At 41.7% G+C, this 105084-nt stretch overlaps 3 protein-coding genes across 7 annotated transcripts in view; all 3 read right to left on the reverse strand.

The window, feature by feature from the left end:
- Window positions 1-23434, reverse strand: part of lrrk1 (leucine-rich repeat kinase 1) — a 111456-nt gene extending 88022 nt beyond the window's left edge. For 2 of the 3 annotated variants that reach the window (XM_061893119.1, XM_061893111.1), the window contains exons 1-6: window positions 23282-23434; window positions 13561-13650; window positions 6098-6294; window positions 5847-6018; window positions 5611-5784; window positions 5411-5544 (exon numbers count right to left, since the gene is read on the reverse strand). In XM_061893119.1, coding sequence (XP_061749103.1) covers window positions 5411-5544; window positions 5611-5784; window positions 5847-6018; window positions 6098-6294; window positions 13561-13600 — 717 coding nt within the window. In that variant the 5' untranslated portion in view covers window positions 13601-13650; window positions 23282-23434. The remainder of the gene's footprint in view (window positions 1-5410; window positions 5545-5610; window positions 5785-5846; window positions 6019-6097; window positions 6295-13560; window positions 13651-23281) is intronic. The other variant, XM_061893125.1, reaches the window with a different exon arrangement.
- Window positions 23435-30405: 6971 nt separating this feature from the next.
- aldh1a3 (aldehyde dehydrogenase 1 family, member A3) lies at window positions 30406-72272 on the reverse strand. 2 transcript variants are annotated; one of them, XM_061875168.1, is made up of 13 exons: window positions 72191-72272; window positions 72017-72121; window positions 67827-67967; window positions 67637-67766; window positions 61356-61417; window positions 57533-57661; window positions 57322-57435; window positions 56150-56252; window positions 45376-45560; window positions 45129-45293; window positions 44897-45054; window positions 30732-30806; window positions 30406-30642 (listed from the first exon to the last, which is right to left on the reverse strand). In XM_061875168.1, the coding sequence occupies exons 1-13, from the start codon at window positions 72266-72268 to the stop codon at window positions 30573-30575; spliced, it is 1515 nt and encodes a 504-aa protein (XP_061731152.1). In that variant the 5' UTR covers window positions 72269-72272; the 3' UTR covers window positions 30406-30572. The 2 variants fall into 2 exon arrangements, with proteins under 2 accessions (XP_061731152.1, XP_061731158.1); XM_061875174.1 differs by lacking the exons at window positions 57533-57661; window positions 61356-61417; window positions 67637-67766.
- A 5574-nt stretch (window positions 72273-77846) lies between these two features.
- Window positions 77847-92564, reverse strand: asb7 (ankyrin repeat and SOCS box containing 7). 2 transcript variants are annotated; one of them, XM_061893138.1, is made up of 5 exons: window positions 92336-92564; window positions 91707-91807; window positions 87967-88178; window positions 83857-84462; window positions 77847-79100 (listed from the first exon to the last, which is right to left on the reverse strand). In XM_061893138.1, exons 2-5 carry the CDS (start codon window positions 91742-91744, stop codon window positions 78895-78897), a joined length of 1062 nt encoding a protein of 353 aa, XP_061749122.1. In that variant the 5' UTR covers window positions 91745-91807; window positions 92336-92564; the 3' UTR covers window positions 77847-78894. The 2 variants fall into 2 exon arrangements, with proteins under 2 accessions (XP_061749122.1, XP_061749114.1); XM_061893130.1 differs by having other exon boundaries at window positions 92305-92564.
- Window positions 92565-105084: the final 12520 nt, after the last annotated feature.

Raw genomic sequence — 105084 nt, forward strand, 5'->3', positions numbered from 1 at the left:
TTAAATGATGTAGCTGACCATATTAAATGATGTAGCTGACCATATTAAATGATGTAGCTGACCATATTAAATGATGTAGCTGACCATATTAAATGATGTAGCTGACCATATTAAATGATGTAGCTGACCATATTAAATGATGTAGCTGACCATATTAAATGATGTAGCTGACCACATTAAATGATGTAGCTGACCACATTAAATGATGTAGCTGACCATATTAAATGATGTAGCTGACCATATTAAATGATGTAGCTGACCATATTAAATGATGTAGCTGACCATATTAAATGATGTAGCTGACCACATTAAATGATGTAGCTGACCATATTAAATGATGTAGAACAGTGGTTCTCAAATGGGGGTACGTGTACCCCTGGGGGTACTTGAAGGTATGCCAAGGGGTATGTGAGATTTTTTTTTTAATATTCTAAAAATAGCAACAATTCAATATTTTATGAATATATTTATTGACTAATACTTCAACAAAATATGAATGTAAGTTCATAAACTGTGAAAATAAATGCAACAATGCAATATTCAGTGTTGACAGACAGATTTTTTGCGGACATGTTCCATAAATATTGATGTTAAAGATTTCTTTTTTTGTGAAGAAATGTTTAGAATGAAGTTGATGAATCCAGATGGATCTCTATTACAATCCCCAAAGAGGGCACTTTAAGTTGATGATTACTTCTATGTGTAGAAATCTTTAATTTTAATTGAATCACTTGTTTATTTTTCAACAAGTTTTCAGTTATTTTTATATCTTTTTTACCAACTAGTTCAAGAAAGACCACTACAAATGAGCAATATTTTGCACTGTGATACAATTTAATAAATCAGAAACTGATGACGTAGTGTTGTATTTTACTTTTTTGTCTCTTTTTTTCACCCAAAAATGTTTTGCTCTGATTAGGGGGTACTTGAATTAAAAAATGTTCACAGGGGGTACATCACTGAAAAAAGGTTGAGAACCACTGATGTGAAAGACCACTTTAAATGATGTGTCTGACATTATTAAATGATGTAGAAGACGACATTAATGATGTGGCAGACTACTTTAAATGATGTGGCAGCTACTTTAAATGATGTAGAAGACGACATTAATGATGTGGCAGACTACTTTAAATGATGTGGCTGACCACATTGAATGATGTAGAAGACCATATTGAATGACGTGAAAGACCACAATAATGATGTGGAAGACCGCTTTAAAAGATGTGGGTGATCACTTTAAATGATGTGGCAGGCCACCTTAAATGATGTAGAAGACCATATTGAATGATGTTGGTGATCACTTTAAATGATGTGGCAGGCCACCTTAAATGATGTAGAAGACCATATTGAATGATGTGGGTGATCACTTTAAATGATGTGGCAGGCCACCTTAAATGATGTAGAAGACCATATTGAATGACGTGAAAGACCACAATAATGATGTGGAAGACCACTTTAAAAGATGTGGGTGATCACTTTAAATGATGTGGCAGGCCACCTTAAATGATGTAGAAGACCATATTGAATGACGTGAAAGACCATAATAATGATGTGGCAGACTACTTTAAATGATGTGGAAGACCACTTTAACTGATGTGTCTGACATTATTAAATGATGTAGAAGACGACATTAATGAAGTGGCAGACTACTTTAAATGATGTGTCAGACCACTTTAAATGATGTGTCTGACATTATTAAATGATGTAGAAGACGACATTAATGATGTGGCAGACTACTTTAAATGATGTGGCAGACTACTTTAAATGATGTGGCAGCTACTTTAAATGATGTGGCTGACCACATTGAATGATGTGGAAGACCACATTGAATGATGTGGGTGATCACTTTAAATGATGTGGCAGGCCACCTTAAATGATGTAGAAGACCATATTGAATGACGTGAAAGACCATAATAATGATGTGGAAGACCACTTTAAATGATGTGGGTGATCACTTTAAATGATGTGGCAGGCCACCTTAAATGATGTAGAAGACCATATTGAATGACGTGAAAGACCACAATAATGATGTGGAAGACCACTTTAAAAGATGTGGGTGATCACTTTAAATGATGTGGCAGGCCACTTTAAATGATGTAGAAGACGACATTAATGAAGTGGCAGACTACTTTAAATGATGTGTCAGACCACTTTAAATGATGTGTCTGACATTATTAAATGATGTAGAAGACGACATTAATGATGTGGCAGACTACTTTAAATGATGTGGCAGACTATTTTAAATGATGTGGCTGACATTATTAAATGATGTAGAAGACGACATTAATGTTGTGGCAGACTACTTTAAATGATGTGGCAGCTACTTTAAATGATGTGGCTGACCACATTGAATGATGTGGGTGATCACTTTAAATGATGTGGCAGGCCACATTAAATGATGTAGAAGACCATATTGAATGACGTGAAAGACCATAATAATGATGTGGAAGACCACTTTAAATGATGTGGAAGACCACTTTAACTGATGTGTCTGACATTATTAAATGATGTAGAAGACGACATTAATGAAGTGGCAGACTACTTTAAATGATGTGGCAGACATTATTAAATGATGTAGAAGACCAACTTAATGATGTGGCAGACTACTTTAAATGATGTGTCAGACCACTTTAAATGATGTGGCTGACATTATTAAATGATGTAGAAGACGACATTAATGATGTGGCAGACTACTTTAAATGATGTGGCAGCTACTTTAAATGATGTGGCTGACCACATTGAATGATGTGGAAGACCACATTGAATGATGTGGGTGATCACTTTAAATGATGTGGCAGGCCACCTTAAATGATGTAGAAGACCATATTGAATGACGTGAAAGACCATAATAATGATGTGGAAGACCACTTTAAATGATGTGGGTGATCACTTTAAATGATGTGGCAGGCCACCTTAAATGATGTAGAAGACCATATTGAATGACGTGAAAGACCACAATAATGATGTGGAAGACCACTTTAAATGATGTGGGTGATCACTTTAAATGATGTGGCAGGCCACCTTAAATGATGTAGAAGACCATATTGAATGACGTGAAAGACCACAATAATGATGTGGAAGACCACTTTAAAAGATGTGGGTGATCACTTTAAATGATGTGGCAGGCCACTTTAAATGATGTAGAAGACCATATTGAATGACGTGAAAGACCACAATAATGATGTAGAAGATCACTTTAGATGATGTGGAAGACCACAATAATGATGTGGAAGATCACTTTAAATGAAGTGGCTGACCATATTAATTGACATGGACGACCACATTAAATGATGTAGAAGACCACTTTAAATGTTGTGGAAGACCACATTAAATGATGTGGAAGACCACTTTAAATGATGTGTCTGACATTATTAAATGATGTAGAAGACGACATTAATGATGTGGCAGACTACTTTAAATGATGTGGCAGCTACTTTAAATGATGTGGCTGACCACATTGAATGATGTGGAAGACCACATTGAATGATGTGGGTGATCACTTTAAATGATGTGGCAGGCCACTTTAAATGATGTAGAAGACCATATTGAATGACGTGAAAGACCACAATAATGATGTAGAAGATCACTTTAGATGATGTGGAAGACCACAATAATGATGTGGAAGATCACTTAAAATGAAGTGGCTGACCATATTAATTGACATGGACGACCACATTAAATGATGTAGAAGACCACTTTAAATGTTGTGGAAGACCACATTGAAGGATGTGGAAGACCACATTAAATGATTTTGAAAACCAATTTAAATGATGTGGCTGACCACTATGAATGATGTGGCTGACCATATTAATTGACATGGACGACCACGTTAAATGATGTAGAAGACCACATTAAATGATGTGACGGATCACATTGAATGACATGGCAGGCCACTTTAAATAATGTAATGGGCCCCATTGAATGACATGGCGGGCCACAATAAATGATGTAGCAGACCACATTAAATGATGTGGCAGACCACATTGAATGACATGTCAGGCCAAATTAAATTATGTGACATGCCCCATTGAAGGATGTGGCGGGCCACCATGAATGAGATGGCAGACCATAATAAATGATGAGGTGGATCACATTAAATGACGTGACGGGCCACATTAAATATTGTGAAAGGCTCCATTGAATGACTTGGCAAAGCACATTGATTGACATAAAGTGATGCAGTTTGACACCTGTGTTCTTAGTCAGATTTTGGTGTATTAAATATATGATTGTTTGACATGTTTCATATCAATAGTGTTATGATGAAGATCATGTACACACAATATATTTGAATTACATCAAATGTTTTTCATCAACAATTAAAAATAAAAGTTTGTTCCCCGCTAGGTCAAAAGTCACAAAATGGACTAGGAGACCATGATGTCACAGCGTTGGGAGAAAATTATAGTGGTCCGATTAGGTTGCTGTGTGTTGTCATTTTACTACTTACGTATAAAATACTACACGGTCTAGCTCCAGCCTATCTTGCCGATTGTATTGTACCATATGTCCCGGCAAGAAATCTGCCTTCAAAAGACTCCGGCTTATTAGTGATTCCTAGAGCTCAAAAAAAGTCTGCGGGCTATAGAGCGTTTTCCGTTCGGGCTCCAGTACTCTGGAATGCCCTCCCGGTAACAGTTCGAGATGCTACCTCAGTAGAAGCATTTAAGTCTCATCTTAAAACTCATCTGTATACTCTAGCCTTTAAATAGACCTCCTTTTTAGACCAGTTGATCTGCCGCTTCTTTTCTTTCTCCTATGTCCCCCCCTCCCTTGTGGAGGGGGTCCGGTCCGATGACCATGGATGAAGTACTGACTGTCCAGAGTCGAGACCCAGGATGGACCGCTCGTCGGGACCCAGGATGGACCGCTCGCCTGTATCGGTTGGGGACATCTCTACGCTGCTGATCCGCTTGAGATGGTTTCCTGTGGACGGGACTCTCACTGCTGTCTTGGAGCCACTATGGATTGAACTTTCACAGTATCATGTTAGACCCGCTCGACATCCATTGCTTTCGGTCCCCTAGAGGGGGGGGGGTTGCCCACATCTGAGGTCCTCTCCAAGGTTTCTCATAGTCAGCATTGTCACTGGCGTCCCACTGGATGTGAATTCTCCCTGCCCACTGGGTGTGAGTTTTCCTTGCCCTTTTGTGGGTTCTTCCGAGGATGTTGTAGTCGTAATGATTTGTGCAGTCCTTTGAGACATTTGTGATTTGGGGCTATATAAATAAACATTGATTGATTGATTGATTTATATACTGGGGGAAATTGAGTTTATCAGGGGTTTGCTCTGATATGCTGTGATATATTAAGCAGCTTTTTTTTTTTTTTTTTTTTTTCTGCTGGATCATTGCTTATAAGTATTTCCTCCGTGACCTTCGCCCCTGTTCTGCTGCCATTTTCACCAAACCTGTTCTCCATCTTGGGTGCTCTCCACCACTCTTTGTCTGAGGAGGCGCTTGCTAAAGACGGGATGGTCCATCAGCGTGTACGAGGAGAAGCTGGCGCCGTTCTGCAACAGGAAGTCGGCAATCTCCTCGCTGCCTGCAATGCAAACACAACCTGTTGGAATCACGGAATGTTCTGGACCGGTGCCCGTGAGACCGTCACCTGCTTGTGCGGCGGCGTAGAGCGGCAGGCCGCTGATGACGGCGAAGTCGTCGCTTTGGACGGCGCAGTCCCTGGTGTCGGCGCCGTAGCGGCTGACCAGCATGCGGACCACGTCCGGGTGGCCCTGCTGGCACGAGGTGGCCAACATCCAGCTGAGAAGCTCGCTCCTGACACCTGAAGGCACCGCACGTCAGCTCTCAGGTCACATGACAGACTTGGAACACTTAACCCCTAACCTGGAGTTGAATCCAGCAGAACTTGCACCACGCTGCTGTGTCCGAAGTACGCCGCCACCATGGCCGGGTTCTGCTTGGACGGTTCTGATGGAACGCTGACGTGGGCCTCCTTCAGGAGGTAATGCACACCCTGCACGTCACCGTGCTGAGCGGCGACACACAGCAGACGTTCCTGCAGTGCACGCACAGGCTTAGCAAGCTGTCATAGAAACATATTGTGTGTGTGTGTGTGTGTGTGTGTGTATACACACCCCGTCCACACACTGCTCACCCGCGCTGCACTGCACGCAAGTGGCCCGCTGGATCAAGTCTCGTGCCACCTCCTCCTCACCCTCCTCGTACGCCCTCTGGATGTCCACGAGAGAGGGGGAGGGCCCCAGCACACCACCAGGGTCTGGACATGCACCTGGGAGGGACGACGCCTTGGCCCCCATCTCATGTCCGGGTCCTGAGAACCACATGAGAGAGAGAGAGAGCGAAGGAATGACGACAAGCAGGTCACATGATTTGTGGATTACAGGCCCAAATCACTGCAGCACGCACGCACGCACGCACGCACGCACGCACGCACGCACGCACGCACGCACGCACGCACGCACGCACGCACACACACACACACACACACACACACACACACACACACACACACACACACACACACACACACACACACACACACACACACACACACACGTGTGCACACAAGCTCCCATAAGATTCATCGTCCACTAGGGGGCAGAAGACATGTATAAAGAGAGTTTAACCAACTTCTTTCAGACCATCTCTTAAATCAGGCCTGGGCAATTATTTGGACTCGGGGGGGGGGCACTTTCAGAGAGAAAAATGTGCCTGGGGGCTGGTTATTTATTTCTAGGAACACTAATACAAAACCTCACAATGTGTGATTGAATGCTAAAAACGTTATGACAGACCGCCTTAAAAAAACGTAACGGAATTTGAAATTGTTCTATGAACGATAAAATACTGAATATTGACAAATATGAACGCGAAGGGTACAAAATAAACCCACCTACAATCTGATACATGTGATATATCACTAAGCTTTAGAACTTTGTTGTGAGAATCTCCTTCCGTTGTCGGTGGAAACGCGTTCCGCCCACAGTTTTGTGCCTCGTCTGAGCTGCTGTGACGTAGATTACCATAGTAACTACAAACCCCGTTTCCATATGATGTTAGATGTAAATATAAACAGAATACAATGATTTGCCATCCTCTTTCAACTCATATTCAATTGAATGCACTACAAAGACAAAATATTTGATGTTCAAACTCATAAACGTTATCTTTTTTGCAAATAATAACTAACTTAGAATTTCATGGCTGCAACATGTGCCAAAGTAGTTGGGAAAGGGCATGTTCACCACTGTGTTACGTCACCTTTTCTTTTAACAACACTCAAATGTTTAGGAACTGAGGAAACTGTTGTAATTGTTGAAGCTTTGAAAGTGGAATTCTTTCCCATTCTTGATTTATGTAGAGCTTCAGTCGTTCAACAGTCCGGGGTCTCCGCTGTCGTATTTTACGCTTCATAATGTGCCACACATTTTTGATGGGAAACAGGTCTGGACTGCAGGCGGGCCAGGGAAGTAAGCGCACTCTTTTCTTTTTTTTGAAGCCACACTGTTGTAACACATGCTGAATATGGCTTGGCATTGTCTTGCTGAAATAAGCAGGAGCGTCCATGAAAAAGACGGCGCTTAGATGGCAGCATATGTTGTTCCAAAACCTGTAAGTACCTTTCAGCCTTCACAGTTGTGTAAGTTACCCATGCCATGGGCACTAATGCACCCCCATACCCTCACAGATGCTGGCTTTTGAACTTTGCGTCGATAACAGTCTGGATGGTTCGCTTCCCCTTTGGTCCGGATGACACGATTTGGAATATTTCCAAAAACAATTTGAAATGTGGTCCCCTCAGACCATGGAACACTTTTCCACTTTGCATCAGTCCATATTAGATGATTTCGGGCCCAGAGAAGCCGGCGGCGTTTCTGGATGTTGTTGATAAATGGCTTTCGCTTTGCATAGTAGAGCTTGAACTTGCACTTACAGATGTAGCGACCAACTGTATTTAGTGACAGTGGTTTTTTGAAGTGTTCCTGAGCCCATGTGGTGATATCCTTTAGAGATTGATGTCGGGTTTTGATACAGCGCCGTTTGAGGGATCGAAGGTCACGGTCATTCAATGTTGGTTTCCGGCCATGCCGCTCACGTGGAGTGATTTCTCCAGATTCCCTGAACCTTTTGATGATATTATGGACCGTAGATGTTGAAATCCCTAAATTTCTTGCAATTGCACTTTGAGAAACGTTGTTCTTAAACTGTTTGAATATTTGCTCACGCAGTTGTGGACAAAGGGGTGTACCTCGCCCCATCCTTTCTTGTGAAAGACTGAGTATTTTTGGGGAAACTGTTTTTATACCCAATCATGGCACCCACCTGTTCCCAATTAGCCTGCACACCTGTGGGATGTTCCAAATAAGTGTTTGATGAGCCTTCCTCAACTTTATCAGTATTTATTGCCACCTTTCCCAACTTCTCTGTCACGTGTTGCTGGCATCAAATTCTAAAGTTAATGATTATTTGCAAAAAAAAAAAAAGTTTATCCGTTTGAACATCAAATATGTCGTCTTTGTAGCATATTCAACTGAATATGGCTTGAAAATGATTTGCAAATCATTGTATTCTGTTTATATTTACATCGAACACAATTTCCCGACTCATATCAATCAATCAATCAATGTTTACTTATATAGCCCTAAATCACTAGTGTCTCAAAGGGCTGCACAAACCACCACGACATCCTCGGTAGGCCCACATAAGGGCAAGGAAAACTCACACCCAGTGGGACGTCGGTGACAATGATGACTATGAGAACCTTGGAGAGGAGGAAAGCAATGGATGTCGAGCGGGTCTAACATGATACTGTGAAAGTTCAATCCATAATGGACCCAACACAGTCGCGAGAGTCCAGTCCAAAGCGGATCCAACACAGCAGCGAGAGTCCCGTTCACAGCGGAGCCAGCAGGAAACCATCCCAAGAGGAGGCTGATCAGCAGCGCAGAGATGTCCCCAGCCGATACACAGGCGAGCAGTACATGGCCACCGGATCGGACCGGACTCCCTCCACAAAGGAGAGTGGGACATAGAAGAAAAAGAAGAGAAACGGCAGATCAACTGGTCTGAAAAGGGAGTCTATTTAAAGGCTAGAGCATACAAATGAGTTTTAAGGTGAGACTTAAATGCTTCTACTGAGGTAGCATCTCATATGGAAACGGGGTTTGTACCATTTACACAACGTGCCAACTTCACTGGTTTTGGGTTTTGTAGGAAAACGATCATAAAAGGACCCCTTTAAGGAAGAGGAAACGAGAGGTTAGTGGGTCAGTCAGTGAAACCCACTTCCTGTCAGTGAACGATTTAATGGAGGCGGAGAAAATATTACATGCAACCGCCACATCGGCACACACCTTGACTCCGCCCCCAGCCCGTTTACAACCAACAGTCACCACGGGAGGAGACCACGCTGGCCCCCCCTCTTTTCTGTTCTGCGTCGCACGACCGCTGACATTCGATACCCACCACCCATCTCTCAAAATCAATAGTGTGCTTTCCAGCCATCACAAAACAATGGTGACCCATGAAGAAACATCAGCACCGGACCGACTTTGGACCAGAAGATTGGGAAGCGAAGCATACAACAACGAATGATGATCCCGAGAACCCAGGCGTCCTACAATCTGTCCTGCTTTTGAATCTGGACGACATCATCGTCGTTGGCAGCCGCACTGTGCTCACCAACCTGCAGACGCACGCACCGCTCTTCATCGTCATCTCATGCCAGTCCACCGCTCTCAGCTTCCATTCAGCCTCCAACATCCGGAAAGAAGCCAACACACTAAACAGGAGGAGGTAGTGTAACCGGAGGAGGAGTTGGAGGGGGGGGGGATGAGGGGGAGCGGCCTTGTTTGTCTGAGAGCTTCTAGAAGGACACGCCCTGGCTAAATTGTTAGTTTAGCACTAGAGCGTTTTCCGTTCGGGCTCCAGTACTCTGGAATGCCCTCCCGGTAACAGTTCGAGATGCTACCTCAGTAGAAGCATTTAAGTCTCACCTTAAAACTCATTTGTATACTCTAGCCTTTAAATAGACTCCCTTTTTAGACCAGTTGATCTGACGCTTCTTTTCTTTCTCCTATGTCCCCCCCTCCCTTGTGGAGGGGGTCCGGTCCGATGACCATGGATGAAGTACTGGCTGTCCAGAGTCGAGACCCAGGATGGACCGCTCGCCTGTGTATCGGTTGGGGACATCTCTACGCTGCTGATCCGCCTCCGCTTGAGATGGTTTCCTGTGGACGGGACTCTCGCTGCTGTCTTGGAGCCACTATGGATTGAACTTTCACAGTATCATGTTAGACCCGCTCGACATCCATTGCTTTCGGTCCCCTAGAGGGGGGGAAGTGGCCCAATCTGAGGTCCTCTCCAAGGTTTCTCATAGTCAGCATTGTCACTGGCGTCCCACTGGATGTGAATTCTCCCTGCCCACTGGGTGTGAGTTTTCCTTGCCCTTTTGTGGGTTCTTCCGAGGATGTTGTAGTCGTAATGATTTGTGCAGTCCTTTGAGACATTTGTGATTTGGGGCTATATAAATAAACATTGATGGATTGATTGATTGAACACCGGACACACGGGAAAATGTTTTGTTTGACCAAAAGTGTTACAAACTCTTCAATCAGCGCATAGACCAGGGGTGTCCAAAGTGCGGCCCGCGGGCCATTTGCGGCCCGCAGCTAATCGTTTACCGGCCCGCCACGCATTCTGCAAAAATTGCAAAATTGATAGTATTGCGAAAATAAAAAAATAAAAATATTAAAAAAAAAGTGGAATGAGGTGAAATCTAATGAGAAAAAGTGGCTATGTTCCAATCCAATCCATCCATCCATCCATTTTCTACCGCTTATTCCCTTTTGGGGTCGCGGGGGGAACTGGCGCATATCTCAGCTACAATCGGGCGGAAGGCGGGGTACACCCTGGACAAGTCGCTTCACGGTGGCAGAGGGGTTAGTGCATCTGCCTCACAATACGAAGGTCCTGCAGTCCTGGGTTCAAATCCAGGCTCGGGATCTTTCTGTGTGGAGTTTGCATGTTCTCCCCGTCCATTTATGTTGACAAAAAGCTGCCATGCGGGCAGTTTTTTTTTGTTCCTTTTGTCTTTATTTTCTTTTTTTTTTTATTGCTCAAAAAAAAAAAAAAAGACAAAAAAATCTATGGTATAATGCATTATTACTTAAAAATTATCACTTTAAAATGTTTTATGTGGAATACCAAAATGGATACATGGATGATACAGCAGAGGATTGGGAGAATGTCATGTGGTCAGATGAAACCAAAATAGAACTTTTTGGTATAAACTCAACTCGTCGTGTTTGCAGGAAAACGAATACTGAGTTGCATCCCAAGAACACCACACCTACTGTGAAGCATGGGGGTGCAAACATCATGCTTTGGGGCTGTTTTTCTGCTAAGGGGACAGGACGATTGATCCGTGTTAAGGAAAGAATGAATGGGGCCATGTATCGTGAGATTTGGAGCCAAAACCTTCCATCAGTGAGAATGGTTGACGAAATACTTATTTTCCACCATAATTTACAAATAAATAATTTAAAATTCCTACAATGTGAATTCCTGGATTTTTATTTTCACATTCTGTCTCTCACAGTACGGTATTAGCTTTCACTGTTATGCTGATGACACCCAACTCTACATGCCCCTAAAGCTGACCAACACGCCGGATTGTAGTCAGTTGGAGGCGTGTCTTAATGAAATTAAACAATGGATGTCCGCTAACTTTTTGCAACTTAATGCCAAAAAAACGGAAATGCTGATTATCGGTCCTGCTAGACACCGACCTCTATTTAATAATACAACTTTAACATTTGACAACCAAATAACAAAACAAGGTGACTCTGTAAAAAATCTGGGTATTATCTTTGACCCAACTCTCTCCTTTGAGTCACACATTAAAAGCGTTACTAAAACGGCCTTCTTTCATCTCCGTAATATCGCAAAAATTCGCTCCATTTTGTCCACTAAAGACGCCGAGATCATTATCCATGCGTTTGTTACGTCTCGCCTCGACTACTGTAACGTATTATTTTCGGGTCTCCCCATGTCTAGCATTAAAAGATTACAGTTGGTACAAAATGCGGCTGCTAGACTTTTGACAAGAACAAGAAAGTTTGATCACATTACACCTGTACTGGCTCACCTGCACTGGCTTCCTGTGCACTTAAGATGTGACTTTAAGGTTTTACTACTTACGCATAAAATACTACACGGTCTAGCTCCATCCTATCTTGCCGATTGTATTGTACCATATGTCCCGGCAAGAAATCTGCGTTCAAAAGACTCCGGCTTATTAGTGATTCCTAGAGCCCAAAAAAAGTCTGCGGGCTATAGAGTGTTTTCCGTTCGGGCTCCAGTACTCTGGAATGCCCTCCCGGTAACAGTTCGAGATGCTACCTCAGTAGAAGCATTTAAGTCTCATCTTAAAACTCATCCGTATACTCTAGCCTTTAAATAGACCTCCTTTTTAGACCAGTTGATCTGCCGCTTCTTTTCTTTCTCCTATGTCCCCCCCTCCCTTGTGGAGGGGGTCCGGTCCGATGACCATGGATGAAGTACTGGCTGTCCAGAGTTGAGACCCAGGATGGACCGCTCGCCTGTATCGGTTGGGGACATCTCTACGCTGCTGATCCGCTTGAGATGGTTTCCTGTGGACGGGACTCTCACTGCTGTCTTGGAGCCACTATGGATTGAACTTTCACAGTATCATGTTAGACCCGCTCGACATCCATTGCTTTCGGTCCCCTAGAGGGGGGGGGGTTGCCCACATCTGAGGTCCTCTCCAAGGTTTCTCATAGTCAGCATTGTCACTGGCGTCCCACTGGATGTGAATTCTCCCTGCCCACTGGGTGTGAGTTTTCCTTGCCCTTTTGTGGGTTCTTCCGAGGATGTTGTAGTCGTAATGATTTGTGCAGTCCTTTGAGACATTTGTGATTTGGGGCTATATAAATAAACATTGATTGATTGATTGACAGTTGAAGTGTACCTATGATGGAAATGACAGACCTCTGTCATCATTTTAAGCGGGAGAACTTGCACAATCGCTGGCTGACTAAATCCTTTTTTGCCCCACTGTATGTTGAAAACGTTTAACAAATCATTGAATTCTGTTTTTATTTACTATTTACACAACGTGCCAACTTCACTGGTTTTGTGGTTTTTAGAACACTTATGAACTCTGCTTAAAAATCTCTGTCCAGCGCTCCTCAGATATGTGAATTGTGAATGTGAATTATATTTATATAGCGTTTTTCTCAAGTGACTCAAAGCGCTTTACATAGTGACGCCCAATATCTAAGTTACATTTAAACCAGTGTGGGTGGCACTGGGAGCAGGTGGGTAAAGTGTCTTGCCCAAGGACACAACGGCAGTAACTAGGATGGCGGAAGCGGGAATCGAACCTGCAACCCTCAAGTTGCTGGCACGGCCACTCTACCAACCGAGCTAGGGTCACTCTTACGTCTCTGGGCTTAATTTCTAAATCTGACTGTAAGTACTTGATTGCTGTCTTTGTTTGGCGCCAGTTTCACTTCCTTTTTCAGAGTCAAAATAAAAGAATGCCGGCACTTACGGCTCGGTGCGGCCATGTCGGCGTTCTGCGCGCAGGACATCCGTGCTGCGCTCGCCGACGCCGATCACAGGGGAAGACTCGATCGGTCACCTGCAGAAAAACAGGACAAACTCACACCACATTGGTTGTTGCACTTCATGATCGGGTCAAGGCTTAATCAGTCAACATAAAGCCATTCGGAGGTGTGTCCATATGGTATCTGGGCACTGCTATGATGTGCTGTGATGTATTAATCAGTCCACAGTGCTGGGCTGACGTGATTAAGATAACGATGATGTGTGTTTGACGTTGAAATGTATCTTGACCGTCGCAAAGAACAATCAGCTCGGCGGGGTTTAGGTCACACAAGTCTTAAGCCAAGTGATGGAGAGTTGTGTGAGGGGGGAGTAAAATGGAGGGTTCCCTCATGTGGTTGATTGGTGTACTGCAGACAGAAATGCTGTAGATGCCTCAACTTAAACTTTACTCTGGAATGCCCTCCCGGTAACAGTTCGAGATGCCACCTCAGTAGAAGCATTTAAGTCTCACCTTAAAACTCATTTGTATACTCTAGCCTTTAAATAGACTCCCTTTTTAGACCAGTTGATCTGCCGTTTCTTTTCTTTTTCTTCTATGTCCCACTCTCCTTTGTGGAGGGGGTCCGGTCCGATCCGGTGGCCATGTACTGCTTGCCTGTGTATCGGCTGGGGACATCTCTGCGCTGCTGATCCGCCTCCGCTTGGGATGGTTTCCTGCTGGCTCCGCTGTGAACGGGACTCTCGCTGCTGTGTTGGATCCGCTTTGGACTGGACTCTCGCGACTGTGTTGGATCCATTATGGATTGAACTTTCACAATATCATGTTAGACCCGCTCAACATCCATTGCTTTCCTCCTCTCCAAGGTTCTCATAGTCATCATTGTCACCGACGTCCCACTGGGTGTGAGTTTTCCTTGCCCTTATGTGGGCCTACCGAGGATGTCGTAGTGGTTTGTGCAGCCCTTTGAGACACTAGTGATTTAGGGCTATATAAGTAAACATTGATTGATTGATTGATTGATTGATTGTTTACATGCTTTTTTTTTTTTCCTCTCTTTGATATTTGGGCTTATTGGACTCTAATTAGAATAAAAACTAAGAATTATATTTTTATATGATGTACTTACACTGCAAAAAGTCAGTGTTCTAAAACAAGGGGAAAAAAAGAATTAGAGGTATTTTGCAAACCCCGTTTCCATACGAGTTGAGAAATTGTGTTGGATGTAAATACAAACGGAATACATCCATCCATCCATTTTCTACCGATTATTCCCTTTTGGGCTCGCGGGGGGCGCTGGCGCCCATCTCAGCTACAATCGGGCGGAAGGCGGTGTACACCCTGGACAAGTCGCCACCTCATCGCAGGGCCAACACAGATAGACGGACAACATTCACACTCACATTCACACACTAGGGCCAATTTAGTGTTGCCAATCAACCTATCCCCAGGTGCATGTCTTTGGAGGTGGGAGGAAGCCGGAGTACCCGGAGGGAACCCACGCAGTCACGGGGAGAACATGCAAACTTGGAATTGAACCCAGGACTACAGGAACTTCGTATTGTGAGGCAAACGCACTAACCCCTCTGCCACCGTGAAGCCCGATTTGCAAATCCTTTTCAACCCATATTCAGTTGAATATGCTACAACGACAACATATTTGATTTTCAAACTCATAAATTTTATTTAGTTTTTTGCAAATAATAATAAGCTTAGAATTTCATGGCTGCAACACGTGCCAAAGTAGTTGGGAAAGGGCATGTTCACCACTGTGTTACATCACCTTTTCTTTTAACAACACTCAATAAATGTTTGGGAACTGAGGAAACTAATTGTTGAAGCTTTGAAAGTGGAATTCTTTCCCATTCTTGTTTTATGTAGAGCTTCAGTCCTTCAACAGTCCGGGGTCTCCGCTGTCCTATTTTACGCTTCATAATGCGCCACATTTTCCATGGGAGACAGGTCTGGACTGCAGGCGAGCCAGGAAAGTACCCGCACTCTTTTTTAACAAAGCCACGCTGTTTTAACACGTGCTGAATGTGGCTTGGCATTGTCTTGCTGAAATAAGCAGGGGCGTCCATGAAAAAGACGGCGCTAAGATGGCATCATATGTTGTTCCAAAACCTGTATGTACCTTTCAGCATTAATGGTGCCTTCACAGATGTGTAAGTTACCCATGCCTTGGGCACTAATGCACCCCCATAATTTTGTCATAATTTTGACAAGTAAAAATTTTGATTATTATCATGACAATGCCAACATTTTTACGTTTTCTTAAAAAATTGTGACTTTTGTTGAGTAAAATTACGACTGTTTTTATAGAATGAATTTTGTCATAATAAGTGAAGATTCCAATTATTATTATAACAATGCCTTGTGATGAGGTGGCGATTTGTCCAGGGTGTACGCCGCCTTCCGCCCGAATGCAGCTGAGGTAAGCACCAGCACCCCCCGCCACCCCAAAGGGGAATAAGCGGTAGGAAATGGATGGATGGATGGATAGTTGTATTTTTTTACATTCTATTCTAATGTTTTTCATAAAATATTTCCGATTACTTTTTAATGCAAAATGGTGACATTTGTCATATAAAATTCAGACTTTTATTACAATATCGCCAATTTTTTTTGGGGATGTTCTTGTAAAAATTGTGACATTTTTTAGGTAAAATTATGACTCTTGTCATAATTTTGCCATGTAAAAATTTTGATTATTATCATGACAATGATTGTTAAGATTTCTTATTAAATTGTGACTTTTGTCTACTCTTTTTATAGAATGACTTTTGTCATAATTTTGCCAAGTTAAAATTCCAATTATTATTATAACAATGCCCTGCGATGAGGTGGCGACTTGTCCAGGGTGTACGCCGCCTTCCGCTCGATTGTAGCTGAGGTAAGCACCAGCGCCCCCCGCCACCCCGAAGGGGAATAAGCGGTAGGAAATGGATGGATGGATGGATGGTTGTATTTTTTTACATTCTATTCTAATGTTTTTCATGGAATATTTTCGATTACTTTTTAATGCAAAATGGTGACATTTGTCATATAAAATTCAGACTTTTATTACAATATCGCCAATTTTTTGGGGGGATGTTCTTGTAAAAATTGTGACATTTTTTAGGTAAAATTATGACTTCTGTCATAATTTTGCCATGTAAAAATTTTGATTATCATGACAATGCCAACATTGTTAAGATTTCTTATTAAACTGTGACTTTTGTCTACTCTTTTCATAGAATGACTTTTGTCATAATTTTGCCAAGTGAAAATTCCAATTGTTATTATAACAATGCCCTGCGATGAGGTAGCGACTTGTCCAAGGTGTAAACCCGCCTTCCGCACGATTGTAGCTGAGATAGGCACCCGCGCCCCCCGCCACCCCAAAGGGGAATAAGCGGTAGGAAATGGATGGATGGATGGATAGTTGTATTTTTTTACATTCTATTCTAATGTTTTTCATGGAATATTTTCGATTACTTTTTAATGCAAAATGGTGACATTTGTCATATAAAATTCCGAATTTTATCACAATATCGACACTTTTTTTTCGATGTTCTTGTAAAATTGTGACATTTTTTGGGTAAAATTATGACTTTTGTCATAATTTTGCCATGTAAAAATTTTGATTATTATCATGACAATGCCAACATTGTTAAGATTTCTTATTAAACTGTGACTTTTGTCTACTCTTTTCATAGAATGACTTTTGTCATAATTTTGCCAAGTGAAAATTCCAATTGTTATTATAACAATGCCCTGCGATGAGGTAGCGACTTGTCCAAGGTGTAAACCCGCCTTCCGCACGATTGTAGCTGAGATAGGCACCCGCGCCCCCCGCCACCCCAAAGGGGAATAAGCGGTAGGAAATGGATGGATGGATGGATAGTTGTATTTTTTTACATTCTATTCTAATGTTTTTCATGGAATATTTTCGATTACTTTTTAATGCAAAATGGTGACATTTGTCATATAAAATTCCGAATTTTATCACAATATCGACACTTTTTTTTCGATGTTCTTGTAAAATTGTGACATTTTTTGGGTAAAATTATGACTTTTGTCATAATTTTGCCATGTAAAAATTTTGATTATTATCATGACAATGCCAACATTGTTAAGATTTCTTATTAAACTGTGACTTTTGTCGACTCTTTTTATAGAATTACTTTTGTCATAATTTTGCCAAGTGAAAATTCCAATTATTATTATAACAATGCCCTGCGAGGAGGTGGCGACTTGTCCAAGGTGTAAACCCACCTTCCGCACGATTGTAGCTGAGATAGGCACCAGCGCCCCCCGCCACCCCAAAGGGGAATAAGCGGTAGGAAATGGATGGATGGATGGATAGTTGTATTTTTTTACATTCTATTCTAATGTTTTTCATAAAATATTTCCGATTACTTTTTAATGCAAAATGGTGACATTTGTCATATAAAATTCAGACTTTTATTACAATATCGCCAATTTTTTTTTGGATGTTCTTGTAAAAATTGTGACATTTTTTAGGTAAAATTATGACTCTTGTCATAATTTTGCCATGTAAAAATTTGGATTATTATCATGACAATGATTGTTAAGATTTCTTATTAAATTGTGACTTTTGTCTACTCTTTTTATAGAATTACTTTTGTCATAATTTTGCCAAGTGAAAATTCCAATTATTATTATAACAATGCCCTGCGATGAGGTAGCGACTTGTCCAAGGTGTAAACCCGCCTTCCGCACGATTGTAGCTGAGGTAAGCACCAGCGCCCCCCGCCACCCCAAAGGGGAATAAGCGGTAGGAAATGGATGGATGGATGGATAGTTGTATTTTTTTACATTCTATTCTAATGTTTTTCATAAAATATTTCCGATTACTTTTTAATGCAAAATGGTGACATTTGTCATATAAAATTCAGACTTTTATTACAATATCGCCAATTTTTTTTTGGATGTTCTTGTAAAAATTGTGACATTTTTTAGGTAAAATTATGACTCTTGTCATAATTTTGCCATGTAAAAATTTGGATTATTATCATGACAATGATTGTTAAGATTTCTTATTAAATTGTGACTTTTGTCTACTCTTTTTATAGAATTACTTTTGTCATAATTTTGCCAAGTGAAAATTCCAATTATTATTATAACAATGCCCTGCGATGAGGTAGCGACTTGTCCAAGGTGTAAACCCGCCTTCCGCACGATTGTAGCTGAGGTAAGCACCAGCGCCCCCCGCCACCCCAAAGGGGAATAAGCGGTAGGAAATGGATGGATGGATGATAGTTGTATTTTTTTACATTCTATTCTAATGTTTTTCATAAAATATTTCCGATGACTTTTTAATGCAAAATGGTGACATTTGTCATATAAAATTCAGACTTTTATTACAATATTGACAATTTTTTTGGGATGTTCTTGTAAAAATTGTGACATTTTTTAGGTAAAATTATGACTTTTGTCATAATTTTGCCAAGTATAAAATTTGATGATTATCATAAAAATGCCAACATTTTTAAGATTTCTTATTAAATTGTGACTTTTGTCGACTCTTTTTATAGAATGACTTTTGTCATAATTTTGCCAAGTGGAATTTCCAATTCTTATTATAACAATGCCCTGCGAGGAGGTGGCGACTTGTCCAGGGTGTACGCCGCCTTCCGCTCGATTGTAGCTGAGGTAAGCACCAGCGCCCCCCGCCACCCCAAAGGGGAATAAGCGGTAGGAAATGGATGGATGGATGGATAGTTGTATTTTTTTACATTCTATTCTAATGTTTTTCATAAAATATTTCCGATTACTTTTTAATGCAAAATGGTGACATTTGTCATATAAAATTCAGACTTTTATTACAATATCGCCAATTTTTTGGGGGATGTTCTTGTAAAATTGTGACATTTTTTAGGTAAAATTATGACTTTTGTCATAATTTTGCCAGGTAAAAATGTTGATTATTATCATGACAATGCCAACATTGTTAAAATTTCTTATTAAATTGTGACTTTTGTCTACTCTTTTCATAGAATGACTTTTGTCATAATTTTGCCAAGTGAAAATTCCAATTGTTATTATAACAATGCCCTGCGATGAGGTAGCGACTTGTCCAAGGTGTAAACCCGCCTTCCGCAAGATTGTAGCTGAGGTAAGCACCAGCGCCCCCCGCCACCCCAAAGGGGAATAAGCGGTAGGAAATGGATGGATGGATGGATAGTTGTATTTTTTTACATTCTATTCTAATGTTTTTCATAAAATATTTCCGATTACTTTTTAATGCAAAATGGTGACATTTGTCATATAAAATTCAGACTTTTATTACAATATCGCCAATTTTTTGGGGGGATGTTCTTGTAAAAATTGTGACATTTTTTAGGTAAAATTATGACTCTTGTCATAATTTTGCCATGTAAAAATTTTGATTATTATCATGACAATGATTGTTAAGATTTCTTATTAAATTGTGACTTTTGTCTACTCTTTTTATAGAATGACTTTTGTCATAATTTTGCCAAGTGAAAATTCCAATTGTTATTATAACAATGCCCTGCGATGAGGTAGCGACTTGTCCAAGGTGTAAACCCGCCTTCCGCACGATTGTAGCTGAGGTAAGCACCAGCGCCCCCCGCCACCCCAAAGGGGAATAAGCGGTAGGAAATGGATGGATGGATGGATAGTTGTATTTTTTTACATTCTTTTCTAATGTTTTTCATAAAATATTTCCGATTACTTTTTAATGCAAAATGGTGACATTTGTCATATAAAATTCAGACTTTTATCACAATTTCGCCAATTTTTTTGGGGATGTTCTAGTAAAAATTCTGACATTTTTTAGGTAAAATTATGACTTTTGTCATAATTTTGCCATGTAAAAATTTTGATTATCATGACAATGCCAACATTGTTAAGATTTCTTATTAAATTGTGACTTTTGTCTACTCTTTTCATAGAATGACTTTTGTCATAATTTTGCCAAGTGAAAATTCCAATTATTATTATAACAATGCCCTGCGATGAGGTAGCGACTTGTCCAAGGTGTAAACCCGCCTTCCGCACGATTGTAGCTGAGGTAAGCACCAGCGCCCCCCGCCACCCCAAAGGGGAATAAGCGGTAGGAAATGGATGGATGGATGGATAGTTGTATTTTTTTACATTCTATTCTAATGTTTTTCATAAAATATTTTCGATTACTTATTAATGCAAAATGGTGACATTTGTCATATAAAATTCAGACTTTTATTACAATATCGCCAATTTTTTTTGGGGATGTTCTTGTAAAAATTGTGACATTTTTTAGGTAAAATTATGACTCTTGTCATAATTTTGCCATGTAAAAATTTTGATTATTATCATGACAATGATTGTTAAGATTTCTTATTAAACCGTGACTTTTGTCTACTCTTTTTATAGAATGACTTTTGTCATAATTTTGCCAAGTGAAAATTCCAATTATTATTATAACAATGCCCTGCGATGAGGTAGCGACTTGTCCAGGGTGTACGCCGCCTTCCGCTCGATTGTAGCTGAGGTAAGCACCAGCGCCCCCCGCCACCCCAAAGGGGAATAAGCGGCAGGAAATGGATGGATGGATGGATAGTTGTATTTTTTTACATTCTATTCTAATGTTTTTCATAAAATATTTCCGATGACTTTTTAATGCAAAATGGTGACATTTGTCATATAAAATTCAGACTTTTATTACAATATCGCCAATTTTTTTGGGGATGTTCTTGTAAAAATTGTGACATTTTTTAGGTAAAATTATGACTCTTGTCATAATTTTGCCATGTAAAAATTTGGATTATTATCATGACAATGATTGTTAAGATTTCTTATTAAATTGTGACTTTTGTCTACTCTTTTTATAGAATGACTTTTGTCATAATTTTGCCAAGTGAAAATTCCAATTATTATTATAACAATGCCCTGCGATGAGGTAGCGACTTGTCCAGGGTGTACGCCGCCTTCCGCTCGATTGTAGCTGAGGTAAGCACCAGCGCCCCCCGCGACCCCAAAGGGGAATAAGCGGTAGGAAATGGATGGATGGATGGATGGATAGTTGTATTTTTTTACATTCTATTCTAATGTTTTTCATAAAATATTTCCGATTACTTTTTAATGCAAAATGGTGACATTTGTCATATAAAATTCAGACTTTTATTACAATATCGCCAATTTTTTTTGGGATGTTCTTGTAAAAATTGTGACATTTTTTAGGTAAAATTATGACTCTTGTCATAATTTTGCCATGTAAAAATTTTTATTATTATCATGACAATGATTGTTAAAATTTCTTATTAAATTGTGACTTTTGTCTACTCTTTTTATAGAATGACTTTTGTCATAATTTTGCCAAGTGAAAATTCCAATTATTATTATAACAATGCCCTGCGAGGAGGTAGCGACTTGTCCAGGGTGTACGCCGCCTTCCGCACGATTGTAGCTGAGGTAAGCACCAGCGCCCCCCGCCACCCCAAAGGGGAATAAGCGGTAGGAAATGGATGGATGGATGGATAGTTGTATTTTTTTACATTCTATTCTAATGTTTTTCATGGAATATTTTCGATTACTTTTTAATGCAAAATGGTGACATTTGTCATATAAAATTCAGACTTTTATTACAATATCGCCAATTTTTGGGGGGATGTTCTTGTAAAAATTGTGACATTTTTTAGGTAAAATTATGACTCTTGTCATAATTTTGCCATGTAAAAATTTTGATTATCATGACAATGCCAACATTGTTAAGATTTCTTATTAAATTGTGACTTTTGTCTACTCTTTTTATAGAATGACTTTTGTCATAATTTTGCCAAGTGAAAATTCCAATTATTATTATAACAATGCCCTGCGAGGAGGGGGCGACTTGTCCAAGGTGTAAACCAGCCCCCCGCCACCCCAAAGGGGAATAAGCGGTAGGAAATGGATGGATGGATCATCAAAAACGTGACCGATTGTGCCGCCAACTTGGCCAAGCACTGCTAGTCGATAACACCCGCCAAGGACATTAATATAAAAGGCAGACATTTATCCGTGAAATGTAGAGGAGCTGCTGATGGTGTGTTTGACGGAGAAGCAGCAGGAAGGAGAGACAGTAGGAGTCCACTCCAAAGTAAATGCATACATTTCAATGAGAGGCTTTGAGGCGCTGTCGTAATTTACAGTTTCTCATTTTGTTTACATATATCGCACTTTGTGGACGCTCGCTCGGTTGAATGTGTGGATGCAGACTTTCCACAATAAAAGCATCACTCATTGACTTTAAAATAGACGACGACATGACTCAGTGTTTCCCGGGTAGAAGTTACTGCACATAAACACATGGTGCTTCTCTTATTTTCCCCCGGAAATGAGACGTTCAATGACAGCGATTGGTGCGGTGACATATTTTGCAGTTCAATAACATCCATCCATTTCCTACCGCTTATTCCCTTTTTGGGTTGCTGGTGCCTATCTCAGCTACAATGGGGCGGAAGGCGGCGTACACCCTGGACACGTCGCAACCTCATCGCAGCAGTTCAATAACAAACACTGACGAAACTAAATAATATTTAAACATTTCTATACAGGATGCAACAGTGTTTAATGTATTTAAATGTTGGAAGGAACAGGAAATGTGACATAATGTCGTGAAATGTGATAACTTTGTCGTTGCACTTTTCAAATTAGGTGTTTTGCCCTGGTGATGCCTTCACGTACCCCCTTCTGTCGTAAAGTTGGAAAAGTCACTCACCGGGCGGCATCGCGGACACTTTGGTCCCTTTTAGGCGACTCGACGTGGAAGTTTGACGAGGAAAAAGACACGTTCATGTTCCACGCGAATGATTTAATGCCAGCCGAGTGACTTCCTGCTTCTCTGGCGCTAACTTTGCAATTAGCACAGATGCTAGCCGGAAACCTGGTCGCTTCCGGAAATCTCTTTCAGAGTAAGAGAATTCCGGAAGCTATCTATCGGAACGCATTTTAAAGTAAGCACACGACACTTTACAGAACTGTAACAGTACACACGGCTTTCTTTCTTATATTTGAGAGTTTATTTAAATATCAAACTAGTTCAAGACATATAGACACAAGCATGTTTAACAGCACATGTAAAAGTGATTTATGTTTTTACTTTATGTCTGTGTTACCGTTTTTACTGATACAAATAGTATGGTTTAAGACAGGGGTGTCCAAAATGGGGGGGCATTTAAAAATAATTAAAAAATAAACATAAAAAAAGTGGAAGAAAAACAACAAACCGGTAAAAAGGTCATGAAAAAAGTCGTAATGTCGACTCCAATAACACAAAAGCTGCCACGCAGGCTTTTTTTTTTTCAGTGCTCAAAAAATAATAATGAATCAAAATCAACGTTGTGATGAATTATGGATTTTTTAATTATTTCTGAGAGAATGTTTTGGCAAAAATAATCAAGTTTTTTTTTTTACAAAAGTACATAAAACAAACAAAAAACATGAATACATATTTTAAACTTGTAAGTAAGGAATAGACCAGAAGTTAATCTAACAAAGTAATAAAAAGTATGATTTATTTTTAACCTAAGAATTTTAGTGGGATTTTTTTTTTTTTAACTGTCATTGCTCAAAAACTAATATTGATTTAAAATCAATGTTATTATGAATTATTGACCCTTTCAAGGCTCCAAGTCCTTTATATCCAATCTTTCGCTTTGAAAATCTTAATGGGGAAAATATTGCCTACAGCATTTTGGGGTTCGGCCATAAAGAGCTGAATTTTGACAAAAATAGCATAAAACATAAAAAATATATATATATATATATATATATCCATCCATTTTCTACCGCTTATTCCCTTTTGGGGTCGCGGGGGGCGCTGGCGCCTATCTCAGCTACAATCGGGCGGAAGGCGGGGTACACCCTGGACAAGTCGCCACCTCATCGCAGGGCCTACACAGATATATATATATATATATATATATATATATATATATCTGCGATGAGGTGGCGACTTTTCCAGGGTGTACCCCGCCTTCCGCCCGATTGTAGCTGAGATAGGCGCCAATTCGGGCGGAAGGCGGGGTACACCCTGGACAAGTCGCCACCTCATCGCAGGGCCTACACAGATATATATATATATATATATATATCTGCGATGAGGTGGCGACTTGTCCAGGGTGTACCCCGCCTTCCGCCCGATTGTAGCTGAGATAGGCGCCAATCGGGCGGAAGGCGGGGTACACCCTGGACAAGTCGCCACCTCATCGCAGGGCCTACACAGATATATATATATATATATATATATATATATATATATATATATCTGCGATGAGGTAGCGACTTGTCCAGGGTGTACCCCGCCTTCCGCCCGATTGTAGCTGAGATAGGCGCCAGCGCCCCCCGCGACCCCGAACGGGAATAAGCGGCAGAAAATGGGTGGGGGTGGGTATATATATATATATATACATATATATATATATATATATATATATATATATATATATAGTAGCAGACAGACCTAAAGTTGATCTAGAACAGTGGTCTCAAAGTCAATAAATGATCTAAGATATTTGATTTGATTTGTTTTGCAAGCACCAATACTCCATCAGTATTGATGGGGTCCCAGGGGCCCCATCGAGACATAAAAATGGGGTCCCACAGTAAATTTTTGGGGTCCCACTTTTTTGTATCCGTTTTGAAAACAAATGCTAAATGTATGCGTTGGACCCATAAACTCTTTCTGCACGTCAAATTCATGACGTCACTAAGGGGTTGGCTCAAGGCCAAGTGCCAGTCAACTTAGGGAGGGGCTAGGATCTTGCTCAGGTGGCTGAGTGGATGCGCAACAGTTTTTGACTGTGCCAGACCAGTATTGTTTGCTCTCGTTCATTTTCCATTTTGTTACAAAGTGAGTTTTATTTACGTGACTGTATGTTAATATTTTTGTTAAACATGGACACAATTCTGGACATCGATTATTAGCCGGCTGCACACTTCTAAACTAGCCTTGTTTATATTCGGCAACCAGTAGCAGTGATAGTTAAGGATTTTACCACTACACTATTCAATATAATGTTATATCTCACATTCTATATTGTGTTTTGGAAAAAGGTTGTCATAAACGTTACTTAATTCATAAAAAAAAAAAATACAAGAGAAAACACATTTTTATGCATTTTGTACATTTATTCAGCTATACATATTCATTCACTTTCTTATTTCCTTCATTGATCCAAACCAGGGGTCGGCAACCCAAAATGTTGTATTTTTGGACCAAAAACACAAAAACAAATCTGTCTGGAGCCGCAAAAAAATAAAAGCCATATTACATACAGATAGTGTGTCATGAGATATAAATTGAATTATGAGGACTTAAAGGGAACTAAATAATCTTAAATATAGCTACAAACGCGGCATAATGATGCAATATGTACATACAGCTAGCCTAAATAGCATGTTAGCTTGCAGTCATGCAGTGACCAAATATGTCTGATTAGCACTCCACCCAACTCAATAACATCAACAAAACTCACCCTTGTGCATGCATGCACAACGTTAAAAGTTTGGTGGACAGAAAAAGAAGTGACATAAAACACGTCTTAGAAAGTCGGAGAAAGTTATACATGTAAACAAACTACGGTGAGTTCAAGGACCGCCAAAATTAGTAGGACAGAACGGCCCTTGGCAAATACTCGAATCAGTGAAGCATGTTTAATGTAAACAGTGTGCTTTATAACAATTAGGGAGGTTTGTGTCATGTTTGTCCTCCTACAGATACCATATTAAAACAAAAAATATGTTTTTTTCCTCTCATCTTTTTCCATTTTTCATATATTTTTTGAAAAAGCTCTAGAGAGCCACTAAGGCGGCGCTAAAGAGCTAAATGCGGCTCCAAAGCCGCGGGTTGCCGACCCCCGATCTAAACTTTACCGCTGCCGGTATTATTTTTCTTTATTTTTATTGTAATATTTTTAGAATGTGTTTGTTCTATTTTTAGCCAGAGTAAGACGGAGAAAACAATCTGAAGTTATGTTTATTTTTTTTAGTTGCAAAACCATGATTTTAATAGTCCGGCCGGCATGTGCAAAGATTTCCCTCAATGCGGCCCCTGAGCTAAAATTTGTTTGATACCTCTGATCTAGTGAAGTGAAGTGAATTATATTTATATAGCGCTTTTTCTCTAGTGACTCAAAGCGCTTTACATAGTGAAACCCAATATCTAAGTTACATTTAAACCAGTGTGGGTGGCACTGGGAGCAGGTGGGTAAAGTGTCTTGCCCAAGGACACAACGGCAGGGACTAGGATGGCGTAAGCGGGGCTCGAACCTGGAACCCTCAAGTTGCTGGCAGGGCCGCTCTACCAACCGAGCTATACCACCCCAGAGGTTTAAGCGTTCAATAAAAATAAAAAATAAACGGGAATTGATGACTTATTTTTAAACATTTTATGATTGAGACCCTGCCGGGTCCCTGGGACCATATATTGTATTGGTTTGGAAAATGAAAAATATCAAAATGACTTTTTTGCGACCCCGAAAGGGAATAAGCGGTAGAAAATGGATGGATGGATGGACTTTTTTTAAAAACATTTTATGATTTAGACCCTTCCGGGTCCCTGGGACCAAACTTGAGGGGAGCCCTAAAGATTAAAAAAAAAAATCTATATATTGTATTGGTTTGGAAAATGAAAAATATCAAAATTAAATTTTTTTTAAACATTTTATGATTGAAACCCTGCCGGGTCCCTGGGACCAAACTTGAGGGAGCCCTAAAGATTAAAAAAAAAAAAAATCTATATATTGTATTGGTTTGAAAAATGAAAAATATCAAAATGATATATTTTTTAAACATTTTAGGATTGAGACCCTCCTGGGTCCCTGGGACCAAACTTGAGGGGAGCCCTAAAGATTAAAAAATTAAAAAAAATCTATATATTGTATTGTTTTGGAAAATGAAAAATATCAAAATGACTTTTTTAATAACATTTTATGATTTAGACCCTTCCGGGTCCCTGGGACCAAACTTGAGGGGAGCCCTAAATATTAAAAAAAAAAAATCCATATATTGTATTGGTTTGGAAAATGAAAAATATCAAAATGACTTTTTTTAAAACATTTTATGATTTAGACCCTTCCGGGTCCCTGGGACCAAACTTGAGGGGAGCCCTAAAGATTAAAAAAAAAAAAATCTATATATTGTATTGGTTTGAAAAATGAAAAATATCAAAATGATATATTTTTTAAACATTTTATGATTTAGACCCTTCTGGGTCCCTGGGACCAAACTTGAGGGGAGCCCTAAAGATTAAAAAAAAAAATCTATATATTGTATTGGTTTGGAAAATGAAAAATATCAAAATGACTTTTTTAAAAACATTTTATGATTTAGACCCTTCCGGTCCCTGGGACCAAACTTGAGGGGAACCCTAAAGATTAAAAAAAAAAATCTATATATTGTATTGGTTTGGAAAATGAAAAATATCAAAATGACTTTTTTAAAAACATTTTATGATTTAGACCCTTCCGGGTCCCTGGGACCAAACTTGAGGGGAGCCCTAAAGATAAAAAAAAAAAATCTATATATTGTATTGGTTTGGAAAATGAAAAATATCAAAATGACTTTTTTTAAAACATTTTATGATTTAGACCCTTCCGGGTCCCTGGGACCAAACTTGAGGGGAGCCCTAAAGATTAAAAAAAAAAAATCTATATATTGTATTGGTTTGGAAAATATCAAAATATCAAAATGACTTTTTTTTAAAACATTTTATGATTTAGACCCTTCTGGGTCCCTGGGACCAAACTTGAGGGGAGCCCTAAAAACAAACAAAAAAAAATGTGTATATATATATATATATATATATATATATATATATATATATATATATATATATATATATATATATATATATATATATATATATATATATATATATATATATATATATATATATATATTGTATTGGTTTGGAAAATGAAAAATATCAAAATGACTTTTTTTTTAAACATTTTATGATTTAGACCCTTCCGGGTCCCTGGGACCAAACTTGAGGGGAGCCCTAAAGATAAAAAAAAAAAATCTATATATTGTATTGGTTTGGAAAATGAAAAATATCAAAATTACTTTTTTTTAAACATTTTATCATTGAGACCTTGCCGGGTCCCTGGGACCATATATTGTATTGGTTTGGAAAATGAAGAATATCAAAATGACTTTTTTTCAAACATTTTATGATTGAGACCCTGCCGGGTCCCTGGGCCCAAACTTGAGGGGAGCCCTAAATATTAAAAAAAAAATCTATACATTGTATTGGTTTGGAAAATGAAAAATATCAAAATGACTTTTTTAAAAACATTTTATGATTTAGACCCTTCTGGGTCCCTGGGACCAAACTTGAGGGGAGCCCTAAATATATAAAAAAAAAATCTATATATTGTATTGGTTTGGAAAATGAAAAATATCAAAATGACTTTTTTTTCAAACATTGTATGATTGAGACCCTGCCGGGTCCCTGGGACCATATATTGTATTGGTTTGGAAAATGAAAAATATCAAAATGACTTTTTATTTTTAAACATTTTATGATTAAGACCCTTCCGGGTCCCTGGGACCAAACTTGAAGGGAGCCCTAAATATTAAAAAAAAAAAATCTATATATTGCATTGGTTTGGAAAATGAAAAATATCAAAATTACTTTTTTAAAAACATTTTATGATTTAGACCCTTCCGGGTCCCTGGGACCAAACTTGAGGGGAGCCCTACATATTTAAAAAAAAAAAAAAAATCTATATATTGTATTGGTTTGGAAAATGAAAAATATCAAAATGACTTTTTTTTAAAACATTTTATGATTTAGACCCTTCCGGGTCCCTGGGACCAAACTTGAGGGGAGCCCTAAAGATTAAAAAACAAAATTCTATATATTGTATTGGTTTGGAAAACGAAAAATATCAAAATGACTTTTTTTTTCAAACATTTTATGATTGAGACCCTGGCGGGTCCCTGGGACCAAATATTGTATTGGTTTGGAAAATGAAGAATATCAAAATGACTTTTTTTCAAACATTTTATGATTGAGACCCTGCCGGGTCCCTGGGACCAAACTTGAGGGGAGCCCTAAATATTTAAAAAAAAATAAAAATCTATATATTGTATTGGTTTGGAAAATGAAAAATATCAAAATTACTTTTTTAAAAACATTTTATGATTTAGACCCTTCCGGGTCCCTGGGACCATATATTGTATTGGTTTGGAAAATTAAAAATTTAAAAATGACTTTTTTTCAAACATTTTATGATTGACACCCTTCCGGGTCCCTGGGACCAAACTTGAGGGGAGCCCTGAATGTTAAGAAAAAAAATGTATATATTGTATTGGTTTGGAAAATGAAAAATATCAAAATTACTTTTTTTCAAACATTTTATGATTGAGACCCTGCCGGGTCCCTGGGACCATATATTGTATTGGTTTGGAAAATGAAAAATATCAAAATTACTTTTTTTTAAAAACATTTTATGATTAAGACCCTTCCGGGTCCCTGGGACCAAACTTGAGGGGAGCCCTAAATATTAAAAAAAAAAAAAAATCTATATATTGTATTGGATTGGAAAATGAAAAATATCAAAATGACTTTTTTTCAAACATTTTATGATTGAGACCCTTACGGGTCCCTGGGACCAAACTTGAGGGGAACCCTAAAGATTATTAAAAAAAAAAAAAAAAATCTATTTATTGTATTGGTTTGGAAAATGAAAAATATCAAAATGACTTTTTTTCAAACGTTTTATGATTGAGACCCTGCCGGGTCCCTGGGACCAAACTTGAGGGGTGCCCTAAAAAAAAAAAAATCTATTTATTGTATTGGTTTGGAAAATGAAAAATACCAAAAAATCCCCTGCATGCTTTGACTTCTCAGTGTGCAGCTCTCAGTGGAAAAAGTTTGGACACCCCTGGTTTAAGGCGATGCCGTTACTACAAACCAAACAAGACTTGGAAAAACTGTAATAATTTGCCCATTTGATCTAACGTGAAGAAGTTGTGGTTGTGACCAGGAGCTGGACTTGCTGTTACAGACTTTCATTGAGTTTGATGGTGATGGCCTTCACTTCTGAATACTCAGCCAGAGCGTATTCTCCCCTGTCAACACACACACACACACACACACACACAAAGGTGAACCATGTGACACAAGTTAGGACACATTGAAGTACAGGAAGTGGACTTACAGCTCTCGTCCATTTCCTGACATCTTAAAGCCTCCAAAGGGTGTTTGGACGTGAAGAGCGTTGTAGCAGTTCACCCTTCAAACAAACACACAAACTTGTTAAGAGTATTTTTCCACCTTTTGAGGAAGTGAATGGCGCTGGCCTTTGTCGCGCTCGGCACACGTGTCAAGTTAACTTTCAGTTTTGATCCACAAAAAGGTGACAAAAGAATGTGAGGAGAGTGTCCAGTTTAGAGATGATTCCAGATTTTAGACTAGTGGTTTTTAAACCTGTGTTCGATCGAACCCTAGGGGTTCGGTGAGTCGGCCTCAGGGGTTCTGCGGAGGTCAGAACACACCCGACTCATCATGTAAATACAAACTTCTCCTTATCGACGTATTACGGATCCGGCAACAGTTGACTTATTTGCAGGTGTGTAATTTGTTGTGAGTTTATGCACTGTGTTGGTTTTGTTGTTTGAACAAGGTGAAGTTCATGCACAGTTCATTTTGTGCACCAGTAAAAAAAAAACCATGGTAACACTTTAGTACGGGGAACATAGTCACCATTAATTAGTTGCTTATTAACATACAAATTAGTAACATATTGGATCTTAACTAGTCATTATTAAGTACTTTTTAATGCCTTATTCGGCATGGCCTTATTATAACCCTAACTCTCTAACCCTGACCCTAACCCAAGCCAAATAACTCAAAATTAAGTCTTTGTTACTTACAATTATGTTCCCCTGGTGTCCAAATAACTCTAAATTAAGTCTTTGTTACTTAAAATATGTTCCCCTAGTGTCCAAATAACTCTAAATTAAGTCTTTGTTACTTAGAATATGTTCCCTGAGTGTCCCAATAACTCTAAATTAAGTCTTTGTTAGTTGGAATATGTTCACCTAGTGTCCAAATAACTCTAAACTAAGTCTTTGTTCCTTTAAATATGTTCCCCTAGTGTCCAAATAACTCTAAATTAAGTCTTTGTTACTTAAAATATGTTCCCCTGGTGTCCAAATAACTCTAAATTAAGTCTTTGTTACTTAGAATATGTTCACCTAGTGTCCAAATAACTCTAAATAAAGTCTTTGTTACTTGGAATATGACCCCCGAGTGTCCAGATAACTCTAAACTAAGTGTTTGTTACTTAAAATATGTTCCCCTAGTGTCCAAATAACTCTAAATTAAGTCTTTGTTACTTAGAATATGTTCCCCTAGTGTACAAATAACTCTAAATTAGGTCTTTGTTACTTAAAATATGTTCCTCTAGTGTCCAAATAACTCTAAATTAAGTCTTTGTTACTTAAAATATATTCCCTGAGTGTCCCAATAACTCTAAATTAAGTCTTTGTTACATAGAATATGTTCCCCTAGTGTCCAAATTACTCAAATTTAAGTCTTTGTTACATAGATAATGTTCCCTGAGTGTCCAAATAACTCTAAATTAAGTCTTTGTTACTTAGAATATGTTCCCCTAGTGTCCAAATAACTCTAAATTAAGTCTTTGTTACTTAGAATATGTTCCCCTAGTGTACAAATAACTCTAAATTAGGTCTTTGTTACTTAAAATATGTTCCTCTAGTGTCCAAATAACTCTAAATTAAGTCTTTGTTACTTAAAATATATTCCCTGAGTGTCCCAATAACTCTAAATTAAGTCTTTGTTACATAGAATATGTTCCCCTAGTGTCCAAATTACTCAAATTTAAGTCTTTGTTACATAGATAATGTTCCCTGAGTGTCCAAATAACTCTAAATTAAGTCTTTGTTACTTAGAATATGTTCCCCTAGTGTCCAAATAACTCTAAATTAAGTCTTTGTTACTTAGAATATGTTCCCCTAGTGTCCAAATAACTCTAAATTAAGTCTTTGTTACTTAGATAATGTTCCCTGAGGGTCCAAATAACTCTAAATTAAGTCTTTGTTACTTAGAATATGTTCCCTGAGTGTCCCAATAACTCTAAATTAAGTCTTTGTTACTTAGATAATGTTCCCCTAGTGTCCAAATAACTCTAAATTAAATCTTTGTTACTTAGAATGTTTCCCTAGTGTCCTAATAACTCTAAATTAAGTCTTTAATACTTAGAATATGTTCCCTGAGTGTCGCAAATAACTCTAAATGAAGTCTTTGTTACTTAGAATATGTCCCCCTAGTGTCCAAATAACTGTAAATTAAGTGTTTGTTACCTAAAATATGTCCCCCTAGTGTCCAAATAACTCTAAACTAAGTCTTTATTACTTAGAAGATGTTCCCCTAGTGTCCAAATAACTCTAAATAAAGTCTTTGTTACTTGGAATATGACCCCCGAGTGTCCAGATAACTCTAAATTAAGTCTATATTACTTAGAATATGTTCCCTATAATAAAGTATTACCAAAAACATATAACTTTGTCTTGTCTTGAATTATAACCCTAACTCTCTAACCCTGACCCTAACCCTAACCAAATAACTCAAAATTAAGTATTTGTTACTTAGAATATGTTCCCCTAGTGTCCAAATAACTCTAAATTAAGTCTTTGTTACTTAGATAATGTTCCCTGAGTGTCCAAATAACTCTAAATTAAGTCTTTGTTACTTAGAATATGTTCCCCTAGTGTCCAAATAACTCTAAATTAAGTCTTTGTTACTTAGAATATGTTTGCCTATTGATTGATTGATTGATTGATCGATACTTTTATTAGTAGATTGCACAGTTCAGTACATATTCCGTACAATTGACCACTAAATGGTAACACCCGAATAAGTTTTTCAACTTGTTTAAGTCGGGGTCCACGTTAATCAATTCATGGTGTCCAAGTGTCCAAATAACTCTAAATTAAGTCTTTGTTACTTAGAATATGTTCCCCTAGTGTCCAAATAACTCTAAATTAAGTCTTTGTTACTTAGAATATGTTCCCCTAGTGTCCAAATAACTCTAAATTAAGTCTTTGTTACTTAGAATATGTTCCCCTAGTGTCCAAATAACTCTAAATTAAGTCTTCGTTACTTAGAATATGTTCCCCTAGTGTACAAATAACTCTAAATTAGGTCTTTGTTACTTAGAATATGTTCCCCTAGTGTCCCAATAACTCTAAATTAAGTCTTTGTTACATAGAATATGTTCCCCTAGTGTCCAAATAATTCTAAATTAAGTCTTTGTTACTTAGAATATGTTCCCTGAGTGTCCCAATAACTCTAAATTAAGTCTTTGTTACTTAGAAGATGTTCCCCTAGTGTCCAAATAACTCTAAATTAAATCTTTGTTACTTAGAATATGTTCCCCTAGTGTCCAAATAACTCTAAATTAAGTCTTTAATACTTAGAATATGTTCCCCTAGTGTCCAAATAACTCTAAATTAAGTCTTTGTTACTTAGAATATGTTTCCCTAGTGTCCAAATAACTCTAAATTAAGTCTTTAATACTTAGAATATGTTCCCCTAGTGTCCCAATAACTCTAAATTAAGTCTTTGTTACATAGAATATGTTCCCCTAGTGTCCAAATAATTCTAAATTAAGTCTTTGTTACTTAGAATATGTTCCCTGAGTGTCCCAATAACTCTAAATTAAGTCTTTGTTACTTAGAAGATGTTCCCCTAGTGTCCAAATAACTCTAAATTAAATCTTTGTTACTTAGAATATGTTCCCCCTAGTGTCCAAATAACTCTAAATTAAGTCTTTAATACTTAGAATATGTTCCCCTAGTGTCCAAATAACTCTAAATTAAGTCTTTGTTACTTAGAATATGTTCCCCTAGTGTACAAATAACTCTAAATTAAGTCTTCGTTACTTAGAATATGTTCCCCTAGTGTACAAATAACTCTAAATTAGGTCTTTGTTACTTAGAATATGTTCCCCTAGTGTCCCAATAACTCTAAATTAAGTCTTTGTTACATAGAATATGTTCCCCTAGTGTCCAAATAATTCTAAATTAAGTCTTTGTTACTTAGAATATGTTCCCTGAGTGTCCCAATAACTCTAAATTAAGTCTTTGTTACTTAGAAGATGTTCCCCTAGTGTCCAAATAACTCTAAATTAAATCTTTGTTACTTAGAATATGTTCCCCTAGTGTCCAAATAACTCTAAATTAAGTCTTTAATACTTAGAATATGTTCCCCTAGTGTCCAAATAACTCTAAATTAAGTCTTTGTTACTTAGAATATGTTTCCCTAGTGTCCAAATAACTCTAAATTAAGTCTTTAATACTTAGAATATGTTCCCCTAGTGTCCAAATAAGTCTAAATTAAGTCTTTGTTACTTAGAATATGTTCCCCTAGTGTCCAAATAACTCTAAATTAAGTCTTTGTTACTTAGAATATGTTTCCCTAGTGTCCAAATAACTCTAAATTAAGTCTTTAATACTTAGAATATGTTCCCCTAGTGTCCAAATAAGTCTAAATTAAGTCTTTGTTACTTAGAATATGTTCCCTATAATAAAGTATTACCAAAAACATATAAATTTGTGTTGAATTAAAAAAAAAAAACACATTTTATTTTTCATTAAAGAAGGGTTCATGAAACTGGTGGGGTTCGGTACCTCCAACAAGGTTAAGAACCACTACTTTAGGCGGCTCGGTCCTCTCTCCAGCGCTGGTATTGTTTGTATTTACTTTTTTGTGTCAAATAAATTATTTTCTATTCAAGTCACCGCTCATTTTAGGCCGACTTAGAACTTTGGTCCGTAATATCATCAAAAGGTTGAGAGAATCTGGGAAATTCCTTACTGAAGACGCCTGTCGACCTCACAATCCACTTTTCCCTCATCATCATCATCATCATCATCATTTATTTTTATTCCTTTCATGAAAATGCATATTTACAAGCCACGTACAATTGACACTGTCATTGTTTTTTTTTTGTTTTTCTTTCTTATACATTTTCATGATCAGAAAGGAGCAGATGGAAGAATTATATTCTTATATTTATCTGCCCCTTTTTTTTAACACAAATTACAGTATTTTAGATGAATTATAAATGTTCCCTCCACCAACACCCGAACTCCAACATACTTTTCCATTTTCCTTTAAGCACTTTCACAATGACACGTCCAATCTAAATCAAAACTCAGTTTGATATAATTTCAGTTTTCTCTTTTTATAACTTTTTTTAAATACAAATATATTCTTACAGCTTTTTAAGTCTTTGTTTAGAGAATTCCATGCTTTCACAGCAACAACAGACAAGCACATTTGTTTCAAATTTGTCACTCTTGGATGTTTAAAGTCATGCGGCCTTCTGTGGTTCTCATCTTCAGATGTGAACACAAATAACTTTTGTATGTCCTTCGGAAGAACTTTATTTCTCGCTTTGAACATCATTAATAGTGTATTCAATTCTACAATGTCTTTTAGTTTTAGTAATCCCGACCTAATAAAGAGTGGAATTGTATGGTCTCTATATCCTACTTTAAAAATGATTCGAATTGCTCTTTTCTGTGAAAGAAATAAAGGCATTATGTTGCTATGATATGTATTTCCCCATATTTCTGCACAATAATTGAAATAAGGTAGAATAATTGAGCAATATAACATTCTCATTGTGCTGTATGGAAAACTATATTTAACCTTGTTCAAAATAAATAAACTTTTAGATACCTTATTTTTCACATGCATTATATGAGCTTTCCATGTCAACTTTTCATCTAAGATGACCCCAAGAAATCTGATTTCAGACACCTTCTCAATTTTCACATTGTTTATGGATAAACTAACTTCTATCTTTCTTTTATTACCGAATACCATATACTTAGTCTTTTCCAAATTTAAAGATAATTTATTTATATCAAACCACAATTTTAGTTTAACCATTTCCTCTTTAATATTATTGGCTAAAATTTTCAAGTCATCTCCTGAACAGTATAAATTTGTATCGTCTGCGAATAATACGCACTGTAAAATTTCCGAAACCTCACAAATATCATTTATATATAAAGTAAAAAGTTTGGGTCCTAAAATCGAACCTTGTGGAATTCCACATTCACTCGTGAACAAGACATTTTTTGTAATTCGCCGTAGAAAAGATGAAATTTGGTATTTTTTATAAACGACTGTAACATAGAATGTTGCTCCAGGCAAACTTTTTCTCAACATAATTGTGGATTTATGAAAAGTAAGGCCTATATTTTCTAATTGGCTGAATGGTTTACAACTATTAAGACGATTAAGAGTACAAAATCCCTTAAATGTGTATCGTTGTTAAAAACATTTTGAGTGATGCAGGTAGCCCTTTTTGTCTTTAGCTTTTTTATATATATTTTATTATTATTATTTATTAATATTCAATACTCTATCTGTATTTGCTTTTGTTTTCTTTCCTTGACATGTTTTGCTGTTCAATCAACCAATGTTTATTCATATAGCCCTAAATCACGAGTGTCTCAAAGGGCTGCACCAGCCACAACGACATCCTCGGTTCAGAGCCCACATCAGGGCAAGGAAAAACTCAACCCAGTTGATGTTCTTGCACTTTTCTTTTCACCTAAAAAAAAATATGTTTGCAGTAATAAGCATGATTAGAACATGTTTGTGTTCAATTACAGTAAGTGTTTTTATCCTAAACATTCAATCCACTTAATTTTACACACTACATTTTTAAGTCTTTTTTTGGACATATCGCAAGATCATAGTACCGGGGCCTCAATACCGTGGTATCGCACCGTGAGATTTGATCCAGTTACATCCTACTATTACATATATACTTTCAACATGTATACAAAAACATTGATGGGGTTTTTTTTGGGATGTTTTTAAGTGCTCTTTATATAGGCAGAACAGAGCAAATCCCCCCACCTCCATTGTTAGCTGACTTTTGCTATTGTTTATTTACGAGTTAGAATGCATAAAAAACTAAAACTGTGTTCTTGTCTCGCATGCGGTTTGTGAAGGATAAGCAAAATTTCAGCACAAATATCACTTCAAAAATATTGACTACATTACATCATTTTTTGCAATGTGTTTATTTGTAATTCACTTTCAAGTACAAATTGACTTAAAAAGTACAGACTTTTTGAACTGTTAGACTATAAACTTGTGATTACCCTACAAAATTATCAACAAAACAATATGCGATAAATGGTTGTACAAAATTATTTTACCTTTGTTTTAACTAGGGTTGTAATGGGATGAAATAGATTGATAGATCGATCTATATTCCTAAATTACAAATATATCGATCTGTGCTCGGCAAGTTAGCCTTACTGACGATAGGCATCATTAAAATGCAATATATCAGGGGTATCTAAAGTGCGGCCCGTAAGTAAATTTTTAACGGCACCACGGCATATTTAAAAAATACGATTGAAAAAAATTAAAACATAAAAAGTGGTATAAAAGAGCAAATGTCAAATATAACAGGAACATTTTGCAATGTTTACTCTAATAACACAAAGGTGCCGTGCAGGCTGTTTCTTTCTTTAAAAAAATAAAGTGAATCAAAATCAATGTCATTATGAATTATTGACCTATTCAAGGCTCCAATTACATCACATTAAATATTCCACTTTGAGATATTTTTGGGGGCAAATGTTGCATATTTTGTGTTTGCCATATAAAAAACTGAGCTGTTTTTTTTTTTTCAAAGGGCCTAAAATGAACAGACAAAAAACATAAACAACAAAAAACTTATAATTGACGGATAGATCTGAAGTTGATCTCGAGACCATTGTTTTAAAAGTAAATAGTAAAAAAAAATAATAATAATAATAATTTATTTTTTAACACAATGAGTAGGACCCTTTTGGATCAGAGTGTTTTGTTTTTAAGTGTCATTGCACAAAAAATAATAATGAATTCAAATCAATGGTGTTATGAGTTGTTGACCTTTTTACGGCTCCAATTATTACATAATCTCAAATATTCTATTTGATAATTTTATTGGGTGAAAATATTGCAGATTATGTGTTTTTTTCCATTAAAAAAACATGGTTTTCTTTGACAAAAAGAGCATACAACTTCAATCAATCAATCAATCAATCAATGTTTACTTATATAGCCCTAAATCACTAGTGTCTCAAAGGGCTGCACAAACCACTACCACATCCTCGGTAGGCCCACATAAGGGCAAGGAAAACTCACACCCAGTGGGACGTCGGTGACAATGATGACTATGAGAAACCTTGGAGAGGAGGAAAGCAATGGATGTCGAGCGGGTCTAACATGATACTGGGAAAGTTCAATCCATAATCTTTAAAAACGTCATACTATATTGACAGATAGACCTAATGTTGATCTAGAGCAGTGGTTCTCAAATGGGGGTACTTGAAGGTATGCCAAGGGGTACGTGAGATTTTTCAAAAATATTCTAAAAATATCAACAATTCAAAAATAAATATATTTATTGAATAATACTTCAACAAAATATGAATGTAAGTTCAAAAACAATGAAAAGAAATGCAACAATCTTGACAGCTAGATTTTTTGTGGACATGTTCCATAAATATTGATGTTAAAGATTTTTTTTTTTGTGAAGAAATGTTTAGAATTAAGTTCATGAATCCAGATGGATCTCTATTACAATCCCCAAAAAGGGGAATTTAAGTTGATGATTACTTCTATGTGGAGAAATCTTTATTTATAATTCAATCACTTGTTTATTTTTCAACAAGTTTTTAGTTATTTTTATATCTTTTTTTCCAAATAGTTCAAGAAAGACCACTACAAATGAGCAATATTTTGCACTGTTATACAATTTAATAAATCCGAAACTGATGACATAGTGCTGTATTTTACTTCTTTATCTGTTTTTTTTCCAACCAAAAATGCTGTGCTCTGATTAGGGGGTACTTGAATTAAAAAAATGTTCACAGGGGGTACATCACTGAAAAAAGGTTGAGAACCACTGATCTAGAGATTTAAAAGTTGAATAATAATACAAATAATAATACTGAATAATGACACATTTTTAACATTTTATTTTTACTAAAACCCTTTCGGGTCCCCAGGATCAAGCCTGAGTGGAGGCCTAAATGTATATTTTTTATACATATATTGGATTGTTTTTTTAAATAAACCGCTCCCGCTTGCTTTGATTTTTCAGTGTGCGGCCCTCAGTGGAAAAAATTTGGACACCCCTGCAATATATCAATTTCATCAATACTAGAAGTTTAGGACTTTTAATGAAAAGGACATTAAACGATCAGTGTGTCCGTCTGTGGCGCAATCAGAGCCTAACTATCAGGCCATACCAAATGCACACATCATAAAATAATATAATTGTAAAAGTCACAAGAAATAGACAACACAACTGAAGTGACAGCAGAGCAAGTTTCCCAATGGACCAGCCTGAGACAGTAGGAAAAAACTGTAATAATTCAGAGTATTATTGAAACTGTAAAGTGCAAAATATTCGACGACTGAAAGACTGGTCACCCTTGACTAACTGTTGTTGTGATTTGCTCAACCTGTAGATCAGGGGTCGGGAACCTTTTTGGCTGAGAGAGCCAAGATTCCAAATATTTTAAAATGTATTTCCGTAACTAAACGTGTGCATTTTTAAGTAAGACCAACATTTCTAGTCTCTTATTCTTTGTCATAACATTGTTATTCTGAAGCTAACTGTGGAGGGGGCGTGGCCTGCGGGCCTGCAGCGAAGCAGGGAGTTGCCATGACTGGCCTCGAACTCAGCGACAGGTGCGTAGATGGCCCACCTGGGCCTTGTTATCTAATCGCCTGTCGCTTTGTTATAAGCAGCAGCCAGGAGGAGGGACGGGGTTGGGGCTGGAGCCAGAGTGTGAGCGAGAACGAAAGAGAAAAAGACAATTGCTGGAAAGCAACTAAGAGACTTATTGAAAAATAAAACAATATTGTAACCCTGAAACTGGGTCTCATGTCGGTGCTTGGTGGTCTGAAGAACCCCCAGGTGGGCAAGCCCCACACTAACCAATAATAAATAAGTAACTTCTTACCATTAACGCAACTTCTTGAACAGGTGCGGTACAAAAAAACGGATGGATGGATTAAAAATGCACGAGAATGTTTTATATTTTGAACATTATTTTTAACACTGTGATTACAAGTTGAAATATTCATTACTTATTGTGTTAAGCAATGTCAGCTCAGATTAATCCGAGAGCCAGATGCAGTCATCAAAGGAGCCACATCTGGCTCGCGAGCCATAGGTTCCCTACCCCTGCTGTAGATTGTTGCTCATGTTGAAAGTGCCTTCTTGACTTTTGTGTGAATTATAAATATATGTTTGTTGTTCAGTTAGGAAAAAACAAAAAACTTCAACAAAAAAAAAAAAATAATAATAATTTTTGTAAATGTTGAACTTTATACCGTATTTTTTGGAGTATAAGTCGCACCTGCCGAAAATGCATAATAAAGAAGGGGGAAAAAACCCCCATATAAGTCGCATTTTTAGGGGACATTTATTTGATAAAACCCGACACCAAGAATAGACACCCATCCATTTTCTACCGCTTATTCCCTTTCGGAGTTGCGGGGGGCGCTGGCACCTATCTCAGCTACAATCGGGCGAAAGGCGGAGTACACCCTGGACAAGTCGCCACCTCATCGCAGGGCCAACACAGATAGATAGACAACATTCACACTCACATTCACACACTAGGGCCAATTTTAGTGTTGCCAATCAACCTATCCCCAGGTGCATGTCTTTGGAAGTGGGAGGAAGCCGGAGTACCCGGAGGGAACCCACGCAGTCACGGGGAGAACATGCAAACTCCACACAGAAAGATCCAGAGCCTGGATTTGAACCCAGGAAGAATAGACATTTGAAAGGCAATTTAAAATAAATAAAGAGTAGTGGACAACAGGCTGAATAAGTGTAAATTATATGAGGCATAAATAACCAACTGAGAAGGTGCCTGGTATGTTAACCTAACATATTATGGTAAGAGTCATTCAAATAACTATAACATATAGAACATGCTATACGTTTACCAAACAATTTGTCACTCCTAATTGCTGAATCCCAGGAAATCTTATACGTCTAGTCCAGGGGTCGGCAACCTTTACCACTCAAAGAGCCATTTTGACCCGTTTCACAAAATAAAGAAAACAATGGGAGCCACAAAACTCTTGAAATTTAAAATTAAACAACACAGCGTACAAAGTGGTTTTTTTTTTGCTTTGTGCTATGTATAAACCAGGGGTCTCAGACACGCGGCCCGCACCTTTATATGAATTTTTTTTTTATTAGTGCGGCCCGCGAGTTTTTATTGAATGCCGCTTGACAACATCACAATTGCCAACCATCCCAATTTATCCGGGAGACTCCCAAATTTCAGGGGAACTGTTCTCTCGAACTTCTGCTGATTTTCACCCAAACGACAATATTAAGGGCGTTCTGTGATGACATTGCGCTTAACGCCCTTTACAAACAGCTTGTCAGTCCATTTACATGTTGTGCGTGGCTTCTGCAGACACACGTAAGTGACTGCAAGGCATACTTGTTCAACAGCCATACAGGTCACACTGAGGGTGGCCGAATAAACAACTTTAACACTCTTACTAATATGCGCCACACTGTGAACCCACACCAAACAAGAATGACAAACACATTTTGGGATAACATTCGCAACGTAACACAACAGAACAAATACCCAGAATCCCATGCATCCCTAACTCTTTAATGTTGTCAGGCTTGGACTAGGATTGAGTGTGCTCCTTCGACGCAGCGGGATTACAGGACGAGCCAGGCGTGAAGTAAGGTACATGTTTATTTGGAATTCTAAATACAAAAATAAACAAACTAAGGGCGCTCCCAAAGAGGTATAAAACTTGGCTACAAAAATACAATCAGGAAAACAAAACAACTGCTCGATGGCATGAAAGACAATGAACTAACTTAAACTTGCACTGTGGCAAAACTATGAATAACTAACACAAAAAAAACTTACTGTGACAGGTACAAGGGGCATGGATAGCAAGGTAATTGAGGGTGCGTGAAGGTATGAAGCAGAATGCAAATAGCAAAGTTCCCAGGACGAGGACAGAAACAGAATGATATAAATAGCAGCTATGATGATTAGAAACAGGTGTGGGACTTAGGGCTGCGCGTGACTTGGAGACCAGGTGGAAACTAATGGGTTACTATGGAAAAACAAAACCAGGAAGTGTAAAACGGGAAACAAGAGTCCAAAAACAAAAGCATAACATGACAAAACAAGATCCATAGGTGTGACAAATGTAGCCCGGAAGAGTTAGGGATACATGGGATTCTGGGTATTTGTTTTGTTGTGTTTATGTTGTGTTACGGTGCGGATGTTATCCCAATTGTGTTTGTCATTCTTGTTTGGTGTGGGTTCACAGTGTGGCGCATATTAGTAAGAGTGTTAAAGTTGTTTATATCACAACCCTCAGTGTAACCTGTATGGCTGTTGAGCAATATGCCTTGCAGTCACTTGAGCATGGTAAAGTCAGACGCACACTACATGTGACCGGTCAGCACTCCAATGGTATGAAGGCGCACGCCACGGCATGTTCTAGAGAGCGTTAATGTGATTGTCATCACGGCACGCCCTCAACATTGTTGTCCGGATGGAAATCTGAAAATATTATCCTCGGGAGATTTCAGGGAGAGGCATTGAAATCTGGAAACCGGCAAGTATGCAGCAGAGGCACATCAGAGTGATGAAAGAGCTGCATGCGGCTCCAGAGTTGCGGGTTGCAAACCCCTGGTCTAGTCTCTTACGTGAATGAGATTAATAATATTATTTGATATTTAACGGTAATGTGTTAATAATTTCAAACATAAGTCGCTCTGGAGTATAAGTCGCAAAAACTGCGACTTATAGTCCGACAAATACGGTAAATAAAGGTGTATAGGGAAAAAAAATGATTTAAGGAGGAAAAAAATACGGAAGTGACGTAGTTTTCACACACCATCCATCCATCCATCATCTTCCGCTTATCCGAGGTCGGGTCGCGGGGGCAACAGCCTAAGCAGGGAAACCCAGACTTCCCTCTCCCCAGCCACTTCGTCTAGCTCTTCCCGGGGGATCCCGAGGCGTTCCCAGGCCAGCCGGGAGACATAGTCTTCCCAACGTGCCCTGGGTCTTCCCCGTGGCCTCCTACCGGTTGGACGTGCCCTAAACACCTCCCTAGGGAGGCGTTCGGGTGGCATCCTGACCAGATGCCCGAACCACCTCATCTGGCTCCTCTCGATGTGAAGGAGCAGCGGCTTTACTTTGAGTTCCTCCCGGATGGCAGAGCTTCTCACCCTATCTCTAAGGGAGGGACCCACCACCCGGCGGAGGAAACTCATTTCGGCCGCTTGTACCCGTGATCTTATCCTTTCGGTCATGACCCAAAGCTCATGACCATAGGTGAGGATGGGAACGTAGATCGACCGGTAAATTGAGAGCTTTGCCTTCCGGCTCAGCTCCTTCTTCACCACAACGGACCGGTACAACGTCCGCATTACTGAAGACGCCGCACCGATCCGCCTGTCGATCTCACGATCCACTCTTCCCTCACTCGTGAACAAGACTCCTAGGTACTTGAACTCCTCCACTTGGGGCAGGGTCTCCTCCCCAACCCGGAGATGGCACTCCACCCTTTTCTTGGAGGTGCTGATTCTCATTCCGGTCGCTTCACACTCGGCTGCGAAACGATCCAGCGAGAGCTGAAGATCCCGGTCAGATGAAGCCATCAGGACCACATCATCTGCAAAAAGCAGAGACCTAATCCTGCGGTTACCAAACCGGAACCCCTCAACGCCTTGACTGCGCCTAGAAATTCTGTCCATAAAAGTTATGAACAGAATCGGTGACAAAGGACAGCCTTGGTGGAGTCCAACCCTCACTGGAAATGTGTTCGACTTACTGCCGGCAATGCGGACCAAGCTCTGGCACTGATCGTACAGGGAACGGACCGCCACAATAAGACAGTCCGATACCCCATACTCTCTGAGCACTCCCCACAGGACTTCCCGAGGGACACGGTCGAATGCCTTCTCCAAGTCCACAAAGCACATGTAGACTGGTTGGGCAAACTCCCATGCACCCTCAAGAACCCTGCCGAGAGTATAGAGCTGGTCCACAGTTCCACGACCAGGACGAAAACCACACTGTTCCTCCTGAATCCGAGGTTCGACTATCCGACGTAGCCTCCTCTCCAGTACACCTGAATAAACCTTACCGGGAAGGTTTTCACACATGCGTGGACAAATCGTGTCTTCCGGTACCGTTCAAGGAGTGAGTAAAAAAATAAGTAAAGGTTAGCGTTTTGTGTGTTAGCTGCTCTCACCAGACGGTGCCGCTGTCCAGGGCGGAGGACACGGATAAAGCTCGGTCCACGTTGGTGGTGAAGAGCGCCGCCACGAGGCCGTACTGCGAACTGTTGGCTCTCTCAATCACCTCCTGCTGGCTCTTGAAGCTCAGTATGCACTGGACTGGACCAAAGATCTTTATAGAAAGGACAGCAGAGTGTAACCCCTCAACGTCTCCACCGGGTGGCGCACTGACAACGACGCGCTGACCTCTTCTGTGGCGATGCGCATGTGATCTTTGACCCCGGAGAAGATGGTGGGGGCGATGAAGAGACCGTCGTCGGCCATCGCTGTTCCCCCGCATTCCAGACGCGCCCCCTCCTCCTTCCCGCTCTCGATCAGCTCCATGATCTTATCAAACTGCTTCCTGTCGATCTGACCACCCGCCGTGGACACTTCATTAGGAACACCAGAACACTAGAAAGACTGTCAACCCCTCCCTTCCCCCCCGACTCACCTGAGGTCCGTGTGAGGTGGAAGGATTCAGAGGGTCTCCCGTCACGATCGTTTCGGCGTTTTCTACGCTGCGACGCACAAACTCCTCGTAGATGCTTTCCTCCACGAAGACGCGTGAGGCCGCCGTGCAGCACTGACCTTGGTTGTAGAACGCTCCTTTCTGACACTCCTTCACCGCCAGCTGAACTGCACACACACACACACACACACACACACACACACACACACACACACACGTTATCATTTTGAATAGGGACCAAGTTTTTGATCAGGACTTGTGGGGACCACCCTTTCTACAGGTCGTGGAGGCATGACAAAAACTTAGGTAAAATGGCCACAAATCTCTGAATTGATGAAGTAATGTACTGATCATACTTACTGGGGACCCTGGGGAAAAAGAGTTAATGTGATTCATGGGAACCAAATCTACAGTGGGGGAAAAAAAGTATATAGTCAACCACCGATTGTGCAAGTTCTCCCTCTTAAAATAATGACAGAGGTCTGTAATTTTCATCATAGGTACACTTCAACTGTGAGAGACAGAATGTGAAAAAAATACAGAAATTTTAAAGAATTTATTTGTAAATTATGGTTTGAAAATAAGTATTTTGTCAACCATTCTCACTGATGGAAGATTTTGGCTCCAAATCTCACGATACATGGCCCCATTCATTCTTTCCTTAACACGGATCAATCGTCCTGTCCCCTTAGCAGAAAAACAGCCTCAAAGCATGATGTTTCCACCCCCATGCTTCACAGTAGGTATGGTGTTCTTAGGATACAACTCAGTATTCTTCTTCCTCCAAACACGACGAGTTGAGTTTGTACCAAAATGGATACATGGATGATACAGCAGAGGATTGGGAGAATGTCATGTGGTCAGATGAAACCAAAATAGAACTTTTTGGTATAAACTCAACTCGTCGTGTTTGGAGGAAGAATACTGAGTTGCATCCCAAGAACACCACACCTACTGTGAAGCATGGGGGTGGAAACATCATGCTTTGGGGCTGTTTTTCTGCTAAGGGGACAGGACGATTGATCCGTGTTAAAGAAAGAATGAATGGGGCCATGTATCGTGAGATTTGGAGCCAAAATCTTCCATCAGTGAGAATGGTTGACAAAATACTTATTTTCAAACCATAATTTACAAATAAATTCTTTAAAATTTCTGTATTTTTTTCACATTCTGTCCCTCACAGTTGAAGTGTACCTATGATGAAAATTACAGACCTCTGTGATCATTTTAAGTGGGAGAACTTACACAATTCCTGGCTGACTAAATACTTTTTTGCCCCACTGCAAATCATTTTGCATAATTCACCCAAATTTGTACGTGTTAGGGTTAACCCTAACCAATGTTCCCTGTAATTTTTCATGTGTGTGAGCAAACGCAAAAACTCCTTCAGCATTCAGTGGAGCACATGTGAGCAACATCAGACGTGCACATTGAGGCCACACCTGTCCCAAACCTGACTAAACAACAAGTTAAATTACTTATTATTCTAATCAAATGACATGTGATCATTTTCTAATGTAAGTGTTTTGGCCCACTTACAATGACAACAACAACAAATATTGTTTTGTCAATGAGCTGTGTACTAGTAGTGTGTGTCTGGGTGGGGGTCCTGCTTTGGAAATAATGTGTACTCCTTTCAGATATCGCATTTAGTTCCCATTAAAACATTCACATGTTGCACAATGAGATGTAAGCACTGGATCGTGTGTACATTTCTGTAACTTTCCGTTTGTAAAATATATATCTTTTTATTAGTATTTCTTTGCTAGACACAGAACTCTATTTAATAATACAACTCTAACATTTGACAACCAAACAATTAAACAAGGCGACACGGTAAAGAATCTGGGTATTATCTTCCACCCAACTCTCTCCTTTGAGTCACACATTAAAAGCGTTACTAAAACGGCCTTCTTTCATCTCCGTAATATCGCTAAAATTCGCTCCATTCTGTCCACTAAAGACGCCGAGATCATTATCCATGCGTTTGTTACGTCTCGCCTCGATTACTGTAACGTATTATTTTCGGGTCTCCCCATGTCTAGCATTAAAAGATTACAGTTGGTACAAAATGCGGCTGCTAGACTTTTGACAAGAACAAGAAAGTTTGATCACATTACGCCTGTACTGGCTCACCTGCACTGGCTTCCTGTGCACTTAAGATGTGACTTTAAGGTTTTACTACTTACGTATAAAATACTACACGGTCTATCTCCATCCTATCTTGCCGATTGTATTGTACCATATGTCCCGGCAAGAAATCTGCGTTCAAAAGACTCCGGCTTATTAGTGATCCCCAAAGCCCAAAAAAAGTCTGCGGGCTATAGAGCGTTTTCATTTCGGGCTCCAGTACTCTGGAATGCCCTCCCGGTAGCAGTTCGAGATGCCACCTCAGTAGAAGCATTTAAGTCTCACCTTAAAACTCATTTGTATGCTCTAGCCTTTAAATAGACTCCCTTTTTAGACCAGTTGATCTGCCGTTTCTTTTCTTTTTCTTCTATGTCCCACTCTCCTTGGTGGAGGGAGTCCAGTCCGATCCGGTGGCCATGTACTGCTCGCCTGTGTATCGGCTGGGGACATCTCTGCGCTGCTGATCAGCCTCCTCTTGGAATGGTTTCCTGCTGGCTCCGCTGTGAACGGGACTCTCGCTGCTGTGTTGGATCCGCTCTGGACTGGACTCTCGCGACTGTGTTGGATCCATTATGGATTGATCTTTCACAGTATCATGTTCTCATAGTCATCATTGTCACCGATGTCCCACTGGGTGTGAGTTTTCCTTGCCCTTATGTGGGCCTACCGAGGATGTCGTAGTGGTTTGTGCAGCCCTTTGAGACACTAGTGATTTAGGGCTATATAAGTAAACATTGATTGATTGATTGATTTAATATAATAACAGCATTTCATGATTAATATTTATGGATTAAGATTCTTAATAAATGACAATAGAATGAGCACTCATGTAATTGGTAAATCATAGTGTAACGACCTGGAATTACACACAATGTGCAGTGTTGGAAATGTCCGACTTTTTGTGTGGCTGTAAACGCATCACTGGCTCAGCGCCATATGTGCATGTGTTGACACGAGTGAGAAAGAGAGAGCGGCTGCTGTTGATATGAAAGATGGCAAAGTTGGTTTTGGTCTGGTTTGTAGGGCAGAAAATGACCAGCTTTGCTAAATAGAAATTGTTTAGCAAATGTTTTTGGTCATGTGTTTATAAAGAGTTTTGCTCAAAGTGATCGATGGAATTCATGTCCTCCTCAAAGCGTCTCGACAGACGTTACAATAATTGAACAGCGATAATGAAAACTGTTATCTCTGTTGTGGCGTCTTGTAGTCAGTCACTTTGAAAATTGCTTTTTTTTTAATTGGATTTTGTGGCCGGCATAGATTCGCCGTGGGCAGAGGACGCGTGAGCAGTGCACAATTGCACAGGCGCGCACCTTAGAGGGAACGTTGACCCTAACCCTAAATGTTTTATGAGCCAAAGCTTAATCAATCAATCAATCAATGTTTACTTATATAGCCCTAAATCACTAGTGTCTCAAAGGGCTGCACAAACCACCACGACATCCACGGTAGGCCCACATAAGGGCAAGGAAAACTCACACCCAGTGGGATATCGGTGACAATAATGACCCAGTGGGACGTCGGTGACAATGATGACTATGAGAACCTTGGAGAGGAGGAAAGCAATGGATGTCGAGCGGGTCTAACATGATACTGTGAAAGTTCAATCCACAATGGATCCAACACAGTCGCGAGAGTCCAGTCCAAAGCGGATCCAACACAGCAGCGAGAGTCCCGTTCACAGCGGAGCCAGCAGGAAACCATCCCAAGCGGAGGTGGATCAGCATCGCAGAGATGTCCCCAGCCGATACACAGGCAAGCAGTACATGGCCACCGGATCGGACCGGACCCCCTCGGACCGGACCCCCTCCACAAGGGAGAGTGGGACATAGAAGAAAAAGAAAAGAAACGGCAGATCAACTGGTCTAAAAAGGGAGTCTATTTAAAGGCTAGAGTATACAAATGAGTTTTAAGGTGAGACTTAAATGCTTCTACTGAGGTGGCATCTCGAACTGTTACCGGGAGGGCATTCCAGAGTACTGGAGCCCGAACGGAAAACGCTCTATAGCCCGCAGACTTTTTTTGGGCTTTGGGAATCACTAACAAGCCGGAGTCCTTAAAAATCACTTAAAAAAACAACAAAAGAAGCAATCACATTCCTTAATACAGGGGCGCTCACACTTTTTCTGCAGGTGAGCTACTTTTCAATTGACCAACTCGAGGAGATCTACCTCATTCCTATTTATAATTTATATTTATTTATTTATGAAAGAGACATTTTTGTTAACAAGTTAATGGTGTTTAATGATAATACAAGCATGTTTAACACACATAGATTCCTTTCTTTCATGAAGACAAGAATATAAGTTGGTGTATTACCTAATTCTGATGACTTGCATTGATTGGAATTAGACAGTGGTGCTGATAACGTCCGCATTTTCAAATGGAGGAAAAAAAAAGTCCTCCTTTCTGTCCAATACCACATGAAAGTGGTTGGATTTGGCATCTCATTTGTCCAACTTGCATACTCGTTTTTAAACACGTTGTTATGAGAGTAGCATATGTGTGTGGCCCTTTAATGTCTGGCAGCAGGTGAGTGACGTCAGTGACTGTGCGGGTGGGCAAGCAAGTGAGAAAGCGGTCGCTGAGGGCGGGGGAGAAATACATTGGCATCAAACTCCGTAGCTTGCTAGCTTGTGCACGCTAGCTTTCTGAGACTCTTATTTTGTTAGCACAGGCAGGATGAAACAGGTCTTTTATGGTGAAGACAGGAACTGTGCAGTCGGTCTTTAGAGTTTTGACAGTAGGTACGGGGTCTCTAGAAATAAAATGTGTTTCTCTGCGTCCGCCCTGTTAGTGATTTTTTTCTTAAATATGAGCTCGCAGCAGCCAGCGTCATCTCACAAGATCCTCGGGTGCCGAGAATGTCAAACAACTGACAAAAGTGAAGTCTTGGTATGATTGATGATTGCTCATTTTTATGTCTATTTTTTAATGCCTGGCTTGAGATCGACTGACACACCCTCCGAGATCGACCAGTCGATCGCGATCGACGTAATGGGCACCCCTGCCTTAATATAAACATCCCACTGACATTGCAAACTTGTATCCTTGGGCATCTCCATCAATTTAGTGACGTGTCATCAAAGAGTAAAACCGCATTTCTTTCAATATGCATAATAACAAAACGGGTAATATTAAAAAAATGGATAGATGTTGATAGTCCAACTCATACTGCCTGGTACACAAGCTATGGAGATGATATCAGTTGAAAAAACTGCATTTAGTTCGGGCTCCAGTACTCTGGAATGCCCTCCCGGTAACAGTTCGAGATGCCACCTCAGTAGAAGCATTTAAGTCTCACCTTAAAACTCATTTGTATACTCTAGCCTTTACATAGACTCCCTTTTTAGACCAGTTGATCTGCCGTTTCTTTTCTTTTTCTCCTATGTCCCACTCTCCCTTGTGGAGGGGGTCCGGTCCGATCCGGTGGCCATGTACTGCTCGCCTGTGTATCGGCTGGGGACATCTCTGCGCTGCTGATCCGCCTCCACTTGGGATGGTTTCCTGCTGGCTCCGCTTTGGACTGGACTCTCGCGACTGTGTTGGATCCATTGTGGATTGAACTTTCACAGTATCATGTTAGACCCGCTCGACATCCATTGCTTTCCTCCTCTCTAAGGTTCTCATAGTCATCATTGTCACCAATGTCCCACTGGGTGTGAGTTTTCCTTGCCCTTATGTGGGCCTACCGAGGATGTCGTGGTGGTTTGTGCAGCCCTTTGAGACACTAGTGATTTAGGGCTATATAAGTAAACATTGATTGATTGATTGATAATAATGAGTCATATATTGGAATATGGGATCCATTATTGAAATCTGTTTTAAGTATTAAATGAACCAAAATATGACTTATTATATCTTTGTGTTAGATATTGGACACAGTGTGTTATCAAGCTTATGAGATGCGATGCATTGTTCATTTTTTTTTTTAATAATTTTTTGTATTAACATTTTCAATGATAATATCAATGAGGGATTTTAAATCACTGCTATTTTGAAATTGTTACTAATATTGATAATATTCATTTTTGTTTCACTACTTTTAGATTGTACCGTGTCATGTTTGTGTGTCCTCAATTGCTCTGTTTATTGCTGGGTCGATTTTGGTTTTGGAATTGGATTGTATTATCATGTTGGATTGATTAATAAATTCATAAAAAAAAATTGGAAAAAAATCACTTAGGCATCTTTAGACTGGATCTGACTATCATTTAAAAAGGTTTCCCTTTAGGGGACCTGTTTTTTTTGGACCCATAGCATGAGAGGTCCCTGAAAGGTGACAAGTCTCCACCTCATCAAAGGGCCAACAAAGATACACAGACAACATTCACACACTAGGGCCCATTTAGTGTTGCCAATCAACCTATCCCCAGGTGCATGTTTTTGACGGTGGGAGGAAGCCACGCAGTCACGGGGAGGACATGCAAACTCCACACAGAAAGATCCCGAGCCCGGGATTGAACTCAGGACTACTCAGGACCTTCTTATTGTGAGACACATGCACTAAACCCTGTACCATCGTGCTCCCGAAAAGTGAATCCATCCATCCATTCATTTTCTACCGCTTGTCCCGTTCAGGGTCGCGGGGGCTGATCTTAGCTGCATTCAGGCGGAAGGCGGTGTACACCCTGGACAAGTCGCCACCTCATCACAGGGCCAACACAGATAGACAGACAACATCCACACTCACATTCACACACGCGGTATAGCTCGGTTGGTAGAGTGGCCGTGCCAGCAACTTGAGGGTTGCAGGTTCGATTCCCGCTTCCGCCATCCTAGTCACTGCCGTTGTGTCCTTGGGCAAGACACTTTGCCCACCTGCTCCCGGTGCCACCCACACTGGTTTAAATGTAACTTAGATATTGGGTATCACTATGTAAAGCGCTTTGAGTCACTAGAGAAAAGCGCTATATAAATACAATTCAATTCACTTCACACTAAGGCCAATTGTCTGCACCATATTGAAGCAAATTGGGTCACACCAGCCAAGAATGTTAGAATAAAATCCAGGAATTGGACCAAGAGTGGAGTCGGCTGTCTTGGTTGCTTTGTTGGGTCTGCTCCTGTCTCTGGCCATGCTCCCTCCACCCCAGCAGACGATGGCGTGGAACACAGCAGAGGCCACCACAGTGGATATGTTTCTTTTACTTTTTATTCATAGCTGTATGTAGAAGTGTCTGGTTGTATCTGCTGTTTTAATGTCTTTAATGTCCTCTGTGTTCTTTGATGTTTCCCTCTTACACACATGTAAGAGGGATGTGTTCTATGGCTATGAGTTGTTTTTTTCCCTTAGCCTCAGAGGCCCGATTTTTTATTTTTTATTTTAATCTTCTATTTTTTTCTCCCTTTCCCCCCACCTTGTTTCCCTGTATCTCATTTTTTTTTGTAAGGGGCGCTGGAAGCCGGCAGACCCGTCAGCGATCCTGTTCTGTCTCCCTGTAATGTTTGTCTGATCTTGAATGGGATTGTGCTGAAAATTTTAATTTTCCTGAAGGAACTCTCCTGAAGGAATAAATAAAGTACTATCTAATCCATGGGTGTCAAACTCTGGCCCGCGGGCCAAATTTGGCCCGCCGTATAATTTCATTTGGCCCTCAAGGCAATATCAACTTAACATTAGAGCTGGCCCGCTGGTAACACCACATTCACCGCTAATACTCATACTTGCCAACGCTCCTGATTTTCCCGGGAGACTCCCGAAGTTTAGTGCCCTTCCCTAAAATCTCCCTGGGCAACCACTCTCCCGATTTCCACCCAGACAACAATATTGGGAGCATACCTTAAAGGCACTGTCCTCTACAACATGCCGTCACGTCCTCTTTTCCTCTATATATACAGCGTGCTGGCCAAGTCACATAATATACGCGGCTTTCACACACACATACTTGGTCAACACCCAAGTCACACTGAGGGTGGCCATATAAACAACTTTAACATTGTCACAAATATGCGCCACACGGTGAACCCACACCAAACAAGAATGACAAAACACATTTCGGGAGAACCCCCGCACCTTAACCACAACAAAAACACAACAGAACAAATACCCAGAATCCCTTCAAGCACTAACTCTTCCGGAATGCTACAATATACACCCCCCGCTACCACCAAACCTCGCCCACCTAATCTTTATTTTATTTTCGAATTTATTAGCCTGTGGAAAGAGTTAATGTTGATATTTACCTCAGAAGGCTGCAAATAGAAAAGAGGCATTTTTTAAAAATTGCATTTTATTTAGTATAACACTGATGTTTTTTCGTTTGTTTTGTGAAAGTTGATTTTGCACTATTACGTTATATAAGATCTGCCTGTTCCATGGGAGGAAGCCCGAGTACCCGGAGGGAACCCACGCAGTCACGGGGAGAACATGCAAACTCCACACAGAAAGATCCCGAGCCCGGGATTGAACCCAGGATTACTCAGGACCTTTGTATTGTGAGGCAGATGCAATAACCCCTGTTCCACCGTGCTGCCCTATTTAAGCCTTGCTTGTTCAATATTCATTGCAAAACTTGTTTGGGTCCCTATTTAAAGGTTAATTTGTTCAACCTTGGCCCGCGGCTTTGTTCAGTTTTAAATTTTGGCCCACTCTGTATTTGAGTTTGACACCCCTGCACTAATCTATCTAATCTATCTATGAAAATATGGAAAAGCTGCTGATGGTGTGTTTGACGAGGAAAAAAGCTGGAAGGAGCTCCGCAGTAGTCCACTCTCCGAGGTAAATGCTGTACATTATTATTTCATTACTTCTTAAAACTACTGTAGTTGTTCAAACTGAATCCAAATAAAATTAAAAATAAATACAATTAAACAATAGTAATAATCCCCAAAAAATATAGAAATGTTTTCTATATTTTTACATGTGAAAAAAAAAAATGTAAGTACTTTTTTCATATTTAGAAAAAAAGTTAATCCAAATGCTGCTAAATTTCCTTTAAATCTGAGTCATTTCAGAGTAGAGTGGGCAAAACAACTCACAAATGGGAACGGGCACTCATCCTTCACTAAAAAGAGCCGGTCAAAAGACTCAATTTGGGGTATATCAGAGAAAAATTGTCCCTGATAGGGATATGATCTTATTTGGGTGGTCTTCAGAAACACAAAAGCTTCCAAAACATATTAGAACTGTGTTGCTGCTTGGGACGGTTTTGGCCAAAAGACTCATTCTCAGAGACTGGAATAGTCTATCTGCACCCAACTTCAGGAACTGGTTAAATGAACTTGTGAATGTAATGACTCTTGAAAAAATAAGATTTATAAACTCTACAAATGTGAATAAATGGGAATTAACCTGGAAACCTTTACTGACATATATTGAAGCATAACTTATAGACATTTAAAGAAAAACTAAACTGCCATCTTATTGTAGTTGTATTCCTTTTTTATCTTTTATTTTTATTGTTATTATCTTTTGTACTGATTCAACACTACATTTGTTTTTCTTGGGTCACTTCTGATATGGTTTTGTCATGGTTTACTTGCTTTTTTGTTCTGTTTTTTTTTTTTTTTGTGATTATTGTTTTGTATTGATCAAGCCCTGTAACTTTTCCTTTTTTTTCCCTCTAAGTGTGTACGGTGGACAGGCCCTCGGGAGGTGATCTTGTGAACACTTGCTGAGGATCCTTGATGCCGAGGTATGTTCATCTATTTTGCTGTGATCTCGATAGCCTGCTGATCGTGAGCCGCAGCGGGATGGATGGATATATATGTATATATATATATGTATGGATATATATATGTGTGTGTGTATGTATATATATATACAATATATGGGTATATTTTCTAATAATGTCTGTACTGTAAACCTTGAGTTGTTAAAGTTCATGTGCACCTCTCTCCTCAAGTGTGTATGTGTGTGTGTATGAGTGGATGTGACTGTTTGTCATTTTAACTGTAAAATCTAATAAAATATATTTGCACAAAAAAGACTCGATTTGTTCAACAACGTCACATCTCGAATAGTGAAGTGAAGTGAATTATATTTATATAGCGCTTTTCTCTAGTGACTCAAGCGCGTTACATAGTGAAACCCAATATCTAAGTTACATTTAAAGCAGTGTGGGTGGCACTGGGAGTAGTTGGGTAAAGTGTCTTGCCCAAGGACACATCCATCCATCCATTTTCTACCGCTTATTCCCTTTTTTTGGGGGTCGCGGGGGGGCACTGGCGCCTATCTCAGCTACAATCGGGCGGAAGGCGGGGTACACCCTGGACAAGTCGCCACCTCATCGCAGGGCCAACACAGATAGACAGACAACATTCACACTCACATTCACACACTAGGGCCAATTTAGTGTTGCCAATCAACCTATCCCCAGGTGCATGTCTTTGGAGGTGGGAGGAAGCCGGAGTACCCGGAGGGAACCCACGCATTCATGGGGAGAACATGCAAACTCCACACAGAAAGATCCCGAGCCTGGATTTGAACCCAGGACTGCAGGACCTTCGTATTGTGAGGCAGACGCACTAACCCCCTCTGCCACCGTGAAGCCCAAGGACACAATTAATTGTAATTAGGACGGCGGAAGCGGGAAACGAACCTGCAACCCTCAAGTTGCTGACACTGCCACTCTACCAACCGAGCTATGCCGCCCTGAATAATATGGGAACCTTGATGACGTACAGTCGCAGTCAGCAAACACAATGCAGGGGTTCTTCCCGCCCAGTTCCAGCGTCACGCGCTTCAAGTTACTTCTGGCCGCCGCCGCCTTGATCAGCTGACCGACCTGCACCGGAAAAAAGGCAGCGGTGAGCGGCGTGGACTCTCGGCATCATGGGTAATACACAGTATAGCAATAGGCCTGGCCTGGCCAACCCGCGGCTCGCGAGCCTCATGCGGCTCTTTAACTAGTTTCATGCGGCTCTTCAGGAGCTGTCACATGACATGCGTCAAAAATGCTTGGCTGGCGCTGTCATTCACTCCCCCTACAGCTAGATGGCACACTGACCATTAAGCCTGTTTGAGTGACGTCAAACGAGAAAGAGACAGATATACAACACTGGTTGCAAACATGCACAAAAGGTTTGTGACCCGGTTCTGTGATCTACAACTGAAAAGACCACAGATTACGATCCTCGTCGACCCATTTAATGCGGAGACCGACTGTTTGAAAGCCCCGCTCGTCACAGATGAGGCTGCGGCTGAGTTGGAGATGATCGACCTTTGTGAGGAGGATCAACTGAAAGCTGTTTTAAGGGAAGGGACCATTGAGTTCTGGAAAAGTGTGCCAATTGAAAAATACCAACATCAAACGAGCTGCGCTTAAGATACTGTCCATGTTTGGGTCAGCGTACGTCTGCGAGTCTGTGTTTTCTACCCTGAAACATGTGAAATCAAAGCATTGATCTGTTCTGACTTACACTCATTTGAAAGAATTGCTTAGAGTGGCAACAACAGAATACAAGCCAGATTTGAAGAGGATTGTTCAAGATAAGGAATGCCAGAAGTCTCACTAAGCAGCATAGTAAGAGAAAGATGTTATTGAAAATTATTCTATTATTGTTTATGGACTTGCTTGAACTGAGAGTTTGTGTGTGTGAGACAGTGCAAACAATGTTAACTGTTGAAAATTACTGATATCATGTTGGTGTGGTTATTTTCATTAGATCTGGCTGAGCAGAGGTCTGTGTATGCTTGCATACATTATTAAAAGATGATTTTCATGTGTACCCATGTGTATGATGTGGCTCTTAGCAGTAACACAGAAAAAAAAGTGGCTCGTAGTCTCTGACTAGTTGGCCACCCCTGCAATAGGCAGTTTGAATGAAGAGTTTATTTGACTAAAATCAAGATACCTCTGTGGATCCCGTGAAGGCCACTTTGTCGATGTCCATATGACTGGCGATGGCGGCGCCGGCTGTGGGTCCTAATCCCGGCAGAATGTTGACCACTCCCGGAGGGAAGTCGGCCTGAAGCAACGCCAGAACAAAAACAACCACAATGACCACCAGGGGGAGACCGCGTCCTAATCCCGCCCTGTCACCGAGGGGTCCTGTGACCTCTGACCTCTTTGATGAGGGAGCCCACGTGGAGGGCACTTAACGGCGTCTGCTCGGCTGGTTTGATGACCAGCGTGTTTCCGCAGCTCAGCGCCGGCGCCATCTTCCACATCAGCATCAGCAGAGGAAAGTTCCACTGCAAGACAGAGAGAGCGGCGTCAAGTTGTCCTTCCGGGAGGGCGAATCAGCCTAGGTCAGGGGTAGGCAACCCAAAATGTTATTGGTATTGGACCAAAAATACAAAAACGAATCAGTTTGGCGCTGCGAAAAATTTAAATACTTATTTAAATGTTATAACGATGGCAACACATGATTTAAGTAACTAATTAGCTATATTAGCCTACAATCAAAATATGTCGCAGGCTGACACAAATCTTCGTTGACAGAAGTGTTGAAATTTAATATTTATTCTACACATTTTTACAACATTGGAAAACATAAGTAAAACTTCTCAGAGGGTGAGATCATTCTTGGAAATGACTGCCTTAGAACGGTCAAAGGGATAGATGTGTGTGTCCAAGTTAAAGGAAATGGCAGGCCGTTTGATTGATTGATTGATTGATACTTTTATTAGTAGATTCCACAGTACAGTACATATTCCGTACAATTGACCACTAAATGGTAACACCCGAATAAGTTTTTCAACTTGTTTAAGTCGGGGTCCACGTTAATCAATTCGTCTTCTTCTATTTAAATTATGGTAATGTTTGCTGTGGTCTGTAACAACATGGCGCACAAACAACAATCAGAAATGTAGCCAATCTTACGTGCAGATAACATGTTGTGAAACTAATACAAATTGAATACACAGAGGACATAAGTAAAGGAAATTAAATGAGCTCAAATATACCTACAAATGATGCAATATGTACACACAGCTAGCCTAAATAGCATGTTAGCATCGATTATCTTGCAGTCATGTAGTGACCAAATATGCCTGATTAGCACTCCTTAGCGAGTCAATAACATCAACAAAGCTCACCATTGTGTCTTCACGCACAGTATAAAACCTTTGGTGGACAAATGAGACAAAGAAGGAGTGGCATAAAACCATACTTGCCAACCCTCCCGATTTTTCCAGGAGACTCCCGAATTTCAGTGCCCCCTCCCAAAAATCTCCCGGGGCAATCATTCTTCCAAATTTCTCCCGATATCCACCCAGATAACAAAACTAGGGGCGTGCCTTAAAGGCAATACATGCGCCTTTCACACACACATGAGTAAATGCAAGGCATACTTGGTCAACAGACATACAGGTCACAATGAGGGTGGCCATATAAACAACTTAACACTGTTACAAATATGCGCCACACTGTGAACCCACACCAAACAAGAATGACATTTCGGGAGAACATCCGCACCGTAACACAACAGAACAAATACCCAGAACTCCTTGCAGCACTAACTCTTCCGGGATGCTACAATATACACCCCCACTACAACCAAAGCCGGTCACCCCCCATCAAACCCCCCCACCCATCTCCCGAATTCGGAGGTCTCAATGGATAGCAAGTACAAACCCCGTTTCCATGTGAGTTGGGAAATTGTTAGATCTAAATATAAACGGAATACAATGATTTGCAAATCCTTTTCATCCATATTCAATTAAATAAACTACAACGACAAGATATTTGATGTTCAAACTCATAAACTTGATTTTTTTTTGCAAATAATAATTAACTTACAATTTCATGGCTGCAACACGTGACAAAGTAGTTGGGAAAGGACATGTTCACCACTGTGTTACATCACCTATTCTTTTAACAACACTCAATAAATGTTTGGGAACTGAGGAAACTAATTGTTGAAGCTTGAAAGTGGAATTCTTTACCATTCTTGCTTTATGTACAGCTTAAGTTGTTCAACAGTCCGCGGTCTGTTGTCGTATTTTACGCTTCATAATGCGCCACACATTTTCGATGGGAGACTGGTCTGGACTGCAGGCGGGCCAGGAAAGTACCCACACTCTTTTTTTTTTCCGAAGCCACGCTGTTGTAACACATGTCTTGCTGAAAGAAGCAAGGGCGTCCATAATAACGTTGCTTGGATGACAATATATCAATCAATCAATCAATGTTTACTTATATAGCCCTAAATCGCTAGTGTCTCAAAGGGCTGCACAAACCACAACACAAACCACTACGACATCCTCGGTAGGCCCACATAAGGGCAAGGGAAAACTCACATCCAGTGGGACGTCGGTGACAATGATGACTATGAGAACCTTGGAGAGGACGAAAGCAATGGATGTCGAGCGGGTCTAACATGATACTGTGAAAGTTCAATCCATAGTGAATCGAACACAGCCGCGAGAGTCTATTCCAAAGCGGATCCAACGTAGCAGCGAGAGTCCCGTCCACAGTGGAGCAAGCAGGAAACCATCCCAAGCGGAGGCGGATCAGCAGCGCAGAGATGTCCCCAAGCCGATACACAAGCAAGCGGTCCATCCTGGGTCCCCGACTCTGGACAGCCAGTACGTCATCCATGGCCATCGGACCGGACCCCCTCCACAAGGAGATGAAAGAAGGCTACAAAACCTGTATGGACTATTCAGCATTAACGGTGCCTTCACAGATGTGTAAGTTACCCATGCCTTGGGCACTAATACACCCACATACCGTCACAGATGCTGGCTTTCGAACTTTGCACCTATAAAAATCCGGATGGTTATTTTCCCTCTTTGTTCCGGAGAACACCACCTCCAGTTTCCAAATATAATTTGAATGTGGACTCGCCAGACCACAGAACACTTTTCCACTTTGCATTAGTGCATCCTAGATAAGCTCGGGCCCAGCGAAGCCGGCGGCGTTCCTGGGTGTTGTTGATAAATAGCTTTCGCTTTGCATAGTAGAGTTTTAACTTGCACTTACAGATGTAGCGACCAACTGTAGTTACTGACAGTGGTTTTATGAAGTGTTCCTGAGCCCATGTGGTTAAATCCTTTACACACTGATGTCGGTTTTTGATGCAGTACCGCCTGAGGGATTAAAGGTCCATGTTATCCTCGCTTACGTGCAGTGATTTCTCCAGATTCTCTGAACCTTTGGATGATTTTACAGACCGTAGATGGTAAAATCCCTAAATTCCTTGCAATAGCTCGTTGAGAAATGTTGTTCTAAAACTGTTCGACCATTTGCTTACAGATTGGTGACCCTCACCCCATCCTTGTTTGTGAATTACTTAACATTTCATGGAAGCTGCTTTTATACCCAATCATGGCACCCACCTGTTCCCAAATAGCCTGCACACCTGTGGGATGTTTTAAATAAGTGTTTGATGAGCATTCCTGAACTTAATCAGTATTTATTGCCACCTTTCCCAACTTCTTTGTCACGTGTTGCTGGCATCAAATTCTAAAGTTAATGATTATTTGCAAAAAAAAAAAAACGTTTATCAGTTTTAACATCAAATATGTTGTATTCGTAGCATATTCAACTGAATATGGGTTGAAAATGATTTGAAAATTATTGTATTCCATTTATATTTACATCTAAGACAATTTCCCAACTCATATGGAAACCGGGTTCGTATGACAAAACACGTCTTTCTGTGGCAGCGTCGGAGAAAGACGCAACGGTGAGTTCATGGGGCGCTGAAATTAGTAGGACAAAACGGCGCTCACCAGGTGAAGCACAAACATATCAAACAGTGGGCTTTCTAACAATTAGGAAGGTTTGTGTCGTGTTTGTCCTACAGAAAAAAAATATTACACAAAAAACATTTTTCAACTCAATTTTTTTTCCATTTCCATACATTTTTTTTAAAAAACTCCACGGAGCCATCAGGGCTCACCCCCGTCCTAAGTGAAAGTGAAAGCAACGTGGACTCACCGGGATGATGGCGCCGCACACCCCGACAGGCTGGTGTCGCGTCAAACACACGAAGGTGTCGTCTGCAACGACAAAAAAAAAAACGTCTTTTGATGAGACTTTCACTGTCCTAAGGAAATGTTACAACTTGTGTTTGTACACCGAACATGCATGACGTGGCCTTTGTGGGAGGAGCCTTGGTTTGGCTGTGAATGAGATGAGCGTTGGGTGGAAGAAGCCAAGGACGCCCCCGACCACGGTACGACTTTTACTGGGAACTATCTTATTCCTTGCCCGGGTCACACCTGTGCGTGTCACATGATAGATCCCGGACCACACCTTGACCTTCTCCTGTTTCCATTTGACAGAGATCGCCCTCTTTAGTGGGAAAAAGGACTGGAGAGTCACGCCAGCTGATGTTAGCGAGAGAGAAAGAGAAAAAGCCTGCAGCGGCACCGCCCGTACAGCCCTTTTTAACTCACTTTGTGTTCAGAAAGCTTTATTTTCCAAGGCTTATGATTACTATGAACATATTTTTATTGTTACACTCTTATAATCATATCATATTATTACAGTAATGCTCCTCCTATTATTATGCTATTCTTCTTTTTATTACCCTATTATTGTAACTATCCAACTATTGTCTCGATGCTACTACAAAACCCAAAATGGGTGTAAATGGTAAATAAAAACAGAATACAATGATTTGCAAATCCTTTTCAACTTATATTCAATTGAATAGACTTCAAAGACAAGATATATATATATATATATATATATATATATATATATATATGGCCCTAGTGTGTGAATGTGAGTGTGAATGTTGTCTGTCTATACGTGTTGGCCCTGTGATGAGGTGGCGACTTGTCCAGGGTGTACCCCGCCTTCCGCCCGATTGTAGCTGAGATAGGCGCCAGCGCCCCCCGCGACCCCAAAAAGGGAATAAGCGGTAGAAAATGGATGGATGGATATATATATATATATATATATATATATATATATATATATATATATATATATATATATATATATATATATATATATATATATATCCATCCCCATCCATCCATTTTCTACCGCTTATTCCGTTTTGGGGTCGCGGAGGGCGCTGGCGCCTATCTAGGCTAAAATCGGGCGGAAGGCGGGGTACACCCTGGACAAGTCGCTACCTCATCGCAGGGCCAACACAGATAGACAGACAACATTCACACTCACATTCACACACTAGGGCCAATTTAGTGTTGCCAATCAACTTATCCCCAGGTGCATGTCTTTGGAGGTGGGAGGAAGCCGGAGTACCCGGAGGGAACCCACGCAGTCACGGGGAGAACATGCAAACTCCACACAGAAAGATCCCGAGCCTGGATTTGAACCCAGGACTGCAGGAACTTCGTATTGTCTCTTCCACCGTGAAGCCCTATATATATATATATATATATATATATATATATATATATATATATATATATATATGGGCCGTCAGTGTGAGATTGTGTGTATGAATGGGCGAATGTGGAAATACTGTCAAAGCGCTTTGGGCTCCTTAAAAAGGGTTAGAAAAGCGTTATACAAGTACAACCCATTTACCATTCAACCCATATTCAATTGAATATGCTACAAAGACAACATATTTGAAGTTAAAACTGATAAACATTTTTTTTGTGTGCAAATAATCATTAACTTTAGAATTTGATGCCAGCAACACGTGACAAAGAAGTTGATAAAGCTGGCAATACATACTGATAAAGTTGAGGAATGCTCATCAAACACTTATTTGGAACATCCCACAGGGGTGTAGGCGATTTTGGCAATAGGCGGGTGCCATGATTGGGTATAAAAGCAGCTTCCATGAAATGCTAAGTCATTCACAAACAAGGATGGGGCGACGGTCACCAATTTGTAAGCAAATTGTCAAACAGTTTTAGAACAACATTTCTCAACGAGCTATTGCAAGGAATTTAGGGATTTTACCAACTACGGTCCGTAAAATCATCAAAAAGTTCAGAGAATCTGGAGAAATCACTGCACGTAAGCGATGATATAACAGACCTTTGATCCCTCAGGCGGTACTGCATCAAAAAACGACATCTGTGTGTAAAGGATATCACCACATGGGCACAGGAACACTTCATAAAACCACCGTCAGTAACTACAGTTGGTCGCTACATCTGTAAGTGCAAGTTAAAACTCTACTATGCAAAGCGAAAGCCATTTATCAACAACACCAAGGAACGTTGCTGGCTTGGCTGGGCCCGAGCTCATCTAAGATGGACTGATGCAAAGTGGAAAGGTGTTCTGTGGTCTGACGAGTACACAAATTTAAATTATATTTGGAAACAGAGGACATGGTGTCCCCCGGAACAAAGAGAAAAATAACCATTCAGGCTAAACTTTGCGCCTATAACTTATAGGCGCAAAGTTCAAAAGCCAGCATCTGTGATGGTATGGGGGTGTATCAGTGCCCAAGGCATGGGTAACTTACATATCTGTGAAGGCACCATTAATGCTGAACGGTCCATACAGGTTTTGGAGCAACATATGTCGTCATCTAAGCAACGTTATGATGGATGCCCCTGCTTATTTCAGCAAGACAAGTGTTACAACAGCGTGGCTTCGGAAAAAAAAAGAGTGTGGGTACTTTACTGGCCCGCCTGCATTCCAGACCTGTCTCCCATCGAAAATGTGTGGCGCATTATGAAGCGTAAAATACGACAGCGGAGACCCCGGACTGTTGAACGACTGAAACTCTACATAAAACAAGAATGGGAAAGAATTCCACTTTCAAAACTTCAACAATTAGTTTCCTCAGTTCCCAAACGTTTATTGAGTGTTGTTAAAAGAAAAGGTGATGTAACACAGTGGTGAACATGCCCTTTCCCAACTACTTTGGTACGTGTTGCAGCTATGAAATTCTAAGTTAATTATTATTTGCAAAAAAAAATAAAGTTTATGAGTTTGAACATCAAATATCTTGTCTTTGTAGTGCATTCAATTGAATATGGGTTGAAAATCATTGTATTCCGTTTATATTTACATCTAACACAATTTCCCAACCCATATGGAAATTTAATGGGCTTCACGGTGGCAGAGGGGTTAGTGCGTCTGCCTCACAATACGAAGGTCCTGCAGTCCTGGGTTCAAATCCAGGCTCGGGATCTTTCTGTGTGGAGTTTGCATGTTCTCCCCGTGACTGCGTGGGTTCCCTCCGGGTACTCCGGCTTCCTCCCACCTCCAAAGACATGCACCTGGGGATAGGTTGGTTGGCAACACTAAATTGGCCCTAGTGTGTGAATGTGAGTGTGAATGTTGTCTGTCTATCTGTGTTGGCCCTGCGATGAGGTGGCGACTTGTCCAGGGTGTACCCTGCCTTCCGCCCGATTGTAGCTGAGATAGGCGCCAGCGCCCCCCGCGACCCCATAAAAGGGAATAAGCGGTAGAAAATGGATGGATGGATGGCATATGGAAATTTAGTCTATATATATATATATATATATATATATATATATATGTGATGAGGTGGTGACTTGTCCAGGGTGTACACCACCTTCCGCCCGAATGCAGCTGAGATAAGATCCAGCACCCCCCGTGACCCCAAAAGGGACAAGCGGTAGGAAATGGATGGATGGATAGTTTAGCTTATAATTTTGTTGTACAATGTACAATGGCAATGAAGATATATTCTATTCTAATCTATTCTATGAGCAACCCTAGTTTAAATGGTTTCATCAAGCTAAATTTGCCTGTCCTACAGTACATAGATTGTTCTTTCAAATGGCCACTAGGGGGACACCATTGATGTTGATTGCTCAGTGAGGGAGGGGGTCGCAACGTTGACACATAGGGGGCGTCGGGGGGAAATCGTTAGTTTTCGCACATGGGCGGCTCTTGGTCACCTTTTTGTGTCGTCTCCAGAATTCCTTGGAGGGCTAATGGAGAGGAAGAGGTTTTGTCCCGGTAGCTGTGGGGGGGCCAGGGTGGTTTGGGGGCAGGATACAGGTCACCATGAATTGATTAACGTGGACCCCGACTTAAACGAGTTGAAAAACTTACTCGGGTGTTACCATTTAGTGGTCAATTGTACGAAATATGTACTGTACTGTGCAATCTACTAATAAAAGTTTCAATCAATCAAAAAAGTTTCAATCAAACCATGCTGGAGGGTCTAATGAATTAGTTTGATCGGAATAAATATTCCTAAACGTCCTCTTCAAGGTCGATAAAAGTGTGTAATGTTCTAACTCGTCCACCGGGGGGAGCTACCACTTCACACTTGACACAAAATGGACCGTCTGATACATCGTGGTTGTCTACCTCGTCACACTTCTATACTTGTTAGGATTACAAAACCCGAAACCAGTGAAGTTGGCGCATTGTGTAAATGGTAAATAAAAACACAATACAATGATTTTCAAATCCTTTTCAACCTATATTCAATTGAATAGACTGCAAAGAAAACATACTTAATATTCGATTTGAGAAACAACTTTTTTTGTGTGCGTATAATCATTAACTTAGAATTTAATGGCAGCAACACAATGCAAAAAAGGGTTGGCACAGGAACATTTTTACCACTGTGTTACATGGCCTTTCCTTTTAACACTCTGTAAACGTTTGGGAACTGAGGAGACCCATTTTTGAAGCTTTTCAGGTGGAGTTATTTCCCATTCTTGCTTGATGTACAGCTTAAGTTGTTCAACAGTCTAGTGTCTCCGGTTTCCTTCCTTCAAAAGAGCACTAAAAGAACACCTCCAGGCAACTTCAACCCTAAACTAACACCCTCCCCCCTCCACATTCCACCCCCCGGGTTGTAAATTATGGAAATAATTCAATGCATATTCTCTGATGATTAACTTGTGTGATGACTGTATTATGCTGATAAAATATATTTATACCATGAATTAGTTTAACGTGGACCTCGACTTAAACAAGTTGAAAAACTTACTCGGGTGTTCCGTACATAGTATGAAGCCACGCTGTTGTAACACGTGCAGAATGCGGCTTGGCATTGTCTTGCTGAAATCAGCAGGGGCGTCCATGAAAAGGAAGTTGCTTGGATTGATTGAAACTTTTATTAGTAGATAGCACAGTACAGTACACATTTTGGAAAAATTGACCAAAACTTTTATTAGTAGATTGCAAAGTACAGTACACATTTTGGACAATTGACCACTAAATGGTAACACCCGAGCAAGTTTTTCAACTTGTTTAAGTCGGGGTCCACATTAATCAATTCATGGCAACATATGTTGCTTCAAAACCTGGATGTACCTTTCAGCATTAATGGTGCCTTCACAGATGTTTAAGTTGCCTTGGGTACTAATACACCCCCACACCATCATAGATGCTGGCTTTTGAACTTTGCGCCTATAACAACCCGGATGGTTCTTTTCCTCTTTGGTCCAGAGGACACGAAGTCCACAGTCCCGCAAAAAAAATTTGAAATGTGGACTCGTCAGATCACAGAACACTTTTTCACTTGACATCAGTCCATCTTGGAATAGGTCGGGCCCAGCAAAGCCGGCGCTGTGTCTGGGTGTTGTTGATAAACGGCTTTGGCATTGCATGGTAGAGCTTTAACTTGCACTTACAGATGTAGCGATAAATTGTAGTTACTGACAGTGGTTTTCGGAAGTGCTCTTGACCCTATGTGGTGATATCCTTTACACACTGATGTCGGTTTTTGATGCAGTATCACCTGAGATTGAAGGTCACGGGGCATTGACGCTTACGTGCAGTGATTTATCCACATTTTGTTTAACCTTTTGATGATGTTACGGACCGCAGATGGTGAGATCCCTCAATTGCTTGCAATAGCCCGTTGAGAAATGTTGTTCTTAAACTGTTCGACGATTTGCTCACGCATTTGTTCACAAAGTGGTGACCCTCGCTCCAACCTTGTTTGTGAATGACTGAGCATTTCATGGAAGCTGCTTTTATACCCAATCATGGCGCCCACCTGTTCCCAATTAGCCTGTTGAACTGTGGGATGTTTTTAAATAAGTTTTTGATGAGCATACCTCAACTTTCTCAGTCTTTTTTGCCACTCGTGCCAGCTTTTTTGAAACACTTTGCAGGCATCAAATTCTAAATGAGCTAATATTTGCAAAAAATAACAATGTTTACCAGTTTGAACGTTAAGTATCTTGTCTTCGCAGTCAAATCAATTGAACATAAGTTGAAATGATTTGCAAATCATTGTATTTTGTTTTTATTTACCATTTACACAACGTGCCAACTTCACTGGCTTTGGGTTTTGTATAAGGAGTGAAATTCAACATATGAGAGCAAAGGACACTCACCAACCGGAATACTTTTCCCGTGGATCTTGTCGGCCCAGCCAGCAAAGTATCGCAGCGTTCTGACGCTCCCGTCCAGGTCCACCAGGAAGGACTGCAGGAAGGGTTTCCCCGTGTCCATGGTCTCCAAAGTCTAAACACAGGCTACTGTTTTAACAAGGCGTCATCAGCGAGCGACAAAGTTCGGACCGACCGCCAGGAGAAGTCGATCTCTCTCTATCAAGTCAGCCAGTTTGTGCAGCAGGCGCCCCCTGCTGGATGCGTCCATCCGGCGCCAGGCTGAACCTCTCCGCTGCGCCGCCTTCGCCGCCGCCACTGCCTTGTTGACGTCTTCCTGTGTGCGACAAGCAATCAACGGCAACGAGGGTGTGATTTCATCATGTAAATACACATTTATTTTACCACAATATTTTGTTTTTTTTCTCAATAAAACAAGATGATTAGTATTACCGCCACCAGGCGTAACGAAATCGTTGCCTTTAGTTTGTCTGCTGGTTAGTTAGGAAGCAACATCACGCCAACAGTTATGGGCGGATTTCTATAAAACTTTAAAGAAATGTCCAAAATTGGGTAAGGAACAACTAATGTCACGGCACATGCCTTCTGCTCGCTCTACCCGCATTACGGTCACGCCCCTGTTTGGCGGCAAACAATCTGCAATCAGCGTACTTGGATCAGAAAAGGGCATATGGCATAAAGACCAGCGTACCCGAAGATCCAGTGCCGGAATGTAGTTCTCTGTACATAGTAAGCTATTCCGTCTCTGGTTCCCCTCCCGAGTACTTGCTCTCTTTCTCTGTACCTTCCCAGTTTTCGTGTCTTACAGTATGTCCTTTGTGTTTCCCGCAGTGCTTTCCCTGTCTCCCGTGATCGAGCTGTGTCTCGACTTCCTGTTGGATTCCAGACTGCCTCGCTGGATCCTCGACCCCTGCTTGGACACAGACCTTTTGACACCTCGCTAAATCCCCCCGACAACCAATGTCTCAATGACATTTGAGCATGCCTTTCCCCCTCCAGGACTTCCGCCTCTCGCTCAACACTCACGGTAACACACAACAGTTAATTCCACACATGGTCTCACACACACACATTTGGATTTTTGTTCCACTACATTCTCTAGTTTATATTAGTATTGTTTGTATATATATATATATATATATATATTTATATATATTAGGGGTGTGGGGAAAAATCGATTCGAATATGAATCGAATCGTTTCTGTTGTGCGATTCAGAATTGATTCTTTTTTTTTTAAATCGATTTTTTTTTTTAAATCAATCCAACAAACCACTACACAGCAATACCATAACAATGCAATCCAATTCCAAAACCAAACCTGACCCAGCAACACTCAGAACTGCAATCAACAGAGCAATTGAGAGGAGACACAAACACGACACAGAACAAACCAAAAGTAATGAAACAAAAATTTATATTATCAACAACAGTATCAATATTAGTTATAATTTCAGCATAGCAATGATTAAAAATCCCTAACTGACATTATTATTAGACATTTATAAAAATAATAAAAAAGAACAATAGTGTCACAGTGGCTTACACTTGCATCGCATCGCATAAGCTTGACAACACACTGTGTCCAATGTTTTCACAAAGATAAAATAAGTCATATTTTTGGTTCGTTTAATAGTTAAAACAAATTTAAATTATTGCACTCAGTTGATAACAATTATAAAAGCTTTTTTCTTAAAAAAATGACTACTCTGCTAGCATGTCAGCAGACTGGGGTAGGTCCTGCTGAAATCCTATGCATTGAATGAATACAGAATCCTTTTGAATCGGAAAAATATCGTTTTTGAATTGAGAATCGAATCGAAAAAAAAATCGATATATTATCGAATCGTGACCCCAAGAATCGATATTGAATCGAATCGTGGGACACCCAAAGATTCACAGCCCTATATATATATATATATATATATATATATATATATATATATATATATATATATATATATATATATAAATCATAGCGCTACCACGCCCCCTTGTGGTCTGTGCCGTCGACTCCACCGAACATAATAACTGATTAGATTTTGTAGGTGGTCTGGATCCTTTATACTATGTTATCTTACTTTAACTTATGACATTTCTACCTAAGTAGTGCTTTTGATGATCTGTAAAGTACGTTTTGTACGTTATGTCGCAGCATGACCATGTCTTAAAAACGTTTTCTATTTTAGAAAGTGTAATACTGGCAGGCGATTAGCGTGCTAACGGTCTGTCAATATCAGCACTCGAGAATTTGGGATCATTTCATCAATTGCAGTTGAGGTTACTAAGGTATTTGAATAAAAATTACAAATACAAATACTAATTATTAAAATTTGTATTTACCTTCATAATTGTGTTTGTTTTGTAAAAATCGTTAATTTTTTTTATTAAATAAACATGCCTTTGAACAAATAGTTTGTAATAATGTTATTGTAAATTTGAACACCAATATGTCACTTTTACTAGAAATGAATATCAGCTCCAAATATCGGTAATCAACCCCCTTCCCTACTAATAATCGGTATAGGCCCTGAAAAAAAACCATATCGCTTAAACTCTACCTTATGTTTACATTTTGAGGCTGAGCTGGCAAGAGGGTTCACTCTGTTTATTTTATTTCAGCTGGTGTGTTTGAAGCCAAGAGTGAACCCTCATGCAGCTTGTTTGGAAGGACAAATAAACAAAACAAATATATTTAATTATCCTTCGATTATTACCTTCTCCGCATAGCAGGTTATGTATTAGCCGGTTAGCAACATTGCACAAAAAGTTTTTAAGGATTATTTTCTTTTAGGAGACAGAAAGAAATACAAATACATGTCAAATGTCAACTTACAAAACCCAAGACCAGTGAAGTTGTTATGTTGTGTAAATGGTAAATAAAAACAGAATACAATGATTTGCAAATCCTTTTCAAACTATATTCAATCGAATTGACTGCAAAGACAAGACACTTAAGGTTCGAACTGGAAAACTTTGTTATTTTTTGCAAATTTTAGCTAATTTGGAATTTGATGCCAGCAACATGTTTAGAAAAAGACCGAGAAAGTTGAGGAATGCTCATCAAACACTTATTTGGAACATCCCGCAGGTGAACAGGCTGATTCGGAACAGGTTGGTATAAAATCAGCTTCCATGAAATGCTCAGTCATTCACAAACAAGGATGGGCCGAGGGTCACCATTTTTTCAACAAATGCATGAGCAAACTGTCCAACAGTTTAAGAACAACATTTGTCAACAAGCTGTTGCAAGGAATTTAGGGATTTCACCATCTATGGTCCGTAATATCATCAAAAGGTTATGAGAATATGGAGAAAACCATCATTGAATGCCCGCGACCTTCGATCCCTCAGGCGGTACTGCATAAAAAAACAACAACATCAGTGTGTAAAGGATATCACCACATGGGCTCAGGAACACTTCAGAAAACCACTGTCAGTAACTACCGTTGGTTGCTACATCTGCAAATGCAAGTTAAAACTCTACTATGCAAAGCCAAAGTTATTTATCAACAACATCCGGATTGTTCGAGGCGCAAAGTTCAAAAGCCAGCATCTGTGATGGTATGGGGGTGTATTAGTGCCCAAAGCATGGGTAACGTACACATCTGTGAAGGCACCATTAATGCTTAAAGGTACATACAGGTTTTGGAGCAACATATTTTGCCATCCAAGCAACGTTATCATGGACGCCCCTGCTTATTTCAGCAAGACAATGCCAAGCCACGTGTTACAACAGTGTGGTTTCATAGTAAAAGAGTGTGTGTACTAGACTGGCCTGTCTGTAGTCCAGACCTGTCTCCCATTGAAAATGTGTGGTGCAATATGAAACTTAAAATACCACAACGGAGACTGTTGAACAACTTAAGCTGTACATCAAGCAAGAATGGGAAAGAATTCCACCTGAAAAGCTTCAAAAACTGGTCTCCTCAGTTCCCAAGCGTTAAATGAGTGTTATTAAAAGGAAAGGCCATGTAACACAGTGGTAAAAATTCCCCTGTGCCAACTTTTTTGCAATGTGTTATTACCATTATATTCTAAGTTGATGTTTATTTGCAAAAAAAATTCAGTTTCTCATTTGGAACAATGAATATCTTGTTTTTGCAGTCTATTCAATTGAATATAAGTCGAAAAGGATTTGCAAATCATTGTATTCTGTTTTTATTTACCATTTACACAACGTGCCAACTTCACTGGTTTTGGGTTTTGTAGATATACTTCATTTAAACATGTGTGCCTTTTTAACAAATACACAACTAATAAATAAGTGATCCCTGCATTTTTTCATGTTCCAGAATGCGGCTTGAGGGAAAAAGTTTTCCATAACACTAATTGACTCTTGCGTATACAAAAAAATTAAAACATACGTGGTCGGCCTCGTGCACGTCACAGATCTTGGCCCCTGTGGCGGGGTTAAAGGTCGCGAAGGTCCTCCCTGTGCTGGATGCACGCCATTCGTTGTTGATGAAGATCTAAAATTGGGTTAAAAAAATATAAGTAAATATGGGGTCACCTTGTTCCTGAAATCGTTTTACGCTTACTTTGTTGTACCTGACCTCCTGGACCGGGACGGGCCGGGGGAGGCCCCCTCCCTTCTCCGTCATTCCGTTGTGAGACATTCCTGACGAGCAGCCTGCGAATGTGTGCTCCTCCTGCACCCGCCTCGGCTTTTTCAGGAGGGCAGGGAGGCTCCGCCCTCATCGGCTCCCAAGTTCCGCCTATCATCAAAGCCACCTTGCTTAAGCCCCTCTGTGACCTCCCAGCTCACCTCTTGACCGTTGCACTTAAACGAGAGGAAGCGTGGGCCAAAGCTTTGACGGTGACATGTCAAGCGCCACTTTTGTTTTCTAATTGACTAATTAGCGTAACACTTCCTCAAGGGGCGGGAACCAAAACACAACACGAAAACAAACCAAAAAAAAAAGAAAAATCTGCACTCATTTTAGACGAGCTGGTAAACTTTTCTAAGAACAGAGAGCAATGTATCTTGCAGAAAATAAAGCCACTGGACCGGATCAGAACTTTCGCAAGAATCGAGCCCAAGACAAAGAGAGTCTGATAGACACTTGCAAGGGCGGGGGCTGGCAGGGATGACCCGTCCAGGTGTTCAGAACCAAACAAAGAGTCTTTTCAGCCGCCGCCCCTGCTCTGCGTGTTGCTAGGTAGAATATCAAAGTCAAAGAAGACTTTGTTCAACTTTAGCATGGAACTAGCGGCTCGTTGAGACTTCATGCTTCTGACGTGTTCGCACAAAGCCAGCGTCTTCCTGTCTGCCGGTGCCAAGGCTCCAAGTGTGATGCTCAACATGCTGCTGTGGTGGTACGTCTTCGATGGTATTGTGCTTCCACAAATACCATCCAAGTCTTGACCGTGACCTTCTCAGATGGACTCGCTGGGAGGAGACCGCACTCAGTCCGGTAAGCCCCACCACCACCAGGACCCGGCCTGGTTCTGTGTAAGGCGATGCTTTAATGGACAGATCAGCTCTTCTGAAGTGGGACTCGGAGGAACCACTTCAGTGGGTCAACGTGGCCTTTTGTAACGCACACACACACACACACACACACACACACACACACACACACACAATGTGAAGTTCAGTATATAAACCCTGAGTTTTCTTGAACAAAATGTGGGTGTTTTTTACCTGTCATATACAAACCCAATTTCCATATGAGTTTAGAAATTGTGTTAGATGTAAATATAAACGGAATGCAATGATTTGCAAATCCTTTTTCAACCCATATTCAATTGAATGCACTACAAAGACAAGATATTTGATGTTCAAACTCATAAACTTTTTTTTTTTTTTGCAAATAATAATTAACTTGGAATTTAATGGCTGCAACACGTGCCAAAGTAGTTGGGAAAGGGCATGTTCACCACTGTGTTACATCATATTTTCTTATAACAACACTAAATAAACGTTTGGGAACTGAGGAAACTAATTGTTGAAGCTTTGAAAGTGGTATTCTTTACCATTCTTGCTTGATGTACAGCTTAAGTTGTTCAACAGTCCGTCAAAGTCGTATTTTACGCTTCATAATGCGCCACACATTTTCGATGGGAGACAGGTCTGGACTGCAGGCGGGCCAGGAAATTACCCGCACTCTTTTACTACGAAACCACGCTGTTGTAACACATGGCTTGGCATTGTCTTGCTGAAATAAGCAGGGTCGTCCATGATAACGTTGCTTGGATGACAACATATGTTGTTCTAAAACCTGCATTAATGGTGCCTTCACAGATGTGTAAGTTACCCATGCCTTGGGCACTAATACACCCCCATACCATCACAGATGCTGGCTTTGGAACTTTGCGCCTATAACAATCCGGATGGTTATTTTCCTCTTTGGTCCAGAGGACACCACGTCCACAGTTTCCAAATATAATTTGAAATGTGGACTAGTCAGACCACAGAACACTTTTCCACTTTGCATCAGTCCATCTTAGATGAGCTCGGGCCCAGCCAAGCCGGCGGCGTTCCTGTGTTGTCTATAAATGGCATTCGCTTTGCATAGTAGAGTTTTAACTGGCATTTACAGATGTAGCGACCAACTGTAGTTACTGACAGTGGTTTTCTGAAGTGTTCCTGAGCCCATGTGGTGATATCCTTTACACACTGATGTCGGTTTTTTTATGCGGTACCGCCTGAGGGATCAAGGGTCCGTAATATCATCGCCTACGTGCAGTGATTTCTCCAGATTCTCTGAACATTTTGATAATTTTACCGACCGTCGATGGTAAAATCCCTAAATTCCTTGCAATAGTTCGTTGAGAAATGTTGTTCTAAAACTGTTCGACAATTTGCTTACAAAGTGGTGACCCTCACCCCATCCTTGTTTATGAATAACTTAACATTTCATGGAAGCTGCTTTTATATCCAAACATGGCGCCCACCTGTTCCCAATTAGCCTGCACACCAGTGGGATGTTCCAAATAGGTGTTTGATGAGCATTCCTCAACTTTATCAGTATGTATTGCCACCTTTCCCAACTTCTTTGTCTCGTGTTGCTGGCATCAAATTCTAAAGTTAATGTTTGCAAAAAAAAAACAGTTTTATCAGTTTCACCATCAAATATGTTGTCTTTGTAGCATATTCAACTGAATATGGGTTGAAAATGATTTGCAAATCTTTGTATTCCGTTTATATTTACATCTAAAACAATTTCCCAACTCATATGGAAACGGGGTTGTACATGGGACTGATTCTGCTTGTCGCATGAGCTTTGGGTAAACATTTTTTTTTTCTTAGAACTTTCCAATCAGCTCATCAGAACTCGCTATGTAGGTGATCGTTAGTAGTGAGGAGGGCAGCTGCAGCAAAGTGGACACTGCGGACCACAATGTTGCAGCACCCAAATGCAGTTTGGAGGCTAAGCTCCTGTTAGCATGTTTATTGCTGCCAGCCTGAAACGCGGGTGTCAGGGACAGATTTTTACCGTAAAAATCTAAAGCTTAGTGATGTATCAGATATATCAGATTGAAGGTGTTTTCTTACCCTTTAAGTTCATATTTCACTGTTTGTTGCATTTTTGTTGTGTTTCACTTGATTGTAAGATATGTCGATGGAGGGGGGGGGGGGGGGGGGGGGTGACGTTCATGTCAATATTCAGTGTTTTATCCTTCATAGTTAATATTGTAAATCCCATTCTTTATTGTCATGCACAAACCCCGTTTTCATATGAGTTAAGAAATTGTGTTCAATGTAAATATAAACGGAATACACTGATTTGCAAATCAGTTTCAACCCATATTCAGTTGAATATGCTACAAAGACAACATATTTGATGTTCAAACTGATAACTTTCAATCTCTAAAGGATATCACATGGGCTCAGGAAGACTTCAGAAAACCACTGTCACTAAATACAGTTCATCGCTACATCTGTAAGTGCAAGTTAAAGCTCTACTACGCAAAGCGAAAGCCATTTATCAACAACATCCAGAAATGCCGCCGGCTTCTCTGGGCCCGAGATCATCTAAGATGGACTGATGCCAAGTGGAAACACGAGTCCACATTTCAAATTGTTTTTGGAAATATTCGACATTGTGTTATCCGGGCCAAAGTGGAAGCGAACCATCCCGACTGTTATCGATGCAAAGTTCAAAAGCCAGCATCTTTAGTTCCCAAGGCATGGGTTCGGTGAAGGCACCATTAATGCTGAAAGGTACATACAGGTTTTGGAACACATGCTGCCATCTAAGCGCCGTCTTTTTCATGGGCGCCCCTGCTTATTTCAGCAAGACAATGCCAAGCCACATTAAGCACGTATTACAACAGCGTGGCTTCGTAAATAAAGAGTGCGGGTACTTTCCTGACCCGCCTGCAGTCCAGACCTGTCTCCCATCGAAAATTTGTGGCGCATTATGAAGCGTAAAGTACGACAGCGGAGACTGTTGAACGACTGAAGCTCTACATAAAACAATGGGAAAGAATTCCACTTTCAAAGCTTCACGAGTGGTGTTAAAAGAAAAGGTGATGTAACACACAGGTGAACATACCCTTTCCCAACTACTTTGGCACGTGTTGCAGCTATGAAATTCTAAGTTAATTATTCAAGTTTATGAGTTTGAACATCAAATATGTTGTTTTTGTAGCATATTCAAGTGAATATGGGTTGAAAAGGATTTGCAAATCATTGTATTCCGTTTATATTTACATCTAATACAATTTCCCAACTCATATGGAGACGGGGTTTGTACATTCTGGGTCTTTCAGTAAAAACGTAAAATTCCATTCCGTTTTTTTAAGGCGGCCTGTCATAACGTTTTCAGCATTCAAACAAACATTTTTTGTATTACTGTTCCTAAAAATCCGATATACCAGCCCCCAGACACTTTTTTTTCTCTAGTCAAAATTTCTCTTGCCTGAAATTATGTCATCTCAGGTTTTTGAGTTCATAGTACTGAATGAAATTGACCCCGACACATCCAAATAAGGGCATGTTGCCTAGCATTTCCTGTCATCGTGACTGTTTTTCATGGAGACCAGTCCTTAAGTCCTAACATCGACATATTTGCTAAACTTTGCTTTTGTGTAGCGCATGCTATCCACCTGCACGTATTCAAATATATCAGCAAAACATGTTATTTCTTAGACTAGCAGATACTACACAGGTCAAGACTATGTAATCCCTCACCTAATGCCAAACATGTTATTTCTTTAGCAGATACTACACAGGTCAACACTACCGTATGTAATCCTTCACCTAATGCAAAACATGTTATTTCTTAGTACTAGCAGATGCTACACATGTCACCTAATGCAAAACCTGTTATTTCTTAGACTAGCAGATACTACACAGGTCAAGTGTGTATGTAATCCTTCACCTAATACAAAACATGTTAGTTCTTACGAGCAGATCATCATCGGCTGTCACTTGAACGAGTATGACGATCCTCCTGTGCGTGACTTTAGACTACACCACACAATCCTTGACAGAATCGGGTCAGGGTCCAGTGGCATGGAGTCCCAAGACTGGGGGCCCTTTTCTGCTGCAGTCTTCTTCCGCCATCACAGCCGTTGTGGTAGTACATGCATACTAGCAGATACCAGAGGTCGCTAACATGTTTTGCATTAGGTGAAGGATTACAAAATCTTGACCTGTGAAGTATCTGCTAGTCTAAGAAATAACATGTTTTGGATTAGGTGAAGGATTATTGACCTGTGTAGTATCTGCTAGTAAAAAACAACATGTTTTGCCTTAGTTGGTCTTTGTAGACGTGCAGGTAAACAGCATACGCTTCACAAAAGCAATGTTAGGACTCTTGAAAAAAGGAATGACAGGAAATGCTAGGCAACATGCCCTTATTTGGACATGTCAGAGTCAATTTCAGTACTACGAACTCAAAAACCTGAGATGACATTATTTTAGGCTGTAAAGACTGGTTGCCATGGTTAGCTCAACTTGCTGAGATGATCACAGGACCGGCGGGTTCTCTGATCCATTGTGCATCCACACCGCCCCTGTCCCGCTGGAGGGTGGCATGACCAGAGGTATACCACAACTGTTGTAGTATACTGTGGCAGCTAAGAAAACCCCTTCCAAAAAAAAAAAACCTCGTAAGATGATCTGATACGTTACTGGCTGCCATCCTCTTGGCTTTCAAACACGCACACTCGTTTGTTCCTTTCCAGGGAAACCTGCAGGGCTCGACAATGCAAAACAAAACAAAAGGACAAATGACACAAGGGTTCAGATGAGTTGGGCGGGGCTTCTCCCCCCCCCCCCCCTTGGGTCTCAGACCAACTTTATTGGTACATTCAGGAAGTCGCTCGCGCTTTTCAAAAAAATTACAAATATTTTGTCTTTCCTACAACCCATTCACTTGGAAGGAAAACCAAACGATTTATCATTGTCGCGTATTTGGAGGCCCCCCTTGTGGCAGCCATTAGAATGGTTCTGTTAAAACAAGGGGGTCCGCATTTTTTTTGTTTTCACTGATACAAAATTAAGTAATGACAGGGCACTTTGATGCATGTTGCACATATATTTGTTATTAGCATAATTTGTGTAGCATCGTATCAATTTTTGGGGGGTATTGCAAGGGCCGCAGTCCAAAAATGAGCATAACAATCCAGCAGGGGGCAACACAGCCAGATGTTGTGTGTGGTTATAGGGCGTTAAATGTGCTTTTTGCCTACACGAGTGATTTCTTCTGACATTTTTTTGTGGAATTTTATCAGGAAAATGGCACGTGCAAACACACACACACGAAAAAACAAAAAACAAAAAAAAAGTTTAAATAAATTGTACAAAAATATTAATATAACACCCAGGATTGCCACGTGGAAGACTGCAAACCGTGAATAGTCAACTTGGCAGTCCGGAGGATGAGGCTGTGCCCCCCACCCAACCCCGCTCCACATTCGGCAGGCGGAGCCAGCGAAGGTTTATGACGTGGAGAACAAGGCAGGAACGCGCGGAAACTGACCGACTGTCAGCAAGGAACCGCAAACAGTTCTTTCTCTTCTATGTCATTCTGGGACGGCGCGGCATAGAGTGGACCATCCGGTTCGAGTCCCCCGTCCTAGTCGCTGTTCGTGTCCTCGACCAGGGCACTTCACCCACATTGCCTGCCCCCCTCGTCCCTCCCACCCCACCCGCACATGGAAGCTTCAATGACCACGCAGCTGATCTATGACCCCGATCCGGTCCCCGGGGCGCCGAACGATGGCTGCCCGCTGTTCCCTACAGAAGAATGGGTGAAATGCGACAACAACTTCACGTACGTGACAAAAATCATCTCCTTCGTCTCCGCCTTTTTCTCCCCGGCGTGGGCGACACCAGGGGCTGCGTACGACCTCTGATGCGATTGACTTTGTGCCTGAGATAGTCCTTCATGACCGTGGCGATGGGGAGCTTCTCCACCCGCATGTTGAGGCTTTGCAGGCCGATGCACTGACGGATCTTGATGCGACACAAGTCCTGCAGGCTCCTGGGCCGCCCTGAATAAAACAAACCAAAAGGGTGGAGGGGTGTCCAAACTTTTTAGATCTTTAAGATGGAAACTGTAGCTGCCATTATGATGTGCAGTGTTTTCAAATGACCATGAGTCTTGAACTAGGGTTGGGCGATATGGCCTTTTATTAATCTCTCGATATTTTTAGGCCATGTCACGATACACGGTATATATCTCAATATTTTGCCTTAGCCTTGAATGAACACTTGATGCATATAATCACAGCAGTATGATGATTCTTTGTGTCTACATTAAAACATTCGTGTTCATACTGCAATAATATATGCTTATTTTAAACACAACTAAGTCAACATTATATATTTTTTTTATATTTACTTTAATTTTCCTGAGGGAACTGTCCCGAAGGAATCAATAAAGTACTATCTATCTATCTATTAAACAGTTATTAAGCAGAGGCACATTCATGTCATTTCAAAACAGAAAGTGCAAGATTGTCAGAGACATCTTAAAAAAAGCTATTAGCGCACTTTTGTGCATGATGTCACTAAGATGACATATCAAAACCACACTAAATTAAAGTGCACTTTTTGTACAGAACGCCATTACAGTAGTTTAAAACAAATAAAGTGCACTTTTGTGGATGATGTCACACAAGATATTTTAAGTGTCAAATAAAAATGAGCTGCATAATAGGAAATCTAGGTTGCTGCGGACATTATCTCCTTCTGTTGTTGCCAATTTTTTTCATATTGACATGTGGAGTTTCAAGCACTCTTCATTCTCTAGCGGGTGACTTTTCAAATGATGCTACATTAGCAGTGGTGCTACTTTTTGTAGCAATGCTTTTGCCGCATAATTGTTCAACATCTTCCCACTTGAAACCAAACCACCGCCAGACGATGGACCCCGTGTTGTTTTTCTTGGGAATTAATTGTGAAGTGAAGTGAATTATATTTATATAGCGCTTTTTCTCTAGTGACTCAAAGCGCTTTACATAGTGAAACCCAATATCTAATTTTTTAATTCAAACCAGTGTGGGTGGCACTGGGAGCAGGTGGGTAAAGTGTCTTGCCCTAGGACACAATAGGCAGTGACTAGGATGGCGGAAGCAGGGATCGAACCTGCAACCCTCAAGTTGCTGGCACGGCCGCTCTACCAATCGAGCTTTACCGCCCTTCTACCTATTCTTCCTTCATTTGTTACCAGATTCACGCCTTCTCTCTCGTATTACCACCCGCATCGCATCGATAGCATCACAGCCAACGTTACCATGTCGCTACCCGTCTGCTCCGCGGGAGCATGTGACGTTGCACACGGGACAGTATGACTTATAAGAAGGTGCGCTTGTTTTAAGTCACTGTGAGAAGGAGAGACAAGAAAGAGGGGGAAACACATGAGTGTAATGCCCACAGCGAAAAGCAACTGCGTGAGACAGATACTTGAATATCACGATATAGTAATTTTCTGTAGCGCACAGAGAGAAACCCGTGATTATTTGAGTATATCGATACATCGCCCAGCCCTATCTTGAACTATACAAAGTATTTTAATACATCTAGGTCACAGCAGCTGAGACGAGGCACCAAACAGTGTGGGCGGGGCGCGTTTCCACAGAGTGTTGCCTAAAAATGAAGGGTGTCAGGACAGACGCGGAAGGAGATTTTTACAACAAAGTTCTAAAGCTTGGTAATGTATCAGATAGTTATTTTTACCCTGCGCGTTCATATTTTGCTGGGTCTGTTGCATTTTGGTGGCGTTTCACTTGACTGTAAAATATGTCAATTGGGGGGTGTGACGTTCATATATTGTCAATATTCAGTGTTTTATCCTTCATAGTTAATATTGTAAATCCCACATTATTTTCATTCAGATTGTGGGTGTCTCATTCAGTAGTAAAATGTAAAATTCCATTCCGTTTTTGAGGCGGTCTGTCGTATCGTTTTTAGCGTTTAATCAGACATTATTGTGAGGTTTTTGTATTAGTGTTCCTAAAAAAATAGATATACCGGCCTCCAGACACATTTTTTTCTCTAAATTTGGCCGCCCAAGTCAAAATAATTGCCCGGGTCTGCCCTAGAGGGCCGCCAAATCTTTTTCTCAGCCGTGGTCTTACAGACATTTCTTAAGTGTTCTCGTTCTAGCGAGACTCTCATTTGACGGGTCAATGGTTTCCTTATTAACCTGCTCAGTGGCCTTGTGGTTAGAGTGTCCGCCCCGAGATCGGTCGGTCGTGACTTCAAACCCCGGCAGTGTCATACCAAAGACTATAAAAATGGGACCCATTACCTCCCTGCTTGGCACTCAGCATCAAGGGTTGGAATTGGGGGTTAAATCACCAAATATTATTCCCGAGCGCGGCCATCGCTGCTGCTCACTGCTCCCCTCACCTCCCAGGGGGTGGAACAAGGGGACGGGTGAAACGCAGAGAGTGATATGACCAGACTAGTGTGTGTGTGACTATCAGTAGTAACTTTTAACTTTAAGCGCAAAAATGATGACTAAGGTGGTGAAGCTGTATTTTCATTTGCACTTTAATTTTATTATAATGACTTCATTTGAACTATTTCAGCACAACATAAAACTATGTAAATATTTTTTGGGGCAGTTTTCTATTTTATACCTTTATTTATACCTTTTGTTTTCTCCTTTTTGTGCCCTTGTGTGCATTATCATTTACATTCTTATTAGAGATGTTCGATAATATCAGACTGCCGATATGACCGGCCAATAAATGCTTTAAAATGCGATATCGGAAATTGTCTGTATCGGTTTCAAAAAGTTAAATGTATGACTTTTCAAAACACCGCAGTGTACACAGACGTAGGGAGAAATAGAGAGCGCCAATAAACCTTAAAGCCACTGCCTTCGCGTGCCGGCCCAATCACATGATATCTATGGCTTTTCACACACACAAGTGAATGCAAGGCGTACTTGGTCAACAGACATACAGGTCACACTGAGGGTGTCCGGTTAACCAACTTTAACACTGTTACAAATATGCGCCACATTGTGAACCCATACCAAACAAGAATGACAAACACATTTCGGGAGAACTTCCGCACCGTAACACAACTGAACAAATACCCAGAACTCCTCCCAGCACTAACTCTTCTGGGAAGCTATAATATAAACCCCCTGCTACCCCCTACCCCACCTCAAGTACCCCCCCATCCTCACCCCCTACCTCATGCTCTCTCAGGGGGATCATGTCCCAAATTCCAAGCTGCTGTTTTGCGGCATGTTAAACAAAATAATAATAATAATAATGGATTAGATTTATATCGCGCTTTTCTATTGTTATATACTCAAAGCGCTCACAGAGAAGTGGGAACCCATCATTCATTCACACCTGGTGGTGGTAAGCTACATCTGTAGCCACAGCTGCCCTGGGGTAGACTGACGGAAGCGTGGCTGCCAGTTTGCGCCTACGGCCCCTCCGACCACCACTTATCATTCATTCATCATTCATTCACCGGTGTGAGCGGCACCGGGGGCAAAGGGTGAAGTGTCCTGCCCAAGGACACAACGGCAGCGACTTTGATGTCCATAGGTGGGAAGCGAACCTGCAACCCTCAGGTTTCTGGTACGGCCGCTCTACCCACTACGCCATGCCGCCCCCACTTTGTGTCTTCAGTAATAAATATTGCAGTGCCATGTTGTAATTTTTTCCCATAACATGAGTTGACTTATTTTGGAAAAACCTTGTTACATTGTTTAATGCATCCAGCGGGGCATCACAACAAAATTAGGCATAATAATGTGTTAATTCCAGGACTGTATACATCGGTATCGTTTATTGGTAATTGAGTTGGACAATATCGGAATATCGAATATCAGCAAAAAAGCCATTATCGGACATCTCTAATCCTTATCCTTTCCATCCTTTGTAACTGAACTACTGTGTGGAACAATTTCCCTTGTGGATCATTAAAGTTTGTCTAAGTCTTATCTATAAGTCCCTTCTTATGCAGTATATTTGATTAGTATTATTTTTTTTCAAATAATATTTTTTCCAATCAGCCTGACCTAAGCTTAAGGTTTTTGTGTGGAAAAAATAATTATTGTGATCAACACATGCGTTCGTATCATTTGACGATGTTGTAAATAAATAAATGATAAATGGGTTGTACTTGTATAGCGCTTTTCTACCTTCAAGGTACTCAAAGCGCTTTGACACTACTTCCACATTCACCCATCCACACACACATTCACACACTGATGGAGGGAGCTGCCATGCAAGGCGCTAACCAGCACCCATCAGGAGCAAGGGTGAAGTGTCTTGCTCAGGACACAACGGACGTGACGAGGTTGGTACTAGGTGGGATTTGAACCAGTCACCCTCGGGGTGCGCACGGCCACTCTCCCACTGCGCCACGCCGTCCCTTGTAAACTTCTTTTTCAGTGTAAATATTTGGGCCCGAGGTCAAAAAGATTAAGAACCCGTTTTCAGGGTTTGCATGTGTTGTGTCACAACGCTAATGCTAAAAACGTGATGGCCAAAGTGAACGGTGTCTAAATAAAAAGTTGCGGACGAGGCACACGTGTCATGTGAGATAAGATATTAAGTATCAAGGCAGGAACGACGCCATTGTTCCTCTGACATCACATGATCACATGGAACACAAAGGCTATATTGCACAACGCTCGCTTGAGGTCACAATTGACATCACGGCCTAATGTGATGCCATGGCGTTGTCATAGCAACCAGCTAACATCAATGGACTGGAACACGATGCCAGAACTGATTGTGTGTGTGTGTGTGTGTGTGCGCGCGCACTCACTTGAGACGTCCTGCAGGAAGTCCAGGCACGCACGGCTGTGTTGGGGCATGCTGACGGAGACGGCGGCGGGCGTCTGTCCCTCGTAGTTCCTGATGTTGGTGTTGGCGCCGTAGGCGTAGAGCATCTGAGCGCACAGGACGTCGTCGCGGATCGCCGACAGGTGCAAGGGGGTCTGGCCGTCCTCAAGCCGTCCCAGGTTGGTGTCGGCCCCCCGCTGCAGGAACATGCGGCAGTAGGAGTGGTTCCCCTTAATGACGGCGTAGCGCAGCACGAAGCCCTTCTGGATGTCGATGTTGGCGTTGTGGTCCAGGAGGATGCGCACGCAGCTGGAGCGCTCGCGGATCATGGCCAGCTGCAGCGGCGTGGTGCCCTTGTCGCTCAGCGGGTCCACCTCGGCCTTCAGCTCCAGCAGGAGGCGCACGAAGGCGTCGCGGCCGTAGTGGGCCGCCACGTGCAGCGGCGTCCAGCCGTCGTTGCTCTTGGCGTTGATGATGTCGCCGCAGAAGACCGAATCCAGCATGAGGCGAGCGATGCGTGCGCGGCCGTGCATGGCGGCGTAGTGCAGTGCCGTGAAGCCCCCGATGAGGTCTTTCACGGTGGGGTTGGCTGTGGGGGAAAAGAGGGCACAGGTAAGCGGTTGATAAACACTTCCCCCTAGTGGTCACTGCCGTCATTACAACATAGACTGGTGACTATTATTAAGGTTGAAGTTTATTTCAAAGACAGTTACAACATGATACGTCACACTTTCCTCCTCTCCAAGGTTCTCATAGTCATCATTGTCACCGACGTCCCACTGGGTGTGAGTTTTCCTTGCCCTTATGTGGGCCTACCGAGGATGTCGTAGTGGTTTGTGCAGCCCTTTGAGACACTAGTGATTTGGGGCTATATAAGTAAACATTGATTGATTGATTGATTTTTTTAATTTCTCATTGCAACATGTCAAAAATAATTAAGATTTGCCATTTCATAGCAATTTATTCACTGCCTGTTGTCCATTTACACACAATTTACTCCACAAATAATAATGGCTCTCAATAGTTAAATAATTGAATATCACATGACAAAAAAATATATATTTTTCTCTATTTATACACAATTTAGTCCACACGGCCACCGCTGCTGCTCACTGCTCCCCTCACCACCCAGGGGGTGATCAAGGGTGATGGGTCAAATGCAGAGAATAATTTCGCCACACCTGTTGTGTGAGACAATCATTGGTACTTTAAATAAATAAAGTTATCAATAAATAGTTAAACAAGTTGAACGTCACATGATGCAGAAATGAAAAAGATTCTTATTAATAAATTTTTCTCCACAAATATTAAAATACTAAATTAAGTTGAACATTAAATGGCAGAAAATTATCTATTTTTTTATTTATTTTATTTTTTTTATAAACAATTTATTCCACAAAGCTAAATAGTTAAATAAGTTGAACTCCCTTTCAAGCAAAACTGGATCATGATTACATACTGTACATTAAATTTTGAATTATATTAATAAATTCTATTATGTGTTGCCTACCTCGTTTTTTTGTGTCATTGCCTGAATTAAATAAATAAGTGAAAGAAAATGAATGAAATGATCATTTAATTGTTTATTAATTTTTATTATAATTTTGTTTTATCATGTTTTTCTGGTCAAGTGTTAAAATGTTTTGCAGCTTTTACTCAAGAATGTTCCTCAAAAGTGCACTCTAAAATTCAGCTTTACAGATGCCACGTGTAAAGACGTCATCTTGCGACACCTCCTGGAACAATTTATCAATAACTTTTTAACATGCTCACTAAAATTAAAACATGTAACGTGTACCTTGATATCTGACCACTTTTTTTTTCAAATCCCATTTCCATGAGTTTGGAAATTGTGTTAGATGTAAATATAAATGGAATACAATGGTTTGCAAATCCTTTTCAACCCATATTCAATTGAATGCACTACAAAGACAACATATTTGATGTTCAAACTCATAAACTTTTTTTTTTTGCAAATAATAATTAATTTAGAATTTCATGTCTGCAACACGTGCCAAGGTAGTTGGGAAAGGGCATGTTCACCACTGTGATAAATAATCTTTTCTTCTAACAACACTCAATAAACGTTTGGGAACTGAGGAAACTAATTGTTGAAGCTTTGAATGTGGAATTCTTTCCCATTCTTGTTTTATGTAGAGCTTCAGTTGTTCAACAGTCCGGTGTCTCCGCTGTCGTATTTTACGCTTCATAATGCGCCACACATTTTCGATGGGAGACAGGTCTGGAATGCAGGCGGGCCAGGAAAGTACCTACACTCTTTTCTTATGAAGCCACACTGTTGTAACACGTGCTGAATGTGGCTTGGCATTGTCTTGCTGAATTAAGCAGGGGCCATGAAAAAGATGGCGCTTAGATGGCAGCATATGTTGTTCCAAAACCTGTATGTACCTTTTAGCATTAATGGTGCCTTCACTGAACCCATGCCTTGGGAACTAATGCACCCCAAAACCATCACAGATGCTGGCTTTTGAACTTTGCGTCGATAACAGTCTGGATGGTTCGCTTCCCCTTTGGTCCGGATAACACAATGTCGAATATTTCCAAAAACTATTTGAAATGTGGACTCGTCAGACCACAAAACACTTTTCCACTTTGCATCAGTTTATCTTAGATGATCTCGGGCCCAGAAAAGCCGGCGGCGTTTCTGGATGTTGTTGATAAATGGCTTTCGCTTTGCATAGTAGAGATTTAATTTGCACTTACAGATGTAGCGACAAACTGTATTTAGTGACAGTGGTTTTCTGAAGTGTTCCTGAGCCCATGTGCTGATAACCTTTGGAGATTGATGTCGGTTTTTGATACAGTGCCGTCTGAGGGATCAAAGGTCAAGGTCATTCAATGTTGGTTTCCGGCCATGCCGCTTACGTGGAATGATTTCTACAGATTCTCTCAACCTTTTGATGATAATATGGACCGTAGATGTTGAAATCCCTAAATTTCTTGCAATTGCACTTTAAGAAACGTTCTGAAAACTGTTTGACTATTTGCTCACGCAGTTGTGGACAAAGGGGTGTACCTCGCCCCATCCTTTCTTGTGAAAGACTGAGCATTTTTGGGGAAACTGTTTTTATACTCAATCATGGCACCCACCTGTTCCCAATTAGCCTGCACACCTGTGGGATGTTCCAAATAAGTGTTTGATGAGCATTCCTCAACTTTATCAGTATTTAATGCCACCTTTCCCAACTTTTTTGTCACGTGTTGCTGGCATCAAATTCTAAAGTTAATGATTATTTGCAAAAAAACAAATGCTTATCAGTTTGAACATCAAATATGTTGTCTTTGTAGCATATTCAACTGAATATGGGTTGAAAATGATTTGCAGATCATTGTATTCCGTTTATATTTACAACTAACACAATTTCCCAAGTAATATGGAAACGCGGTTTGTAATATATATAATTTCATATGGCCCACAAAAGCTTGGAAAAAATAGCATCAATAGAACACTTCATTTTGAATTGTACTTCTTTTAAACAATACAACAAACATTATCTTAACATAGATTCAAAACACTTTAAATAAAACCTTAAATATCTGACTTATGATTTTAAAGCACGTTATCATGAAAAATAATCAAATGCACAGGCACCTATTTATAGCCCGATTAGTGTGAAGTTAAAAATATTAAAACACACCGTATATTTTACCGTGCACAAATTCATGGTGAAAAAATGTCCCCTGAACAAATTTTTTGGCAACATTGTGACAAGCAGACCAGTTTTGGCCGTTTTGAACACGCAAGACCAATAAGCTGCACAGTATCCAGAAGCGTCACAAAAATTGAACTCTGAAGTTTGTGTACAAATGGTGTGATTTTTACACACGAAACTTTTTAGAAATCTAATTTAAAAAAATAATCGACAACGATGGGGCCAGAATAATATTGCTTAGGGCGACACAAAGCCAGATTTACAACGTGTTAATGGACAAATATTCATATTTATTTTATAGTTGTATTTGTTGCCTCGGCTGCCTATGTCCCTGAACTCTAGTCCCGTTATGTGTTTAAGAGCAAGGGCAAACAAATACGTATTTGTGTCAAAACTGAGAACAACAAAACAAATCTGACCTCCATAATCCAGAAAGACGCGCACACATTGCTCGTTGCCTTTGGTGGCGGAGAAGTGCAGCAGCGTCCAGCCGTTGGCATCACGGGTCTTTGGCGAGTATCCTTGCTCCAGCATCTTCCTGACGCTATAAGCATCGCCCGCCGCCACTGCAGCCTGGATCTGCAGCTCCTCGGGCAGCTCGGTGTCCCCTCTGCACTGATGGTTCGGCATCCTGTTGACATATTTCCCAACAGGAATATTAGTCTTTACCAATAACCTCTATCAGGAGATGGGTACATACATGTATAAATATACCCCCCCAAAAAAAATATGTATAGGTTTACTTATTGAAATATATATATAAATACATGTAAAAGACTAAAAATAGAACCCATTACCTCCCTGCATGGCACTCAGCATCAAGGGTTGGAATGGGGGGTTAAATCACCAAAAAATGATTCCCGAGTGCGGCCACCGCTGCTGCTCACTGCTCCCCTCACCTCCCAGAGGGGGTGATCAAGGGTGGTGGGTCAAATGCAGAGAACAATTTCGCCACATCTAGTGTGTGTGACAATCATTGGTACTTTAACTTAAATAGGTTTATATATAAATACATGTGTGTATATAGTATATATACAGTGGGGCAAAAAAGTAGTCAGCCACCGATTGTGGAAGTTCTCCCACAAAATGATGACAGAGGTCTGTAATTTTCATCGTAGGTACATTTCAACTGTGAGAGACAAAATGTGAAAAAAAAAAATCCAGGAATTCACATTGTAGGAATTTTAAAGAATTTATTTGTAAATGATGGCGGAAAAAAAAGTATTTGGTCACTTCAAACAAGGAAGATCTCTGGCTCTCACAGACCTGTAACTTTTTCTTTAAGAAGCTCTTCTGTCCTCTACTCGTTACCTGTATTAATGGAACCTGTTTAAACTCCTTATCTGTATAAAAGACACCTGTCCCACAGCCTCAAACAGTCAGACTCCAAACTCCACTATGGCCAAGAACAAAGAGCTGTCGAAGGACACCAGGAAAAGAATTGTAGACCTGCACCAGACTGGGAAGAGTGAATCTACAATAGGCAAGCAGCTTGGTGTGAAAAAATCAACTGTGGGAGCAATTATCAGAAAATGGAAGACATACAAGACCACTGATAATCTCCCTCGATCTGGGGCTCCACGCAAGATCTTATCCCGTGGGGTCAAAATGATCATGAGAACGGTGAGCAAAAATCCCAGAACCACACGGGGGGACCTGGTGAATGACCTGCAGGTAGCTGGGACCAAAGTAACAAAGGTTACCATCAGTAACAAACTACGCTGACAGGGAATCAAATCCTGCAGTGCCAGACGTGTGCCCCTGCTTAAGCCAGTGCATGTCCAGGCCCGTCTGAAGTTTGCCAGAGAGCACATGGATAATACAGCAGAGGATTGGGAGAATGTCATGTGGTCAGATGAAACCAAAATATAACTTTTTGGTATAAACTCGACTCGTCGTGTTTGGAGGAAGAAGAATACTGATTTCCATTCCAAGAGCACCATACCTACTGTGAAGCATGGGGGTGGAAACATCATGCTTTGGGGCTGTTTTTCTGCTAAGGGGACAAGACAACTTATCCATGTTAAGGAAATAATGAATGGGGCCATGTATAGTGAGATTTTGAGCCAAAACCTCCTTCCATCAGTGAGAGCTTTGAAGATGAAACGTGGCTGGGTCTTCCAGCATGACAATGATCCCAAACACACTGCCCGGGCAACGAAGAAGTGAATCCGTAAGAAGCATTTGAAAGTCCTGGAGTGGCCTAGCCAGTCTCCAGACCTCAACCCCATAGAAAATCTGTGGAGGGAGTTGAAAGTCTGTGTTGCTCGGCGACAGCCCCAAAACATCACTGCTCTCGAGAAGATCTGCATAGAGGAAGGGGCCAAAATACCAGCTAATGTGTGTGCAAACCTGGTTAAGACCTATAGTAATTGTTTGACCTCTGTTATTGCCAACAAAGGTTATATTACAAAGTATTGAGTTGAATTTTTGTTATTGACCAAATACTTATTTTCCACCATAATTCACAAATAAATTCTTTAAAATTCCTACAATATGAATTTTTTCACATTCTGTCTCTCACAGTTGAAGTGTACCTATGATGAAAATTACAGACCTCTGTCATCATTTTAAGTGGGAGAACTTGCACAATCGCTGGCTGACTTAATACTTTTTTTTGCCCCACTGTATATAACTAAAAGTTAAAGTACCAATGATTGTCTCACACACACTAGGTGTGGTGAAATTATTCTCTGCATTTGACCCATCACCCTTGATCACCCCCTGGGAGGGGAGGTGAGCAGTGAGAAGCAGCGGTGGCCACGCCCGGGAATAATTTTTGGTGATGAAACCCTATATACATATACATATACATATATATATATATATATATATATATATATATATATATATATGTATATAGCACCCCCCCCCCTCCCCTCCTGCGTCGGTTGAGGTGGGCGGGGTTAGGAGGGGGCGGTAGCGGGGTGTATAATGTAGCCTGGAAGAGTCAGGGTTGTATGGGATTCTGGGTATTTCTTATTTTGTGTTTATGTTGTGTTACAGTGCGGATGTTTTCACGAAATGTATTTGTTTTTCTTGTTTGGTGTGGGTTCACAGTGTGGCGCATATTTGTAGCAGTGTTAAAGTTGTTTAAACTGGCACCCTCACTGTGACCTGTATGGCTGTTGAACAAGAATGTCGCATGTGTGTGTCTGCAGAAGCCACATACGACACATGACCTTACTGGTAAACTGTTTGTACAAGATGTGGAGAGCACTAAAGTAAGTCAGTGTCATCGTAGCACGCCTTTATGTTAGTTGATTGGGTTTTACTCAGTAGACGTCCGAGTTTATAGTCACTCTGTAACCCGCGAGTATCCCGAACAAGTCGGGAGGAATTGAATGCGTAATGCTAATAAGGGGCATTCATATAAAACTCACTGACCGCACTAATTGCGGGCCACATGTCTGAGACCCCTGGTTGAAAGATAGCACAAAGCAACAAAAAAAAAAAACTCTGTATACTGTCTTCTTTCATTTTAAATTTCAAGAGTCTTGTGGCTCCCGTTATTTTCTTTATTTTTTGAAACGGGTCAAAATGGCAGATACGAAGGTCCTGCAGTCCTGGGTTCAATCCCGGGCTCGGGATCTTTCTGTGTGGAGTTTGCATGTTCTCCCCATGAACGCGTGGGTTCCCTCCGGGTACTCCGGCTTCCTCCCACTTCCAAAGACATGCACCTGGGGATAGGTTGATTGGCAACACTAAATTGGCCATAGTGTGTGAATGTGAGTGTGAATGTTGTCCGACTATCTGTGTTGGCCCTGCGATGAGGTAGCGACTTTTCCAGGGTGTACACCGCCTTCCGCCCGATTGTAGCTGAGATAGGCGCCAGCGCCCCCCGCAACCCCAAAGGGGAATAAGCGGTAGGAAATGGATGGATGGAGGGTCAAAATGGCTCTTTGAGTGGTAAAGGTTGCCGACCACTGAGCTAGACGAAGTGGATGGGGAGACGGAAGTCTGGGCTTCCCTGCTTAGGCTGCTGCCCCCGCGACCCGACCTTGGATAAGCGGAGGGAGATGGATGGATGGATGGATGGATTTTTTATTTATTTTTTTATGTGGGACAAAAATTGAGTAGCGGGCCACAAACAGCTCCCGGAAGCACACATTGGACATCCCCAGGCTCATCAATAACCTTTGAATTTGGGCATGTTTACCTTTCTGCAAGGCGAGGAGACAAGTTTCTCTTCGTCATATCGGAGCAGCACTTTGACAAAAGACTTGATTCTTACTTAGAAGGATGTCCTGCAACACAAACCTAAACAGAAAAAAAAGTGACGTTAGCCGAGCTCCTGCATGAGCGCGGCTCAGTCAACACGATGACGAGTGCCGCGTAAAAAAAAAAAGTTTGCTACTAAGTTTGCAAACGCTATTTTTTTTGCCCAAAAGCTAACATTGGAAGAGAAGCCGCGAACAAAAGAAATGCTAGACACATATTGCTAACAATGCAAAATAAAGCGACGCGTAGACAAGAAGAATGTTACAACGGTAAGGAAACACTTTAGCAACTTTAAGGGGAATTATTTGAACGTAAAAGTGGAGACTTAATATAACGCGGGGCGGGTTAATTGAAGCAATATTGTGTTGCGTCTCAGATTGAAGCTAGCACTAGTTAGCCATAAAGCTAGCCATGCTAACCAGCGCATTCTTGCTTCGCCGCACTTCCACCATCATAAAGTTACTTCTTCTAAATGTTTGCACATACATAAAGAAAATTCCTGCCGGAGAACTAAAAAAAAAAAAAAAAAAACATACTTGACAGACGTCGTGTGGACATTTAACGAACCAATCAGCGTCCAGACGGGAAAGCTAACCGAGTTGTCAAAGCTGCATTTTGGAGCCACTTTTCTTCCTCCGGGCGCGACGCCGACAAACAACATTTGGGATGTTGAATTTTTTTAGGTGCGCGGACGCACATTCGCCGGCGACATTTCTACGTCAAACAACGAGCTTTCATAGAAAGTCCGCCGTGGCTCGGAAGCGTCATTCGCGTACCTTCCGTCATCATGACTTCAGAATAAAAGCATGATCCCGATGACCCCCCGCCCCCTCCTCAACTAATAAACACACGTAAAAATAAACCCGGAAAAAAAAAGACAATAACTTGCAGGAAAATTAAAAAAACAACAACTTAGTTTTCAAACCAAAATCAAATCAACTTTATTTATAAAGCACATTTAAAATGTACCACAGGGGTAGCCAAAGTGCTGTACAATGGGCAGGTAAAAAGATAATACGAGAACCGAGCAAAGAACACAACACAAACAGAACATGATAAAAAAAATAAATAAAACATAAAAACAGGTTCACGGCAGGTGTATAATGGGACGCCATTGCAAGACGGATATCACTCAGTGTTAAAAGCCAAGTAATAAAATAAGTTTTTAAGAGAGATTTAAAAACAGGAAGAGAGGAGGCTTGTCTAACACTCAGAGGTAGGTCGTTCCAGAGCTTGGGAGCAGCAGCGGCGAAAGCTCTGTCACCTCTGAGCTTCAGCCTTGTGTCAGGGACCGTCAGTAGCAGCTGATCGGCTGATCTTAGGGATCGGGTGGGGCAGTAAGGCTGAAGGAGGTCGGAGAGATATGTTGGCACGAGGTTGTTTAGACATTGAAAAACAAATAGGAGTTTAGAATTGATTCGGTAACGCTCAGGGAGCCATTGAAAGGACGCTAATATAGGGGTGATGTGCTCACGTCTGCGGGTCTGTGTTAGCGGGCGATGGAGGCCTGGCTATTGCATTGCAGTAGTCTAAACGATTCAAGATAAAGGCCTGGATTGATTTCTCAAAATCATGTCCTGATAGAAGCGGTTTCACTTTCGCTATTTGGCGTAGTTGATAAAAGCTTTTTCAAACGCCGCTGCTGGTTTGTTTTTCGAATTTAAAATCTGAGTCGAACTTTACCCCCAGGTTTGTGACACAGTCGCTGAGATACGGGGTCAGAGTGCCGAGGTCAACGTTGGGGGAGGGAGAGCGACTTGGACCGAACAACATAACTTCAGTTTTTGTCTTCATTTAGACTCGGGAAGTTAGCTGAAAGCCAGGCTTTGATGTCGTGCAGGCAGTCAATGAGACGTTGAATCGTGTTATTTTGTGCCATGGGAAAATAGATCTGGCAATCATCGGCATAAAAATGAAATGCGGTACCATACTTCCTAAAAATAGAACCAAGGGAGAGAAGGTAAAGGGACAGCCGAGGGTCCCTGGTTCAATCCCCACCAAGTACCAACCTCGTCACGTCCGTTGTGTCCTGAGCAAGACACTTCACCCTTGCTCCTGATGGGTGCTGGTTAGCGCCTTGCATGGCAGCTCCCTCCATCAGTGTGTGAATGTGTGTGTGAATGGGTAAATGTGGAAGTAGTGTCAAAGCGCTTTGAGTACCTTGAAGGTAGAAAAGCGCTATACAAGTACAACCCATTTATCATTTAAATAAGATTGGGGCAAGGATTGAGCCCTGGGGTACCCCGTGTGGAAGACATAAAACTGTCTATTTATACACAAAAACTCCTGTCCGCTAGGTACGACCGGAACCAGTTGAGGGCGGCGCCCTTAATACCCACACAGTTCTCAAGACGAGTGATTAAGGTGGCGTGGTCGAAAAAAAAAGTAATGGCGACCATATTTTTAGTTTTTATGCGCACAGTGGGTTCCAAACACTAGTTGCAGAATCTAATATACTAAATACCAAGAAATACAACAATTGAATAGCTCTGATGTACATTAATTACAAGACAGTTAAGTTGCGCAATAAATCACAGAAGTATCAGTACAAGTAGAAGTACAATAGTCAAATACAGTACCAGTGCAATATCAAATAGTGTAACAGTATATACAGTATAGGAAAGAACAAATATGAAGGTGTCAACAGTTCTTTGGCAGTTGAGTAGTGACAGTAGTATTAAAAAAGGTAACGGAACAGTGTGACTTTTTTATACTCTTGTTTTTACATTATTTACTATCATTGAATGAAAAGTATTGTAGTCCGGTAATTACATTGGTAAGTAAAGTGTTTTTACATTATTTTTTTACATTATTTACAGTCATTGAATGAAAAATATTGTAGTCCGGTAATTACATTGGTAAGTAAAGTGTTTTTACGTTATTTTTTACATTATTTACAGTCATTGAATGAAGAGTATTCTAGTCCGGTAATTAAAGTTCTACAGGTTTAACATGTGTACAAGGATATTTCACATGCCTTTACTGTGTATATAATTGAACAGTATTCATCCATTTTCTACCGCTTATTCTCTTTGGGGTTGCAGGGGGGCAGTGGTGCCTATCTCAGCTACAATCGGGCCGAAGGCAATGTACACCCTGGACAAGTCGCCACCTTATCGCAAGGCCAACACAGATAGACAACATTCACACACTAGGGCCAATTTAGTGTTGCCAGTCAGCCTATCCCCAGGTGCATGTCTTTGGAAGTGGGAGGGGCCTATCCCCAGGTGCATGTCTTTGGAGGTGGGAGGGGCCTATCCCCAGGTGCATGTCTTTGGAAGTGGGAGGAAGCCGGAGTACCCGGAGGGAACCCACGCATTCACGGGGAGAACATGCAAACTCCACACAGAAAGATCCCGAGCCCGGGATTGAACCCTGACTACTCAGAACCTTCGTATTGTGAGGCAGACGCACTAACCCCTCTTCCACCGTGAAGCCCTGTGTACAATGTGTATTCATAATATGTTGTGAAAAGGAAATTTCATATTTTTTGGAAGCTCATCTTGTACGTGACTTTGTTTATAGGGTTAGGCGCAATAAGTGTTCAACTTCAGTTTAAACCGGGGGTGTCCAAACTTTTTCCACTGAGGGCCGCATACTGAAAAATCAAAGCAAGCTGGGGCCATTTTGATATTTTTTTTATTTTAAAAACCAATGCAATATATGTATAAAAATGTACATTTAGGCCTCCACTCAGGCCACCAGAGGGTTTTGGTCAGAAAAATATTAAAAATATTATTCAATATTATTATTACTATAGGCTTAAATCTCTAGATCAACATTAGGTCTATCTGTCAAGATAACATTTAAAAAAAATTAAGTTGTATGCTCTTTTTGTCAAAATCTTTTTTTTTTATATATAGAAAAAACGCGAAATATGCAATATTTTCACCCAATAACATTTTTTAAGTGGAATATTTTAGATTATATAATAAGTGTAGTTTTATAAAAAGGTCAATAAGTCATAACAACATTGATTTTAATTCATTATTATTTTCAACCTGATGCCTCACGGTGGCAAAGGGGTTAGTGCGTCTGCCTCACAATACGAAGGTCCTGCAGTCCTGGGTTCAATCAATTTCCGTGTGGAGTTTGCATGTTCTCCCCGTGAATGCGTGGGTTCCCTCCGGGTACTCCGGCTTCCTCCCACTTCCAAAGACATGCACCTGGGGATAGGTTGATTGGCAACACTAAATTAACCCTAGTGTGTGAATGTTGTCCGTCTATCTGTGTTGGCCCTGCGATGAGGTGGCGACTTGTCCAGGGTGTACTCCGCCTTCTGCCCGATTGTAGCTGAGATAGGCACCAGCGCCCCCAAAGGAAATCAGCGGTAGAAAAATGGATGGATGGATGGATTAAAAACAACAATAATAACAAGAAAGATAAGATAAGATGATTACAAAGAATAAGCAGGTGTGTTTTGAGTCTTGACTTGAAGAGGGATATTGAGTCCAAGTTACGAAGTTCCAAAGATGTGAGGACAGTTTAAATAAGGGGACAGTGAGATAGATGGATGAAGAAGATCTTAGGGAACGTGGGTGTATTTATGATATGTTGTGAAAAGGAAAAGGGTGGAGTGCCATCTCCGCGTTGGGGAGGAGACCCTGCCCCAAGTGGAGGAGTTCAAGTACCTAGGAGTCTTGTTCACGAGTGAGGGAAGAGTGGATCGTGAGATCGACAGGCGGATCGGTGCGGCGTCTTCAGTAATGCGGACGTTGTACCGATCCGTTGTGGTGAAGAAGGAGCTGAGCCGGAAGGCAAAGCTCTCAATTTACCGGTCGATCTACGTTCCCATCCTCACCTATGGTCATGAGCTTTGAGTCATGACCGAAAGGATAAGATCACGGGTACAAGCGGCCGAAATGAGTTTCCTCTCCCTTAGAGATAGGGTGAGAAGCTCTGCCATCCGGGAGGAACTCAAAGTAAAGCCGCTGCTCCTTCACATCGAGAGGAGCCAGATGAGGTGGTTCGGGCATCTGGTCAGGATGCCACCCGAACGCCTCCCTAGGGAGGTGTTTAGGGCACGTCCAACCGGTAGGAGGCCACGGGGAAGACCCAGGACACGTTGGGAAGACTATGTCTCCCGGCTGGCCTGGGAACGCCTCGGGATCCCCCGGGAAGAGCTAGACGAAGTGGCTGGGGAGAGGGAAGTCTGGGTTTCCCTGCTTAGGCTGTTGCCCCCGCGACCCGACCTCGGATAAGCGGAAGATGATGGATGGATGGATGGATGTGAAAAGGAAATGTCATATTTTTTGGAAGCTCATCTTGTACTTGTCTTTGTTTGTAGGGTTAGGCACAATAAGTGTTCAACTTCAGCCTATACCGTTTCGGTCTGCAACATTTGTATTTGTTTTAAGTTTATGAAAGTACAACTGTTTGTTTATAAATGTACATCTGTTTGTTTATGTAAAATTGTTTATTTTGTTGACCATTGACTGAAGAAATAATAAACTAACTAACTAACTTCACCATGAATTAGCTCCAGCCTATCTTGCCGATTGTATTGTACCATATGTCCCGGCAAGAAATCTGCGTTCAAAAGACTCCGGCTTATTAGTGATTCCTAGAGCTCAAAAAAAAGTCTGCGGGCTATAGAGCGTTTTCCGTTCGGGCTCCAGTACTCTGGAATGCCCTCCCGGTAACAGTTCGAGATGCTACCTCAGTAGAAGCATTTAAGTCTCATCTTAAAACTCATCTGTATACTCTAGCCTTTAAATAGACCTCCTTTTTAGACCAGTTGATCTGCCGCTTCTTTTCTTTCTCCTATGTCCCCCCCTCCCTTGTGGAGGGGGTCCGGTCCGATGACCATGGATGAAGTACTGACTGTCCAGAGTCGAGACCCAGGATGGACCGCTCGTCGGGACCCAGGATGGACCGCTCGCCTGTATCGGTTGGGGACATCTCTACGCTGCTGATCCGCTTGAGATGGTTTCCTGTGGACGGGACTCTCACTGCTGTCTTGGAGCCACTATGGATTGAACTTTCACAGTATCATGTTAGACCCGCTCGACATCCATTGCTTTCGGTCCCCTAGAGGGGGGGGGTTGCCCACATCTGAGGTCCTCTCCAAGGTTTCTCATAGTCAGCATTGTCACTGGCGTCCCACTGGATGTGAATTCTCCCTGCCCACTGGGTGTGAGTTTTCCTTGCCCTTTTGTGGGTTCTTCCGAGGATGTTGTAGTCGTAATGATTTGTGCAGTCCTTTGAGACATTTGTGATTTGGGGCTATATAAATAAACATTGATTGATTGATGAATTGATTAACGTGGACCCCGACTTAAACAAGTTGAAAAACGTATTGGGGTGTTACCATTTAGTGGTCAATTGTACGGAATATGTGCTGTTCTGTGCAATTTACTAATACAAGTTTCAATCAATTAATCAAGCCGCAGTTTGCATTCACATCTGAATAAAAAAAATTTGATTTGACAAGTGAAAAGTATGACTACAGCAGGGGTCTGCAAACTGCGGTTCCAGAGCCTTTTAGCGCCGCCCTAGTAGCTCCTTGGAGCTTTTTAAAAAATGTATGAAAATAGAAAAATATTGGGAAAAAATATATATTTTTGTTCTAATAGGGTTTCTGTAGGAAGACTAATTGTTAGAAAATCTCACTGTTTATATTAAACGTGATTCTCTGAGAGCGCTGTTTTGTCCTACTACTTTTGGCGGTCCTTGAACTAGTTTGGTTACATGTATAACATTCTTCAACGATGCCAGAGAAAGACCTATTTTATGCCACTCATTCTTTGTCTCATTTTGTCCACCAAACTTTTTATGCTTTGTTGATGTTATTGACCTGCGATGAGGTGGCGACTTGTCCAGGGTGTACCCCGCCTTCTGCCCGATTGTAGCTGAGATAGGCGCCAGCGCCCCCCGCGACCCCGAAAGGGAATAAGCGGTAGGAAATGGATGGATGGATGGATGTTATTGACTTGTGTTGAGTGCTTATCAAGCATATTTGGTCAGTGCATGACTGCAAGCTAATCGATGCTAACATGCTATTTAGGATAGCTGTATGTACATCTTGCATCATTATGCCTCACTAGTAGGTATCCATCCATCCATTTTCTACCGATTATTCCCTTTTGGGGTCGCTGGTGCCTATCTCAGCTACAATCGGGCGGAAGGCGGTGAACACCCTGGACAAGTCGCCACCTCATCGCAGGGCCACTAGTAGGTATATTGGAGTTAATTTAATTTCCTTTACTTATATCCTCTCTGTATTTAATTTATATTTTTATTTCTCATGACATATTATCTGTATGTAATATTGGCTGCATGTCTGATAGTTGTTTGTGCGGCGTGTTGTTCCAGACCACAGCAAACGTAACCCGCCTTGCAAAGATTGTTATAATTCCATTAAAAGAAGACAGTTTACTTTAAGTTGGACACACACATCTTTACTTTTGGCAATTCTAAGCCAGTAATTTAGAGGCGTTATCTCAGCCTTTGGGGCAGCACGGTGAAAGAGGGGTTCGTGCGTCTGCCTCACAATACGAAGGTCCCGAGTAGTCCTGGGTTCAATCCCGGGCTCGGGATCTTTCTGTGTGGAGTTTGCATGTTCTCCCCGTGACTGCGTGGGTTCCCTCCGGGTACTCCGGCTTCCTCCCACCTCCAAAGACATGCACCTGGGGATAGGTTGATTGGCAACACTAAATTGGCCCTAGTGTGTGAATGTAAGTGAATGTTGTCTATCTGTGTTGGCCCTGCGATGAGGTGGCGACTTGTCCTGTGTGTACCCCGCCTTCCGCCCGATAGTAACTGAGATAAGCACCAGCGTTCCCGCGACCCCAAAAGGGAATAAGCGGTAGATAAATGGATGGATGGATGTTGTCCGTCTGTCTGTGTTGGCCCTGCGATGAGGTGACGACTTGTCCAGGGTGTACACCGCCTTCCACCCGGTTGTAGCTGAGATAGGCACTAGCGTTCCCGCGACCCTAAAGGGGAATAAGCGGTAGGAAATGGATGGATGGATGTTGTGCGTCTGTCTGTGTTGGCCCTGCGATGAGGTGGCGGCTTGTCCATGGTGTACGCCGCCTTCCACCCGGTTGTAGCTGAGATAGGCACCAGCGCCCCCCGCGACCCCAAAGGGAATAAGCGGTAGAAAATGGATGGATGGATGGATGTTGTGCGTCTGTCTGTGTTGGCCCGGCGATGAGGTGACGACTTGTCCAGGGTGTACGCCGCCTTCCGCCCGATTGTAACTGAGATAAGCACCAGCGTTCTCGCGACCCCAAAAGGGAATAAGCGGTAGAAAATGGATGGATGGATGTTGTGCGTCTGTCTGTGTTGGCCCTGCGATGAGGTGGCGGCTTGTCCAGGGTGTACGCCGCCTTCCGCCCGATTGTAACTGAGATAAGCACCAGCGTTCCCGCGACCCCAAAGGGAATAAGCGGTAGAAAATGGACGGATGGATGTTGTCCGTCTGTCTGTGTTGGCCCTGCGATGAGGTGGCGACTTGTCCTGTGTGTACCCCGCCTTCCGCCCGATAGTAACTGAGATAAGCACCAGCGTTCCCGTGACCCCAAAAGGGAATAAGCAGTAGAAAATGGACGGATGGATGTTGTCCGTCTGTCTGTGTTGGCCCTGCGATGAGGTGGCGGCTTGTCCAGGGTGTACACCGCCTTCCACCCGGTTGTAGCTGAGATAGGCACTAGCGTTCCCGCGACCCTAAAGGGGAATAAGCGGTAGAAAATGGATGGATGGATGTTGTGCGTCTGTCTGTGTTGGCCCGGCGATGAGGTGACGACTTGTCCAGGGTGTACGCCGCCTTCCGCCCGACTGTAGCTGATAGGCACCAGCGCCCCCCGCGACCCCAAAGGTAATAAGCGGTAGAAAATGGATGGATGGATGTTGTCCGTCTGTCTGTGTTGGCCCTGCGATGAGGTGGCGGCTTGTCCAGGGTGTACACCGCCTTCCACCCGGTTGTAGCTGAGATAGGCACTAGCGTTCCCGCGACCCTAAAGGGGAATAAGCGGTAGAAAATGGATGGATGGATGTTGTGCGTCTGTCTGTGTTGGCCCTGCGATGAGGTGACGACTTGTCCAGGGTGTACACCGCCTTCCGCCCGACTGTAGCTGATAGGCACCAGCGCCCCCCGCGACCCCAAAGGGAATAAGCGGTAGAATGGGTTTACGCCGCCTTCCGCCCGATTGTAACTGAGATAAGCACCAGCGTTCCCGCGACCCCAAAAGGGAATAAGCGGGTAGAAAATGGACGGATGGATGTTGTGCGTCTGTCTGTGTTGGCCCGGCGATGAGGTGACGACTTGTCCAGGGTGTACACCGCCTTCCACCCGGTTGTAGCTGAGATAGGCACTAGCGTTTCCGCGACCCTAAAGGGGAATAAGCGGTAGAAAATGGACGGATGGATGTTGTGCGTCTGTCTGTGTTGGCCCTGCGATGAGGTGACGACTTGTCCAGGGTGTACACCGCCTTCCACCCGGTTGTAGCTGAGATAGGCACTAGCGTTCCCGCGACCCCAAAAGGGAATAAGCGGTAATATGGGTGTACGCCGCCTTCCGCCTGATTGTAACTGAGATAAGCACCAGCGTTCCCGCGACCCCAAAAGGGAATAAGCGGTAGAAAATGGATGGATGGATGTTGTGCGTCTGTCTGTGTTGGCCCGGCGATGAGGTGACGACTTGTCCAGGGTGTACACCGCCTTCCGCCCGACTGTAGCTGATAGGCACCAGCGCCCCCCGCGACCCCAAAGGGAATAAGCGGTAGAAAATGGACGGATGGATGTTGTCCGTCTGTCTGTGTTGGCCCTGCGATGAGGTGGCGGCTTGTCCAGGGTGTACGCCTCCTTCCACCCGGTTGTAGCTGAGATAGGCACTAGCGTTCCCGCGACCCCAAAGGGGAATAAGCGGTAGAAAATGGATGGATGGATGTTGTGCGTCTGTCTGTGTTGGCCCGGCGATGAGGTGACGACTTGTCCAGGGTGTACGCCGCCTTCCACCCGGTTGTAGCTGAGATAGGCACTAGCGTTCCTGCGACCCCAAAAGAGAATAAGCGGTAGAAAATGGATGGATGGATGTTGTGCGTCTGTCTGTGTTGGCCCGGCGATGAGGTGACGACTTGTCCAGGGTGTACACCGCCTTCCACCCGGTTGTAGCTGAGATAGGCACTAGCGTTCCCGCGACCCCAAAGGGAATAAGCGGTAGAAAATGGATGGATGGGTGTTGTGCGTCTGTCTGTGTTGGCCCTGCGATGAGGTGGCGACTTGTCCAGGGTGTACGCCGCCTTCCACCCGGTTGTAGCTGAGATAGGCACTAGCGTTCCCGCGACCCTAAAGGGGAATAAGCGGTAGAAAATGGATGGATGGATGTTGTCCGTCTGTCTGTGTTGGCCCTGCGATGAGGTGGCGACTTGTCCAGGGTGTACGCCGCCTTCCACCCGGTTGTAGCTGAGATAGGCACTAGCGTTCCCGCGACCCTAAAGGGGAATAAGCGGTAGAAAATGGATGGATGGATGTTGTCCGTCTGTCTGTGTTGGCCCTGCGATGAGGTGACGACTTGTCCAGGGTGTACGCCGCCTTCCGCCCGACTGTAGCTGATAGGCACCAGCGCCCCCCACGACCCCAAAGGGAATAAGCGGTAGAAAATGGACGGATGGGTGTTGTGCGTCTGTCTGTGTTGGCCCTGTGATGAGGTGGCGACTTGTCCAGGGTGTACGCCGCCTTCCACCCGGTTGTAGCTGAGATAGGCACTAGCGTTCCCGCGACCCTAAAGGGGAATAAGCGGTAGAAAATGGATGGATGGATGTTGTCCGTCTGTCTGTGTTGGCCCTGCGATGAGGTGGCGACTTGTCCAGGGTGTACGCCGCCTTCCACCCGGTTGTAGCTGAGATAGGCACTAGCGTTCCCGCGACCCTAAAGGGGAATAAGCGGTAGAAAATGGATGGATGGATGTTGTCCGTCTGTCTGTGTTGGCCCTGCGATGAGGTGACGACTTGTCCAGGGTGTACACGCCTTCCACCCGGTTGTAGCTGAGATAGGCACTAGCGTTCCCGCGACCCCAAAGGGGAATAAGCGGTAGGAAATGGATGGATGGATGTTGTGCGTCTGTCTGTGTTGGCCCTGCGATGAGGTGACGACTTGTCCAGGGTGTACGCCGCCTTCCGCCCGACTGTAGCTGATAGGCACCAGCGCCCCCCGCGACCCCAAAGGGAATAAGCGGTAGAAAATGGACGGATGGATGTTGTGCGTCTGTCTGTGTTGGCCCTGCGATGAGGTGACGACTTGTCCAGGGTGTACGCCGCCTTCCGCCCGATTGTAACTGAGATAAGCACCAGCGTTCTCGCGACCCCAAAAGGGAATAAGCGGTAGATAAATGGATGGATGGATGTTGTCCGTCTGTCTGTGTTAGCCCGGCGATGAGGTGACGACTTGTCCAGGGTGTACACCGCCTTCCGCCCGACTGTACCTGATAGGCACTAGCGTTCCCGCGACCCCAAAGGGAATAAGCGGTAGAAAATGGATGGATGGATGTTGTCCGTCTGTCTGTGTTGGCCCGGCGATGAGGTGACGACTTGTCCAGGGTGTACGCCGCCTTCCGCCCGACTGTAGCTGATAGGCACCAGCGCCCCCCGCGACCCCAAAGGGAATAAGCGGTAGAAAATGGATGGATGGATGTTGTGCGTCTGTCTGTGTTGGCTTGGCGATGAGGTGACGACTTGTCCAGGGTGTACGCCGCCTTCCGCCCGATTGTAGCTGAGATAAGCACCAGCGTTCCCGCGACCCCAAAAGGGAATAAGCGGTAGAAAATGGATGGATGGATGGATGTTGTGCGTCTGTCTGTGTTGGCCCTGCGATGAGGTGGCGGCTTGTCCAGGGTGTACGCCGCCTTCCACCCGGTTGTAGCTGAGATAGGCACTAGCGTTCCCGCGACCCTAAAGGGGAATAAGCGGTAGAAAATGGACGGATGGATGTTGTGCGTCTGTCTGTGTTGGCCCGGCGATGAGGTGACGACTTGTCCAGGGTGCACGCCGCCTTCCACCCGGTTGTAGCTGAGATAAGCACCAGCGTTCCCGCGACCCCAAAAGGGAATAAGCGGTAGAAAATGGATGGATGGATGGATGTTGTGCGTCTGTCTGTGTTGGCCTGGCGATGAGGTGACGACTTGTCCAGGGTGTACACCGCCTTCCGCCCGATTGTAGCTGAGATAAGCACCAGCGTTCCCGCGACCCCAAAAGGGAATAAGCGGTAGAAAATGGATGGATGGATGGATGTTGTGCGTCTGTCTGTGTTGGCCCTGCGATGAGGTGGCGGCTTGTCCAGGGTGTACGCCGCCTTCCACCCGGTTGTAGCTGAGATAGGCACTAGCGTTCCCGCGACCCTAAAGGGGAATAAGCGGTAGAAAATGGACGGATGGATGTTGTGCGTCTGTCTGTGTTGGCCCGGCGATGAGGTGACGACTTGTCCAGGGTGCACGCCGCCTTCCACCCGGTTGTAGCTGAGATAGGCACTAGCGTTCCCGCGACCCCAAAGGGGAATAAGCGGTAGTAAATGGATGGATGGATGGATGTTGTGCGTCTGTCTGTGTTGGCCCGGCGATGAGGTGACGACTTGTCCAGGGTGTACGCCGCCTTCCGCCCGATTGTAACTGAGATAAGCACCAGCGTTCCCGCGACCCCAAAAGGGAATAAGCGATAGAAAATGGACGGATGGATGTTGTGCGTCTGTCTGTGTTGGCCCTGCGATGAGGTGGCGACTTGTCCTGTGTGTACCCCGCCTTCTGCCCGATAGTAACTGAGATAAGCACCAGCGTTCCCGCGACCCCAAAAGGGAATAAGTGGTAGAAAATGGACGGATGGATGTTGTTTGTCTGTCTGTGTTGGCCCGGCGATGAGGTGACGACTTGTCCAGGGTGTACACCGCCTTCCGCCCGACTGTAGCTGAGATAGGCACTAGCGTTCCCGCGACCCCAAAGGGGAATAAGCGGTAGAAAATGGATGGATGGATGGATGTTGTGCGTCTGTCTGTGTTGGCCCGGCGATGAGGTGACGACTTGTCCAGGGTGTACGCCGCCTTCCGCCCGATTGTAACTGAGATAAGCACCAGCGTTCTCGCGACCCCAAAAGGGAATAAGCGGTAGATAAATGGATGGATGGATGTTGTCCGTCTGTCTGTGTTAGCCCGGCGATGAGGTGACGACTTGTCCAGGGTGTACGCCGCCTTCCGCCCGATTGTAACTGAGATAAGCACCAGCGTTCTCGCGACCCCAAGGAGAATAAGCGGTAGAAAATGGACGGATGGATGTTGTCCGTCTGTCTGTGTTGGCCCGGCGATGAGGTGACGACTTGTCCAGGGTGTAC

This window comes from Nerophis ophidion, linkage group LG02, assembly GCF_033978795.1.
Source record: "Nerophis ophidion isolate RoL-2023_Sa linkage group LG02, RoL_Noph_v1.0, whole genome shotgun sequence".
Classification (NCBI taxonomy): Eukaryota; Metazoa; Chordata; class Actinopteri; order Syngnathiformes; family Syngnathidae; genus Nerophis; species Nerophis ophidion.

Excerpts from the sequence above, each read along its gene's own strand:
- aldh1a3 (XM_061875168.1), bottom strand. The coding sequence starts at position 72,268 with ATGTCTCACAACGGAATGACGGAGAAGGGAGGGGGCCTCCCCCGGCCC. Across the intron at positions 67,968-72,016 it reads ACGTGCACGAGGCCGACCAC|GAAGACGTCAACAAGGCAGT; the intron begins GTATGTTTTAAT and ends TGTCGCACACAG. Across the intron at positions 67,767-67,826 it reads GAGATCGACTTCTCCTGGCG|ACTTTGGAGACCATGGACAC; the intron begins GTCGGTCCGAAC and ends GCCTGTGTTTAG.
- asb7 (XM_061893138.1), bottom strand. The coding sequence starts at position 91,744 with ATGACGAAGAGAAACTTGTCTCCTCGCCTTGCAGAAAG. Across the intron at positions 84,463-87,966 it reads CGTCTTTCTGGATTATGGAG|CCAACCCCACCGTGAAAGAC; the intron begins GTCAGATTTGTT and ends TTTCCCCCACAG. Across the intron at positions 79,101-83,856 it reads CTTCCTGCAGGACGTCTCAA|GGCGGCCCAGGAGCCTGCAG; the intron begins GTGAGTGCGCGC and ends TGTTTTATTCAG.